Source organism: Zingiber officinale, chromosome 6B (genome assembly GCF_018446385.1).
Source record: "Zingiber officinale cultivar Zhangliang chromosome 6B, Zo_v1.1, whole genome shotgun sequence".
NCBI classification, from domain to species: Eukaryota; Viridiplantae; Streptophyta; class Magnoliopsida; order Zingiberales; family Zingiberaceae; genus Zingiber; species Zingiber officinale.
The window spans coordinates 116,771,741-116,915,919 of NC_055996.1; the positions used below are offsets into that span (position 1 = coordinate 116,771,741).

Consider the following 144,179-nt stretch of genomic DNA (forward strand, 5'->3'; position numbering starts at 1 on the left):
GAGAATCAACTATAGGAGGATCAATAACTTCACTTGCAGTTTTAAGTTGATCTACCACATCACATTCATCATCTAAAAATTCAATGGCACTATAACACCCTATAAAATTTTGAGGTGGATCTGAAAACTTATTTACCACTGCATTATCAATAAAATCCTCATCTGAAGAGTCCTCATCTTCATATACATTTAAAAATCTGCACTCAACCATATTAGTGTCACAGGATTTGCCGAAGTCTTTATTTTCATTGACCCCCACTAACCTTTGTGGAAAAGGAACCCTTAGAGAAGGTCTTGGGGAAGGTACTTTTAACTTCCCATATTCCCTTTTATCTTGTGGAGGAGATTCAACTTGCTTATCTAGTGTTGGTATGATCTATCGTTGAGGAAAAGGTACTTGTTGTTAGAGTGTATACTAAAAGCCTAGCTTTTGGTATAAACATTTATCTAGAAATAAGAATCACATCGGTCAAATATCTACATTTATGATAAATGTAGTTGTTCAATTAATTTATATTGTAGATAACATGGTGTGTGGTGTCACACACAGAGGATCATGTTATCAGTACCTTATAAATTATAAACAGTAGCTCACGACCATAATGGAAAGGAACAAACCATTGGAAGGTCGTAGTGTAATTAGGTATTAGTTTATCTTAACTATATAATTACACTAGTACACTTAGAGTGTATTGAGTAGGACCATTAGAGGTCGTTTCTTTTATACTGACTTTATAAAGAAACAAAAACCTCAGTTATTATGGAAGTGTGTGCTCTTAATCCTAATATAATAACGAGCACATATATTTGATATTTATTTCTTTAATTTATCAATGGGTGAGATTTAATTCGATGAATCAATAAAGCCCGATAAGTTGGGAAATGATATCACTTATAGTGTGTGTTGTTGATTATAGAAGGAAACTGTGTCCTAGTGATCTAGGTTGAGAATGTCCCCAAGAGGAGCTCATAAGGATTGTCATGTTAAAACCCTGCAGGTGGACATAGTCCGACATGACGATGAAGTTGAGTGGTACTACTCTTGGAGCTAGATATTAATTAAGTGAGTTGTCAGTAACTTACTTAATTAGTGGACATTTGTTATCTTAAACACAGGGAGACTAACACACTCATAATAAGAAGGAGCCCAAAATGTAATTTGGAATTGGTGCGGTAGTTCAATAATAGTTCTTTAGTGGAATGAATTATTATTGATGAAATTTAGTTGTGTGTTCGGGGCGAACACGGGATGCTTAATTTCATCGGGAGACCAAAACCAATTCCTCCTCTCGGTCCCTATCGTAGCCTCTAGTATATAGAGATTTATACCCACCATACCCACTTCTTACCCATCCAATGGGGCCGACCAAGCTAGCTTGGAACCCAAGCTAGGGCGGCCAAGACCAAGTGGATGAGCCATAGTGGTGGCCAAAGCTTGGGTCCCAAGCTTAGGTGGCCGCCACTAGAATATTAAAAGGATTTTTATTAAAATTATTTCTTATGTGGATATCATGATTTTAAAGAGAGTTTAAAATTAAAATTTCCTTTTATAACTTTCTACAAAAGATTAAGAGAAGAGATTAATCTCTTTCCTTATTTGTAGATTAAAAGGATGGTTTTAATTTTTGGTAAAACTTTCCTTATTTGTAAATCATCTACATGTTTAAAGAGAGTTTAAAATTTGAAATCTTTCCTTATTTGTTGATTAAAGGAGGATTTTAAATTTTAAGAAAACTTTCCTTTTAACCATGTTCATGATTTAAAAGAAAGTTTAAAATTAATAATTCTCTTTTATTAGTTTCTACAAAGATTGAGAAAAGATTTGATATCTTTCCTTATTTGTAGATTAAAAGAGATTTTAATTTTTAGAGATAACTTTCTTTTTATCCACATGTTTAAAGAAAGATTTTAATTTATTAAATTTCCTTTTATAAACCAATCATGAAGGATTAAATTATTGGAGAAATTTTATAAATTTCGGAGACAAATTAGGAAGTTTTAATTAATTAAAACTCTCCTTGTTTATAGCTTGATGGTGGCGGCCATGTAAATTGAGAAAAGGAAAATTGTTTTAATTAAATAAATTTTTCCTTTTCATGGCAAAAAATTAAGGAAGTTTTTAATTAAATTTCCTTATTTGCCAAGACCAAGGATTATAAAAGAGGGGTAGAGAAGGCTTCATGGTGAACAACCTCTATTATTTCTCTCCTCTTTTCCTTGGTGTTGTGGCCAACCTCTCTTCCTCTCTTCCTCTTGGTGGTGGCGAACCTTCTCTATTTGCTTGGAGCTCTTGTAGTGGCCGGATACTTGGAGAAGAAGAAGAAGAAGGAGAGAAAGCTTGTATCCTTGGAGCTTGGTTGGTGGAAAAGATCTTCATCTTTTGGAAGCTTTGTGCTTGGCGAAACTTGAAGAAAGGAGAAGAAGGTGCTTTGGTGGATTCTCATCTCGGAAGATCGTTGCCCACACAACGTCCGAGGTTAGAAGAGGAATACGGTAGAAGATCAAGAGGTCTTTCTAAAAGGTATAACTAGTATTTTTTCTTTCCGCATCATACTAGTTATTTTTGGAAATAATACCAAATACAAGAGGCTTACGATTCTAGTATTTCGAATATGTTTTTCGAAGTAGTGTTCTTTTGTTTTATTTTTCCTTGTGATTTGATTGTTCTTTTCGGTTAACCTAAAGTTATTTTAGGAAATTAAATATTAGATTTCTATAAAAGGTTTTGTCTAGTCGGTGGTGGTTGCTCCCATATCTAAGAAGGCCATGTGCCTCGCCACGTCAGTACTGGGAACCAATTATGGAAATTAATATTTAATGGAATTAATAACTTAAGGTGATTTGGGTCGAACGTGTTAAGTTCCGCAGGAGATCCAAGTCAAAACCTAAAAGAACAAATAGATTAAGTTTTGGATCAAACGTGTTAAGTTCCGCAGGCGATCCAAAATTTAATTTAAAAGAACACATGGTAGCTAGGAAAAGGTTCAGACCTTTGTACAAAATTTTTGTACAGTGGAACCTCTAGGTTTTCCGAGTAGCAACCAACAATTGGTATCAGAGCTAGGGTTTTGCCTCTGTGTATTTGGTATTAGTTTAATTATGCACATGTCATACATAATTTAGGCAGGTTAATAGTAGGATGTGCTAACTTTGTGGATGCAGGATCCAACTATTATGGCTTATAGTTATTATGTGTGATTGGACCCTTGGACATGTCAAGGGCATTTTATTGTGTGTGCATGATTGTATTATAAAATACAGCAGGAGCTGTATTTAGTTTTATTAGGATTTTATTTTTGATCTAGATACATGTACATTCCTTTTATGGAATATAGGATCAAAATGTAAAATTCTATTTATGTCATGGATCTAATCTTGCAAAGCGTGGAACCTTCGAAGGACCAGAGGCGCAACTAGGAGCAAGATGGATGCGACAGCTAGACCCGATAGCGGTGGCCAAATATGGCAGTGACTTGGGATGACAACACACGGAGGACAACTAGAGATAAAAGCCATAATAGTTGAAAATTAGATTTTCTATTTATTGCTTTTATATTGTCTGTGTGCATGTTGGTTTACATATTTAGTAGGCTAGCATAGTTAAAATTCCTCATTTATAAATAACTAAGTGGGAGAGGATTTTAAGTAAATCCCATGGTCTCCATTACTGGTTTGTAAGTGATACAAACAAGCTTCGCGTTGGCTCGAGTGCCTTCCTCCATAACGGATGAGCTTGTTTGTGGATCACTAGAACAGACTTCCATTTTTGGATGACTATAGGAAGTTAATTAAGAGCGTGTGATCTTTCCCAACGGAAGGGGCATAATCTTATTAATGGACTTAGTGTCAAGTAATGGTATACACTTAGACACATCTAATAGTATCCTCCCCATCGGAGTCACTGCTATTATTTGTGTGACCAAATGAAACCAACTATTAATTTGTCATAAAACAAGGTTGACAAGATAATAAAATTAAAAGGTTAAAACCCCTCTTACAAATGATTGATTTTGTATACGTCCACACTAACGTGGCATACAAAATTAACGGTGTTTGAGATAATTTTATTTGTCATAAAGATACGTTGACAAGATAGTTAATGGGTAAAACCCTCCTTTTACAAATGTTGAATTTGTATACGTCCACACTAACGTGGCATGCAAAATTCACGGTGTTTGAGGTGTTGGTAAATTTAAATAATATTGTTTGAGGAATCAATGTTATTTTAAATTCAAAAAGTTTTGACCAAATATTTGATCAAAGACAGATCAACTATTAATTTTATTCGTCATAAAGTAAAGTTGACGAGATAATAAAATTAATGAATAAAATCTCCTCTTTGATTTTGTATACGCAAAATTTATGGAGATTTTAAGGAGTTGATCTTGACCAAATATTTTTGTGATTCTTAGGATGTTTGTCAATCCCTAGTAGTCATACTATAGAAAAAGACTTAGTAGTCCCAATTGTAATGATTGGAAATAGGACTTGGACATTAAGGTAGACTGTCTTCTTAGAACTAAGAACAATTTAGGTGTATTTAATTCATTAGTTGAAACATGTCTAGTGGTGTTATCTACCAGAACCTGGAGTGTAGATACAAGATGCCATTAATCATGTCTGCAATTCATTGCAGGGTTCCAGGAAACCCGACAACTAAATGAAAGGTAAATCACCGTCCACATGGGCACTACTGTAAAAGTGGTAACTGTTGCAGTGGGAGATGTTTATCCTTTGATAAGAATAAAATATGGATTTTAAGTAATTGTCTTTACGTACCAAGTTTAGAAAGAACCTGATTTCAGTTTCTAAACTATTATAGATATTATGTCTATTTTGATAACAAAGTTGTTATCAAGAAAAAATAGGAAAGTTATCTATTCTGGTATGATGATTGACAATTTATAATCCAATAAACTCCCACGATGCAACAAATGGAAATTAGTAACACATCTTCTAATTTTAAGAGAAAGCAACCTTCGGAAATGAACCAATTATATCTTTGGCATCTAAAGCTAGGTTATACTTGAGTAGGATTCGTTGGTAGCTGATGAACTTTTGGGTTCATTGGTAGTGGAAATCTTTCCAACCTACGAGTCTTACTTGGAAGGAAAATAACCAAGAAGCTTTTAAGTCCAAGGGGTATGGAGTCAAAGATATGTTGAAAACGGTTCATTCTGATTTGTGTGATCCTATGACTATCCAGACAAGAGGTAGTATTGAATATTTTGTCTATTTAATAGACAACTATTCAAGATACAAATAAATTTACTTAATGTACCGCAAGACTAAGTACTTTGATTAGTTCAAAGAGTACAAGGTTGATGCGGAGAAATGTTAAAGTAAAAAGTCACTATGGAAGATCGTAGTGGCAAGTACCTCTTGAGAGATTTTAGGAGTCACTTATCAGAAGTTGGATTTCAATCCCAACTAACTGCATCTGGTACACCCCAACAGAATGGTGTAGTAGAAAGAAGGTAAAGGACTCTTATGGAATAATTAGATAGATGATGAGTTATTCAGAAAATTACCAAATTTGTTTTAAGGATAAACTCTGAAAACGAAAGTGAACATAGTACCTTCCAAGTTAGAACTCTCTACTCATATAGAATTGCTGAATAGGTGAAAACCTATTTTGAAGCATATTCGGATTCGGGTAATCCAACACATATGTTAAAGAGAGACAATGATAAGTTGGATAGGAGTTCACTTGTTTGTAAGTTATCCTAGATAAACAAAAGTAGGTTTATAGTCTTAAAAATCAGAAGGTCATTGTTAGCATCAATGACTGATTTTTAGAAAAGGACTATATAATGAACCACGTGCTCATAAGTAAATTTGTTCTTAAGGAAATAATAAAGGACATGTCTAACCTAGTACCAACTGTACAAGATGAGATACCACAAGAAAACTGCAACACGTATCACAAATGATACACAATTGCAGAAAGTGCCTTGTCGTAGTGGGAGGGTTGTTAGGCAACCTAAATAGGTTCATGTTTTGGGAGAGTTTTTGGACTCGATCCCTGAAGGACATAAACCTGATCTCCGGACATATGACGAAGCACTCCAAGATAAATATGCTGCATCTTGGCAAAGAGTAATGAATAATAGAATTAGAATATATGTATTCTAATAAAATCTGGAAGCTTATAGAACCACCAAGTGGTGTAAAAGCCTTTGGGTGTAAAAGGTCTATAATAGGAAAAGAGGGATAGACAGGAAGGTTGAAACCTTCAAAGCAAGGCTTGATGAAAAAGGAAACTTTTTTCACTGGTAGCCATGCTTAAGTCTATCCGGATTCTTTTATCTATTTGGCAAGTGGATGTCAAGACAGCATTCCTTAATGGAAGTCTTGAAGAAAGCATCCATATAAAGCAACCAGAAGGGTTCATTGCAAAGGGCTAAGAGCATCTTGTGTAAAGCTCAATCAGTCTATGGACTGAGGCAAAGCTTCAAGGTCTTGGAACATCCGGTTTATCAAAGTAATTCAGACCTATGGATTTATTTAGTAACCGGATAAGTCTTGTGTATACAAAAGGTGTGATGGAAGCGTGGTGGTATTTCTTGTACTATACGTAGATAACATTTTTGGTAGTTGGAAACAATATCAAAATGTTGTCAGAAGTAAGGGTATGGTTGTCCAAACAATTTGATATAAAGGACTTGGGAGAAGTATATATTCTTGGGATCAAAGTAATAAGGGATCGCAAGAAAAGAATATTTTACTTATCCCAAGCTTCATATATCGAAAAAATCCTTGCTCGTTTTAAGCATGCAAAACTCCAAGAAAGGTTTCTTACCTTTTTAGCATGGAGTAACTTTATCTAAAGAAATGTCTCCGTAGACATCAAAGGAGATAGAGGAAATGAAGGCAGTTCTTTATGCTTCAGCTGTCGGAAGCCTAATGTATGCTATGCACGAAATCAAAAATCTGTTTTGCCAAGGGCATAGTTAGCAGATATCAAAGTAACCCTGGACAAGGACAGTGGACTGCAGTAAAGCATATATTGAAGTACCTTAGAGGCACTATAGATTATATGCTAGCTTACAAGGTAGTTAATTTGGTCCCTGTGGGTTGCACGGATTTTGACTTCCAATCGGATAGGGACAATAATAAGTCAACCTCGGGGTTTTGTGTTTACTTTAGGAGATAAAGTCATAACTATGGAAGAGTGATAAGCATAGGTGTTTTTCTGGACTCCACCATAGAAGCTGAGTATATGGCAAGCCTCTGAGGTAGCCATAAAAGCTGAATGACTCAATAACCTCAAGATAGACTTAGATATGATTTCTGGTTTGTCCAAAGATTATTACAATTTATTGTAATAATATTGGTGCAGTAGCAAACTCGAAGAAACCATAAGTCTATAAGGCAAGTAAACACAATAGAGCGCAAGTACCACCCAATACGAGAAATCGTATAAACGAGGAGAAGTTGTTGCTGCCTAGAATGCATCAGATGATGACCTATAGATCTTTTCACTAAGGTCCTTAAGGCGAGAGCTTTTGATGGACATGTTGAAGGGTTGGGAATCAGATGTATGGCAGCAGATATGGCAGCTTAGTCTTTTAGTATAAGTGGGAGATTGTTAGAGTGTATACTAAAAGCCTAGCTTTTGGTATAAACATTTATCTAGAAATAAGAATCACATTGGTCAAATATCTACATTTATGATAAATGTAGTTGTTCAATTAATTTATATTATAGATAACATGGTGTGTGGTGTCACACAGAGGATCATGTTATCAGTACCTTATAAATTATAAACAGTAGCTCACGACCATAATGGAAAGGAACAAACCATTGGAAGGTCGTAGTGTAATTAGGTATTAGTTTATCTTAACTATATAGTTACACTAGTACACTTAGAGTGTATTGAGTAGGACCATTAGAGGCCATTTCTTTTATACTGACTTTATAAAGAAATAAAGACCTCAGTTATTATGGAAGTGTGTGCTCTTAATCCTAATATAATAACAAGCACATATATTTGATATTTATTTCTTTAATTTATCAATGGGTGAGATTTAGTTCGATGAATCAATAAGCCCGATAAGTTGGGAAATGATATCACTTATAGTGTGTGTTGTTGATTATAGAAGGAAACTGTGTCCTAGTGATCTAGGTTGAGAATGCCCCCAAGAGGAGCTCATAAGGATTGTCATGTTAAACCCTGCAGGTGGACTTAGTCCGACATGACGATGAAGTTGAGTGGTACTACTCTTGGAGCTAGATATTAATTAAGTGAGTTGTCAGTAACTTACTTAATTAGTGGACATTTGTTATCTTAAACACAGGGAGACTAACACACTCATAATAAGAAGGAGCCCAAAATGTAATTTGGGATTGGTGCGGTAGTTCAATAATAGTTCTTTAGTGGAATGAATTATTATTGATGAAATTAAGTTGTGTGTTCGGGGCGAACATGGGATGCTTAATTTCATCGGGAGACCAAAACCAATTCCTCCTCTCGGTCCCTATCGTAGCCTCTAGTATATAGAGATTTATACCCACCACATACCCACCTTCTTACCCATCCAATGGGGCCGGCCAAGCTAGCTTGGAACCCAAGCTAGGGCCGGCCAAGACCAAGTGGATGAGCCAAGTTGGTGGCCGGCCAAAGCTTGGGTCCCAAGCTTAGGTGGCCGGCCACTAGAATATTAAAAGGATTTTTATTAAAATTATTTCTTATGTGAATATCATGATTTTAAAAGAGAGTTTAAAAATTAAAAATTTCCTTTTATAACTTTCTACAAAAGATTAAGAGAAGAGATTAATCTCTTTCCTTATTTGTAGATTAAAAGGATGGTTTTAATTTTTGGTAAAAACTTTCCTTATTTGTAAATCATCTACATGTTTAAAAGAGAGTTTAAAATTTGAAATCTTTCCTTATTTGTTGATTAAAGGAGGATTTTAAATTTTAAGAAAACTTTCATTTTAACCATGTTCATGATTTAAAAGAAAGTTTAAAAATTAATAATTCTCTTTTATTAGTTTCTACAAAAGATTGAGAAAAGATTTGATATCTTTCCTTATTTGTAGATTAAAAGAGATTTTAATTTTTAGAGATAACTTTCTTTTTATCCACATGTTTAAAAGAAAGATTTTAATTTATTAAATTTCCTTTTTATAAACCAATCATGAAGGGATTAAATTATTGGAGAAATTTTATAAATTTCTGGAGACAAATTAGGAAGTTTTAATTAATTAAAACTCTCCTTGTTTATAGCTTGATGGTGGCCGGCCATGTAAATTGAGAAAAGGAAAATTGTTTTTAATTAAATAAAATTTTCCTTTTCATGGCAAAAGAATTAAGAAAGTTTTTAATTAAATTTCCTTATTTGCCAAGACCAAGGATTATAAAAGAGGGGGTAGAGAAGGCTTCATGGTGAACAACCTCTATTATTTCTCTCCCTCTTTTCCTTGGTGTTGTGGCCGGCCAACCTCTCTTCCTCTCTTCCTCTTGGTGGTGGCCGAACCTTCTCTATTTGCTTGGAGATCTTGTGATGGCCGGATACTACTTGGAGAAGAAGAAGAAGAAGGAGAGAAAGCTTGTATCCCTTGGAGCTTGGTTGGCGGAAAAAGATCTTCATCTTTTGGAAGCTTTGTGCTTGGCCGAAACTTGAAGAAAGGAGAAGAAGGTGCTTTGGTGGATTCTCATCTCGGAAGATCGTTGCCCACACAACGTCCGAGGTTAGAAGAGGAATACGGTAGAAGATCAAGAGGTCTTTCTAAAAGGTATAACTAGTATTTTTTCTTTCCGCATCATACTAGTTATTTTTGGAAATAATACCAAATACAAGAGGCTTATGATTCTAGTATTTCGAATATGTTTTTCGAAGTAGTGTTCTTTTGTTTTATTTTTCCTTGTGATTTGATTGTTCTTTTCGGTTAACCTAAAGTTATTTTAGGAAATTAAATATTAGATTTCTATAAAAGGTTTTGTCTAGTCGGTGGTGGTTGCTCCCATATCTAAGAAGGTCATGTGCCTCGCCACGTCAGTACTGGGAACCAATTATGGAAATTAATATTTAATGGAATTAATAACTTAAGGTGATTTGGGTCGAACGTGTTAAGTTCCGCAGGAGATCCAAGTCAAAACCTAAAAGAACAAATAGATTAAGTTTTGGATCAAACGTGTTAAGTTCCGCAGGCGATCCAAAATTTAATTTAAAAGAACACATGGTAGCTAGGAAAAGGTTCAGACCTTTGTATAAAATTTTTGTACAGTGGAACCTCTAGGCTTTCCGAGTAGCAACCAACACTTGTGGCCTTTGGGAACTTCCTGGAAAGATGGAACTGAGTTCTTGTGATCTTCTATTATTCTTCTCCTCAATTCTAGACATGTCTTTCTTCAGAAGTTCTTCATGATTTTTGCCACTTCTCAACCCAACATCATCACACTTTTCATTAGATCTTGACTGTGTAGAAGGGGGATCTTCTTTGAACCATTTTGAAACAATACTATCAAGCTTTGCCCCCAAATGTTTGAACTCCTCACTCTGTGACTTATGAATTTCAACACTCATAGAAGGTTGAGTTACAATTTGTTCGACAGGCTCTATAGCATTTATGGCTTGCACTGTTTGAATGTTTGAGGGAGATTTCATCCAACTTACGTTTGACCATTCATGGAGGTTCAATGCCACTTGATCAATTAATGAATAAGCTTCATCTACACTTTTGTCCATAAAAGAACCTCCAGTTGATGAATCAATTAAACTCTTATCTGAGAAAGAAATTCCCCCATAGGATATGTGCATAATCAACCATTTTTCAAAATCATGATGAGGGCACTGTCTTTGAAGACTCTTGAATCTATCCCATGCTTCAAACAATGATTCTCCATATGCTTGAGCAAAATTTGTTATGCAATTCCTCATATACACTGTTCTTCTTGGAGGGAAAAAAATGATTCAGAAATTGCTTCTCCAATTGTTCCGAACATGTGATGCTTTGAGGATGGAGAGAATATAACCAAGTCCTTGCTTTATCCTTGATACTGAAAGGAAATGTCATCAATCGAACTGCATCTGCTGACACTCCTTCACATTTCACCATATCGTAAATCTCTAAAAATGTTTCCAGATGCAGATAAGGACTTTCTGATACTTCTCCTCTAAATTTGTGACCTTGTATCATGAAAATTAACTCTGGGTCTAGTTGGAAACTTTCTGCTTCAATTTGAGGTTGCACAATGGGAGATAAAAATCTTGCAGAAAAGGGTGTAGAAAAATTTCTCATGGGCCTGCATGACATGTTAGTGCTCATGGATATTCAAGAAAAAAAAATTATAAAATAAAGAATCAAAGACAAGAAATAAAATGCATTATGAAAAGCAAGAAAGAAAATGCAGAATTTAAATTGCAAGAAAGAAAGTGCATAATGAAAACAAGAAAGAAAAGATAAAAGGAAAAAAAAATGTCTAGAATAATTCATATGCTAAAGATTGCAAGATATGTTTACAAAAGAAAAGAAGAGAAAAATTTAAAGAAAAAGAAGAACAGAGAAAAGCTAGACTAGAATGCTAGAAATCAAGAATGCAAAATTAGAATCACAACAGAAAGAAATTGACAAGAATGTTATACAAGAAATGAAAAACTTATAAAAATAGAATTCTAACAATTAGTTATAACTATGCAAATGAAAAGAAAAGTTATGTCTAGTCTAACTCAATTGATAATTCCTAATGTTATAGCGCAGTCCCCGGCAACGGCGCCAAAAACTTGTTACGTTCCGCAAGTGTACGGAAATGTCGCAAGTAATATAAAAGATTATCGTATCCACAAGGACTGGAATAAGCACTAGAATATCCCAAAGTGAATTAGTTAAACAACTAATCAATTGGTTTCAAATGCTAAGGATGAAAAACAAATCTAAAATGAAAGATTAACAAACAAGAGTTTGGGGTTTGAGTTATGATAAAGGGAGGTCCTAGGAGTTTTGGTTTCTTTGTAAGATCTCTTGGATGTATATGGTTTACCAATTCTTATTTCTCAATTGTCTAATATTTGTAGAAGGTTATCGGTTCTCTCTTGCAATAGATAACCGGCTTAGGACTGAAAAATGTACCTAAATGTGATCAATGAGATATGAACCTACATTGTCCTTACACAGGATTGCACCTATTACTATGCTTCCCTCGGATATCAACATAGAAGTTCATAGCTTCTTAACCCATAAAGATACAAGGATTGAATCATAAAATCTATCCTACCCTCTTGAATATTCTCATTTCCCCTTCAAGGTTATCCCTCAAACGTCCTTACACGGGCTTGCACCTGTCACGTGGATCCCTCGGAAAATCGAGTGAGAGTTAATCTCTACAAAGTCTATAAGATATCCAAACAATCAATCAAGAATGAGAATTAAGCCCTAATCACAATTAATCATTCAATATCCAATCGATACAAACTAGGCAACATCATAGAAATAAAGAAATGGAAAATCCACAAGAGTTTACATCAATTTATCTCATAAATACTCCCTCCATCCTAGAACAAAAAGATCTACTCCATAAAACGAAGAAAGAAAACCAAAGATAAGAAGATTACAAGCATTTCTTCAATCCCAATCCAAGAAGAGGAGAGAAAGACAACTTATCTACAATATAGCTCCATCTTCGGATCCAATCCTCGCTCCCGGAGTCGAATTCGCAGAGATCTCTCTTTAGATCGCCCAAAAATCCTCCCAAGAATGGGAGGAATCCACCAAATCTTGCTTTCTCCCAAAGGGAAGAAGATCCCCTTTCAAATCTTCAAAGAGGCTTTAAATAGAGGGGGGCTTTCGGGCGCCACATGGCCCCGAGGCATGGCCGTGTGAGGTTCACACGGCCAGAGCCTTTCCCCTCTCTGCTATCCATACACGGCCGTGTGGTGTACACGATCGTGGACAACTCCCATCAAGACCTCCAAGCACGGCCGTGTAGAACCATGCGGCCTGGACTGCCCCAGCTTCTGGAAACCTGGCACGGCCATGTGGTGCACACGACCAGAACACTTTTAAGCGCTGGGAACCCTGTACGGCCGTGTGATGCACAAGGCCAGGGCCTTCTTGGTCTCTGGAAACCTTACACGGTCATGTAGAACCACACGGCCATGTAAGGATTGAACTCTGATTTGCTTCAAAACTTGGCACGGCCGTGTGAGGTTCACACGGCCAGGCCAGGTTCCTTGTCTGTTTCTCCTGGTTGACCACACGACCAGAGCACTCCACCCAGGCAGGGCCATGTGTGGCACACGGCCAAGTGCTTTCTCCAATGCTTAGCTCATAAGTTTGTCCAAGAATGTAGAATCTTCACCAAATTCGACTCCTGTGTACAAAAAATGCACAAAAAGCAGATCTCCGAACAAAAAGAGTAAATATGCTAAAAGAAAAGCTAGAAGTATAAAAATGCATAGATCAAGCAAGCTCAAAGTATATAAATGTGCGTCAAAACATGCATAAAAATATATAAAATCTACGCACATCACAAATGTTGTGCTTATTTTATGCAATTTGGAAAGAATATTCCCTCCAGCGTTCTTTGATATTATGGTTCAATTGATTGTTCATTTACCACAAGAGGCAATAATGGGTGGTCCTATACATTTTAGATGGATGTATTGCATTAAGTGAGCTATGGGTATTTACAAACAATATGTTAATAATCGAGCACGTCCAGAGGGATCAATTGCTGAAGCTTACATTGTTAATGAGGCTTTAACCTTTTGCTCGATGTATTTTCATGATATCGAAACTCGATATAATCGCCCAGAAAGAAATGATGATAGGGTGAACACATGTCCTTCCCGAGTTATTTCTATATTCAAGCATGTTGGTCGACCCTTGGGCAAGAAAGAGGTTAATTGTGAGATCTCGAAAAAAAAAATTAAATAAATAGGGTTATTTCAGAAATAGCCTTATAAAATTTTTCTGAAATTTTTAGAAATTTTCTGGAAATTTTTCGGAACTCGTACGGAGGGTTTTGAAGGGATCGTTCGGTAGACGCGGAATAAGCCTGTTTGGAATACCCGTTTAAGTGAGGAAATGTTTAATATATATATCCATTTCCTTTATTTAATTCTTTTCCCAACCCTAAAACGCCGATTCTCCTTCCCCGATCTTCCCTCTGCTCACGCGCTCTCTCTCCCTGTCGCGGACAGATCTGCGACGATTGCCATCTTCGCCAGAGGAGCTCGTCGCCGGAGCCTCGCCAGAGGTCGAACAAGGAGGCGAACCCTCCTGATATCCTGTCATCAGGTCTGCCGTGAACCTTCTTTCTGATTCGGTTGGCTCTTCCTTCTCCGATCGACGCGAGATCCATTTGATCGCCGACGTGAAGAGTTAATTAGGGTTTCAAGGGTATGTATCCGAACCTTACCCTTCTATTTATCGGAATTGTGCCTAGCTTTGGGTTTCTTCCTCGATTCTGCTCTCTCTCTAATGGTCGGCAATCCTAGGTCCGATCTTGGATCCAACCTTCGTTCGTGTCGATTTGGGAATAGAAGAATCCTTGGTACGTTGTTTCACGGATCGGATTGGGCGACGTTTTCTGGAGACAACCGATTGAAGATAAGGTGTCTTCGGATTTCGATTGATTGAGTCATGTTTTGTGTTGAATTGTGATTTCCTCATCTTGATCCGATATAGGGAGGGGAGGTTCTGTGAAAGTGATCTTGGATTCCCTCTGTGTCGCTGCTGATTGAGGTCTCGGGTGAATTGGGAAAGAACCCCAGCAGAGGTTGCTGTGGGTTTTCTGATCCAGCAAGGTGGAGATCTATTTTGGTTCTTGCTGTGGTGTCTTTGGCTTCGGCAGACACCTCATCCAGCCAGCTCAGTTTGGATCGGCAGTCATCCATACCTCAGTGTACTTGATACAGCACCTAGTTCAGCTGGGAATTGAGGTATGTGTAGGGATTTTGATACATGTGTTGTGTTGATTTAGGGTTAGGTTTGAAATGAATTATGGTTGGAACATGTTATAGATTATGTGTTACATGATTAGGTATGATCTTGATACCTATTGATAATTAATTATCATTAGGTTGTGTAGATTAATTAGGTTATATGGATTTAGGTTTGATTTGCTAATCTAGTGGTTGATTAGGGATTAGGAAACTATCCCTAGTTAACCGTTAGAAAGGTTGTGGGATATGGTTTAGGGTTTGTTCCTAAATTTCTATTTAAGATTTATTTAGCTATTTGTTAGTATTCTAGCTAAATAAAAGTAAATGTATTTACACAGGACTCTGATTCGAGACGAGCATCTCGATATTGGATTAGGACCGGACTGTACCTTCTATTCGAGGCGGGTACCCTTTGACTTATCTCTTGATAGTGTCTTTTGATATGTGCAGTTTATATATACTTGCTAGTGATTGGTAGATTTAGCACTTCCCTGGTTATAGGTTATTCGATACTTGTAGACGGTTACTAGTGATTGGTAGTTCAACACTTCCCCTGGATTTAGGGTTAGTTGATACCTATCACATACTTCATCTGCTAGTTGCTTTACTTCAGGATTGGATATTTTATCTCTTGCCATGTGTATATATGTTCATAGAGGTGCATATTTATAGTGCTCTACTCTACTGGATTAGTTGCTTTACATGTGTGATACATGCTCTTGGATTCATGATACTTACATCATTGTATATGTGATGTCTTTGGATTTATGCTGTTTATATCATGTTTATAGTTATATGTGTTTACCTTTTTGACACGCACATATATGGAAGAGGCTTTGTTCAGGTATGTCATATTGTAGCCGCATGCACCATATCGCATGATTGCATGCTGGGCGATTGACGACTCCATTATTGTTGAGCTCGTCGGCCGGCTACATAGGCATGCACACAATGTGTTCACTGCATGGGTAGTGGCACAGCACAGTAGGGTGTGTATGGCAGTAGCTCTGTAGTGCTCCGCTGGTCCGCTCATGGGTAGTGTGACTGCAGCGTGGTAGCAGACAGGGATCCCTCCCCGTCATCGCGTACCGGGAGTTGAGAGCATTGCGCTCCCTCACTATGTTTGAGGTATGAGGATAGGTGTACTCCGACAGCATCCCGTCCACTCGGTCACTCTTCAGGCGCGGTGACGAGTGCAGGTTGTCACACCCTACCCACTCGGTCTCACCATTGTGTGTGAGATGGTGACTGGTCGTGAGGGGTGACCATGTCATATTGCATAATATACGGATTGCATTCGTTATGATTGATGCATTTTGGTGATTGCATATGATTGACATGCATCAGGATACATGCTTTTGCTCGACTATTTTTATCTGTATGTTGTGATCGGTTGCCCAAACCTTGCGGTGAGTCTGATTTATTTCGATTATGCATTTCTTATTATTCTTGCTATAGGCTGTACTTTATGCCTATTCTTTGGTTATTACAGTTTATTTCAGCTATGCATATCATTATCTTGTTAGGAGACTTGTAGTTGTCTTGTTAGGAGACTGTATTGTAGGCTCTATGGTTTAGTGTCCATAGAGTTATTCTTGGTGGATATATATTCTTGTACATGTCTATTGGTTTACTTGAGTTCTTGAACTCACCCGTTGTTACTATTTTTCAGGTTGAGGCCGTCGGGAGAGATTCGATCGCTAGCCCCTTGGTCGAGGATTTCTAGATATCGTTTTCTGTATTCGCTTTTATACGTATACTTGTATTGTGGGTTTGTATTGTGGACTTTATGTCGAACCTTTGGGTTTGCTGCTTTTGTTTTCCGCTGCAGATTTTCACACTACTTCGTGGATTTGTTTTCTTCGTTGTAGTGGAGTAGGATGTGTACGTATATCTTTGTTGGTTTTATATCGTTCTTCCCTATTAAACTGTGTGGATTGATTATATGTTGAGCTGTGTGGAATATTGATATAAACTGCGTGGTTGTTTCTTATTTGTATTGTATTGTTCCGGCCGAGTGTGGCCGAGGTATAGATATATGTATACTGAGATTCATATTGTCACCCGTACAGGGGAGATGCTGCCGAAATTTCTTCGGACAGGGACTACCTGGGGCGTGACAATTTATTTGGTATCAGAGCTAAATTTTTGATTTAGCTTGGATATTACGGTATTCCGGATTTGTACGGATTTCCGTCGATTTTCTCGTTTCGGAATTCCGAGGCATTTTGACGAGGTTTTATTGGTTCTATTTGGGGCTAAGCAGCGACAGGATATCTCCAGACGGCAAATAGGTAATTTAGGTAAATTTTCAGTTCTTATACCTGTAGTGATATCTGGGTAACATTTTCTTTACAGATATGCCACCTACACGTGTACCGACATCGAGGCGTGGGCGGCCACGTAAGAGGCCGTTAGATTCTCCTGAGACAGAGTCTTCAGAGAGGTCTGGTAGGGTTGAGCCTGTCCGTCAGGGGCAGACTCCTCAGGTCATTGTGGGTACGGGTGCTTATCAGACCCCGATAGCTCCGACTTCCGAGGTACCTACCTCGACTGTACCACCAGTGGTACCACCGTCGGCATATTCAGCACCTCCCCCAGCAGTAGTACCCGCAGTATACCCGGCAGCCCCTCTAGCCGCGCCTGCTTCTACGTACTTGGCACCCCAGATACCTGCGCCGGTTACTGCATACCCGGCACCCGCACCAGTAGTACCGGTTACTCCTTATCCGGTACCGCCCACCGTACCTCCAGTCGGCCCTACTTATGCCTACTCAGCAGTTCCACCAGCAGTACCGGTTACTCCTTATCCGGTACCGCCCACCGTACCTCCAGTCGCCCCTACTTATGCCTACTCAGCAGTTCCACCAGCAGTACCCACTCCCGGTTATACTGCAGCACCAGTGGTACCTCTTCCGGCCTATCCCTCAGTACCACCCATAGGATCAGCTCCTGTGGCTCTACCTAGTTCCGCAGCGATCCCTACTGATATAGCTGCGGCACGAGCACGGATCCCAACCTTAGCAGAGTCGGCGAAGAGCCGATTCACATTATTCCGCGGGGAGACTGATCCGAGCATAGCTCAGTCCTGGATTGAGACTATGGAGCGGACATTCTTTTACATGGCCTGCTCCGAGTGGGAGAAGGCCGAGCTAGCTGCTTACCACCTACGAGATGGGGCAGAGATCTGGTGGGACACACAGCGCTCTATCATAGGTGACCAGCATATTACAGGCGAGATTTAGGGAGGCATTGAGTCGATATTTTCCCGAGCATATCGGATGACTCTTGACGGATTTTCTTAGTCTGGCGAGAATAACCGCTCGATGATGAGTATAATCTTGAATTTAATCGGTTGGCGATTACATCACGAGTTAGTGGCCGATGCGGATCTCGTATGCTTGATTTGTCGAGGGGCGGGCGGGCATCTTCGGTGAAGATGTCGGTTTTAATACTTCATCATACAAGAGACCTTTGGATAGAGCTCTCATGATTGAGTCTACTCATGAGTGAATGCGAATAAGCGAAGCGGCGTCGGACTTCGGCGAGGCAGACCACGAGACTACGGGACAGCGGGCGATCGCTTTCGAGGCGGGTCGGTACTTACAGGGCATCGGCCGACCCAGTCGGGGCGATCTTCATCCGGGCGTTCCGGTCTACTCGGCGAGCAGGAAGCGATCCACCGGTGATCCTCACTGCCGTCACGGATCCGAGATCACATGGTTTACGCTTGCTCCTTGGGACGATCGGTTTGCTATTACAAGCGCACACGTCATCGAGCTGGCTGAAGACTCGGCATGTAGCCGGAGTTTCGGTTGCGGGAGGCAGTTTAGTCGATCCGGGACTCGGCGGGCGAGCCCAATCTTCACCGTCAGCGGAGGCGGCTCCCCTGCGGCAGTGCATATAGCATGCAGTCGGGAGCATTCCGGTGTTCGATGGAGTCGAGGTTCTATTCGGACCTCGATGTCGGCTCGACCATCGGCGCGATATCGATTCTGACCCGGCCACGATTCGATACATCTGCGGCCCATAGCCCGGCTCGACTCGGTATCGATCTGGCTTCGATGGCGAGCTCGGACTCGACGCAGCAGACTTTGGCAGTGCTACCGCCTCTACCACCGTCAGATACTGGACGAGTTCACGCGGTCACCAGAGAGGACGCTCAGCGGGCCGACGGATCTATTTTTCGCGGTACGGTTTTACTTTATGCATTTTCTGCTGATATGCTAATTGATACAGGTAGTTCACATTCTTTTATATCTTGTGCATTTATGAGAGAGATTGGTAGACTACCTTCTCATAGACCGCGACGACTGGCCGTCTCCTTACCATCTGGTGATACCTTGGATGTCACTCAGGAGGTCAGAGGTTGCCCGTTAGATTTTGGTAGCATTATACTCACTATAGATTTGTTAGTACTGGAGATGGTCGAGTTCGATATTATCCTGGGTATGGATTGGCTCTCTGCTTATCATGCCACAGTTGATTGCCAGAAGAGGGTGGTTACGTTTCGACCTCCGAACCAACCCTCTTGGGATTTCACATCGAGGCGATGGGATATCGACCATTTACGCGATCTGTATGACGCTATCACATGGAGGTCGAGTTTCTATTATCTTTGATTATCGATGACATCGGTAGCCCTCGGCGGACGTTCGATGGTCGAGAGTATCGAACGTTTTCGGATGAGTTACGGTTTGCCTCCCGAAGGCAAGTGGAGTTGCTATTGAGTTGATTCCGGGAGCCTTACCCAGCTCCTTATCGTATGGCACAAGAGTTGGACGAACTAAAGGTCCAACTCCGGGAGTTCTTGGATAGGGGATTTATTCGCCCTAGTGTATCTCCGTGGGGGTCTCCAGTACTATTTGTCAAGAAGAAGGATGGTACTCTGAGGTTGTGCATCGATTATAGGCAGCTGAATGCAGTGACTATCAGAAATAAGTACCCCTTGCCACGGATTGAGGATTTATTTGATCAGCTTAGAGATACATCAGTGTATTCCAAGATTGATCTGCGGTCTGGATATCATCAGCTGAGAGTCAGAGATTCTGATATTCAGAAGACAGCATTCCGCACCAGATACGGACATTACGAGTTTTTGGTAATGCCATTTGGGCTTACCAATGCTCCTGCAGTATTTATAGATTTGATGAACCGTATCTTTTTGAAGTATTTAGATCAGTTTGTGATTGTGTTTATCGATGACATATTGATCTATTCACGTTCCGAGGAGGAACATGCGCAGCACCTTCGCATAGTCCTGGAGACTCTTCGACGACATCATCTGTATGCGAAGTTCAGCAAATGTGCATTTTGGCTATCCTCAGTTGGTTTTCTGGGACATGTGGTGTCTAGCCGAGGTATTTCTGTAGATCCTCAGAAGATCGAGGCTATCACTAGCTAGGAGCAGCCGAAGTCAGTCCAGGAGATCCGTAGTTTCTTGGGCTTGGCTGGATATTACCGACGATTCGTTGAGGGTTTCTCCAGCATTGCTATGCCATTAACACGTCTAACTAGGAAAGGCGTGAAGTTCACGTGGTCAGAGGCTTGTGAGACCAGCTTCCAGGAGCTGAAGCGGAGATTAGTATCAGCACCAGTTTTGGTTTTACCTTCTGGTGATGACGGATTCGTACTTTACACAGACGCATCTCTTCAGGGCTTGGGCGCTGTTTTGATGCAGCACGGTAGGGTAGTCTCCTATGCTTCTCGTCAGTTGAAGGAGCATGAGAAGAACTACCCAGTACATGATTTAGAGCTAGCTGCTATTATCTTTGCTTTGAAGATTTGGCGACATCATCTTTATGGTATTACTTTTGAGATTCTTACTGATCATAAGAGTCTCAAATATATTTTCACCCAGAAGGAACTCAATCTCCGACAGAGGAGATGGATGGAGTTCCTGAAGGATTATGATTGTACTATTAGCAACCATCTGGGTAAAGCTAATGTGGTTGCTGATGCACTGAGCAGGAAGTCCAGAGGGACTTTAGCTTATCATCGAGTTACAGTCACGGACTTAACCGAGTTGGGCCTTGAGGAGCAGGGACGGACAGAGCAGGGTATTCTTGTTACCATGGTTGCTCAGTCGTCGATCAGGATGAGGATTCGAGAGGCCCAGGCCGGAGATCAGCATTTACAGTTCATTAGCAGCCAGATAGCTTCCGGACAGCAGACCGAGTTTACACGAGATGACGAGGGTATTGTTTATTTCCGAGGCAGATTATGTGTACCTCAGTCTCACCCGGTCATGGAGGAGTTACTTCAGGAGGCTCATCGTTCTAGATTTGCTATCCACCCAGGTGGGACCCGTATGTATCGTGATTTGAGGCGTTCCTATTGGTGGAACGGTATGAAGAAAGACATCGCGGAGTTTGTAGCCAGATGTCTTGTCTGTCAGCAGGTGAAGGCTGAGCACCAGAGACCTGCTGGATTACTTCAGAGGATCCCTATTCCCGAGTGTAAGTGGGAGCACATTACTATGGATTTCGTGGTTGGTTTGCCTAGGACTCGTCGAGGCCATGATGTGATTTGGGTAATCGTTGATCGATTAACCAAATCCGCACACTTTTTAGCGATCCGGAAGATTGATTCTCTGGATCGATTAGCTGAGTTATACTGTCGAGAGATTATCAGATTGCATGGAGTTCCGTTGAGCATTATATCTGATAGAGACCCACGGTTCACATCCGATTACGGCGATGCGGCGGGCCTTGGGCACAACCGTTTGATGCGGCATTCCATCCATGAGCGGATGGGCGATCGAGGCGGACTATTCAGACATTGGAGGACTTGCTGAGGTCTTGTGTTATGGACTTCGGAGGCAGTTGGGAGGACCACATGCCCTTGGTGGAATTCGCCTACAACAACAGCTATCATTCGGCTATCCAGATGGCACCATTTGAGGCGTTGTATGGTAGACCGTGTCGGACACCCATCCTCTAGGAAGAGGTTGGGGAGGCCCAGCTGATAGGACCTCAGAGAGCTCAGCAGGATGCAGAGTTAGTTCGCACTATCAGACGGAGGATGTCAGAGGCTCAGGACCGTCAGAAGAGTTATGCTGATCAGAGACGGAGACCCCTGGAGTTCTCCATTGGTGATCATGTATTTCTTAGAGTTTCGCCCACGAAAGGGGTGAAGAGATTTGGTCTCCGAGGTAAGCTAGCTCCCCGATATATTGGACCATTCCAGATCTTGGAGAGGATTGGAGTAGTAGCTTACCGTCTGGCACTACCACCATCTCTAGCTGGCATTCACGATGTATTCCATGTATCTATGCTGAGGAGATATGTATCCGATCCGGCACATGTTCTGTCAGATATATCTGTTCCTATTCAGCCTGATGTTACTTACGAGGAGGTTCTGGTGCTGATTCTGGACCATAGAGAGCGTCAGCTGCGGAACAAGACTGCCCGACTGGTTAAAGTCGGATGGCAACATCATTCTGACGAGGAGGCTACGTGGGAGCTGGAGGATACGATCCGAGCTCGATACCCCCATCTTTTTACTTGAGGTATGTGGGTTGGAGTTTCTTCAGCATTTATACTGCATGGTTATATTTCCGTGTTTGCTGTTGGTTATAGCGAAATTTGGGGACCAAATTTTTATTAGTAGGGGAGGATGTGAGATCTCGAAAAAAAAAATAATAAATTAAATAAATAGGGTTATTTCAGAAATAGCCTTATAAAATTTTTCTGAAATTTTTAGAAATTTTCTGGAAATTTTTCGGAACTCGTACGGAGGGTATTGAAGGGATCGTTCGGTAGACGCGGAATAAGCCTGTTTGGGATACCCGTTTAAGTGAGAAAATGTTTAATATATATATCCATTTCCTTTATTTAATTCTTTTCCCAACCCTAAAACGTCGATTCTCCTTCCCCGATCTTCCCTCTGCTCACGCGCTCTCTCTCCCTGTCGCGGACAGATCTGCGACGATTGCCATCTTCGCCGGAGGAGCTCGTCGCCGGAGCCTCGCCAGAGGTAAAACAAGGAGGCGAATCCTCCTGATATCCTGTCATCAGGTCTGCCGCGAACCTTCTTTCTGATTCGATTGGCTCTTCCTTCTCCGATCGACGCGAGATCCATTTGATCGCCGACGTGAAGAGTTAATTAGGGTTTCAAGGGTATGTATCCGAACCTTACCCTTCTATTTCTCGGAATTGTGCCTAGCTTTGGGTTTCTTCCTCGATTCTGCTCTCTCTCTAATGGTCGGCAATCCTAGGTCCGATCTTGGATCCAACCTTCGTTCGTGTCGATTTGGGAATAGAAGAATCCTTGGTACGTTGTTTCACGGATCGGATTGGGCGACGTTTTCTGGAGACAACCGATTGAAGGTAAGGTGTCTTCGGATTTCGATTGATTGAGTCATGTTTTGTGTTGAATTGTGATTTCCTCATCTTGATCCGATATAGGGAGGGGAGGTTCTGTGAAGGTGATCTTGGATTCCCTCTGTGTCGCTGCTGATTGAGGTCTCGGGTGAATTGGGAAAGAACTCCAGCAGAGGTTGCTGTGGGTTTTCTGATCCAGCAAGGTGGAGATCTGTTTTGGTTCTTGCTGTGGTGTCTTTGGCTTCGGCAGACACCTCATCCAGCCAGCTCAGTTTGGATCGGCAGTCATCCATACCTCAGTGTACTTGATACAGCACCTAGTTCAGCTGGGAATTGAGGTATGTGTAGGGATTTTGATACATGTGTAGTGTTGATTTAGGGTTAGGTTTGAAATGAATTTTGGTTGGAACATGTTATAGATTATGTGTTAGATGATTAGGTATGATCTTGATACCTATTGATAATTAATTATCATTAGGTTGTGTAGATTAATTAGGTTATATGGATTTAGGTTTGATTTGCTAATCTAGTGGTTGATTAGGGATTAGGAAACTATCCCTAGTTAACCGTTAGAAAGGTTGTGGGATATGGTTTAGGGTTTGTTCCTAAATTTTTATTTAAGATTTATTTAGCTATTTGTTAGTATTCTAGCTAAATAAAAGTAAATGTATTTACATAGGACTCTGATTCGAGACGAGCATCTCGATATTGGATTAGGACCGGATTGTACCTTCTATTCGAGGCGGGTACCCTTTGACTTATCTCTTGATAGTGTCTTTTGATATGTGCAGTTTATATATACTTGCTAGTGATTGGTAGATTTAGCACTTCCCTGGTTATAGGTTATTCGATACTTGTAGACGGTTACTAGTGATTGGTAGTTCAACACTTCCCCTGGATTTAGGGTTAGTTGATACCTATCACATACTTCATCTGCTAGTTGCTTTACTTCAGGATTGGATATTTTATCTCTTGCCATGTGTATATATGTTCATAGAGGTGCATATCTATAGTGCTCTACTCTACTGGATTAGTTGCTTTACATGTGTGATACATGCTCTTGGATTCATGATACTTACATCATTGTATATGTGATGTCTTTGGATTTATGCTGTTTATATCATGTTTATAGTTATATGTGTTTACCTTTTTGACACGCACATATATGGAGGAGGCTTTGTTCAGGTATGTCATATTGTAGCCGCATGCACCATATCGCATGATTGCATGCTGGGCGATTGACGACTCCATTATTGTTGAGCTCGTCGGCCGGCTACATAGGCCTGCACACAACGTGTTCACTGCATGGGTAGTGGCACAGCACAGTAGGGTGTGTATGGCAGTAGCTCTGTAGTGCTCCGCTGGTCCGCTCATGGGTAGTGTGACTGCAGCGTGGTAGCAGACAGGGATCCCTCCCCGTCATCGCGTACCGGGAGTTGAGAGCATTGCGCTCCCTCACTATGTTTGAGGTATGAGGATAGGTGTACTCCGACAGCATCCCGTCCACTCGGTCACTCTTCAGGGGCAGTGATGGCAGAGTGCAGTGACCCTACCCACTCGGTCTCACCATTGTGTGTGAGATGGTGACTGGTTGACAGGGGTGACCATGTCATATTGCATAATATGCACGGATTGCATTCGTTATGATTGATGCATTTGGTGATTGCATATGATTGACATGCATCGGATACATGCTTTTGCTCGACTATTTTTATCTCGTATGTTGTGATCGATTGCCCAACCTTGCAGTGAATCTGATTTATTTCGATTATGCATTTCTTATTATTCTTGCTATAGACTGTACTTTATGCCTATTCTTGGTTATTACAGTTTATTTCAGCTATGCATATCATTATCTTGTTAGGAGACTTGTTGTTGTATTGTTAGGAGACTGTATTGTAGGCTCTATGGTTTAGTGTCCATAGATGTTATTCTTGGTGGATATATATATTGCTGTACATGTCTATTGGTTTACCTGCTGAGTTCTTGAACTCACCCCGTTGTTACTATTTTTCAGGTTGAGGCCGTCAGGAGAGATTCCAGTCGCTAGCCCCTGGTCGTGAGGATTTCTAGATATCGTTTTCTGTATTCGCTTTTATACGTATACTTGTATTGTGGGTTTGTATTGTGGACTTTATGTCGAACCTTTGGGTTTGCTGCTTTTGTTTTCCGCTGCAGATTTTCACACTACTTCGTGGATTTGTTTTCTTCGTTGTAGTGGAGTAGGATGTGTACGTATATCTTCGTTGGTTTTATATCGTTCTTCCCTATTAAACTGCGTGGATTGATTATATGTTGAGCTGTGTGGAATATTGATATAAACTGCGTGGTTGTTTCTTATTTGTATTGTATTGTTCCGGCCGAGTGTGGCCGAGGTATAGATATATGTATACTGAGATTCATATTGTCACCCGTACAAGGGAGATGCTGCCGAAATTTCTTCGGACAGGGACTACCTGGGGCGTGACATTAATGTTCTTGAACCTTCTTTACGAGTAAGGCAGAGTGGTATGTGCTAAATAATTGTCAAGAAGTTGAAAAGTACCTTGAGTAAGTCATCTATAACTCGTTCAATTATTTCATTTACCTAAATTCATATTATTTGCTAATAATATTATTTTAAATATCATGTAGCTAATAATAATATTTTAAAATGTAAGGAGCATCGAAATGGTCTATTAGCTAGGGGAGTGCGGAATATGGAACAACAACAAGAAATTGAATTTCCAATGTGGTTCAGGGATAAGGTAAGTAAAAAAACATATTCAAGTCAATATAATAAATTGTTCAATCCTAAATAAAAATAGGTTGCATTTGAATTGAATAATTTCAAATCAAATTAAATCTTTGCATCGTACTTCTCTAAACATTTTTTAGGTTAATGAAATGCAAGCAATGGGGTCATGTGAAGCCACAGATGAATTGTATGCCTTAGCTAATAGATCCAATTTCAGTGTGTACTCATACTCTGGTGCTATTATCAATGGCGTTAAGTTTCTTGTGGAACAACGAGATGTGAGACGAACCACACAAAATAGCGATATTCTTGTATCTAGTGTAGGAGGGCAAAACTTTTATGGTGTTCTTCAAGAAGTTTTAGAGTTGTGTTATTTAAAAGATTGCATAGTGTTAATATTCAAGTGCAAATGGTTTGACACCGATCCTAGGAAAAGAAGAATTCAAGTGGACAATATATTCACAAGCATCTATACTGGGGCAGAATGGTACAAGAATGATCTATTTATACTTGCATCGCAGGCGAAATTAGTGTATTACTTGAATGACAACAAGAATGGCTCAATGTGGAAATTGGTTCAAGCTTATACTCCATGGAATTTGTGGGACTATCCAAATATTGAAGCTGAAAATGATGTTGATACAACTAGTATCGATGCTCACATAGTGCAAGAAATTAATTCACGATCATTGCAATTGGTGGTAGAATTACCCGAGTTTGAGAATGTCAGCTTCCATCATGATGATATCGAACTGACAGAGATTATAAATATCGATCATTTGTTGCACAATATAGGTGACTTTGTAGTTGATGATGACGATTTTGAGGATGACACAATAGAAGAATATAATGAAGAAGATGATTGTGGTGTTGAAATTGATGATGATGATGATAGTATTGAAAATGAGACTAATGATGCAACATCAGAAGAAGTAAGAAATATATTTATTCATATTAATGTTGGTTTATCTATTCTTTATGTTTTGTCCATTTATTCCATGATTTATGATGTCATTCATTTATTCATGTTATTATTTTTTTTCTTTTTATTTACAGGATGTCTAATTTGAATGCTAGTGGTTCTAGTACTGGAGATGGTGGATCAAGAGAGGATGGAGGCAGACAAACAACATGGAGAGGGCAATCTTGTAGTAAAGTTCTTGAGAAGGTATTGAGAAAGCGAAAAAATGATAAATTAGAGGTTGAGTTTGAAGAGTATACAAGGGGTAGTGTTGGAGAAATTGGAAAATAGTTTAATAACTTAATAGCTCAAATTGTTCGAGATACAATATCTCCTTGTGTTACAGCTTGGGAGGATGTGGCTTTGGTTGAAAAACAACTCATTTTTGATCGTCTTGACGTAAGTTTGGAAAACTATGTTATCCTATTTTAATTATATAATAATAATAATAATAACCTAAGTATTAATGAGTTTTTTTTTTAAGAACAAATTTATATATCCAAAGACAAGCTTGGTGAAGGCAGAGGTGGAGAGACTCACCATGAGAGCAATTTGAGAACGAAGGTGTAAGATGAGGAGGCACTGGAAGCAGCTCGATGGGTTGCAAAATAAGGATGTGCCAAAGAGGAAACTGTATAAGGGAGTAAGCCAAGATGATTGGAATTTTCTTTGTGATTATTTTGGAAAAAAAGATCAAATGGTTAGTAATAATGAGATTAGTTGATAAATATTTTAGTATTACTGAAACTAATATTATTCTTTATTTTTTCAGGAACAGTCTGAAAAGAATACGAATAATCGGTTTTGTAGGCCACTTGAGGGTGCTCATGGATCGAAGTCTTTGATCCAACACTATCATGCTGCTGTAAGTTTTATTTAAAAATAATATTTATTTTAAAATTTATATGATAGTAATGCTTTTATTTTTAAGGCTGATCTTGTGACGGGAGAGCTTCCAAGCATGATCGACACTTTTGAGCAATTGTTTCAGAAATGAGGACAATGGAAGAATGATTGGGTTGTACAAAAATATGTAAGTGTATTTTATTATTTTTGTTGTAGGAGAGCGATGGATACTAATTATTTTTTTCCCACTTGGTGTATTCATGTCTTGGAATTGATTTTGGTTTTTGATGGATTGAATTAGTTTTACTAGATTCTAGTTTGGTAGATTGAATATATCTCTCAACAATTTTGCTGGCATGGATATATTTGATTGTTTTATTGAATGTTGATTACACCTTTTTGGCATGTGTCAAATATGTATTGATGTTTTCCTTAATTGAGTTATTGATCTTATATTTGTCAAAATCATCTTTTACTGCACACATCTCATACTTTATGGTTGACATTATTCTTTACCATGTCTTGTAAGTTGTAACATTCTTATGGCTTTCCATGGACACCAAGTATACAACTCAATGGTTTCAATATTTTCTTCTCATAGAGCCTGAGGGACTTTATCTACCTTATCTGAATATAACTATATCTTACTCACCTAGAAAGTCAGTATTCATATGTTTTGCTCTTTATTTGATTTTTCTTTTTTAGTGCTGGGTGTTAACTTTGGTAGGTTGTGCTATTCATTAACATTTTTTGAGTGACTCGGATTTTGAGGTGTCATTCTGATTATTTGCTGTATCAAATGTCTTAACCTTGGTTTAAATGTCTTTGTATAATGTTTAGGTATTCATTAGTTTTATTTGCCTTAGGTGGCATTCACATTATATCTAGTTAATTTTCATACTAAAATTTTATTTCCTTTTTAGGCTGAAATGGTGGAAATTCGATCGACTCAGCTAGAAGGTGAAGTTTCTATCTCTACTGTCGATAATGTGCGTCATCCTAAAGATGTTGATATCATGACACAAGTCTTAGGCTCACGGTCTCATTACATCAAGGGTTTAGGTCCATTACCTAAACTATCTATAGCAGGTGGTCCTAGGGTCACAAACATCAGCTAAAAGCATAATGATGATGGTGAAAATATTACGGCTATGCAACAAATGATCGATGAACAAAAACAGACTATAGGTGAGCAACAAAAGATGATAGGTGAGCAACAACAAAGATTTGATGCATTATTGCAACAACTTCAACATGTCATTCCTGGTTTCTCTTTTCAGCCTCCACCGACAAGTTCTTCCACATGATCTCCTCCATTATATTATTTGTAACGACCACCCTTCTTACTACTACTACTACTCTCTAAGAGTGACCGTTACTTAACTACTAACTCTACTTAACCGGTATAATTAAAGACCACGAGGAATCCCTACCGAAAAATTTCGGCAGAATCTCCCCTGTACCGGTGACCAAATCAAAAATACAAACATACTATACTCAGCCACAGGCGGCTGGAACATATATTTCCACAACCACGCAGTATAATATCACAAATAAAAGGAGGAAACTATCCTAACGATAGCAAACAACAATACCACTCCATACAGTAGAACCCAACTACAAATGCGGAATAAACTTAATAACAATCTTAACTCATAATAACATTTAAAGGAAACTAAAGAACTCTAAACAGAAAAGTCTTGATAATTCCTTAGCAAACTTTTGATCTCCCCATAGTCCAGCCATCACACACCTCCATCACCACCACCTTGTCGCCTTCCTTGCTAAATCTTTTCCTTTCCTTTATCTGCAGTAGGAGGAAGTGCAGTCTATAAGCATAAAGCTTAGTGAGCGCTATCTACTCACAAAAACTCGATATGCATGTATATAAATAAAAACATGCTAAAACTGAATGCTAACATGTAAAGCTACTCATGCTCATACATAGCAAAGGAATCATACTAACTGAAATACTAAACATGTATAGCTAATCATGCTCATACATAGCAAAGGAATCATACTAACTGAAATACTAAACATGTATAGCTAATCATGCTCATAATCCAATAAAACTATAACTGCATGCTGAAAGCAAATAAAGCTAAACATGCTGAATAATCTAATAGCAAGAAACAAATAAACTACTACTGCATGCTTCAAATAACAAGAAACTAAACTTTCTAATTCTAAACATATTTGAAGCTTGTTTCATTTGTTTCAAAACTTATACTTTAATACTTTAAAATAATAATCAACTTCTCTTGGGCCCGGCATTGTACCACTTTGCGCGCATTCTTAGTAAGAATCGAGGTAGCTAATCCCGAAACTACTAAGATACTTCTAGGCCATGTGCCTAGGGGCAACTTGGAGCCCATCCCTTCTAGGCCATGTGCCTAGGGGCAACTTGGAGCCCATCCCTTGGATCTTGTGTCCGGGTACATGCCATTTAAAAGTAAAATACTTTTTATCTTTAAATACTTCTTATAATAAAATGCCTTGGCATTTAATAAGCACCTTGTGTGCCAAAATCCCTAAAGTCTTGAATTCAGGATTTTACTTAAGGCCTTAGCCTTTTCCCTTTCTTTTCTTTATCTTCCTTTTACTTGTTAATACTTCTAAAAGTATTTAATAGGATTCTTATTTTTCCATTAGAATACATGGCTGTTCATGCTTGTTAAAATAGCAAATGGAAATAACTTTGAGCTTACTAATCATGCTATAAAATAGAGCTAAAGAAAGCAACTTTAAGCTTACTAATCATGCTATAAAATAGAGCAAAGAAAGCAACTTTAAGCTTACTAATCATGCTGTAAAAATAGAGCAAAGAAAAGCAACTTGAGCTTACTAATCATGCTGTAAAAATAGAGCAAAGAAAAGCAACTTGAGCTTACTAATCATGCTGTAAAAATAGAGCAAAGAAAAGCAACTTAGACTTTCTAAACATGCTGTAAAATAGAGCAAAAGAAAGTAACTTTAAGCTTACTAATCATGCTATAAATTAGAGCCAAGAAAGCAACTTTAAGCTTACTAATCATGCTATAAAATAGAGCAAAGAAAGCAACTTGAGCTTACTAATCATGCTGTAAAAATAGAGCAAGAAAAGCAACTTGAGCTTACTAATCATGCTGTAAAAATAGGGCAAAAGAATGCAACTTTACACTTTCTATCATGCTGTAAAAACATGGCAAAGGAATCCCTTTTTGCTGGAATTTATGGCAGCAACTAGACTTACATGGGTACCACATTTAAGAACCAAAGGCACGCTTAAAAGACAACTATAGGCTGAAATCAGGGCTGTCCGGTTTAACAAGAATTCAAAACAGAAATTCCATGCAAGAGATGCTCTAATCTACCCGGTATAAAGAGCTTCAATTCTGTAATAGCATAAATTTAAACTAACAGCATGAACCAATATCATAATCAAGGAACTAATGGCACCAACAGGAAGTGCTATATTTCCCAAACCGAACACCTCTAAGCCTTGAAAACTCTTGGCAGTTCTAATCACAAGAACACCTAAACCAAAATCCTTAAACGAATGAACAAAGAGTTGTTCACAGAACACCTCTATGCATTCAATTCTTAAAGTAAGCTACTGCCACATTAAAAAGAAGTAAGCGAATCTCATATAGAATTCTCTAAGCATGCTATAGAATGCTACGGCAGAAATAACACGAAGAAAACAAATCTCGGAAGCAAGGAAGAAACCCTAGCATGTATTTCTACTCGGCACTGTGAAATCCGGAAGCAAGGAAAGAAAATCGAAGCTCGGAGCAACTCCTACTGCAGGTGAGAAGCAACTCACCTTGTTGTTCTTGGACTTACAACCGAAAGGAAGAAGAAAAGCTCTAGGGTTTCGGTCAACTTCGTATCTCGGCGGCTTCTTCGTATTTCCGAGCTCTCCTCGTCGAGGTGGTCACGCACGGATGAAAACCGGCCGGAAAAGCCCTTCGCCGGCGCCGGAGACAAAGCTAGGGCTTCGTTTTCGCCCAAGCACAGAACGGCGCCGCTCCGTCGCGTGAGAAAGGATGAGGAAGAGATTTAGGTCACGGTAATCCCTTCTCCTCTTAACTTATCCCTTTTATAACCTAGGTCTAACTTTGTTCTTTACTATAACTCATATATATCTCGCTAGAGACTTATTAACAAACCACACGTAGCCCAGTTGGTTGGCTGTGTCCGGTTGGGTCAGGTTCGGCCGGAGGTCTTGGGTTCGAGTCTCACCTTTAACAATCTTTTTGGTCAAAACTTCTTTCTTTTGTAACCATACTAAACGACCTCCAAAAATTACGTAAAAATACTCTAAAAATTTCTAAAAATCTCTAGAATATTTTAAAAATATTTCCAAATATTTTTATGGACATTTGGAACTCGAAATAAGGAAAATTGGGTCGTTACATTATTAGCATTTAGTAATGCTTATGTAGTTTTCATTTTGAAACATTTTTTAATTAGTGTTTGACTAATTGTGTTTTGGATATTATTTTACTAGTTGTTTAACTTTTTGCAAAATATCTAACTTGTGAATAGTAAATTGCACATCTATTAAATATGATTGTTTGTAATTATTTTATTTGATATACATATTTAATAGAAAAAAATGTTTATGACATAATTTGGTGACACTTTCGTAGTATCACAAAAATTAAAATAAATAAATAAATAAATAAACAAATTATGATGGTTGAAGTGAGCCACAAAATGTCTAATATCTTTGGCGACACATTTTTGCGTCACCAAATGATTATAATAATTTCAAAAAATTGAATTGAGAAATATATTTCGCGATGCAAGGTAAACGTTGCCAAATGGTTAATACCCTTTGGCGACGCATATGGGAAACGTCGCCAAATGCCTACACCTTTAGCGACGTGTTCCTTAACACATCGCCAAATAGCAAATCAACATTTGCATATGAGCAATTTGCGACGCGTCTTGGCGACGTGTTTTGGCGTAGCCAAATGTTCATCGACATATTTTATTTACATTTGGCGACGTGTTTCGGCACCACCAAATGTAAAATTTCTTATTGTGTTTATGGATGGGTGGATGCGAGGCTTTATATAGAGGCTACAACAGGGACCTAGAGGAGGAATTGGTTTAGGCCTCCTGATGGGCTTGGGCTTCCTGTGTTCGGCCCGAACACCCAACCCAAGTCCATCAATAATAACTTATACCACTAAAGGGTTATTATTGAACTACTTGTTGGTTGGTCCTAGGAAGATCGTACCGGTTCCACTGTACAAAATTTTGTACAAGTGTCGAACCTATCCTAATAACCTATTGTATTCTTTAGAAATTAAATTCGGAATCGCAAACGGAACTTAACATTATTGATTCCAAATTTAACTTATCTGTTCTTAATGGTTTAGACTTGGATCGCAAACGATGCTTAACATTATTGATCCAAATCCACCTATGTTATAAATTCAATTAAATATTAATTTCAGAAATCGGCTTCCAGGTTAAACATGGCGAGGCACTAGCCTTCTCGGATATGGGAGCAACCACCACTTCCTAGACAAAGCCTTTCAATGAAATCTAATATTTAATTTCCTTATATAACCCTAGGTTTAACCAAAAGGAACAATCGAATCACAAATTTAAAAAATAAAAAAAAAATATAAACTCGAATCACAAATTCGAAACCTAGAATTATATGCCTCTTGTGTTTGGAATTCAAACAAAGAAAATAAAAACTAGCATGATGCAGAAAATAATTACTAGTTATACATTTCTTTGTATACAACGACCTCTTGATCTTCTACCGTATTCCTCTTCTTATTTCGGGCGTTGTATGGGCAACGATCTACCGAAATGAGAACCACCCAAGCCCTTCTTCTCCAAGCAAGTTTCGGCCACCATCAAGTCTCCAAGAGATGTAGAGGTTCGACCACCACCACCAAGCTCCAAGGGATGCAAGAAACAAAGCCTCCTTTCTCTCCTTCTTCTCCTAGCTAGAACCGGCCACCAACAAGTGCTCCAAGAGAGATGAAAACCGACCACTAAGGAAGAAGAGAAGAGGAGGGAATAGGGTCGGCCACATACCAAGGAGGAAAAGAGAGGAAGAAATAGAATAGAGTCGTTAGCCATGAAGGTACCCCTACCTCCTCTTTTATAATCCTTGGTCTTGGCAAATAAGGAAAATTTAAATAAAAACTTCCTTATTACTTTGTCATGAAAAGGAAAATTTAATTTGATTAAAATCAAATCCTTTTCTTAGATCATATGGCCGACCACCTTCCAATCTCTCCCAACAAGACAAGTTTTAATCTCAAAATTAAAACTTCCTAATTTGTTTCCGGAAATTTTTAAATAAAAATTTCTCTAATAATTTTCCCCTTCATGGTGGATTATAAAAGGAAATTTTATAAATTAAAATCTTTCTTTTAAACATGTGGATGATTTCTAAAAAGGAAAGTTTTCTCTAAAATTAAAATCTCCTTTCAATTTACAAATAAGGAAAGATATCTAATCTTTTTTTAATATTTTGTAGAAACTTATAAAGGAAATATTTAATTTTAAAACTCTCTTTTTAAATCATGAACATGGTTACAAAAAGGAAAGTTTTCTCAAAATTAAAATCTTTCTTTCAATCTACAAATAAGAAAAGATATCAAACTTTTTCTTAATCTTTTGTAGAAAGCTATAAAAGGAAAGATTTAAATTTTAAACTCTCTTTTAAAACCATGGAATCTACATAAGAAAAATTTTAAAAATAAAAATCCTTTTAATATGATGTGGTCGGCCACCTAAGCTTGGACTCAAGCTAGGACCGGCCACCACTTAGTTCATCCAAGGATTAACTTGGCCGACCCCTTGCTTGGGCTCCAAGCAAGGCTTGGCCGGCCACCTTAGGATGGGTATAAAGGTGGATATAATACTTTATAAATAAGAGGCTACGATAGGGATCGAGAGGAGGAATTGGTTTTGGTCTCCCGATGAAATTAAGCTTCCCGTGTTCGCCCCGAACACTCAACTTAATTTTATCAATAATAATTCATACCACTAAAGAATTATTATTGAACTACCGCACCAATCCCAAATTATATTTTGGGCTCCTTCTTATTATGAGTGCGTTAGTCTCCCTGTGTTTAAGATGTCGGATGTCCACTAATTAATTGAGTTACTGACAACTCATTTTAATTAATATCTCAGTCCAAGAGTAGTACCACTCAATCTTATCGTCATGTCGGACTAAATCCACCTGCAGGGTTTAACATGACAATCCTTATGAGCTCCTCTTGGGGACATTATCAACCTAGATTACTATAACACAGTTTTCTTCTATAATCAACAACACACACTATAAGTAATATCATTTCCCAACTTATCGGGCTTATTGATTTATCGAACTAAATCACACCCTTTGATAAGTCAAATAAATAAATACTAAATATATGTGTTTGTTATTATATTAGGATTAAGAGTACGCACTTCCATAATAACTAAGATCTTTGTTCTTTTATTAAGTCAGTATAAAAAGAACTTATCTTAAATGGTCCTACTTAATACACTCAGAGTGCACTAGTGTAATTTATCAGTCAAGATAAACTAATATCTAATTACACTACGACTATTCCAATGGATTGTTCCTTTCCATCTTGTCGTGAGCAACTGTTTATAATTTATAAAGAACTGACAACATGATCTTCTGTGTGTGACACCACACACCATGTTATCTACAATATAAATTAATCGAACAACTACACTTTGTTGGTGCGGGTAGCACTAACGGTCTAACCCAGGTTTTGATGAATGACAAATAGGTTAAGTTAGTTGTGTTGTTGTCTGACACTTTGATCAAGTGTGCAGGAAAAGTCCAGCTAGGTCGACGGGCTGACCGGATAGCTGGCGAGAAGTCCAAGCGGGTCGACGGGCTGACCGGACGCTTGGCGAGAAGTCCAGCTAGGTCGACGGGCTGACCGGATAGCTGGCGAGAAGTCTAAGCGGGTCGACAGGCTGACCGGACGCTTGGCGAGAAGTCCAGACGGGTCGACGGGCTGACCGGACGTCTGGTAGGTAAGCAAGGTAAGTCACTGGAAGGGAGTGACTGTGAGGACGCGTTCCCGGGAAGGGGACATTAGGCGTCGATCCGGCTTAGATCCATTTCGGATATCTAAGTCGAGATCGTGACTAGATTCCGGTCTCGGAAAGACGGAATCTAAGTCATACTCTTTTTAATTATCTGTTGAACCTTAACTGTGCTGACAATCTGTTTTACAGGATATACATTTGCCTCGGACTAACTTTGTTTTGCAGGAAAAGGGAGTTTTCTGGAACAAGGTGGTCCGGGCGCCCGGAGGTCCGGGCGCCCGGAAGGCGAATTTTATCCAGCCAAGTCGTCGCCACGTGGAGCATCTTGGTTTGAGCAGTTACGTCACACTCCAGGCGCCCGGAAGGAATCCAGGCGCCCGGAATAGCATATAAAAGAAGCCCCAGGCAGGAGCTTCAGAAATCAATCAAGCTGAGAACTCTTCTACTGCTGGTCTTGCTGCTCGACGCTCAGTGCGACGCCAACAAAGCTCCGACACTACGCTCCGTTCTTTTCCCTTTTGTCGGTATTTGTTTTTCAGTTTCATTAGCATTCCCTGTACGGTTCTTTTGTAATTATTATTCCGAATTGCTAGTGATTGCCCAACGAAAGTGGTCAAGGACCACGGGCCTTCGAGTAGGAGTCGTCACAGGCTCCGAACGAAGTAAAACCATTGTGTCTATTTTACTTTTCCGCTGCGCTTAATCTCTTGTTTTTTCGAATCGATATTCACCCCCCCCTCTATCGAATCTAACGGTCCTACAAGTGGTATCAGAGCAGGTACCGCTCTGATTTGGTGCAACCACCAATCAGACAGGGGGTGAATTGTTTTTGTTTTTTTCAATAATTAATTTTAAAACTGGTGTTTCGTTAACTTAATATTTCTCTAATCAATTTAAATTAGTGCAACACGAATCTAGATTTTTTTTAGTTTTCTCTTCCCGCGACCAAGTCTTGGGATATTTTTTTTGGTTATTTACCTGTGCACAGAATGTCCCAACAAGAAGGATTCAGCACAGTGCGACCTCCACTCTTCAACGGGGGCGACTTCCCTTACTGGAAGAAGCGCATGGAAGTCTACCTCAAAACAGACTTCGACCAGTGGATGAGCATTACGAAACCTTACAAAATTCCGATGGACAACGCGGGAATCTAGTGGATCCCGAAGACCGGACAGCAGATCTCAAAAAAAAGCATCAACGGAAAATAAAGCGATCAACACTCGACGTGCGGATTGACAAGAGAAGAACCGAGTGAGTCCACACAAAAATGCTAAAGAGCTATGGGACAAGTGATCGAACTGCACGAGGGAACGAGCGACGCTAAGGTAACAAAACGAGACGCTTCTAAATAAAATATTTAATATTAAAATGCAGGAAGGAGAATCTGCAAGTCAACTTCACGAGAGGATCAAAGACATCCTGAACGGGTTTCACACTATTGGACACCAAATGGAGAACCGTGATTTAATAAGGTACGCCCTGAACACGTTTTCTTGAAATACATTATGGGCATTCATCGTGGATGCCTACAAGATTTTGAAGAATCTTTCAAAATTAAAATTAGACGAATTATTTTGTGAACTTGAGCTACACGAACAAACTAACGCCAGAACTGAGAAAGGTGTTGCTCTTTTTGCAGGTTCTTCCAAAGAAAAGTCAAGAACTAAGCCTGAATTTGAAGGTGAGTCTGACCAAGACTCAGAAGATGAAGAACACCTGGTGAACTTGGTAAGAAAAATGTTTACCGGGAGAAAGAAGAAATTCAGTAGAAATGACTTGCAAAAGATCAACTCCACTACCGAACCAAAGAATGTGACTTGCTTCAGATGCAACAAGAAGGGACATTACAAGAACGAATGTCCAAAACTAAAGTTCGACAAACCAAAGCCAACCAAAAGAAGGCCCTCAAAGCAACGTGGGACGACTCCTCGAACGAATCGGAGGAAGAAGAGCAGAAACATCAGAGCCACCTCGCACTGATGGCCCGCGAAGCCGAAACAGAAAACGAGTCGGAAGATGAAGACGGGTCTGAACCCGAAACAAGCCACGAGTCCGTACTCGTTTCCGAAGGCCCGAATGAGGTATACTTTAATTTAAACAAAAAAATTTTTAGAATTATTTCCTGTTTAAATAGTAAATTAACTAAATTAGAAAATGAAAACAAATCACTTCTTGAGGAAAATCAAAACCTCAAGGAACAATTAAAAAATTCGAATCCAACTCAAGATCTAACACTTGAAGAGGAAAATCTATCGTTAAAAAATGATGTTAAAGATTTAAAAGAAATGCTAGAAAAATTTACAACAAGATCAAAAAATCTAGACTTAATCCTAAATAATCAAAAAGCATGTTATAATAAAACCGGACTAGGATATAAGTCGAATTCAAATAAAACCTTCAAATCATTAATAACCCAATACAAGTCAACCAATTTAGCTTGGGTTCCGAAAGCGTGTCTGACCACGCAAGTAGGACTTAATCAATATTATATACCTAAAGAAAAAATACATTATATAAAATTAAATAAACCAAACCAAAATCCAAAACACAAACCTAAATCAAATTCAAAATCTAAACAGTTTAAGAAACAACAAAATTATCACCAAGTTAACTATAACTATAAAAAGAATCGACACAAGCCTAAAATTAAAACTTAAATTAATGGCCAATAATTCAGGGGGAGGCTCCAGAATAGCTGGCACCTCCAAAACTAACTTACCCGACAGGGTAACCCAAAACTAACAAACCCGGCAGGGCAATTAGAATTAGAGACCAAGTTTAACTTGAATCATGGTATTGGTGAAATTTTTGGATGATAGTACGTTAGGGAAACTTGGGCATCGCATGTCTAGAAAGATATGGTTTCGATCTGGTGCATTTGGCCAAGTGGAACTGACCGAAGCTACCCTTAAACGAATCATAACCAGTTAGACCAAGATTTAGTACTAAGTTCCGTGGATAGGACTATTCGGAAAACCTCGAAAGGTTGGTTACTTCTAATGATGTCCTTGTGACTCACCAAGCTTAGAAGTTTATCCGAAGAATGCCTATTTGTGGAAACCAAAGCTAAGTCTGAATCTAACACAAGTTATACCAAAAGTCTGTAATCAAACCAATTTCATCTCACAAAATTATAGGATTCCCTGATTGATAATATAGTTCGGGTGAGATGAATAAGGCTTAAAAATTAATTTCAAATTTGTTAATTTAAAAACTTAATTTCAAAATTTTAATTTTAACCTTAAAAATTAATTTCAAAATTTTTAATTTTAACTTAAAAATTAATCTCAAAATTTTAATTTTAACTTTAAAAATTAATTTCAAAATTTTTAATTTTAAAACTTAAAAATTAATTTCAAAATTTTAACTTAAAAATTAATTTCAAAATTTTAACTTAAAAATTAATTTCAAAATTTTAATTTTAACTTTAAAAATTAATTTCAAATTTTTAATTTTAAACTTAAAAATTAATTTCAAAATTTTTAATTTTAACTTTAAAAATTAATTTCAAAATTTTTAATTTTAACTTAAAAATTAATTTCAAAAGTTTAACTTAAAAATTAATTTCAAAATCTTAATTTTAAACTTAAATTAATACATGCTCAAAAGACTAACTTTAAATCCTACTTACTATAGGAAACCAAGTGGATTTTGGACAGTGGTTGCTCCAAACATATGACTGGAGATCACACCAAGTTCACTCAACTCACTTACAAAAGCCTAGGAACAGTTGCCTTTGGAAACAATGGCAAACTCAAGGTAATTGGTATAGGTAATATTGAATTAAAATTAGACTTCATAATTACAAATGTCTTACTTGTTGAAAACTTTAAATATAATCTTCTAAGTATAAGTCAATTGTGTAATACTAGGTATAAGGTCAAATTTCTATCTACAGAATGCTCAATCAAACATCTAGATAATCCTACCATAAGCCTAAAAGGTTTTAGAAAAGACAACATCTATGTCATCAACTTAAACCATTTCTTCCATTAAGTGTTATTTAACACAAAAAGAAGAAACTTGGTTATGGCATAGGAGGATGTCTCACACCAACTTTAGAAATATAAGTAAACTAAATGGACTTGTAAAAGGATTACCAAAGTTACCTAACTTAGATTCAACCATATGTAATGCTTGTCAACAAGGCAAACAAACTAAATCAACCCACAAACAAACAAATCAACCACAAACTACCTCAATCTTAGAACTTCTACATTTAGACCTTTTTGACTCCCATGGAGTCAAATCTATAAATGGAAACTTATATTGCTTAGTAATTATAGACGATTATTCTAGGTTTACTTGGGTCAAATTCTTAAAACATAAAGATGAAACTTTTGAAATTTTTTCAAATTTTTGCAAACAGATTGAAAACGAAAAAGATATTAAAATTAAAAGAATTAGGAGTGACAACGGGGAGAATTTAAAAATCACCACTTTAACAGTTTTTGTCTAGAAAATGGTTACCATCATGAGTTCTCATGCCCTAAAACCCCCCAACAAAATGGAATTGTAGAAAGAAAAAATAGAACCTTACTTGAAGCTTCTAGAACAATGTTAAATGAGTATAACCTACCTAAATACTTTTGGGCAGAAGCCGTTAGTACAGCCTGCTATGTCCAGAACAGAACAACAATAAATAAAACTCATAACAAAACGTTCTTCGAACTGTTTTATAATAAACAACCAAATATAAAATATTTTAAGGTATTTGGGTGCCCAGTTTTCATCTTAAATACAAGAGAACACTTAGGAAAATTCACCTCTAAAATTGAAAATGGAATTTTTGTAGGATATTCCCTAAATAGTAGAGGCTACAGAATTTACAATAAGGTTACCTTAAAAATTGAAGAAACTACTAATGTAAAGTTTGAAGAAACTAAACAAGACATAGAATCTACACAAACACCTGAGTTTGTTCCAGAAACCAACCAAACTCTAAGTCATGAAGAAGAGGAACAACATCAAGAGAATCAACCTCCTAGAACAATAAGGGTTAACCCAAATCATCCAATTGATCAAATAATCGGTGACCCAGACTTAAGAGTTCAAACCAGATCATCCTTTAGAAACCTAAGTCAAATTTCATTAATCTCAAAAATTGAACCCAAAACTGTGGATGAATCCCTACTAGACCCAGATTGGATAATAGCTATGCAAGAAGAACTAGCCCAATTTGAGCGTAATGAGGTCTGGGACCTAGTTCCACCACCTAAGAATAAGAAAATAATAGAAACAAAATGGGTATTCAGAAACAAACTAAGTGAAACTGGGGAAATTACTAGAAATAAGGCTAGGCTGGTTGCCAAAGGATTTAGTCAAGTTGAAGGACTTGACTATGATGAAACATATGCCCCAGTAGCCAGATTAGAATCCATTAGAATGTTACTAAGTTATGCAGCCCATAAAGGGTTCAAACTATATCAAATGGATGTTAAGTCTGCCTTTCTTAATGGACTAATAAAAGAAGAAGTTTATGTAGGTCAACCTCCTGGGTTTGAAAGTCTAGAACACCCTGATTATGTATTTAAGTTAAAGAAAGCATTATATGGACTTAAACAAGCACCCAGGGCATGGTATGAAAGGCTAACATCCTACCTAACATCTAAAGGATTCAAACAAGGTCAAATTGACCCAACCTTGTTTGTTAAATCATTAAATTCAAACATATTTATTGCACAAATTTATGTAGATGATATAATATTTGGTTCAACAAATTCAGATTTTTTAGAGGAATTTATTAATCTAATGGAAAATTAATTTGAAATGAGCCTAGTAGGAAAATTAACATATTTCTTAGGATTACAAATCAAACAAACAAATGAGGGAAATTACATTTATCAACACAAATACACTAAAGAATTACTTAAAAAATTCGGAATGGAAAATACAAAAGAAATAAAAACACCTATGGCAGTAAACACAATCTTAGATAATGACCCAAATGGAAAATCAGTTGACCTAAAATATTATAGGAGTGCAATAGGTAGCCTACTATACTTAACTGCAACCCGACCTGATATTTTATTTGCAGTTAGTATGTGTGCACGATACTAAACTTGTGCTAAGGAATCCCACTTGACACAAGTTAAAAGAATTTTTAGATATCTTAAAGGAACAATAAATGTAGGAATTTGGTATAGACAGCTGGTTAGAGTAAGTATCAAGTTCAGGGGGAGAATAAACTCAAATTTTGTATGTTTGAAAAATGTTTTTTAAAACCTAACCTATGTTTGAACATTGATTTACAAAAAGTTAAATTTAACTAAGTATTTGAAAAATGTGAAAGTTTAATCCCACCTAATTTTCAAACCTGATTTGAAAAATTAACTATTTCCAAAATTAGCCTTAAAAATTAATTTTGACAAAAATTTTATTTCTTGAAAAGTTTAATTTTTGCTTTGTTTTAAATCGAAGTTGAAAAATTTACCTTTTTGAAAATTAAATGTTACTTAAACATAAAAAGTAAATTTGAAAAACCTGTCTTGAAAATTTCTACACGCGTGAAAAGTTAAAATTGATTAACTTTAACTTTTCAAAACTCAACTTGTCTACCCCAAGTCAACTTGACAATTTTTTTAACTTGGTGTTAAAAATTGTACTTTTATCTTTCAAATTTTGAACCAAATTTAGCTATCTTTCAAAATTTGATTACCTGTTACAGTAACTCTTCACTATGGTTATTTACCTTTGTTCATTTTTTTGATGAATGTCAAAGGGGGAGGAGGGTTAGGTGGTTAAGTTAATTAAGTTAGCTAAACCAATTTGAAAATACAAAACTAACAAACTTTACAACCACATAAATGCATGTTGTTTTCTTGCATATGTTTTCACTAACTTAACCAGGTTGTCATTCCATCAAAAAGGGGAAGATTGTTGGTGCGGGTAGCACTAACGGTCTAACCCAGGTTTTGATGAATGACAAATAGGTTAAGTTAGTTGTGTTGTTGTCTGACACTTTGATCAAGTGTGCAGGAAAAGTCCAGCTAGGTCGACGGGCTGATAGTAGCGAGAAGTCCAAGCGGGTCGACCGGACGCTTGGCGAGAAGTCCAGCTAGGTCGACGGTGTAACGATAGCTGGCGAGAAGTCCAAGCGGTCGACAGTGACCGGACGCTGGCGAGAAGTCCAGGCGTCGACGGCCGGACGTCTGGTAGGTAAGCAAGGTAAGTCACCGGAAGGGAGGACGCGTTCCCGGGAAGGGAACATTAGGCGTCGATCCGGCTTAGATCCATTTCGGATATCTAAGTCGAGATCGTGACTAGATTCCGGTCTCGGAAAGACGGAATCTAAGTCATACTCTTTTTAATTATCTGTTGAACCTTAACTGTGCTGACAATCTGTTTTACAGGATATACATTTGCCTCGGACTAACTTTGTTTTGCAGGAAAAGGGAGTTTTCTGAAACAAGGTGGTCCGAGCGCCCGGAAGGCGAATTTTATCCAGCCAAGTCGTCGCCACGTGGAGCATCTTGGTTTGAGCAGTTACGTCACACTCCAGGCGCCCGGAAGGAATCCAGGCGCCCGGAATAGCATATAAAAGAAGCCCCAGGCAGGAGCTTCAGAAATCAATCAAGCTGAGAACTCTTCTACTGCTGGTCTTGCTGCTCGACGCTCAGTGCGACGCCAACAAAGCTCCGACACTACGCTCCGTTCTTTTCCCTTTTGTCGGTATTTGTTTTTCAGTTTCATTAGCATTCCCTGTACGGTTCTTTTGTAATTATTATTCCGAATTGCTAGTGATTGCCCAACGAAAGTGGTCAAGGACCACGGGCCTTCGAGTAGGAGTCGTCACAGGCTCCGAACGAAGTAAAACCATTGTGTCTATTTTACTTTTCCGCTGCGTTTAATCTCTTGTTTTTTCGAATCGATATTCACCCCCCCCCCCTCTATCGAATCTAACGGTCCTACACACTTAACTTGTAGATATTTGACCAATGTGATTCTTTTATTTCTAAATAAATGTTTACAAAAAATACGCTTTTAGTATACATTCCAACACTACTACACCAAACCCATATTACAATATGGGCTCCTTCTTATCATGAGTACGTTAATCTCCTCGTGTTTAAGATATTGTATGTCCGTTAATTAAATGAGTTATTGATAACTCAATTAATTAACATCTTATTCCAAGAGTAGTACCACTCAACTTTATTATCATGCCGGACTAAGTCCACCTGCAGGGTTTACATGATAATCCTTATGAGCTCCTCAAGGGGACATCATCAACATAAATAATTAGGACATAGTTTCCTTCTATAATCAACAACACACCATATAAATAATATTATCTCCCAACTCATCGGGCCTATTAATTTAACGAATAATCTCACACATTGATAAGTTAAAGAAATAAATATTAAGTATACGTGCTTGTTATTATATAAGGATTAAGAGGACGCACAACCATAATAACAAAGGTTCTGTTCTTTTATGTAGTCAGTACAAATCGAACAACCTCAAACAGTCCTGTTCAATACACATAAAGTGTACTAGTGTAATTTTATAGTCAAGACAAACTAATACCAAATTAAACTACAACCATTCCAATGGTTTGTCCCAATCCATCTTGGTTGTGAGCTACTATTTATAATTTATAAAGAACCGATAACATGATCTTCTGTGTGGCACCACACACCATGTTATCTACAATATAAATTAAATGGACAACTGCATTGACATATATATAAATATAAAATGCAGACATTTGACCAAAGTGATTTTCATTTCAAAATATTTCAAAACAGATGTTCATACAAAAGTTAGGCTTATAGTATACATCCCAACAATCTCTCATTTATACTAAAAGACTATGCTGCTATAAATGTTGTCATATATCTGATTCTCATCCCCTCAACATGCCTATCAAAAGTTCTCGCCAGAAGGGCCTTAATGAAAGGATCTGCTTATGTAATCTTGGCGACAACAACCTCTCCTCGTTTTACGATGTCTCGTATCGGGTGGTACTTGCACTCAATGTGTTTATTTGCCTTATGAGCTCATAGTTCCTTCGAGTTTGCTACTGCACCACTGTTGTCACAATAAATTGTGATAAATTTGAGCAAACCAGGAATCACATATAAGTCCATCAAGAAGTTTCTGATCCATACAACTTCTTTGGCTGCCTCAAAGCCGGCCACATACTCAACTTCCATAGTGGAATCTGAAACGCATTTCTGCTTAACACTCCTCCATGCTATGGCTCCACCTCCTAAAGTAAGCACATACCCCGAGGTTGATTTACTACTGTCCCTATTTGATTGAAAGTCTGAATCCGTGTAACCCACATGGAGTAAATCATCTGCTTGGTAAATCAGCATATAATCTCTAGTCTTTTTCAGGTACTTTAATATATGCTCTACGGCAGTGCAATGTGCCGGTCCTGGGTTACTTTGATATCTGCGGCAAAACAGATATCCGGTCTCGTACATAGCATCGCATACATTAGGCTTCCTACAGCCGAAGCATAAGGAACTGCCTTCATCTCCTCTATCTCCTTTGATATCTTAGGGAACATCTCTTTAGATAAAGATACTCCATGTCGAAAAGGTAGAAAATCTTTCTTGAAGTTTTGCATACTAAAACGAGCTAGGATAATATCGATGTATGAAGCTTGGGATAAACAGAACATCTTTTTCTTACGATCCCTTATTACTTTGATCCCAAGAATATGTCCACATTCTCCCAAGTCTTTCATATCAAACTGTTTGGACAATCATACTCTTATGTATGGTCAATATCATATGTTATGGTCCTCCCAAATTAAGGATGACTCCATCGTGTTGATAATGAGCTGTCAATCCTTCTCCACCCTAGTGATCTAGATTGCCTCCCCAAATTTGTATTTCATAATTAATCTACTTTTACCGTCAGCCATTAATATGTTAAAGATGAAGAGTTGATGGTGTTAATGATCACCACTAATGGTGACAAAAAAAAAATGAATACGTTTGTCTCCAGCGTCTCCGTCAATCCGTCTCAAGGATAACATAGAGAAGGTAAATCACGGACGACTACTAGCCTTTGGAATAATGACTAACACATAAGGGAGACATTTACCTCGGCTTTACCGAGATTCGAATCTCAGATCTCATGATAGTAACATTTCATGTACTAACTACTAGACCCATCCAAAAGGACCCAATGATCACCATTAATGCACCAAGAAAGTGTAACGCCAATAAAGGTAATAATTAATACATGGGAACATAAAATGTCATCCAAGGTACGTAGCATAAAAAGGGGGCGAGCATGAGGTGGGGTAGGTTTTTCTAATCTTAAAACTCTCAACTATTCATTGGTTCATATTTTCTTCCATTTTTTCATTGATATTTATTTGAGTGTTGAAGTGGCAACGCTGTGACATCCTAGCGCCATTCTAACTCTCGGCTTCAGTCTTTGTCCCTTTCTAGGTTCACCAGGTGACGATGATTTCATCCCTTGGACTCCTCTATGCGGTTTCAGCAATTGTAATTAATACGTCCACCATCTTATTGGTGGATCGTCTCTGAAAGTTTTGGGGATCAGTTGAATACACATCAATATAAATATTTATTATGCATTTTCCAAGGTGAACCTTCTGTACGTTTTCTATTCTTTTAGAGAAAGACAATGGGGAAAGTAAGTGAAATCTAGGTGGATCTTGTAGGGTTAATTAAAATGGACAAAAGAAGAACTTAATTTTCAAGAGGAAAGAAGGTCATGTTTGTCATTGTATCGTGGAGTCTTGAACTTTATGATGATGTTTAAGCAAACAAGAAAACACCATCTTGTTCGAGAAAACCATGCATCGTTGCTCCTTATGCTGCAAAGGTTGGAACTGCCAACCCAGCGGCCCCCTCAACCCGGCCCCACAAGTATGAGAGGGAGTAAATCACGGTGAATACGGGCCCAGCTATGACATAGTGGTCTCAGGTGTTTAGGAAACACCATCTTGTTCGAGAAAATCATGCATCGTTGCTCCTTATGAATGTTCTTTAGGAAGTCTATTATTCGCATAGATACTGCATTTAAAGACCGAAGTGGAAGAGAATACCAAAGTGCAAAATTCCAATCTCACATATATGTTAAAATCAAGTAATCAAAATTTTGGGAGAGTAAAACAAAGATCTGATACAGATAGCAAATTAATTAGGAAGAGGACAAATGAATGTAACTTCGTTTCAGGGGTTAACAAACTCCTTCATATCCAATCCCAAAATTGAAGAAAGAATCAAAGAGGCTTCTAAATATTCCAATAAACAAAATAATGTAAGAATACACTGTTTCTCAAATCTAAGCATTTATGGACGTCCTTGAAAATAACCATGGACAAATCTAACTTGACAATCTATGATCATACATTTTTTTTATTTAGTATGCTTTGCTCTCAGTAACACCAATTATTATAAAACTTAATTACTTAAATAACTAAAATTAGAGTAATTTGAAGCATGAACAACAAATAGAAGCTACTTCGAATAATTATCTAATGTCATCCTTTGAAAGGGTTACCAAAATAAATGTGAAGTGATGATCAGATATATAACTGACATTTTGAAGAGATAATATGTTAAGTATAAAAAAAAAAAAAAAAATTTGACAACCACCATGCCACCCACGTGCACACCCCCATACCTCCTTTTTCCTCCCTCTTTTTCCTCTCTTTTCCACCGAAACTTGCACTTCTCCTCCTCTTTCTCTTCTCCAGCGGCGACGAACAACAGGGCTCTACCTGTTATTCTTCTCCAAGCTTGCAACCCCTCTCTTCTTCTTCGTTTCTCTTCTCCAAGGGCAACAAGCTTCCCCTCTTTGCTGTCTTGCTTCTCGGCAGCACTGTCGGAGCTCCTCGGAGTTCACCGGAGCTCGCCAAACCACCGGAAAAAGAGGGGAAACAAAACCCTAGTTGTCATTCTCTTTTCTAGCCAAACACAGCAGCCATCGGAGCTAGCTGTGGCCTTCGCCGGAGCTCGCCGATACGACCGATGAAAAAGGGGAAAAGATTTTTCCTTGCCCCTTCGCTATCCCAGTAGTTTTCCTTATTTTCAACCTTCCCTATAAGAGACGTCTGTCTCTCTGTCCTTGTTTTATTCAAGAATCTTGTGTGTCTTAAAAGTTAAAATTAAAGAAAATGAAAAGAAAAAAAAAAAGGAATTCCATGTAAAGAAAAAGAAAATGGAAATTTATTTCACGAATAGAGTTTAATATTCAAGAGACCACAGGCAGCAAACAAGGTAGACTAAACAGACCATTTAAGGATAAACCATTGTCAGAGGCACATATTCACTTCATTGTTGCACAAGTATTCAGAATTATGTAAACTATTATTACATATTAGCTTATAAGAAACAGCGAGCGACTCCAAGAACAGAGCAACCAGATGCTACTTTGCTGCTTGTTTTACCACAGGAATGTTTTTGCACGTCTCATCCAATCCAGTGTTCTGCAAGGGGGGCAATGAGAAAACACTCACTGTGGAACTTCCACTTCTGATCTCTTTCAGAGATCTCAATGCAGCAACAGTGCTCTTCATGTACAGGCTCTCCATGTACTCAATCTCCTCCAACTCTGGAACCTTGCTGCCGACAAATGATGACCCGGGTATTGAGGGATTATCTTCTCTTGGTTCTCTCCCGGTGTCATTGACCGGCACAAATTGCTCGTTCTTGGGGAAGATGCGATCCAGCATAGACTCGCACTCTTTGACAAGCTTGTAGAGCAGATCAGTGGTGAAGAAAGGCTGCTGCAGTACCTTTTGGATGAAGGGAAGCCGCATAAGTGCCCCGGTTCTCTTATCATATTTCTTAAGTATCTTTACAAGCCCTGATAGACAATCAACAAGATAAAGCCTCAAGGTGTTAAAGGAGGCCATGAAATTATAAGAAAGGAGAAAAACTGACATTAGATAGTTACAAGATATTGTTAACTACACAGCTGCAAAGTAAAAATTTATTATGCATTTGCCAAGGGGAACCTTCTGTATGTTTTCTGTTCTTTTAGAGAAGGCCAATCCGGGAAAGTTAGAAGAAAAATCTAGAGGGGGTCTTATAGGGTTAATTTAAAATGGACAAAGAAGAACTTAATTTTCAAGAGGAAAGAAAGTTCTGTTTGTCAGTATATCGTGGGTAAAAAGATATTTCTTAATTGCAAAAAAAAAAAGCAAAATTAAAATACATAATGGCGCTGTTTAAGAAAACCAGAAAACACCATCTTATTTTGAGAAAATCATCCTTGCTCCTTATGAATGTTCTTTAGGAAGTCTATTATTCACCTAGATACTGCATTCAAAGACAGAAGTATTCACTACTGATACTTTCATTTCAGTGGTGTGGTTGTACTTACCAAGCTAAGCAAAAGGATTCACCTTTCCGTAAAATCAGTACATTTTTTGATAAATAACATAATGTCATAAAGAAGTGGAAGAGAATACCAAAGTGTGAAACTCCAATCTCATGTTAAAATCAAGTTATCAAAATTTTGAGAGGGGAAAACAAAGATCTAATACAGAGCAAATTAATTAAGAAGAGGACAAATGAATGTAACTACGTTTCAGGAGTGAGCAAACTCCTTGATATCCAATCTCAAATGTCCAAGAAAGAAACAAAATTCAAGAAAGAATCAAAGAGGCTTCTAAAGCTTCTAATAAACAAAATAATGTAAGAATAAACTGTTTCTCAAGTATTTTTAGGCGTCCTTGAAAATAACAAGTGGGCAAATCTAAACTGACAACCTTTACAATCTACGATCATACATTTTTTTTTTATTTAGTAGGATTTGCTCTCACTAACATCAATTATTCTAAAAATAACATAAATAACTAAAATCCAAGTTGGTAATTTGAAGTGTGAACCACAAATAGAAGATATTTTGAATTATTATCTAATGGCATCCTTTGTAAGGGCTACCAGAAAAAATTTGAAGTGATCAGATAACTGACATTTTGAAGAGATACTACTATTGCATTTATCTATAATGGAAGTAATGATTAATAACATGAGAATGATGGTACATCAACTGTTATGAAAAATAATATGGCACGTACAGGAACATGAACTATTCATAAATACAGTTTTTAATGCGTTATAGAATTGGTATATGAACACGTGGTCAACTCATTCATTCTATGATGGTAGCAAAACCTAGCAAGATACCCAAAATGTCAAAAAAAAATCTAGCAGAATGGATTTTTTTATTGTCAATTAGATCCGTCCAATATCAGATCTTTGAGAACCATATCAATGGTCTCAGTTTTCACATCTATGTCTAATAAAATGTCAACATTTCACCTTACAAGATCTAATCTTAGTACAGAACATCCGATACCCTTGATTAGATTAATCCAGCTGAAATTAAAAATGAATTATCCTAACTGAGAGACATATAACTATGAATATGATACTCATTGAGAATGCATGTATTCACATGACAAAAATAGTATAATAAAAATAAAAATAAGCTTGCTGAACAAATACTACAATGCAAGAAATTATTGTTACTCCTCTCACCAGGAGAATAAAATTTGAAACTGGTGGATATATTGAGTCACTCATCCTTGTAAGTACCAATTTTCCTTCTGCCTTATTGATTGGGCTTTAAAATATTAAATTTGACTCCATGAACATCTTGTATGCCATAAGCATGCCTAGGATGCAGCACTTGCAAATCCATGCATTGCAAGATCTGTCTATGCAAATGTAATGTAGTCTCGGAGGTTCGATGTCAAGTATAATTTCTGAATTCAGAAGTAACTCCAACAACCACTATATCAGCCTTAGTTGCATGCCTCAATGACAATATTTGCAAAAATGACCAAGTTACTGTTGATATGGTTGTTGGATATTCTAGAAGGAAATTGCCCCAAAATAACTGAGTTTACCACATAGAGATTTCATCGAGAACTATCTTTTGAGTATAGGAAACAATTTTGTAATTAAGCATGAAAATATAGTATACAGACAACTGAGATTTCAGGTTAGAACTTCAATGTCGTTACACGATATAAAAAACTAGTGGCCAAAGCTAATTTTTTGAGTTTGACTTGCATGTTGTAAAATCCATATAAATTGTGCTGCAGATGAACATAATTTCTTTATGCCAAAATAGTATCTAGTATAGGATTTCCGCATTCAACAGTCAGCATCAACCGATACATGTTTGAACTTAAGCCTGGAATATGGTATAATTTCTTGAACTAAAGCCAAACATACTAGCTGTTACCCTAAATATAGTCAATTTCCAACAACTGAATCGTCCAGAAGAACAACAACACACTTCAAAGTTAATATAGCATAAGGGAAATAAATGGACCTTGGATTGAGACTGCACAGTTAATCGGTACTGCATAAATGAAGTTATATAGTGCATACCAGTGTAATTAAGTGCACTGTAATTCTCAAGGAGGACCATCTCCCCATGAAAGTCCACAATTTCCTTCCTCACCCTCATCAACTCCTCTTTTGAATCTTCCACAATTGCCGCCTTTACACGATCCTGCAACTCCTGCAGGTACAAGTCACTGTAACAATTCACATACTAACGCATCAATGGTCAATCAAATAGAAATTAGGTGAAAAGTCAGACCACACCTCACCATTAGGGAACAGAAATAGGAACATGGAAAAAGGAAGAAAAGAAGGGTGACCTAATTAACCACCTGATGGCTTGTTGTAATACAGAACAATCAATTGAGGGGACCAAGCAGAGAACAATCAAGGGATGAGATAACAGAAATTACTACTAGAAGAGCAGGAAATCTTTAATCAGATGCCTGGGAAAAGGTCAAAGATGACTCTTTTCCACAGGATCAAAAGTTCATCCAAAAGATGACCTGTTTCCTACATGAGAAGAAGAATGAGGGGAAAAAAATCAAAAGAAAGTAATAAGGGACCTTCTGGCGAATGATGTACTCCTCTTCCTTCTCGAGGAAGAAGGCATTGAACTTGTCGAGTTCGGCCTCGAGGAGGCTAATGAAATCCTCCTCCTCCCGAGTCATCACCGATTCCGCCGAATCCGCATCAGCCTCGTCGACGCGGGGGCGCTTCGCCGGCGGCGACGCGGCGGAGTGGACGAGCTTGAGGCGCTTCTTGAGGTGCTTGTAGGAGAGGAACTTGTCCTTCCACTCCGGCAGCGCGTCCTCTACCTGACTGCTGAGGCTCTTCCCGAACTTCATCGCCAAATCTCGATCTGCTTCAGACCTTCCTCTTCTCTTCCTCCATTACGCGACCATCCTTCAAAATCTAATTTTATTTCAGGAAAAATAATCTTAAAAAAAGAAAGGAAGTCACAATTAGATCATATCAAACAAAAGGAAATAATCGAACCAAGTGAGAGATAAGATGCGGCGGATTCGGAGAAGAGTGAGAAAATTTATTCCAACATTGCCCTTTACCAGAAAAAGAAAAGAAAAGGAATTTTCTTTTAAAACTAAAAAAAATACTCGCTTATTCTTCCACGCCTCTTTCGCTGCAAGACCACGACAGCGACTCACCTCGGCGCGGCGCGGGCGGCTCGGCGCCTTCTTGGAAGTACAGTGTCTTAAATATATATATTATATATTTATAAAATAAAATAAAAAGGTTGATTTTACACTTTAAAATTAATTAAAATTGTTTACTTCGCCCTTTATAATTTCAATTTCAACCTCTATCAAAGGTCTATAAACTTCAATATCTAGAAATATAAGAATATAAGAGTAGGTTCCATACTTAATTTATGGATATAGGTGTAAATACTATTTCAAATTATCTCTCCTATTTAGAAAGGTTAGTTCGATTAAATCTGAATAATTTTCATGATGTATACTCTTTGTAGCGGTCAGAGACACTTCTTGTCGAGGACAGATCCTCTGGACCGTAAAAAACGGTCCAAAGGATGATCCCTTAATCTAGATTAGTGAGAATGAATGATCCCCATCTATTTATTGGTGGGAATGAATGATCCCCATTCATAAAATAGATGGGGATCATTCATTTCCACCAATCTAAATCAAGGGATCATCCCCTGGATCATTTTTTGCGGTCCAAAAAATCTGAGCTCCTTCTTGCCACCACACATAATTAATTTTTGAAGTTGACATGATTTATTTGTAGCGAGTGGCGTTATTTAATTTCCCAATGACCAAATTTGCAAAATAAAAAGAAGAGAAAATTATATTTTCAGTCTTATAATTTACATCTTTTTCAATTTTAGTCCTGTTATGAGTTAATTTACGTTCTTAGTCCTGTAATTTATAATATTTTTCAATTTCAGTCATTTTTTCTCCAAAATTAAAATTTTTCAACGAAAAATGTCTAGTTTATGGTTGAAATATAAAAAGCACATGAGTCATAAAAAATCAAAATCCCCAAATTCAATTTACATCTCATCATTTTCCGTTGAAAAATTATAATTTTAGAGAAAAAAGGATTGATTGAAAAATATTATAAGTTACAGGACTAAAAATATAAATTGACTTAACAGGACTAAAATTGAAAAAAATATAAGTTATAGGACTAAAAATATAATTTTCTCTAAAAATAAAATTGAGGAAGCATCCTAATGGCATATTCGTCCAAGAATATTTAGTTGACTTGGTCAAAGTCACAAAATAATACTATAAATATAATTTAAAACTACTATATTTCAAATTTAGAATAGATATAAAAAATTAGTAACAGAATAATCGAAAAATAAAATGCACAAAATAATAATAAAACAAATCCTTCGCCACTCGTAAGTCGTAAGCCGTAAATTACGAGATAGGCTCCATTTTCTCTGACAAGGCATTCAAATCCGAATCTATTGGAATATTCCGTAATCACACAGGAACCGGAAGAATCTTCCGTGCATATTCCTTCTTTTCCCTTAATAATCTCGAATAATTAAAATGCTTTAAAAAAATTAAAATTTAAAAAATGCAAACTAAGTAGCAACCCAACTTAGAAAATTGATTTAACACTTATTATATAGTGCTTAGCTAAATTGCTTGTATTACTGGTAATTATTAATTCAATTAAATAAAATTTTCATTCCGACCATATGCGGCGCACGGTCATGTAAAATCTTTCTTAATATAGCTAAGTCAGCAAATTTGATCGATTTGATTGACTTAGCTTAATTTAAATTCGTGATCGATGAACTTGCAACTCTTGAAGTCCAACTTAAGAGTGTAAATATCAAATTAGTTTATTAATTTTTAATATAATTTATATTTTTATATTTTATTAATTTTTTAATATATTAAAAATCAATAATTTTCCATTGACTTCTATCAATAAAAATGGATGAATAGTTTGATAAATGACATTGACAAAATCCATAGAAATTAAAATTTTAATTTGTGAATGCAATTATTTAATATCCCGCTTTTTAAAAAAAAAATAAAAAAGATAAATATAAAGCATTGAAATGGCATATTCGTCCAAAAGAAATGGACTTCATTTATTCGTTAATAAGTTCTACATAAAAATCCGAATCTATTGGAATATTCCATAACCAGAAGAATCTTCCATGAATTTTCCGATAATTGGAGAAAATCTTACAAAAGAGGAATTAAAATTGATGTAAATGATTAAAAAAATAATTAAAAATACAAAATAAATAATATACTAATTTAAAGAATAGCCAATTATAACAATAACTACCTCATTTTCTACAATTTTGTATAATTTTTTTTAAAAAAGAAATAAATATGATAGACATGAAACAAAATTCACACCAAAAAAAACAAATTACTACAATAAACAAAATTCACCCTCGGCGCTGCCGGTGCTGTTCTTGATGTTTTGGTGCTTTGCTTTCCTTCCGCTGGAGGTATCGTGCCGAGCGCAATTCGGAAGGCAGAGCAGGACAAGAATCTCGTCCATGGCATGCCCCAACTCAAAGCAATCAACCCTACTTCCTTGTACTCCTGTTCCCTATGGCATTCTTCTGCTCCTCCCAAACGCCCGCAATCCTCATCTGGCCGATTTCCTCCTCCTCCTCCGCTGCCTCGGAAGAAGAAGAAAAGGATGCCCCCTGCGCTGCGTCTCCTCATCTGCTCCCTTGCCTTCCTCGCCCTCGCTCCTCAAGGTATGAATTGAGTCCCATCCCTCTTTTGCTACTTTACACTGATTGGAATAGTAGTTTAGGCGCAAAATCGTATCTTGATCCATGATGCTCCATTTTCCATGGAGTTATAGCTTTTGAATCCCTCCTTGTAATATGGACAGGTTACAGATTAATTGTCTGAAATGAACTAAGGTTTCTTATGCTTAGGCAATATTTTGCTACCACAATTATGTTCAGTGGAATTGACCTGCTTAGGATGTTTGGTTTTATCAGGTTTTATTCTACACTGTTACTTTGGATTAAAAATTTGAGAATTAGAACTCACTTTTTTATAATTCTAATTAATCCGGTTAGAATAAGAAAACACTTAAAAAGTTTTCATTCACATTAAGAAGGTCATAGTTTATATGAATTAACTGATTAAAGTAACATTAAGAAAAACACTTAAGGTCAGATTTTAATTAATCTAGGTTGATTGGTTCCAAATCATTGAATTCATTCTAATGAAAAGAAAAATCTACATGCAATACTCTAGCGCAGAAGGGGTCTACTAATGATGTTGCAAGAGAAAATAATCCTCTCAACCTTGGTATAAACTAACTTTGCATTTAGCCCTTTATCCTTTGTTAAAAGCATACTATTTTATCCAATAATCTTTGTTGAGATAGTAGTTCATCTTCTGGTTTCTTGGAAGACATTGGAAGTTTGAAACCCTTCATGGTAGAGATATAATAAGAATAGAATGCATACTGCAAGGTTTAACTGAAAGCTGTCATGATATTATTATTAAGGAATCTGTTTTGTTGTTATGAAGGCCTTGTAAAAGTTGACGCTTTTACGGGAACTTATGGCATAAACTATGGAAGAATTGCTGACAATCTTCCTCCACCTGAAAGTGTTGTCACCCTTTTAAAAGCTGCAAGAATTAAGAATGTGAGAATCTACGATGCTGATCACAGCGTGCTCAACGCTTTCAAAGGATCTGGGCTTGAGTTAGTTGTGGATATTCCCAACGGGTTTCTAAGTGATATTAGTGTATATGAAGACCATGCTATGAGCTGGGTAAAGGAAAATGTGGAGGCATTTCTGCCTGATACACCCATCAAAGGGATTGCCGTTGGCAATGAAGTTTTAGGTGGAGATCAGGAACTGGAAGAAGTTCTTTTTGGTGCCATAAAGAATGTGTACAATGCTCTCAAGATTCTTCAATTAGAAGATAAAATTGAAATTTCGACGCCGCATACATTTGGCGTGCTTGCTAATTCCTTCCCACCCTCATATGGTGCATTCAAAGAAGATGTTCTAGTTTACATGAGGCCCATTCTGGAGTTCTTTTCGCAGATCAATAGCCCCTTCTATATCAATACATATCCAGTTTTCGCTTACCAAAGTGATCCTGAGCATATCGACATCAAGTATGCTCTTTTCCAGCCGAATCACGGAGTGCGTGATAACAAGACTGGTTTGCACTATGATAACCTGTTTGATGCTATGATAGATGCAACTTATGCTGCTCTGGAAGCTGCAGGCTATCCTGATATGGAGGTCCGGGTTTCAGAGACAGGTTGGCCTTCTGCCGGCGATGAAAAGGAAGTGGGAGCCACTGTGAAGAATGCAAGGACTTACAACTTTAATTTGCGCAAACGGCTTCTCAAGAAAAAAGGGACTCCACTCAGGCCAAAGAAGGTGGTCAAGGCTTATGTGTTTGCACTTTTCAACGAGGATTCAAAGCCTGGACCAACCTCTGAGAGGCATTTTGGGCTATTCAATGCTGATGGAAGTATAGCATACAACATTGGCTTTACTGGTCTGAGGCCTTCAAGCGCGTCTTCACATCGCTTATCCTTGAAGGTACGTTTTTTTTTTTTTTGTTTGCATCTCTTGTTTTTTAGTTGCCTGATTTCCTATTTCATTTGGCAAATTGACAGGATCTCGGAAGACAAAGTTGGTCTGCATCATTCTCCATTCTTCTCACATTATCTGTAGCACTCATTCTGGCTTTCACAATTTAACTAGAGAAGAAGGACAAATTTCTTGGTCACGAAGAATGCATCAACTGGAACAGAGCGAAATGTTCTCCCAACTGCTTTTCAGTTATCTTCATGTACGCGTTAATTGTTTTATTCATATATATGATAAGAATTATTCTAATAAAAAATGTGCAGCTTTCCTTGTTCTTGGCCGTACATAGTTGTACTTCTGTTATCATATATGGCAATTATAATATTTTTAGAACATTTGTATATGAATTTTTAATATATTTATATTTTTAATTCTGAGTGAGATTTGTTATTATCAAATCCTTCCCTTCCCAGTGATCTCATTAATTAATTATTGTTACTGGGAAATTATTTGCTACTGAATTCGACATTAAGCCTCAATTAATTAAACTGGGAGCAAGTCTTCCTGATCTCCCCGTCCGTCCCCGTCTTGACGTCGACGGCGCCCAACTTGTTCATGGCCTTGCCGAACTCGTAGTCGAACCTGAGCCCGAAGAGGCCGCGGACGTTTCCGGCGTACTTCGCCACCGTGTCCTTCGTCGCCGCGTCCTCCCACAGCCGCTGGTCCGACTCCAGCACTCCGTTCCCCTCCTTCACGTTCCGGAAGAAGCTGGCGTCGAACTTGCCGGCGCTCCCCTGGTCCAGCGCCACCCGCACTGACGGGTCGCCGTCCTCCGGGCACAGCTCTCGGAACTTCGACAGCGACGCCTGGCTCAAGCTCGGGTCCGCATTCCCGGTCGCCGTGAAATTATAAAGCCGGTACCGGAAGAAAGCACAGTCCGTTTGCCCAATCGTGTGCCCTCCTGATCACAGCAAATTTTATCAAGACCACAATCTCGTAAACGTTATCATGAATCTAAAAGCTCGCGCACCGACTAAAGTTACGAGATCCTGATCCGACAAGCCTTTGTGGGCGAACTTTTGCCTCTGAACGGTGACAGGGTCCAACGGCGACGGCAGGTTGGCGACATCGGAAGCTGACGAAACTCGGCCGTCTCTTCTCCCCAACGCCACCGTCCATCTCGGCCCATCACTCTGTTCCATTTAATCAATCAATTATTAAATTTGATCGCGAATGAGAGATAATTAATTAATTAATTAATCATCCAACCGACCAAGTCGACAGCATCCCGCGCAGCCAAAGCGAGGATGTCCGCGCATGAGACGATCCCGGGACACGTGGCCTCCAGCTGCGACTTGGCGTCGTCGATGACCTCGAAGCCCCTGAGGCCCAAGTTCGCAAATGCAGTCCTCTCCGCCGACGAGCCCGAGATCAAAACAGAGGCATCGCAACCCTGCAACGACGCCGACGACGTTAATGGATTCAGAAACGGAAGATCATGAAATGGAAGCGATGCAAGTTAAAGATGAACCTGGACGAAGCAGTCGTGGAAGTGGAGGCGGAGCAAGGCCGGTGCAATGGTGGAGTCGTTGGCGAAGTACTTCTCGACGGCGGAGCGGACAATTTTCTCTGTTTTGGGGCAAGTGGAGGAGTAGAAGTCCTTCTGCAAGCCGCCTCCTTGGGCCTCAGCGAACGATATCATAAGAACTATGATTACTGAGGTTAATGTCACCAAACCAGCCATTAACGATGTGTCACTGAGCTCGATACGCATGTATGTCTTCTTGCTTTCCTTTTGATACATACAAAGCCTCTGTATTTATACTGAGAAAATGGATTCATTTCTTTTGAGAAAAGTTTCTTCTAAAAAAATAAAAAATCGCATTTATACTCTCTTTAACACTTATATCACATGTATAAATGTTAAAGGCAGGCTTCGGTGCTTTCACGTTGACAAGTGCAATTATAGTTCACTAAAAAATATACACAGTCTGGTATTTAATAGACTACTGTTAAGTGGATGGATTCCATCGGCTCTTTGGTGGGATGACCACGAGAGAAAGACATTCTGAGTGGTGGATACTTTAGCAAGTGGATCTTGGGCTAAATCCACAACAAGTTTGTGCTTTGGGGTCTACATACTACAGAGTACTTTCAGGTTACGGAGTCATCGTGCATTATCACAATTTTTTAGGGCGAAGGGCGAAGGGCGAAGGGCGGACTGATATTTTTAGGAAAAAAATTCCCCCAACTTGTCAGCCAACATGACCATCAATTATAAACTTATATAATTGAGGATAAATTATAAGAGATATAGAGAACGAGTCAATTATAAACTTATATAATTGAGGATAAATTATAAGAGATATAGAGAACGAGTGAACGAGTGTAATCATTTTTTATGATAATCATTCTAATCTATTTTATCCCATACGATCTTCAAATTGAAAGGTGATAGATTTATTATAATAGGATAAAAATTAATTCCTAGTGAATCAATATTGATGTGGATATAGGTTAAGGGCAGAGAGGAAATTATAGAGAAAATGAGAGGTATTTGTGTCTTTTTACTGTTTAGGGATTAGGAGGAGGAGAGGGACATGATTCGGGAGGGAGGCCTGTTTTTGTGTAGCCGCCGCAAACAGTAACGAGGGGGATGCCGCCATCACGAACTCAGGGGGCTCTCTTCTGCGTGGGGGCACACCGTCACCGTCGGCTCCTCACGGGACCTCGCCTTTCCCCTCTCCTCTGGACGTTGGACGCCAGGGTCGCCACAAGCAGGAGGGGGGAGGATGCCGCTGCCATCACCGACAACTCCTCTCGACAGCAGCACACTCCGACGAGCCAAGGCTGTGCGCATTGGGAGAGGGGGCACTCTCGTCGCCTTCGCCGCTCACCGGACCGCCCACGCCACACGCACATCGCGCGCCCGTCGTCGGCCACTCTACCTTCGGCGCTGCCTTCCTCCCATAGCCCACCATTCCTCTCTCCTTCTCCTCTCGCCGGCCGACGCCGCCAAAGCCGCACGCATAGGGAGAGTGAGCTGCTATGTTGGTTTCCTTCTTCGTCTACAGGCCCTACTCCCTTCACCTACGGTGTTCTGCTTCCTTCTCTTGCTATGAACTCTACTCTCTTATATGGCTATGGGCTTTACTCCCTTTGACTGCAGGGCTCAAATTATTTTCTCCTTAACTCTGCAGACATTTGGGGGTTAAGGGATCGACACTATTCCTCTCCCTGACTTCACGGACATTTCGAAGTCAAGAGATCAAGTCAAATCCTCAGTCGGTCGACACCACTTCACGATCAGGTATGATAAAGGTTGTGCTCCCTCATATTACTACAGGCTCTGCTTCAATGGACTTCATGCCTTATCTCCCTTATTCGGGGCCGAGCAGTTTTCACTGGTCTCGGACCAGCTATCGGATCTGTTATCTCCGCCGTTCAAGGTCGAGCTATCGCCACTGGTCTCGGACCAGAGTATCGCCACCGGTCTCGGATCAGAATATCGTCACTGGTCTCGGATCAGAGTATTGTCATCGGTCTCAGACTGGAATATCGCCACTGGTCTCGGACCAGAGTATCGCTACCGGTCTCGGACCGAAATATCGCCACTGGTCTCGAATCAAAATATCGTCACTGGTCTCGGACCAGAGTATCGTCACCGGTCTCAGACCGGAATATCGCCACTCGTCTCGAACCAGAGTATCACCACCGGTCTCGGACTAGAGTATCGTCACCGGTCTCAGGCCGGAATATCGCCATTGGTCTCGGACCAGAGTATCGCCACCGGTCTCGAACCGGAGTATCACCAACGACCTCCTGGTCGGGCTCCAGACTCTTGCCCCAGTGCGAGTTATAAGCGAGCATGCTCTCGCGACCAACGATCTCCCGGTCAGGCTCCAGACTCTCGCCCTAGTGTGAGTTATAAGTGAGCATGCTCTCACGCTTCCAGACTCTCGCCTCAGTGCGAGTTATAAGTGAGCATGCTCTCACGCCTCCAGACTCTCGCCCTAGTGCGAGTTATAAGCGAGCATGCTCTCGTGACCAACGACCTCCTGGTCGAGCTCCAGACTCTTGCCCCGGTGTGATTTATAAGTGAGCATGCTCTCACGCTTCCAGACTCTCATCTCAGTGCGAGTTATAAGTGAGCATGCTCTCATGCCTCCTGACTCTCGCCCTAGTGCGAGTTATAAGTGAGCTTGCTCTCACGACCAACGACCTCCCGGTCGATGTTCCAGACTCTCGCCCCAGCGCGAGTTATAAGTGAGCTTGCTCTCACGACCAACGACCTCTCGGTTGGGATTCCAGACTCTCGTCCCAGCGTGAGTTATAAGTGAGTATGCTCTCACGCCCAACGACCTCTCGGTCGACGCTCACCACTCACTTGTCGCTCTGCCCAACTCTCATCACTCCACTCGTCGCTCTGCTCGTCACTCATCGTTCGTGACTCACTCGCCACCCTGCTTGGCACTCACCATTCGCGTCCCAATCGTCGCTCTGCCCCGCACTCATCGTTCACGACTCACTCGCCGCTCTGCCCGACACTCAACGCTCTTGCCTCATTTACTACTTTGCCCGGAACTCATCCCTCGCGTCTCACTCATCGCTTTGCCTCGCATTTGCTGTTCGGTTGGTACCCACTTTTCTCCTTGCTTAGCATTCGCATAACCGCCTGATTGTTCTGCTCCATTCGGCTCGATCCATGGGCTCTGGTCCCATTCTCATTTGGTCTTCGGCTCCGCATCTATCCAGCGCACAGGCTTCGCGCCAACTCGGCATTCTTCCGATCACACGACCGACCTTCTCTTAGTCGACCGATTAGTATCACTTGACCATCTGCTCGCTTGTTCACTTTGCATCAGTCGGTATGTTTCTCAATCGCGCCCACGGTTTCGCTCATCCATCATTCTCTCTATTGCCCTATCGTGATTTATTGTCACTAGATCGACATTTTCTCGGTCGCACGTTTAATACCGCTCGCCCATCATCTTTCGACCCATTCAGCATTTTTCTGACTACCTGGTCAGCATTTTTCAATCGTCAGGACTGCATTATTTGATTGCCCAGTCGCAATTTACTATCGCTCGGTCGATATTTTCTTGGTCGCGCGTTTGATACCGCTCACCCATCGTCTTTTGACTCGCTCAACATTTTTTGATTGCCAGGTCAGTATTTTTCAATTGTCATGTCGGCATTATTCGATTGTCCTATCGCGATTTACCATCACTCGGTCGGTATTTTTTCCGAGCGTGATTTACTATTGCTCGGTCGGCATTTTTTTTTTTGTCATGCCCTCGGAACCCCTCACTTGTCGTCACTCCACCAGCTCGGGTTTCTCCCTATTGCCCAGCTACCATTGTTCAATTATCCGGTCGCGATTCACTGTCACTCGGTCAGCATTTTTCTCGGTCGCGATCACGGCTTTGCTCGTCCATCCTACTCTCTATTGCCTGGTAGCGATTTATTATCGCTCGATAGACATTTTCTCGGTCATGGTTTACTGTCGCTCGGTCGCCTGCTCGGCTTTCCATCCCCTGTTTAGCTCGACATCGCCACAGATGCTCGTTCAATGTTATATGATGGGCCTACGATATGACTCTGAATTCAGTAGTCATTCTGTTTTTCATTTGGCTGGGTCTAGTCAGTCGGACTTGCGCCTCCTTCGACTAGACTTGAGGGGAGGCTTGTGATGTGGATATAGGTTAAGGGCAAAGAGGGAATTATAGACAAAAGGAGGGGTATTTGTGTCTTTTGTGTCCCAACACATTCACTTGGAGGCGCCCTAGAGTGCTTTGAAGGTGCCTCCAACCAACAAAACTTTTTCCAAGAGGCTATAAATAGCCCTTGGAGCTAGAAATTAAATAACATTCAATTTTAGTTAATTTCTAAGCTATTAACGAATGTATGATGCTTCTACTCCTTCAACAAAGGATATTCTTTTGAGTGAATTTTTGTAACTGTATTGGATTAACAACCACCTAGGTTATAATCAAGTAAAAATTCTAGCCTTCTTACTTATTATTTTTATAAGTTGTTATTTCTTTTAATGTTAATTGTTTATGCTTAACTAACTTGAATCCATGCTAAATTTAAAAAGTAAGAGATATTTCTAACTTTGATTTCAGGGCTATTCACCCACCTTTAGCCGGTCTATGCGGACAACAAGTGGTATCAGAGCCCAACCGCTTCAGAAGGACTAACCGTCAATTGAAGCAACGAGATGATGACTGGATCTAGCATCTACTCACCTGAGTTTGAGGGGGAGTCCACATTTTAGAAACGACGAATGGAGATATTTTTCAAAATCGACTTCAATATTTTATTAACAATTAAATTTGGTTTTGAAGTGCCCCAAAGTAAAGATGGAAAAGAACTTTAAGAACATTATTGGATTGACAAGTAACGGGAAGAATTTATGATAAATGGTAAGGTCGAGTTCCATCTTCTGAGTGTGCTACCTGCTCAATAAATCAAATGAATTGGCGCCTACAAATGTGCAAAAGAACTTTGGAAAAGTTCTTGGAACTCCACGAAGAATCAAGAAAAGAATAATTTGACCCTTCAATGGGCATCACTTCATCATCCGACTCTTTGATAGACATCATTTCATCATCAGAGGAATCCGAGATTGAGGAGATCACCAGCATAACACTAATAGTCGAATACCTACCTGAAAATGAAGCCACTACCGAGGAAAGCATCGATAAATGGGGAGCATCAAATTATGAGACTAGCATAGTAATTGAGGTATGTCTTATTCCTCCCAACCTACTTTATGAAGGTAAAAATCAATGTTTAAATCTTTATGCAAACTCAAGTCTAAAAATAATAAATTTAAAAAGGATAATATGGAATTAAAAATTATTTTACCTAAAGCATGTCCATTAAAAAATTTTAACAGGATTAAAAATGAAAATAAAAAATTAATTGAATAAATAGAAAAGTTAAAATCAGAAAAAAAAATTTACATTTTCAAACTCATATGTAGAGCTGTCAGACGGATCAACTCGTGGTGGGGCGGGTCAGCCCGTGACGGGTCAACCATTTGGCGGGACGAGACAGGGCAGGCCGACCTGTCAACATGGCAGGTTGGGAAATTTCCAACCCAACCCAATCCAAGGCGGGTTGCAGGTTTGACGGGTCAACCCGTGGGCCCATCAAAATTTTAAAAATAAAAAATATTTTATATCTTCAACGTTTTACTTTGGAAATATTTTATCAATTAAATGTATCCACAAATATGTATTTTAAATATAAATGGACACAAACAAATACTTATTTTGGATGAAAAGTACTATTTTTATTTCAAAATTATATGTTTGATGAAAAGTACTATTTTTATTTCAAAATTATAACAAAGAAAGATAATAAAATGACATAAAACTTAGTTTACATATGTTTCTCAATCCGTGGGTCAACCCAAGCCCATCGCGGACCTAGGCGAGCTTGGATTGACAAAGTTCCAACCCAACCTACTTAAATTGTTTGACGGGACGGGTCAAGCCGACGGGCCCAACCCAAATTGACGGCTCTACTCATATGCCCCACAAAATAACCTTCAAAATTTTAGATGGTTAAATTGATATTTTAGATTTTATAAGGGTCAAATTAGAAAAGTGACTCAAAAATTTATTCCAGAAATTTATCTTGTTAATGCAATAGGTAGAAATTTATATTGGATGTTCAAATCATTTTTAGTTTCACTTAATTAATTTTTATGCATACTAAAATAAAAACTTAGTTCAATCTTATTATTGTTTAGGGAAATTAATTATTTCATATACCTATAGTTCATATTTTATATTCAATTTTTTTTTTTGTGATAATGAAATTTATTTCTGTTAGATTAATTTTTGTAAAGAATTTTTTCATAATTATCCGATTTTTATGAATTTTTAATCAAAACATATATTTTAAATTTTAAAATTATTTTGAAGATTAATTTTAAAATTTTTAATTATTTTAAAGATTACTATTATATTTTTAACGTTGAGAAAAATTAACAAGATTTTTTGAGTTAAAAATCTATTTTTAAACATTTAAATTTAAAAATAATTATTTCCATTTAAAAATAAGTATTCTGGTCAAAATAAAAATAATTTTTTCATAATTTTTTTTTCTGATTCTACTTTTTCTGTTTCTGTTTGACCATGAAAAACATTTCCAGCATTTTCCAAGATTTAAAAATAATTTTTAAATTATTTTTTCCAAAACTAAGGTTTAGTTGACAATAATTATTACTTTTGACAATTAATTTCGAAAAAAATAATATTCCTAAAGACTCTATTTTGAAACCCAAGAAAACTTTCCAAATTTTTTTATAAGTTTTTGTTTTTCTCCTTATTTTTTTTATGTTATCAAATAGAAGAAAAATGTAAGGGTTAAGGGGGAAATATTAAAAAAAATTGCATTATTATAATTTTTTATGTACTTATTAATTACAATTTTTTTAATACTTAATATTTTCTATATTATTTTATTATTTGTTATCCTAACTTAATTTGAATTGACGCATACCAAAAAAAGAGAGATTGCAAGTACCCCGAGTTGGTTTTGATGTGATTAACCAAGTAAAGTTAGGTCATGTTGTGTTTGATACTTTGTGTCTAAGTGTGCAGGAGCTTAGGAACATATAAAGTCGAGCGGAAGACGTAGCAGACTAGAAGGATGACACGGGAAGCGAGTTGACGGACATGGAACATCCGAGGAACGAGAAGCTACGGAATAGCACACTGGTGGAGTGAGAAGGATGTGCGCGGCGGTTCAAGAGATGAGAAGCTAGGGAGGAAGACTACTAGAAGAGAAAGTCGGAGTTGGGTTCGGGTGAGCTCAACTCTGAATGATCGAGCATCACCCAAACAAAGCAAAGAAGAGTTAATTAGTTTTGAATGTTAACTGTTCGACTTACCTAGTGGAAGGTGCCTCCAACATAGTTGGAGGCGCCCTCGTGCCTCAATGGAGGCGCCTTGAGCTGTTGGTTAGCCGTTGGCAAACCATTGAGTTGTGGATAAAATTTATCCACTTGAAGGCACCCTAGAGTGCTTTGGAGGGGCATCTAACCAACGGTAGCTTTTTCCATGAGGATATAAAAAATCCTCTGGAGCTAAGAATTAAACAACAACTTCTGTATTCAATTCTTTATTAATTTCTGAGTTATTAAAGAGTGTAAGAGACTTCTCTGTCTTCAACAAAGGAGATTCTTTTGAGTGGAGCTTTACAACTGCTTTGGATTAACAACCACCTAGGTTATAACCAAGTAAAAATTCTAGTATTCTTATTATTTTTATAAGTTGTTATTTCTTTTAATGTTAATTGTTTATGCTTAACTAACTTGTATCCTTGCTAAGTTAGAAAAGCAAGTAATATTTCTAACTCCAATTTTAGGGTTATTCAACCCCCCCTCTAGCCGGCCTATGTGGACCAACAACAATAACCCCTGGTGAGAAGGCAATCTAAATGTGTTGTTCAACTTGACATGCATCCCTCTCGAGGCGGGACGAACTTGGATTGGTGGGACCGCAGAAATGCGGCCAGTCGAGGAGGCTAACGTCGTAGAGGTAGGACGTTGAGTAGATGTTGGTTCGACCTACAATGGAGGCAAAGACTTGTTGGTCGAAAGTTGACCCATAGATGGGACAACTAAGCGAGAAATCAATTCGCCTGATTGTTGTTCTCCCTATACTGGTGATATAATTTCCTCCTATATAGAGTGACTGTGTTCTAGAGTTTCAATCGAGAGAGTGAGTGTGGACAAAGACACCAAGCGACATCTCTTCCGGTGAGCCCTTACGAGTTCTTCAGGTTCTAGATACTCCGAAGATACATGTATAGGCACTATGGAAGACTAGGGTAGTGGTATTTCCCTTGTGCTGGCCATCACATTGCTTCTTGCTGCCCCATTGGCTGTCGTTTCACTGGTGGTGGCCCATCAGATGAGTCGATTGGCTGTGTACCACACTTATCCAACTCAGCCTGACCGTGATTATTTAGTTCAGCTATGTCAAACATCACGAGTTGGTTCATTGTAGCCTTCCACATTGTTTGACCTGCAAAGAGAAAGGAAAAAATCTCAGTTAGATATCATATAAAGGGCATGGTAGTTTTTCTTACCAAAAGAGTAGGGTAGCACGACCTCGATCGGACTAAGCTCAAAAATATAAAGGATGTCCTCCGCAAGCAATTTGTTAATGTCAAACCTCAGACCGGCCAAAGTGTTGTACACTGATACAAAAGTGGACTCTGACTAATACTTTTTCAGGAGGGGGGGGGGGGGGGGGTTGGGGAGATTCATCTATCAATCAATCTACCAAGAACTGGAGGAACCGGTTGGATGTATATGTAGTGAGATTTCCAACCCTTGTTGGAAAATAGCATCTCCTCAAAGTAGATGCACCCTGATCAGGCTTGGATGAAGAAAACACCTGCATCCACTTTCTTAAGGTAATAAAAGTAATGAAAGATGAGGGGGGATAAGAAGGATGCAATACAAGCATAAGAGAATGGTCACACCGCAAAGTATGCTGAAAGAATTTACAGCTAATTATTGAAGGGGGACACGAAAATACTAGCAAACCTTTGAAAAGAACCTGGGAATAGGGAAGCAAAGGTCGTCTAGCATTTGATCCCTGAAGAAGGTAACAAACTCTATAAGAGGAAGGTGGGGTCTGTTGAAGGCATTAGGGATGATAATACGATGATCGAGAGGGATCTCAAAGGACAACCTAAGCTGTGCTATGTCCCAACTGTTCAAGGACGATTCGATCTAGTCATACCATACGATGAGGGTTTCATTTGCCATTATGAAGAAGAGAACAAAGGAAGCAACGGGCAAAGAGCGGACAAGGAAGAAAGAAGAAAAGACCAGGGACTTATGAATAAAGGGAGAAAACTAAGCCGGGGGAATCCCCGAAAACTATTGCCAGTAAGCACGGGAAGAAAAGAACAAGTGTGTTTGTTCTTTCTCTATAAGCCTAAAAGGATTAAACTTTAGCTGTCTAATCCTAAAGAGAAAAAGGTGGGCTGGTCACCACCACCATTGGATCTCAAAGCTGATCTCAGCAGTTTTCTTGATAGGACAGCCTTAGCATGGCAACGGCACACGACAACACTTGGTTAGCCTACATTTATGACGGAATGGATGGGTGAATCATTACATAGATACATCATTAAGCATATCACCCACATTAAATACACTCTATTTGCGTAGTTTCGAGGCATTGACCATATAACGATAGCGTTAACACGAGGACACAAGTCGTAAAGTAAGTAGACTGATCGGCAAACTAAACTTACCAGTATGTCTAGTTAGTCAGGCTCGGGCGAAAGCTTGTGACACGACGAATATAGATAGTTCCTACGTAGGATCGGAAAGTTCATTTTTGGTGAACGTGGAGGTCAAGGTCCAAGATATGGTCGACCCAAATAAGGTATTGATTTGACTATAAGAGATTGTGACTCAGTTGGATCTCCTGACCGGATATCTCCGACTCAGGTAGTCTCGACCAGATATCTCCAACTCAAATAGTCCCAACCAGATACCTCTGACTCAAGGGGCTCTGCTCCCCACTACTAACCGGTCGGATTCTCCTGAACCACAGGGGCCTAGTGCCTCAATTGGATAATATCGGGACCCTACTCCCCCTCATCCTCAAATCGAATACATCTGATCGAACATCTCTGAAGCCTAGCTCTTAGGGCTCCACTCTCCTTATCACTCCTTAAAAGGGGGAGTAGACTTGCACTTAGGCCTATCCACCTAGGATCGGAGACCATGTCCCTCGTTCCTGACCCACTATCCTTTGGATAGGGCGAAAGCCCAGTGGGCCTTATAGCTCATAGGCCCATGTCACACAATTAATGCCAAGCATAAATCTATCAGAGACATGTGGGATATTATCCCTACGTAAATACTGGACACTAATTATGCCTATATGGGACAAGAATGCCCGATACAGCAAAAAGACGGCAATTAGACATATCTTTCTAGCCGGATAATGATACCTCATTAATGCAGAGATTACATGTTGGTGCAATCGACCTCCAAGATTTTAATGTCAGATAAATATGTTTAAGAATGTTTAAGAATGGAGCTTGATCTAGGGAAGTCCTAGTTGTAGGCTAGGCAAGGGAAGTCCTAGTTGGAGACTAGGGAAATCTCAGTATATCGTGGAAGCCAGGTGGATAGGTCTGGAGGACCTGATCCCTGGGTAGCCGAATACTGAGGCAAGGAAAATCTTGGTATATCGTGGAAGCCAGGTGGATAGGTTTGGAGGACCTAATCCTTGGGTAGCCGAATACTGAGTCTTGATGAGTGAAGCCAGGTGGAGAAAATCCTATGGGGTGGTAACCTTAGGTAACGAGAAGTCTTAGAGGAGTGAACTCCAAGCAAGGTTGATTGGATGGTTTCCGACCGACCACGTACGGTCAATCAGACCAGCGGATCTCGATAAATCTAGGATTAGGTTTACCATTATATTCTGTATTGCTATTATTGTTGTTAGCTAATATAGTATTGCAGGAAAGGTTTTAGTGGATCAGGTGATCAGACACTAAGCAGGTAAAGTCCAAACTTGTCTGGAGGATCATGTTTGGCAGGTAAGTTAAGGTAAACAACTGGAGGAGCGATAGTGAGGTCGGGTTCCTGAAAGGAATAACCTAATATCGCTGATCCAACTGAAGAAACCGAGAAGGTTTCCAAGTTGAGATCAAGACAGTTCTACTATCCTACATTACTCATGCATTATTATATTATTGTGCTAGCATCTGTTTTGCATGTTTACTGTCTAACACTATTTTACAGGTTTGGCAGGATCGGTCGATCGAACTGGAGAATCAGTCGATCGAACAAGGGAAAACCAGTGCAGTATTCAGATCAGACCAGAACAGAGTCCAAGTCAGATCAAGCATTGATCAGTCGATCGAACAGTAAGATCGGTCGACCGAACCGTAAGATCGGTAGACCGAACCAATCAACATTAATGCACAGTAAATGCGAATCTCGGCAAATCTCGACGAACAGGGAAGGAGCCTGTTCGATCGATCGAAAAATGAGATCGGTCGACCGAACCCTTAATGAGCAATTAATGCTAGAAGATCGAGCCAGCGTCAAACTCCAGCCAGGAAGGAAGGGAGCTGGTTCGGTCGATCGAACAGAGGGATCGGTCGACCGAACGCCCATTACACCTATAAAAAGAGGCTCGAGGTTTGAGGCTAGAATAACACTTACTTATTATTCAAAAGGCTCTCTCTGCGCAAGCTACACGTCCTACAAGTTCTCTACAAGTTACTCCGTCCGGAAGTACCGACCGAGCTACTATTTCTACTTTCTTGTCGGTATATCATTTCTTAAGCTTGCATTGTATTATTTCATTAGTAAGATAGTAGGGTGTTACTATCTTGCTCACTTGTGCGTTCTGCCTCTTTCAGAGGATTTCGGAAAGAAGGGTTATAGTGGATTATCCATTGGTGCGATCAAGGATCACGGACCTTCGAGTAGAAGTCGACCTAGACTCTGAATGAAGTAAACAAACTTGTCTATTTACTTTCCGCTGTGTACGATTCTGATTTTAAAATAAGAGAAAAAATTTTAAATACGTGATATCCCCCCCCCCCCCCCCCCCCCCCTCTATCACACTTAATCGATCTATCATTACAGAGGTATTATAAAAGACGCCCCTTCTCCGCATGCAGGAGGGGGTTTTCTGAGAGTTGGCATCTCATTTTCTCTACTGCTCGTCTTCTACCTTTTTCATCCGCTATATTTATTTGAGAGTTAGAGTGACTATATCAGGAACCCTCCTGACCTTTTTCTTAGAGTTGTCAGGGACATTCTTTCTTGTCCCTTTATTTTTTGATCCTCAAGTTCCTCTCATTAAAAGTCTTCTCTTAGTCAGCATCAAAGTCAACTCATCAACAGTCAATGCTTTATCGATTTCAAATAGGATCAAGCATAATCATCTTTTATTACAGTCATCCCAACTTGTTCTAAGATGTCAAACCATCATGCATACAATTTCCATGATCACTAAATCTATAATTCAATTTTATAAGTCTTGTCACAAACATACAAAATATTTAACTTAAATTATAGTGTCAACTCATTGAATATCATCAACGTTAGCTAATTTGTGGTTAATGACTTAAAGGTAAACTTAATTTAGGACCGTGGAAGTGGGGAAAGTACTAAGAAAGTTCCATCGCTCTATGCTTAGTTGAGTAACATAATGTTTATACAAAACTGCATCACAGCCCAAAAACAAAAATAAAACAATAAAAAACAGCAAACAACATAATTTGCTTGTTTACAATCATAGGTTAATGTCGAGTTTGATCATCTTTCACTAGCGCAGCAATCCAGAGCTCTCCTAACACACTGAGATCACAAAAGAGAGCCATTTCAACAAATGTTTGAGACTAACAAATTAGATAGACTATTTAAACAAGATGCAACCATAAGTTATGTTTGTTTCATTTATATTGGAGAAGAAACTTACTTGTATTCCGGGATGCTCCATCACAAATCCGGGATTGTTTGTCCATCTTCTATTTCAGCATCTGTTAAAGTCAGAGCCTTTTGAAGTTTTCTAAAGCAGAATATCTCAACCTCGGCCATGAAAATGGCAGTCACAGGACGGTGATCGGACAGCTTCAACTCCGCTCTTTTGTAGTTTAAGAGTTTCACACCCTTTCCAAACCATAATATGCGATCACACCTGCGGAAGAAACAACAAAAAAAATTGGTTGAAAATGGAGATCTTGATGACAATATCATTAATATTTAATAGTATAGAGAAAATAATAGTCAATATGATAAAAAAAATGATGTGAGTACTGCTTTGAATGAAAATGTCACTCAATCATTAGGCAAAATATTTTGAAATAAAGGTAATATAAGCTCATACCATGCAGGATTTCTCCTCCCACCCTTGTTGTCATCCTGCACATAGCTCATTGAGTTGAATTCATACTTGTAGGTCGGCGGAAAGCTTATGACACCCTCTGACCAACCGTCGAAAGCACGCCCTTTTTTTAGTTCTCGAATTAGCTGCCATAGAAATTTTGAAGTTCTTGTCAAAAATCTTTAGGAGTTTGTTCACACAATTCTTTAAGCTTGTAGATAGTGTTTTCAATCAACAAAACTATGTAATAGAATCTAAAGACTATATAGACATTGAGTGCCACAGTAATAGTGAATGGTTCTTATTGTGCCAATTACAGAAGTTTCAGTAAAGTTAGAAAGTTGGAAACCTGGTCCCTCTCTAACAGCATACTCCAATTTTTGCGCGAAATGAATTCATGTGTTTCCTCAAACGATAAATCGATGCGGTAATTTAGATCTCCTAGCCAAAAAATTCTTCTGTAAAGGTCGAAAGGTAGCAATGAGAATAAATATGAAGCCAAGGAAACTAGAAAAATTCAGACATTAGGCAAAACATCATCTTCTCATAAGTAGAGTTGCTTTTAATCCTAAAACAAATGACAATCTACTTGATAAACCTTAAATATTTTAAACTCACTCATGATCATGGATTATTTTGGGTACTCCGGCACGAGCAACGGTACTAAATTGAGTTTTCCTGTGAATTTCTTGCACGTCTGCGTTCCTACGAAGTTCATCCCCACTTTTTTCGCCCGAAGAGAGATGACAACATGTGAAGCAAAATAGAGTTTGGTATATAGACATGCTAACTGATATTGAACCCTGAAGCAAGTTTAAGTTATCAAGTGAGTAGCATGCCAAATAATATGAACTCACTAGATAGAAGTACAACTTACTTTGTTTCCGATATAACCCATGACACCTACACCAACTGGAGATACCTTCAAGTTCTGGATGTGCTTCCTTAGGTCACGGCGAACCCATATCGAAAGGTATATTCCGATCATTTGTTTACTTACTATCCTTACAAAGGCCAATCTCTTCTTTCTACTTGGCACCAAATTCAGATCAAATTCAGGAGCCAAAACTCTTCCTAATGAATCCTTGTGCACATTACCAATAGGCCGGAAAGAATTGTATTTTCGAAAAGACTTTGTTGCTCTGAAGGAACTTGAGTTAGTTAAAGTGTGTTTCGATAACAAATCTAGTGGTTGTTCAGGCCAAACTAATCCAACCCTCTCTGCTGTGCTAAGTGTCCTCATTAACTTCTTTTCCTGAATCAATGGCATTGCTGAGTTCACATCAAAATCGACCAGAGTAAATTGATTCAACCTTTGAAACTGCTTCATGTCATATGGCCTAATGGGCTCGATATGATCAGAATTAGAATCTAGAGCATCTGTTGAATCATCGAAACTGTCAAGATTCTCATTATCATCGCGATAACCATCATCTTCATCAAAGTCACTGTTAGTCTCAGACATTTGTACTTCATGTGGTCTGAACCTGGATGGAGAGGAAGGATCACTGTAACATTTGTACTTGGGTTTTGCAGATCGATTACTATTTAGAGTTTTACGAATGAGATGCTCCCATTTTTCAACTGGCACACTATCCTCAGCGCCGAAAATGTTGGAGGCATTCAAAGGAACAATCTCCTGGATACTGCAAAACAAGAAATCTCACATGAACACCATAGATATCAGACCCGAGAAATCAATAAGCAAGTATCAAGGGATCGATTACCCGAGTGCATAGATATCAGCAGGTTCCTCCATGTCTATCCACTTTGCTATGTCAAGGTCATCAGGTGGAACTTGTCCCCCAACATTCCAAGTTCCAGCACAGATCCTAAGGATCCAAAAATTAAAAGCTTTTAAGTAATGCAAGAATATGGAATGCTACTCTGCCTCCAACAGTGACTAATAATCTAGTGCTTTTACAAGGATTGATCGCATAAATAACAAGTGAAACATGCCTGACTTCCTTGGTATCGATATATTGTGCCCGAAGAGTTTCAGAATTCCTCCTCCTCAATTTGTATGGGATGCTCTCTAGATCATCATCTGCAGCAGAAAAGCACGGAGTTGCTGATGGCCAAAAAAAATCAATGTTCTTGAACTTGTTTACTACTTACCATGTTAGCATCTTACAATTAGGTAATGGATGTTAACTCTCAAGTATCAATGCTCATAATCTTGGGAGATTTTCTTCGTTACTTGGATGGAAATATAGAAGGGACAAATTTAGTTTCATCAAAGTTCTCTATTTTATCTCTAGTTACAATTGTTTAAGCATCTCGTATATGCAAATAAGTGACTAATCCATCCAAATAAACAAAGATGAATGAAGAACACAATTATTATTGTTTTCCTTTTCACTTCACTTAGCTACTTTATTTCATAAGCAAAGAAGAAGAACTAACCATTTGCATCCTCGAATCCTCTTACCTTCCTCTCTCTTTCCCCCTGCATGCAACCACAATTCTCTGCAAGAAAAAGAACCACCTTAACTTTTTGCTAAGAACAAGCCTCGCAAATAGAGGAAGAAGAAGAGGCACATCGAATTTTTGTAACCTTCGCCGTCATCTTCAAAGTCACTTTCGTTGCCGCCTTCGTCGGCGCTGAACTCCGAGTTGTTTCCTCTAATGTTGAGCCATTTCCTGAGCACCAACTTGGGCCAGAAAACCTGCAGTTAAACCAAACAACACAAAACATAAATCAAGTAAACAGTGGAAAATCAAGGGAGAGGAAGGCATATAGAAAACCTCTGCAGGCTTCTTGGGCGTCTGTCTCATCTCTTTTCAGCTCCAACAAAGCTTCACTGCACCACTTCTTCTTCTTCTTCTTAATTACTTTTTTCTAGTAATTGTTAAAGAAGGGATTCAGCAAAGCAGCAACTTTATTTATTAAAGAGCAAAGGGGAGATGGGAAAACAAGGCAACTGATTCGTGTTCGCTCTTTTTTATCTCGAAGTCGTCCACGAGTCCACGTCTTCTTCTGCTTCTCCGTAGTTCATGTTCCATAATATTAAACACCATCTCATTTTTTTAATAATAATTTTTTCTGATAAGAATCGATTCTTTACTAATTTTAGTGGAGCTGAAAATAAAATTATGATAATATTTTTTTTTGTTTTATACCAAAAATGATTTTAAAATTTATTATTAATTTCTATAAATACATTAATGATCTAGAATTTAAAATTGAACATGACTCAACTGCAGTGTATTATTAGGAATTTTTCTTATTAATCAATCAGAGATTCAAAGGTCGAGATTCAATTATAATATATTATTTAAAATTTTTCTTATTAATCAATTAAAAATTTAAAATTTTCTTTAATTCTAAAATAACTTCTATAACTGACAAATTTAAAAAGATTTTTTTTTTAAAAAAAAATGAAGTATGATATTAAATTAATTTTTTATAATCAGAAATTTGTATATATTAAAATTATTTTTTATTTTCTATAATCCAATTCTGGTACCCTCCCGATTCACACAATGAGTGCGCGGATTACCAATATAAATAATTTATTGCGCTCATTTTACTCCTACTATCTATTAACTTAGTCCATTAAATCTGATTAGTTCACCTGAACCAATTGAAAATAAATGTATATTATTTCAACAATATATTATTTTAAAATAATTATTATATGAAAATAAATATTTAAGTTATTTTCAAACTAAATATAGAATATTTATTTCATAAGAATTTGATGTGATATTTGAGCATTATAAACGTGTCAGATAACGAGACGTTGTACACTTCAAGGCCTTCGGACTGTAGCTTTTTAAACGTGTTGGAGCTGTAGAAGTTCAAGTTTTATTTGAATGCTTAAAAATTTGAAATAGATAAATTCTGGAGTGGAAAATTAGAAGGGGAGTATTCGATTAATTTAGTACATAAATTAATTGAATTAATCACAAATTAATTTATTAATATTAACTAATTAAATTGAATCAAAATTTTATTAAAATTAAATTAATCAAATTAAATTAAAAATAAACTATATAGGTTAATACCGAATTAATCAAATTTATTTAAAAAATAATAAAAAAATTATACCAAAGTAACCTAATTAATTGAATACTCATCCTAAAAATTAGAAAAGATAAAAATTTGACATAATTTTCAGGAGGAATCAGTTTCCTGTCTTCATCATGAATTTATTCTATTCATGCCTTAAATCATTTATATAATTTCCACACTCACAATCATGAATATATTCTCAATCAAATCTTTTTGTTGGTTAATTGTTAGATTCTGCTTCTTAATTAGTATAAAATATGAATTAAATTTTTATATGAAAAATATATTGTTTTTTTTCTTATTTGATATGAGATAAAAAAATATGCATATTACATTCTTCTAGGGTTGTGTTGGCAATGGTTTGATCTAACTGTAGTGGAATTTTGTTGACATGGAATTAACTTAACTATGGTTAACCAAGGAACTAGAATTAAATGAGAAAAAAAAAACAACATGAGTGGATGTGTCATTATTACTGCTAGCCTTTTTCCTTCATTTGGTTTCATTATTGAACGCATGAAATGCATGGATTTACTTTTAGTATTAACTTTCTTTAAAGAATATTGTGGTTCAGCGTTTTTCACACGGACCATGAAATGTTTGAACATTTAACAAAAAAAAATGTTTGAATATTATTTATTTATTAAAAATAAAACTAATTGCATGCAGAAGTGTTTTTCTCCGTTGAAATCGGACAAAAATAACATACAGAAAGAAAATTTTATCAGTTTTCTTTTAATATATTCTTCCCTTCAGGAATGCACACTAAGCTTTTATTTTAACTAATATATCAAATAAAATAGATTAGCATACTTTGTATTTTTCTTCTTTTTTAGAGAAAAAACAAAAAACAGTACCGTCGGCAGTTTGATGTGGGAACGAGTTCTGGATTTATCGTAGGAAGTCCAACAGCATCACCATCAGTTGGTAGTAGTAACACTCTAGATTTTATTGTTTATGTACCGCTTTAAGCAAAAGGTTAAGAACTTAAACACTGATTATCAAGTATTTTTCTAATTATATTAACCAACTAGTCGGCAAGACACTACTTGAGGTGGTATTGTTATAAGTTAAGCTTAATCCATGTATTTAAAAAACAAGTCAAATTGGACTAGACTAAAGACTTGGCAATACCTGTCGGCAAACAGGAATGTGAATTAATTATTTGCTTTCTTGTTCTTTGAAAAGTATAGAATCAGTCACGTTCAGCATTCAATAAAAATGAACAGTTGGGTGCACAAAGTTTTTACTATGCAAGATTCATTATATGCAATTTCACCCTTATTTTTTAGAAAAAGCTATTTCTAAGATTCAAACTCGTAATTTTTTTGTCACAAAATAATAACTTTACGTTCCGCATTCAATGCTTTGTGAAATAACACGTTGGTTGTAAGAGCTCAGCTCAGTCTAGAATCAAAATAAAGCATCAAACCAAGCAAAGATTATAGATACAGGCAGTTATTTGATCTATCGAATTAAATTTATATTATTTCTTGTAAAGGAGAATTTAAATCAGATCAAATAGTTTCAGACCAAAGGGACAAACAGACTGTAAATAGCATATGTTAACTTTATCCAACAATAAGAAATAGAAACTTATCATTCAAAATATATATATATATTAAAAAAATCAACATTTTCTTATATAAATATTAAATACATTAATATATTCCCTAAACATATTACAATACTCCATAAATATTTAAATTAATTTTATTTTTATTTTTTTTAACTAAATACTATAACCTAATTAGAAAATCTAAACCCTAGAGATAAAATCTTTAAAAAAAAATTAACTTGAACATTATAATGTAATTAGGAAGCCTGAATATATATATATATATATATATATATATATATATATATATATAAAATATTCTTGTTCTTCCTGCGAGGGATTAACTAGATTATGCATACCACTGCCAACCTAGGCAGATGCGCGCTGGTGTGGTTTTGCATTCTCACAAATTGCATAAAAAACATTTTCTTTGTGTGAGCTGATGCACCTTTAAGCTGTATCTTAATTTTAAGGCAAAAGATTTATCTGTATTTGAGCTGATGCACCTTTAAGCTGCAGTATAGAGGAAAGGTACAGGATGAGTTTCAAAATCGTCCATCAATTCTTGGCATACTTACATCTATGCTTAGGTGCATCATGCTTTATCCCCTGTATATTTCTAGTTTCAAAAGGATCATTTTTACCTTTTAGTTTCCTCACAATTTTTTACTCTAATTGTTCTTATATACACACAGGAAAACAAAAATATTTTTTACTAGCATGCCATCTCCCAAAGCACTTGAGGGATTCCATGGAATGGACCTCCTGCTCTTTTGGAGTAAAAAATCTCCAATTCTAACGAATCAACAAATCAATCAAACAAATTAATGATCTAATCAATAACAACAGCTACAGAGATCATAACCGAAAAAACACAGATCATTGCAAGACATCAAACTGTTGCCAAGTATCAATTCCAAAAAAAAAGAACAACTGTCAGTTACTCCTGACCATTCAATTCACAAGGATACGCACTTCTACATGTCTAGGAAAAAAACACTGGAGAGACTCACCGAGACGTACCATGATCGCGTTCAAACCTACGAGGGTTTCCGGAAGAATTCATCAATGCGGCGGGTGCCGGACGGCAGGGGCTTCCCCTCGGCGGATCTGGTCTTGGCGCCCGACGCGGGTTTGGGAGGCGGCGGAGTCGCCTTGGGTAGGCAATCGAGGAGGAAATCGGCCGTGGGTCGGTGGGCGCGAACCGCCGAGCGGATGTGGTCGGGCTTGATGGTGCGTCGCTTCTTCTGAATAACTGCGGATCGGGCGCCGAGGACGAGGGAGTCGAGGAAGAGGTCGGCGGAGAGGGAGATGAGGAAGAGGGCCTCCGAGTTCAGCTTGCGGATCTCGTTATCAAGCTTCACGATCTTCTTCACCCGGCCCGTCGGGAACGACGGGACCAGCGCTTCCCCGCCCCCTTCTTCTTCTTGCTCTCCTTGCTCGTGATGCGTAGCTTCTTCCATGCTGGGATCTCAATGCGGAGGACGAAGCGGTGCCGTGGTCTAACTAAACACTCAATTGGGGAAATGTTTCCCGCCAAAAGAAGAGCCACGACCGACCAGTGAGGTGCTCTACTAAATGGCCCAGATTTTATAATCATTAGGGCCGATGGGCCAAACCCATAAATTGTCACAAATAAAGTATTGTTCATTCATGTGTAATTTAAAATGTTTTTGCCCTAAGAAAATCAATGTTGCATAATCAATCAAGTTTAAATGCTTCTACTTCCTTCAATATCATCCCGAGGCTATGATACTGCGATAGGATATTTAGATTATCATCTAAACATTTGTTATGCGTATTTCCTGATTTATTCTAATAATTGATGGAAAAATTTTATGAGATCAGATCGATCATTCTAGACTAGTTAATGAGATTAACTGAATTTTTTTACATAAAATAAAATCAAATTTAAAAGACTCCAAGTATATTTAATAGTTCTTATTTATGTTTATGGATTCATATTTATAAAACATATTTATACTAAAATTCATGTCCTCCATGAGTTAAAATCCGACTAAACCAACAAATTTTATAATTTCCACGTCACTCCAATAATTTTATATACCAAATAATCATAATGCAGTCATAAATATCTTACAATTTCTTCTATCGCCCAAATAATTTTATATAATATTCAGTTGAAAAAATAATTTATAATGATTTACCCCCGATTCAACTGCTCAACTGCCGAAATCAATTTTTAAACGTGTCGAGCAGGAAGCAAGTCGCACCCCTCGTACGAGGCTCTCTGTCTCCATTACATCATAGGTAAACTAACCCCAAACTTCAACAGATCAGAAATTTCGAACTTTCTAGAATTTGCCATTTGTGTAATATACCACGAGATTTCGATCATTTCAAGAATCAAGAGCGTTTAAATGGAAGGATCAATCACTTTCAGATCCGCAAGAAATCAATGCAAACAATCCTTAATTTGTTGGAAAACAGTGGGACATTACTAAACCATACTGCGTTCACGTTGTTACAGACATTGCTACAAACACCACACAACTACATTACGTATTATTTGCCGAAGCATCGAGCTTCACAGAATAGAACAAAAGAAAGGCATCTACAGCAAGCATGGAAAATAGCAGCAGATCCAAGTAGCAGATAAATAATCGCAGCAGGTTTTATATGATCAATCACATGATCACTGCTCACGCGACCTTGACCTCGTCAACTTTGGGCTTCTTGGGCTCCGCTTCTTGACGGTGACAGAGAACGCCGCCCTGGCACACGGCGGAGACAGCATTGATGTCTACGTTGTTAGGGAGAGCAAACTTGCACATGAACGTGCCAACGCAGCACTCCATCGCAGGTACTTGGCATTGCCCTCTTCCGCACGATGCTCCATCCGAAGGTACTTGGCATTGCCCTCTTCCTCACGGCGCTCCATCCACATGATTTCTTTTTTTTTGTTTTGTTTTGCTTTCGTTTGGCTATTATCTTATAAAATATTCAGAATAGTAAATCTCTTATAACATCTTATCAAGAAAATAAGTCTGCCCTTTGTGAATCTCTTACAAACATTCTTTTGATTGAACCAAAGTTGAGTATGGGAAGATTATGCTTTACTATATAGAGGATTTACTCAAAAGTGCAAGTGTAAATCAGATCGATCATCGTGTTTCAGATGGAGGTCGAGGCGGGCATTGACATTTTACGAGGGATCGCTTGACAACTAGAGCAGGCAGAAGAAATGAAGTGAACATATGGCCTTTCTCATTGCCCATTCATATAAAACCATAACGCATAAAACCTTTATCAATGCAATGCATGATGTTGTTTATCATGAATTTTAAGCTGTATAATTAACATATTTTAATCTGTCGGCTGAATTAAATCAAAATGCCTAATTGAAAGTATCTATAAAAATTATAGGACTGATAACTGAAGCTTCTTTTTTTTCATACCCGCATGAATGATCACTTTGGTTAAACTCCATTACCTTACCCTTTCAGTTACTTGGATTATTTCCATACCTAGAGATTTCGTTTTGGGACAAGGGTAACTCAGATAATAACTGCCAATATAAGAGGCATGGGGTTAAAGCTGTCTTTTTAAGACTGAGGCGAAAAGATGGTCCAGTACGAGGAAGAATTAGAAAAACAATACCAGAGAAATCCAAAATACTAAACTATTATCTGCATATTTAGGCCTAACAATTCTATCGTTTTTTTAAAAAAAAATGACATACATGAAATAGTACGAGGGTAGCCAAACTTACCTCCAACTACAGTTAAACAAAGACACCCAAGATTTACACGTATTTCAAATTAGAACATAAACGGGACAGAAAAACACAACTCTCCAACCATCAAGGTGGGCACCGAACACTTTTAAAATCTCAGCAATATATCACCAAAAAAGAACATAGCAAGTTCAGACTTAGAGCTTTTCCAACAGTACACGAACATAGTAGCAAGACCAGTCCACCAGAAAAGATTCGCCAATATAGACTCAAGAGAATGAAGGTGAAATGTGTCAATAATATACCAATAGAAGTCGATCCTATCACTGATACCAAATAGGAAATCCCATATCACATAAGAGACCCACCAAATCCGAGGGGAGCATCACTTCATTTGATCCAAAAACTAACCATATTTACATGAAGTTCTCAGATAAGGCAATCCAATCCTATCCACCCTACAAATCCCAAAAAGATTCCTATCAATCACATTACCCTAAGGATTCTCTCCATAGGACCTTTATAGGCCTGATTGGCCATATAATCTGTCGCCGCATTAGCCTCTCTATAAACATGACAGAATCTAATACAATAATCCCTAATGACTTTTTGAATTCTAATTACCATATTTATGATCTCCCAATAGAACCATAAAGACTGCAAAATTTTCAGAGCCATCAATGAATCAGATTCCAACCATAATGGAAACATATGCTTATCAAAACATAGTTCCAAACCCTTTAGAATCCCAAACAACTCAACCCGAAGATTGGATCTCATCCCTATCAATACGTGCAAAGCAAAAATCACCTTACCTTCATCATCTCTAACAATAGCCCCATAAGAGGATAAACTAGGATTTCCTTTGGCACATCCATTTGTATTTAATTTAAATCTACATTTTGATTTTCTCCAATATACAACATCAATAACGTTAATAGTAACACACTTCACGGGAATCCCGAACAAACTAGCAATCAAAGTAGAACCTTTCTAGTTCTTGTTTTGGATAGTACTTGTCATTCTAACACAATGGTATCTAGTAACATTTCTACTAATTAACCGAGCCTCAGGTTTGATATCTCTATGCTTAGCATCATTTCTCGCTTTCTATAAAAACCAAATGATTAAAAAAGGAACAATCTCCCTTGCCCCGAAGACCAGTCCCTGCCATTCTTCCAATTTTCAAAAAATCTCCATTTACTCACACAAAACATCTTAGCAAAGAAAACCCAAACTTCTTTAGCTACTGGACCATCAAAAAATAGGTGCTCCCATGATCAACTTCAGCATAGCATTAACACTTTGATACCAGATTCACTCTTCTTTGTAGCAGCTCGTCCACAGGTAATCATTTCTTTAAATACCTCCAGACAAAAACTGCTATGGTTGGAGATAGCATTCTACTCCAGATTGCTACCCAGATTCCACCAGCATGATACTTCTGCCTTACTTGATTCCAAGTAGATTTCAATGAGAATTTACCATCACCGGCTGGTTTCCACATTAATTTATCAACTTCATCTGGTAATAAAGCTGTGCCGATCACTTCAGCTACCACCTCAGCTTCTAACACAGCCTCCAGCTCACATTGAACTCATCCTCTACCATCCAAGAACTTAGAAACTGTGAGCATTCTGCAATCTACATTAATCATCCCTAGAAAAAGAGGCCCCCCATCAAAGCTGTCATACCAAAAATCCACCTGCCCCTTACCGAAGCTCCATCCAATCAGAATTTCTGCTACAACTCTGCTTTTAATCAATCTTTTCCACCAAGGAGAAGCATTACTTTTAATAGAAACAATAACCGGACACTCCTTACTACAATATTGCTTAAGTAGATACCATGCCCAAGGTATATTATGTTCTCTGAATCTAAACCAAAGTCTTAAAGCCACGGCACAGGCAACATCCAAGAGTTTCCCCACACCAAGGTCCCCTTCCAACTTTGGTTTGCAAACATCTTTCCATGCTATCCAGTGTATACTTTTTTTCAATTCTGTAGACCTCCAAAAGAAGTTGGCGAATATCATTTCTAGTTGATGGAGAACACACAATGGAGGGAGTAAAACCTGAAGCAAGTACATAGGAATGGATGACAAAACACTTTGTATTAAGACAAGCCTTCAACCAAAGGAAGGTCTAGCAATATTCCAGACAAGGAGTTTCATTCTAACTTTATCTAACAATAGCTGATAGTATACTGATTTCCTCATTCCTGCCACTATTGGAACACCCAAGTATGTTATAGGAGCAACACCTTCTGAAAATCCAGTTACCATAGCTATTATATGTCTCCTATCCACCAAAATATTTTTAGAAGGAAAGAAATAACTCTTAGAAGCATTCACTTCTTGCCCAAAACATGCTATATAGAAATCCAAGAACTTCTTGACACATTTGACATGATTAAGGAACAATTCAGTAGGATCATGATATCATCCGCATAGGCTAAATGAGAAATCCTATATTCACATCCAGTGGCAAAATATAGCTGACGTGAGCTATTGAAGAGCTGATCCAAACCTCTTGATAAAAATTCTGCCGATGTAATGAATAGCAAAGGAGAAATAGGATCCCCTTGTCTTAGACCTCTTTTAGAATGAAAGAAACCTGATAGTCTCATTAATCCTTACAGAAAACCAGCAATCAGTTATTATGCATCTTTTAATTATACCCATAAAACAATCAGAAAACCTGAAAGCCTTCATCACATTAAGTAGAAAAACCCATTGCACCCTATCTATCATAGGCTTTAGCCATATCCAACTTCAATATCAGATTCCCACCACGGACCCTATAATTTAGCTTATGATTAAGCTCAAGATGAATATTGCAGAAATTAACCTTCCTTTGACAAAACCACTCTGAGATGGAGAAATCAGCTTGAACATCACCGAATTTAGCCTATTAGCAACCATCTTTGAAACAATTTTGTTAAATACATTACATAAGCTAATAGGTCCAAAATCTTTCCATTGTAACACATTATTACACTTTTGAATTAAAACAAGAGTTGTAGCAGCCATACCCCTTGGGAATGTCCCACCATTGAAGAAGTCCAAAACTGCCTCAAGCACATCTTCCTTAATAGTCTCCCAACACTCATAAAAAGCAACAGAGAACCCATCCGGCCCAGAGCCCATCCTCATGTATATCCCAAACCACTTGCTTAACCTCCTCCATGGTTGGATTTTTTGACAAAGCAATATTTTCATTAGCGTCAATTAATGCTGAAATCTGTTCCATGTTATCAGTATGTAGAACTTCTACCTCATTGGCTAACAAGTTCTCAAAGAAAGAAACCCAAAAGTTTGTATAAGCTCAGCTTTTTCCAAACATGAGCCTCCCTCCCAGATTCTAAACATTCTCCCTGCTAACCTACGTTTTTGAACCAAATTGTGGAATAACTTTGTGTTTCTATCCCCTTCTCCCATCCATTTGGTAGCTGCTTTTTGTTTCCAAAACATTTCCTCCATGTGTAGAGTTTTAAACAAAGAAGCTTGTGATTCCCCCATCTGAATTCTATTCACCACAGAAGGATCGGCACCAAACTTTTTCTCAACCGCAGCATACCTCTCCTCCTCCAGCTTCACTTTGTCATGAATATTACCAAATACAACTTCATTCCACCATTTCAAATGATCCAATCCTTTTAATTTGATCTGCAATTTTTGAAGACCATATTTATAACAGGGCAGCATCCAATTCAGCTTCACAGTAAGGGGAAATTATGATGTTTGATCCACATCTTCTGAAACCTAAAGGAGGCTCTAGGAGGAGAAGAAACCGAAATATTAATCAATAAAGTACAATGATCAGATGTTGCTCTGCTTAAATGCTCCACACGCACCACCAAATCCTTATCATTCCAAGAAGGAGAAATTAAAATCCTATCTAACCTCTTTCATATTCTCTTATTTGTCCAAGTAAATTTATCCCCAACAAAACCATGATCCGACAAACCTGATAGCATCAAGAAATCATTGAATTCTTTAATAGCTCCCGGCCTTAACAGAACACCCTTAGATTGTTCATCAATACTGGAGATCACATTGAAATATCCTCCCACCAACCAGCAAACATCATCAATAGGTTTAACATCCAGCAACCTTTCCCACAAAATTCTCATTTCACCACTGTTACACTTGGCATACCGATCCGAGATAAAAATACTACTAGGAAGCAATTGAGAGCTTATTTTGAGATGCATAAACTGTTCATGATCAAGCAAAATATCACAAACGATATTGGCATCATGAAGAAACCAAATTTTACCAGATATAGCTGATTCAAATCTTGATCTTCTAATCATTAAAGCCTCATCCAACTCAATAAAGGGTTCCCCATGAAATTTAAATGATAAATTTCTTTTAAAAAATAAATTCTTCTCATAGATGCATCATTCCCTATTCCTCTAATATTCCAAATTAAACCAGCCATTAAAAATCAGCAGAGGTGGAAGTCCGTATCATTTAAGTTTTACGTTATTCATCATTTTAAGTATTCCTGGATCCCAATCTGGCCGCTGTCTAACTGCACCACCACTAGACTCATCATTCAGAACGGAGCTGCCTTTCTTGATCACAAGATTATCCAAATCCAAATCCTCCATTTAAACAAAAGATTTAGAAATATCTAAACCTCCTACATCCTCCTCTTCTGAAGAAGCTATGATCACCCCAGATCAGAATCATCAATAGGCAAAAAATTATGTTCCTGTAACAATTTTTTCCCCTGAGCTTTACCCTTTCTCTATGGCATACCATCCGACCTTGTATTTTTTGAGATTTCAGCCACAGCTACACCCTCCCCCCTATATGGCTTTGTTCCATAAGAAACATGAACCCCAACCTCCTCATGTACCATCTTCTGATTCACAATTAATTCCTCTTCTCTATCTCTAATATCGAGATTATGCAGATCCAGCACATTCTCCTCCATTCTGGAAAGAGTTTTCAACAGAAAAACCCTCCACAGACCCAACCTCGGGAGCTGAAACAGATTTTTTCCTTTGGAATCCATGCTGGCTTCCCTGCTCCAGCTTTCAAAGACACTACCTCAGAATCCCCTGGATGGGCTTCTACACACTCTTTAGGTATACCTTCCAGATGTTTGTCCTCCTTCAAATCCCTAGGATCTTCCCCCACAATAGCAGAGCTCTGTTTCCCAACACCCCTAGCTGGGTTTGGATGATAACCATTACCATAACATTCCTCAACTGAATGTCCTAAATGCTGGCAGTGTAGGCAGTATTTAGGTTGGCGTTCATAGATACCTTTTGTAATCTCCTGTCCTCTCCAATACCAATCGAGAAATCTTCAATCTTTGGTTTCAAAAGATCGATCTCTACACAAACTCTCGCCATTGTCAGCCTAGAGTCATCCTCTGTAGCTTGATCAACTTTCAGAGGCCTTCCAACAATATTCGCAGCTGCAAACAACCCCTTTTTGCAGAACATATGTATGGGAAGATCAGGAAGCTGGATCCAGACCGGAATCACAGAGGATTCAGCCTCATAGGGAAACTTTGGCGACCACTTAAAGATCCTCATAGGAAAGCACCCTATACACCAAATCCCCTCGTCCAAATCCTAGCCATATCCTCAATTGATGATAGGTGGATGAACACATGCCCAAACCTCATAAACCTGATATTGTAGAAACTGGACAGCCACAGATTCGCGAAGGATTGAATAATCGTCATCTGATTTGATCTCGACTCCAAAAATTTCCCAATAAGAGCAAAACGAAAGGCATTGGACATACCAGAAACCTCTTCCTCTGTGTAGAATATCGCAGGTTTGTTATTGTAGACTGTGGCTCGTTTGTAGTCCTCCCCCACTCCATCGAAACTTTTCTCCGCCGCCCACGGCAACACCGGCTTCAGAGCTTCTGCGTATGAAACCTTAGACAACAGGCGCAAATCTTGAGATAGAAAAAAGGGGAAACCGATCTGGCACCGGCGTCGGCTGCATCACGCATCAAGCTTCCAAATTTCCATCTTTCGTTGCTTCTGCGATAGTCGATCCCTCGCAAAGCAGCCATGATTTGGGCGAGAAAGAGAGCAAGGTGGAGGAGAACGATGACGAAGTTGACGGAGATGAGGACGAGGAAGCCGAATCATACGTTTAAAATATAATTTTATATAATAAAATAAATAACAAAGTTTGTCCATCAAGAACTCTTAATATCATCGAATGATGCTTATCCAACTTGTTTGCCCATCAAATAATCTTCTCTATGGGAATTATTTGTACGAATACAAAAACATCCATTTAACTTTTAAGCAGCAAGGAAAGTGGTAGACAATGTAAAAGAGCAACTACTATTACTGCTATGTTAGAAAATCACAATTATTCATACAATATTGTTATCCGAACTAGAAATTGCAAGTGAGGAATACCAACTTGTTTACTTGGCATTTAACCGGCCAATTTCCTCTTTTTTCCTTCAAATGTATCACATTGTATGTTTTTTTCCTTAGTCAACCAAATTAAGAACTTTTCCTAATGGACCGCCTATTTTTAAAACTTCAATAAGGCGAGAAAAATCATGTAAAGCGCATTTTAACCTCTCAAAAGACGTGTGCTTAAGGGTGTTTCATTCAAGTACTGCACCTAGGTCACTGCCCAAACACAAATGCACGCTTGGCTGTGGCTTGCAACTAGGCACAGTGAGGCACGCGCTTTTCACAACTATGAGTACCCCTATAGTTTGAACAATTTTGTACATCTTCTTTATTCTTATATAAGGGAGATAGACTGCTTACCCTCCATTGATTAGGCAATTTTTTAATTTACAATATCAGGTTGAATAACTTTGTGAGTCATTCAATATCTTATTTCCCAAGGCATTTTCATATCTCTATCGAAATATGTCCAACTGTTTTTCAATTATGAATTCATTTAAAGCTTCTTATGCTCATAAGGTTTGAATTTTACGATAAAAATTTAAATTTGTATACTAACATACTTAAATTTCCTAAATTAAGTTGGTCATCTAAACCTTCATTAAAAAGTTGATGAAAATACATTTTCCATCGCTCTTTTATTTTCTCATCATTTATTAATACCCTATAGCATTCATCTTTAATATATCTTATTTTGATAAGATCTCTCGTCTTCCTCTCTCTCACTTTAGTTATTCTATAAATGTCGTTTTTCCTTGTATCTAATTTTTTACATAAACGTTCAAAAATTTCATTCTTAGCTTCATTTGCAGTTTTTTTTTTTTTTTTGCATCTTTCGTGGCAACGGCATATTTTTTTAAGTTTTCCTCATTCTTAAAACTATATAATTCCTTATAGGCTATTCGTTTTTTCTTTCACTTTCTCTTGTATTTTCTTATTCCACCTCCGAGATTATTTACTTGATGCTCGCCCCTTTGACTCACCGAGTACACTCTTAGCTACTATTTTCAACTTTAATACCATCTTATCCCAAGTCGTATTTGAGTCGCCATATATTTCTCATAATAATTGTAATCCTACCTATCCTTAAATATGTTTTGTTTCTCATCCTTTAACTTTCATCATTTAATTCTAAGAGTCGTGCATACTATACTTGAGACGTATATCCAACACTACTAACGATAAGCCCTAAGATGACTTGTAATAATAATCAACATTTGAAATAAAGTTTTAATCTATTTCCTAATCAAGCCGAAAAGTACTTATTAATCCAGGCCAAAACTCAACATTGAGTCTTTTAGTTGAATAACATTGCTTCTCTAATATGTTCAAGTCAATAGAGAGCGTTCTTAAATTTTTACGAAAATCACATTACAATCTTTACAAATCTTTCTAATATTCTTTAATTTATGATTTATTATTCTCACTTTTGAATATTGACCAAATGTTCTTCTCTTTTCTTAGAAAACATATTGGCTAGTATAAAATCAAATGTTGTCACAGAATCCAATATAGTTTTTCCTTCTTCATTTCTTGTTTCAAACTCATAACCCCTATGTACTCTATCATATTTCTCATTTTTCACTCATACATACTCATTAAGATCTCTTCATATTAAAATCATTTTGGTTGGTGAAATATTTTGTAATACCTCATCTAGATCGTCCCAAAATATAAATTTGATATGTCCATCTAATCATTTGAAGTGTATATATGCTAATTACTTTAATAAATTTTTTCGCTGCAACTATCTTCTATCCCCTTTCTAAGTACTCCTATTATTTCATCCTTTAACGAACTATCTACAATAATATCTACTCCATTTCTTGTTTTACTCCTTCATGTGTACCATAACTTAAAACTTAAATTCTCTATCATCTTTGTCTTCTCTCCGACACATTGTCTCTTGTAAATGGGAATATTAATTCTTCTCCTAATTATAACATCGATTACCGCCATTGTTTTACCAATGAGCGTTTCTATGTTCCATGTTCAAATCTTAGACCATTAATTTTCCTATAATATTTGTTCTTATTTAATGTGAATGAGAAATTAAAGAAATAAAAGATCCCAACTATAATATATGACTGTTTTGTGCGTTCAAATAGTAAACCAACATTCAGAAATATTTGCATGAGCAGGGCCGAGTCTAGAACATACCTGGAGGTGGGGGGCACCAGGACCTAATTTGGCGATTTCGGGACTAACTTTCTGTCCAGCTTCTAATATCTTGATAAGATCATTGGCAAATCTTGCATTAGCTGCAGTGAAGAATGAATATGCTGTGCCTTTAGCCCCAGCTCTTCCCGTTCTGCCAATTCGGTGCACATAATCCTCCAAAGATCTAGGAAAGTCATAGTTGATCACATATTTCACATCCTTCACATCTGTAATGAGATGCAAAAGAAAATGTTAATGCTCCTTTTGCTGACAGAATATCACCTCAATTATGAAGAGGCATACCCAAACTGCGAGCAGCGACATCAGTAGCAGTCATTAAGGGACTTTTCCCTGATTTAAATTCTGAGAGAAACCAATCTCTTTCAGCTTGACTTTTATCCCCATCAATAGATAGAGCAGGCCAACCATCCAAACGTAGCTGTCTTGTGATCTGATCACAGCCCTTCTTGGTGTCCATAAATATCAAAATTCAGCTGCCATCCATTATGTCGTCCAACAGATTAAACAATCTGGCAAGGAAAAGAATTTTTATCTGCATGTCATTCCACCACCATGACAGTAAAGCAATAAATATAAATGCATCGTACTTGTTGGTGTATCGCAAGATTGGCTTTCAAGTCAATAGAACCAACAATCACCTAAAGTAAGGGTAATCGATACGATGAGATGTAGCAAAAAAATATAGCACAGTGAGTTCAACTGTTGATTGTGTTTTTCAGCAACAAAGAACAATACACTACCTTGTATGGGTTGAAGAGAAACTGCATTGCAAGTTGCTCAACTTCCTTGGGCCAAGTAGCACTCCAGTAAAGAGTTTGGCGATCTGGGAGAATCTACCATGAAGAAAAAGGAAGTGACAATAAGAATAAAAAACATATAATCAAATTCAGTCTTCTAGAGAAAAATTCTGAACTTTAAATGACTTGATTTACTAAGAAGTCCAATATTAGAATGATAAATGTGTTGGTTCATATTTTAGTTTAAACAGGTCAAGAACTTGTGGCAACTTGTGATTTTACAGAAGACATTCAGGCTCACCCAAAATGTAGAGAATCTAGAGATTGCAGTAAGTTCAACACAATAAAGAGATTTATGATGAATAAAGTAGCGGCACCACAATCTTGATCAAAGCTATATTTGCGGCTAATTTCTTGGTGTTAGTCATCAAGATATAAAGAAAAACAAATCTAGAATGTTGTAGATAAGAACACCACGTGATTACTCCAATAAAAAAAAAAAACCAGAATCAACTTGTTTGATATAAAGAAAAACAAATCTAGAATGTTGTAGATAAGAACACCACGTGATTACTCCAATAAAAAAAAATACCAGAATAACTTGTTTGATTATAAATTATACGAAAAAGGTTACCTATCCGTAGGTTCACTACCAAGAGGAAAAGATAGGATGAAAAGCAAGCCAACTTTCAATAGCATAGTTATATAAAAGGTTGCCCATGACCATGAGCTTCAATGCTAAGAAGAGAAAACAAGAAAACGTTCCAACTCATTCTAAATAGTGATACCTACAAGACTATAACAAATTTATTCCAAGATTTTGCCACATTACATTTTACATACTAAAGCATACCCCTCAAAAATTAAATATTGAGACAGAACTGATAATAAATTGCCATTACAAGCCATTGAGGAAAAAACTACATTAATCTGTAATGTTTGACACAAAATAAAGTAACTCCACATACAAACTTCTCAATCTAATAATTTTTTTAAAAAAAAAAGTACCTGGGAAACAATTTTCCTAATTTGTTGATCGAAGCCCATGTCCATCATTCGATCAGCCTCGTCCAGAACAAGATAAGTTACTCTTCTTAAATTTGTATGATGTGATTCCAGCATATCAATAAGACGTCCAGGTGTAGCAATAACAATCTCAGCACCTGAGTGAAGAAAGCATTATCCAGATATGCAATTGCATGGGAAATTAGCATACTAATGCAATGGTTTAAAAGATTTTTAAAAGGCAGTAACTACAAAATCAACATTAAAGTTAATGCAATAAAAAGGGCAACCCAATGCATAAAGTTCCAGTCAATGCAGAGTCCCGGGGAAGGGTCTATTGTATGTAACTTTACCCCTTTACAAGAGGTTGTTTCCGAAGTTAATGCAATATACTGTCATGAATTAATCATGCTCATACCCTTTCAATTACAGTGAATTTATTATATCCTCTTGACATTGATAACATATTCCAATTAATTTTTCTCTTGAATTGCTTCTCTTTTCTTCTTATTATATATTTGAAGTAAAATTTGGTTTTATTTTATTTTTGTTTTATACAATTTAAGCTATGATGGCAGCATGGTATTCTAGCTGGCTTTATTAATTTTAACTGGGATACCTAGTAGTAGGATGGTACATTTATATAGAGATAGATATTGGAGTACTGGATAACAGTGGAGGCTCGCGGCTTGGGGACGTCGCGAGCCTCCACTGTTATCTCCCTCTTCCTGCGATACGCTTCCACCTCCCCCTCGGTCTGGCGATCACGGAGGACGACTCCACATAGAAGTTCTTCTCGAAGGGGGTCAGCAGGTCCAAGTCCGCGCCGCCTCCCGTGTCTCGCTTGCCAGAGAACTCGAATCCCCTGATGTAGCTCTGAGAACCGCTTCCCAGTCCCGTATCGCTGAAACGGGCAGAAAAACAACATGAAACCCCACCGTTTCATCTTTCCCTGGGTTTAGGGTTACAGGATGGACTCAGGATTACCTCTCCGTTCGCGGTAGGAGCCGGGGTCGGAGGCGCGACCGTCGTAGCGGCTCATCCTTCTCTAAGAAAACCTGAAGAGATCACGATCTCGTCGTCGCTTCGCCTGAACTCCGCTGAAGGTGGAGATAGTGCAGAGCAAAATAGGCCTTTAGTGTCGAGGGGCGACATTGGAAATGGAACAGGGGGCCTTTAGGAGTTAACCATGTTTGTTTTGACTCGGTCGAACAGCAAATGTTCAGTTGGGCCCATAATCTTCTAGATACATCATCGTCTTCGTCTGGACTGATTTTGGATTACACTAAAATTATGCATTTGTACTAAAAACTCATTTATATTAATTTAATTATTAAAAATATATATAATATATAAGCGTCTCTATGAACTCGTTATTAATTTTTCTTCGACTGCAATTAAAAGAGGTTATAAGTATTTCCTAATTTATTTTAATGATCGATGGCAAATTTTCATAGAACTCATTCCAAAAAATATTTACATTACCAACCTAATATTTTTGATGGAAGTATAAAAAAATTTGATGATGATATTTTTATGACCATTCTTCTAAAAACAAAAATCAGAGGACCAAATACTTAAAATTAAGGGTAATTCAATGTTTATAAAGTTAAACAATAACGAAGGCAATACATAAAATAACAAATATCAAATAATCTAAGTATATTAGACTAATGAAACAATAAAAAGAGATGGGAAAATACTCATTACAATTAAATATGAAACGACTTTATTTTTTGTTATGATCGGTGAAAAATTTTTGTGGAATAAATCGATCATCTTTAGAATTAATCGACGTAACTCAAATACCTAATATCAACTTTAAAAAAATGATGATAGCCTTCTAAACAATGATGCAACAATATAATGTCTTCTTAATTTTATAGGCATCAATTTTTTAATTTCCTATGCATTTGAAGATTGAATTTCAAACTTAGTAAATTAACGAATAAATTTTCTTTAAAAAATGATTGACTTAAGATAGTCATCTTTTATTTATTTTGATAGTAAAATTTTATAAAATTGAATCGATTAATCGATTTAAATTGAATAACGAGTGCCAATTAAAAAAAAAAGATGACAATATTAAAATTTCCAATTTTTTGCCCAACCAGGAAAATAAGTTTATGAAATTATCAAATCGTGCAAAGTAATTTCAAAATTATCAGTTTATCCCTATCATTCGGTTGATTTTTCATCCAGTCGAATCGATTTTCCTCTAACCGAAATGTTGAAATTTTGAACCAAGTAGTCAATTGTTTTTTTTTTATCAAAGTCAATTTTAGATAAAATCATTTAATGAACCAAACAGTCTTAAATTGACACGAAACTAGTTCATATATGTTCGATTATCTCTCTGATTATATCATGCTCTCAAAAGTCGTTTAACTTAATATATTAAGAGCAGTAATTTTTTGAATAATAATGTATTTGAAAATTTTAATTCGTGTTCAAGAAATAAGTACTCTTATTATTAGATCAAATTGGTATTTAAGAACATGGATGTAATCAAAAGAGATAGACGAACATATAAGAATGAGTTTCATGTCAATCCGAGATCATTTGATCCATCAACTGATTACTTAAAATGTTAACATTTCGATATAGAGTAAAATTTATTCGACTGATAAAAAAAGTCAATAGACTGATAAAAGTAAAATAGAAAATGGATACGTAGTTTAGTAATTTTGAAATTATCCTATAAGTTAGTAATTTCAAAAATTTGCATACATGATTATGTAAAAACCTAGAATATCTACAAGGACCAAATACTTGAAATTAAGTGTAATTTAATGTTTATAAAGTTAAACAATAAATGAAGACAATGCATGCAAGTAACAAATATCAGATAAACTACGTTGGTTAGATGAAGCAATGAAGAGAAGCGAAAATACTCATTACAATTAAATGGGAACAACATTATTGATGATTTAATGTTTATATAAGTATGATTATACAATATGATCACTTTGTCAAACCCAAAATAATCAGCTAGCGATTAATTATGAGATAATTTCGACATCCTAATTAAACCAAAATAAGTATGCTATTAATGAAACTTGCAGCATCTTGAATAAACTAGTTTTGGCCTTCAAGATCATCACAAATTTTATGTTCCATAATCCTGATCAGCTCGCCATTTGGTGTGTAATAGTTTAAAAGTTTGGATTCCTTAAAGCAACAAAAGACTATTAAAAACTTTGCTAGCAGCAATACCGTGAAGATATAGGATGTCATAATATTCTCCTAGCAACATCTTAATCTAAATAGAAGAATAAATCGCATTTGACTAACTCTAAATGAGACTACCGTCAGATACATTATAACAACAAATGAATATGGAAGACCAGTCATCCGCATACATTTCAAGATGTCAAGCAAACAAAAATATAGAGATCTTGAAATTGAAAAACAACCAAATAAGCTTTAGATCACATGACAATATCACAAATTTCCATTGAATGCTCTCTACTTGTGTCGTTATGTCCATGTTGATACATGTCCATGTTGATACAGAGCATATACAAAAATATAGCACTTATACCGATTTTATTCAACTTTCCCCAATGTTTATTCTTTCAAGAGATACAAGAACCTAATCTGAGAAGTGATTCAAGAAAATTAAAGAACTGACAAATGTAAATGGACGATCACAAGTAACCTAATCTGAGAAGTCATTCAAGAAAATCAAGAACTGGACATTTACAATGAAATCAAAAAAGAGAACAAAAGACCTACCGACCGATCATGAATTGATAGATTATATTGTTAATCTCCTAGTCGGCGGAGATTGAATCAGGGGGATTGGAGTTGAGGATGTTTATTCTTTCAAGAAATACAAGAACCTAATCTGAGAAGTGATTCAAGAAAACTAAAGAACTGGGCAAATGTAAATGGACGATCACAAGTAACCTAATCTGAGAAGTCATTCAAGAAAACCAAAAACTGGACATTTACAATGAAATCAAAAGAGAGAACAAAAGACCTACCAACCGATCGTGAATTGATAGATTATATCGTTGAGCTCCTAGTCGGCGGAGATTGAATTGGGGGGTTTGGAGTTGAGGATGATCTGTCTATTTTGGAAACTAGAGTTGAGGGTCATTTCAGAAAGTTTGAAGGTGATCTCGATGGTCTGACTATCGTCAATATTGGGAATATAGCCATAAAATAGATATTTATAATTAAACAAGATTATTTGTTCGATATAAACAAAATTGTTTTATTGTGAAAAATTTTAAAAAATTGTTTAATCTAAATTTTCACACCTTCACATCTACCAGCTGTCAGGACAAGAGTTGTTGGTCACATCAAAGAGGATTCCTTCGATCTGGCTATCGCTAGAACTGGAGTAGTTGGTGGTCTGGGAGTTTGACTCGGTGGGAAGAGGTAGCGGAGGCAAGAAAAGGAGTCGGAGAACTGTTTGAACTCATTTCCGGTGGGAAGATGAGTTGGAAGTAGCAAGAAGAATTGTCGTCGAAGAACCATGAGGAAGACTCTGTCGTTCGACGCTGGCAAAGTCGTTGGCGTAGGTGCCGGCAAATTTGTCTGCCTCCACGCTTGCATTGGCGGCAACTTCGACGTGGCATTTTCAAGGATAGATCAAGGGAGAGTCGGTGAAGATAGGATGTGATGATGGGATGGAAGTTTATATAGGCATTATCGAGGGAGAGTCGGTGGGCAATTTCAAAGGAGAGATCGAGTGAGAGTTATTGTGTTTCTAACTTTCTTCTATTGGATTTAATATTTCTTAAGGTAGGCTCACATGTGATTTAAGTGACTTGTAATACCGAAACTCATTAAGTAATCTAACTTAAGTTTATTGGATATGGATTTAATAGGTAGAACCCTTTAGCTCAATCCGTTACTATCTATGGGTTGATAACATATTGAATTCCTATATAAAAGGGAGATCCCTAAGGGTTTAGAGTATCATCTTGATCTAGTTTTTTTGTTACCCCACTACAAGAATTTTTACATTCAACAACACCCAATAGACAACGCTTTTTAATAAAAACGTTGTCGTTCTTTGTTTTACAACGCTTTTAGTGAAAAGCGTTGTCTATGGTATTTACTTTTTACTAAAGACAACGGTTTTTAATGAAGTGTTGTCTTTAGTGTTGTTGTTTATGGTCAAAGACAACATTTTTTTAAAAAACGTTTTTTAAAGTGTTGTGTATGTTTCCCCTAAACTCACTTAAAATAAATTCGCAGCCCTCGCTTTGCTAAACTCTAAACCCTCAACGCGCGCGCGCCTTCTCCTCACCACTCCTCTCCACGAGTGCCTTCTCCTCTCCTTCTCCTCTCCACGAGCGCCTTCTCCTCTCCACTCCTCTCCACGAGCGCCTTCTCCTCTCCACCAGCGCCTTCTCCTCTCCTTGCCGCGTGATCTCCTCTGAACCCTAATCTCGACCCAAACTCCTCACGCAAAACTCCTCACGCCGGCCCAACTCCTCCAAGTCGAGATCCCTAATCTCGCATTTCCCCATCTCCTCAATCAAAGTCAGCTTACCCTTCCTAATCCGCCACCATCTCTGACGCCGGCCGACGCCATCTCTGACGGCAGATCTAGCCGCTACCTCTGGGCGAAGCCACCGCATCCGCCGCCAGAGCTGCCCCCTTTTCCCTCTGCACGCTGACGCGTTGACGGAGCATCCGCCGCCGGAGCCACAACGGCGCTCCACGGACTTCCTGTTCTCAGCGGCGGCCTGTAGTGTTCTCTTTGATTCTTGGTCCCTCGTTTCTTGCTTTGTTTCGCGTCGCCGTTGCGGCTGGTTGACTTGCGGATCCACGCTGAGGCTTCGATTTTGTCATTTCTGTTTTTGTCTTCGAATCTTTTAGGCAATGAAGTTTCTGGATTGGTACTTGAAGATTGGCGCGGTATCGGCGCTGATCGGAGCGTCCATGGAGGTATTCATGATCCACACTGGTTTCTGTAAGTCGTCATCCTTCTTTTCGCCCTGTACTGTTCTTATTCATTTATTTGATGTCTTATGTGGTCTTCCTGCGCTTTGCTTTACCCTAGTGGCGAAAATCGTGTAACCTCTCTTGTCCTAAGCTCCTTGTTTTTTCCCCCTCCACAAGGGGAAGTTCCTGCACTATAGGTCTGTGAATCCGGAGAAAGTTATTGTTTGATTTAGTTAAAGTTGTCCTTTTTTATGTTGGTTACAAATTGAATTCCTATGATGAAGGCAATCATGGAATTGGTTTGGGATGGATTGGGAGTAGGGGCGTTAAACTTCTGAAAAGAGGTACATAGTGAGGGTAACTGGGTACACCTCTATCGAATGAATTGACCATTGTTCAGGTTTTGGCAATGCATTCAGGAGCTTACTCTTCCAAACATTTTATATAGCAAAAGGATCGTTATAATTAATTCCTGATGTTTTATTGAATTAGGAAGTTCCTTGGTGGCTTACCTTGTCTTATAGTGATATTCATTATTATTATAGCATTATAAACTAAATATAATCAACATGTTTTTTTTTTAATATTTTAGGGTCAATCAGTTGCATTGACATTGGAATCTTGCTCAAATATTGTTGCATATGGTACAATTGTTTGTTTCAATGGCATGGAAAAAATGCTTCATGGTATTCCATTTCCCAAGAATTGCATTCGAGTCTCCATTGATCAAGCAGTGGACAAATCCGCTCCTTTGCCATATCCAATTCCAAGTGAATGTGAAGTAATTGGTGATGCCATAGGAACTGTTGTGGCTTGGCCTGAACAGCAGATTGTGAAGCAAGATGAGGTATATGAGATATTATATTTCTAATTATATTGTCACTTTATTATTATATTTCTAATTATATTGCCACTTTATTATTATTCAACCTAGCTATCTAACTTGTTTATATTTGAAATTATTAGAAGCCTAGAAGGAAGAAGTTTGAACGAAAAAAATCAAAACCTACTTTGTCAACAAGTGTCCCAAGAGCATTACATATGTTATATTGTTACAATAAGCATGCTCTAGATGGAGGAAAATGTATATCAATGTGCTTAGATAATGAAGTGTTTGATGAAGATTGTGAACTTTTTCTTGACCTTGAGGACATCAATTCTTTGTATCATTTGGAGTCAATTTCAGGAAATTTGATCGTTGCCTACATATGGTAAGTAAGTTTATTTAAGCAATTTCAACAACTTTTTCATCACATGTTTGCTTCCCAATTTTAGCAACTTATTATGGTTTATTGTTACAATTTCACCAACTTATTATGAGTGATCATTATTTTTTAATCCACATGATTGTTTTGTATCTAAATTTTATTATTTAGTATCTAAATATTATTTTCTCAGTTGCAACTGCATTGCTTTACTTATGCTGGGAAATTACTGCATTGCTTTTGTTGGGAAATTCTAATATCTAGCAAGACAGAAAATCCCTGATTTGAACTGCAAGAAGTTTACTAATATTGTTGTGTGAACAAGTTTACTCTTGAAAAATTCAACTTCTAGTAATTTTCTCATACCATGTTATTCTCATTAAGTTAATAGTTCATCATTTCTATTGAGAGGTTTACTAATATCAATTGATGTGGTACACTTTACATAAATATAGCTCATTCATTTTCAACCGGCCCTTAATGTTTGCCTCTGCCATTTGTTCTTCTAGACAGGAAGTACTTTGCTCATATCTTTTTTCTTGTATATTTTTAAGTATCTTAAATGTGCTTGTCCTCAAGAAATAAAAGAATTTGCATGTATACATTTCTGGTATGTTTAATATGCAAGATTGTTCATAGTAAGTTCTCATGTATGGATGTTACTATCATCAGCCATAACTTAGTGTTATGAGTGATCATTATTTTTTCCAACTTATTATGAGTGTTTTGTATCTAAATTTTATTATTTAGTATCTAAATATTTTTTTTCTTTGCAATGATAGGTGTCTGTATAAAAAGATGGTGAAAGATACCAAGACAAAGAAATTCAGATTTATGAATCCTCACAAACTCCCATATCTGGCAAAAACGGCACAAGACAAATCAGTTAAGCTTGAAACCCTGAATCAAAGGGCAACTCTTTTAGCAGATAAGCTGACAAGTGCATCAACAGATCAACTAGTGTTAGTGCCATGTAATGTCGGGTAAGCAAGAAGTAAAACATCACTTTCAATTGCTTCCTTTCGATAATTTATTCAATTTTATGATCTAATCCTATGTATTTGCCTAGTTTCCATTGGAATCTTAGTGTTATTGAACCTTACAAGGATGCTATTTACTGTTGGATTCCCTAAGTTGCCGCATTCGCGATGATGATTCAAAATACGTAATGGAAATGTGAGTTCAGATTTCTTTTAGTAAATATTTATTATAATAAAAATCTTATTTAACAAATATTCTTAACGTATGAAGGGCCTTAAAATTGTTTAATTCAACCAAGGAAGGAAAGGTAGGAAAAATGTTAAGTGGGAAGTAGTTAAGGTATGTGTACTTTTGTTTAACATATATTGTAATGTGTATAATTTTCATTAACAATTTGACTCTAATTACTATATATAGGATCCTCAACAACCGGATGCGAAACAATGTGGTTTTTTTGTGATGCGATTTATGAGAGAAATTATTGAAGAAGTTGAGACTATTGAGAGAGATTCGCTGCAATCAATAGTAACATTATTTAGCTTATCTCAAATTATTTGACATAAACTATTTAAAATTGCAAAGTGATCAGTGTTGATTATTTTTTCCATTAACATAAATTGTGTATGCTCACAGTTCACAAAAATAGGGTACTCTCGTGAACAAATTGATGAGGTTCGGTCTGAGTTGGCGGAGTGCATACAAGATCATATTTATGAATAGGTATGGAATGATAGTTGCCATAATTCTATTTAGATTTAAGTTCATGGAATGGTGATTTTTTTTGGTGGAATCATAGTTAATGCCAATTTTTTTGATGCAGTGCATAGTTACCAGATCGACCTTGAGCGATTGACCCAAAGAAAAGTTGTCATTGAAGTTTAAAACTTGTGAAAATTTTTAGTGAATGATGATGTTTTGTGAATGATGATGTTTTGGAAAAATTGTCACTTAGGTGAAAGGATGTTTTCTGGATTAATATGCAAGTACAAAGCACTGTATTATATGTTATTCTGTAAAGTTCTGTCAGTGTAAATTATCTAGTTTCTTTATCTAGCTTTTGTTCCACTATTGGGTTTGTTTTTCTAATAATTACTCGTGCAGCAAAATACTGAGCAAGAAGCAGTAGATCTTATAATCAGGTAAAGTAGAAAAAGTTAACTACTTCATTATGCTTTCATCTTAGTATTTGTATATTTGATTTGTCTTCTTTGAACCAGCTTCAAGTCAAAAAGCCAGATCCTCTAGATAGCTGTTAAAAATAAGGTATTATTTGGTTTGTCAGTGATCTTAATATTTGGTAATATTTGGTCTTTGATGCTCACGACAGAGTTCCAATGTGCATGATTACCTTGTTCAAGTAGATTGCTCGCTGCCTCAGTAGCTCGCATTTTCAGGTTTGTTTCATCATTGATATTCCTTCTTTTTAGTGTTCTATATTAAAAGGAAATACTAACTGTCGATGAGATTGTTATCCTCTTGCTTGAACATGAACCAAAGTATATAAATTTGACCTTTTGATCTGAAAGTATAAAAAAAAAGTTAATTGGATACTAGTTTTTTATTTTTTTTTTGCAGTTGCATTTGTTGTATTTTCATATGTTTCTCAGTGAACTTCTAAACAATTCTTTTTTCATTAATTTATTAAGGCTTATTATAAGTTTCAGTTTGATGGTGCAAATTGTTTTCTTTTGTAATTCATCTGTTTCTTCTTTGGTTTAGGAAAGTTGAAGTGAATCCCTTGATAGCTGTTTCATAGGTTTGTTCCATTATTTTCCAGTACGTACTGGAATCACTATCAATAGCCCTCAAGGACTGTTTACAACCTTGCAATCAAATTAATTGGACTTATAATCTAATGTATGGTCATCTGGAGCATGAATATTGGAGGATTCATGAATGACTCTTCGGATGATGAATGTATGTCATTTAATATTGGTTCATCTCTAGTGTCTTGGCTGCACTTTGGGGCACAGGAGTCGCTTCAACCACTCTCACTGAGAATATTCACACTATTGCTACAACTAAAATGGGTAGTCGGAGAGCTATTGAGCTCGGTGCTGTCATTCTCATTCTGTTATCTTTTGTTGGTAAGCACCAATGCTATTTCTCCTCGCTATACATCAAAAGAAAGAATTCTTGTTACTTTTTTTTTCTTCCTGTTATCTAGCAATTGTTGCCATCCCAATTTTTGATCAGGGAAAATAGGAGGATTTATAGCTTCTATCCCAGATGTCATGGTGGCTGGTCTTCTTTGCTGTATGTGGGCCATGATTGCTGCTCTGGGCTTGTCAAACCTGCGATACAGCGAGACTGGAAGCTCCAGGAATAATATCATAATTGGCCTCTCATTGTTTCTCTCATTATCAGTACCTGCCTACTTCCAGCAATATGGACTTATTCCATCTTCAAATTCATCCGTTCCAAGTTACTTCCAACCATATGTTGTTGCATCTCATGGACCTATTCATACAAGTTCTCGAGGGGTATGTCTTCTTCTTCTCCTACAATGTTTGTGCTGATTATTACCCATGTGACCTTATATTAGTGTTTAGACTTGAAATATCAAGTTAGCACTTAGAAGTTACGTGGGGTATGATGCCCACATAATTATACTCTTGAATATATTCCCTTTGACAAATCAGTGATAGATAATCTAGTTCATAGGATCTTTCTGGAGTTTGAAGTTAGAATAGATCTGATTACTGATATGTGTGACAATTTCAGGTGAACTATGTTCTGAATACTTTGTTTTCATTTCACATGGTGATTGCATTTATTGTTGCATTTATTCTTGACAACACTGTTCCTGGGAGCCGTCAAGAACGTGGAGTATATGTTTGGTCTGAACCAGAGGCAGCAAAAAGGGAACCAGCCATTACCAAAGACTACGGCTTGCCTTTCAGAATCGGACGTATGTTCACATGGGTGAAATGGGTTGGCTTATAGCACATTGCGGACGGAAAAGATCCATTACCAAATTGACAGTTTTAACTTCATTCTTCCTTCTGCCACTACTAGTCTACTATTGGATCTTGTTCTAGGTTTAGCGATTTCACGAGTGAATTTTAAAACAACGGTTAGTCAATGATGAGGTTTTGTAAAACTTGTGTGTTTGAAAAATTATTGTCATGAAGTTAAGGATAACTTGTATGATACAAATTTAATTTGTGGATCAATATGTATACATTTTGTTTGTATAATATAAAGTTTTATTTATTTGTTAAATAGTCTTATTATAAAAATGATTGTGGTTGTGGATATTCAATTATATGTAAATTTTGAGTATTTTTTATAATTTTTGCTATTTAATTAAGAAAAACACTATTTTTTATAAATTTAAAAAGACAACGTTTTTAAGTAATAAAAGACAACGCTTAAAAAACAATGTCTTTGAGACCAACCACAACGCTTTTAAAGCGTTGTCTTTGATATGTGCATTTTTACAACAGCATCTATAACAACGCTTTTTAAGAACGAAAAGACAACGCTTAAAAAGCGTTGTCTTTTTGACCAACCACAACGCTTTTAAAGCGTTGTCTTTGATATGACTTTCTACAACACCATCTACAACATCACTTTTTAAGTACATACGACAACGCCAAAAAAGCGTTGTTGTTTAGCTTTTTTCTTGTAGTGCCCATTGACAAGAAGCTTTTCAGCGTCATCATCCCTAAGCCCCTTGGAAGATTCTCCTCGTTTATTTCCACTTATTCTTCTTCCTCAAGATCTTCTAGACGACGCTAAAGAACAAAAACATGGCTCTTCAATCAAGTTTTTTGTCATGCTTTTGTATTAATATATTATGTCACGTTTTTAATAAAACTAGATCTTCTTGTTCTTATTTTTTTCAATTTGAATTCTTATTTTAGTTGTCTAGAATTCATATAGTTAGGAAAAAACTTATGTCCTATTAATTGGTATCAGAGTTTTTAGTCGATTTATTGTTTGTATCCTAGATCAAGTTTTTCTAGTATAATACAAATTTTTGATTGTCGAAAATCATGTAAAAGAAAACTAGGATAGACTTTTTTTTTGAGTTTTTTAACTTTTCTTCGAAGAATACGAAGAATGAAGAAAATCATCACTATTTAGCATAATTTTAAGTAAAACTGTGATGGTTCAATCGATTACTTTAGTTGAGCAATCAATTGCCGAGTCTAAAATTTTGAACAAAAACAAGACTCGATTAGAATAAATTGAAATTGATTTGAAGGCACTAATTGATTAATTAATCGATTCCAATCGAGTATCATCCTTATTAAAAATTTTAGATTCGACAATTGATTGTTTGACTAAGTAATCGATTGAACCATCATAATTTTACTTAAAATTATGTTAAACAATAACGATATTCACCGTTCTTCGTATTCTTCGCAGAAAAGTAAAAAACTCAAAAAATAAGTCTATCTTAGTTTTCTCTTACATAATTTTCGATGATAAAAAATGTATATTATATTAAGAAAACTTGATCTTGCATATAAACAACAAATTGATGAAAAACTTTGAAACTAATTGATTGGACATGAGTTTTCTCCTAACCACATGAATTCTAGACAACCAAAATAAGAATTTGAATAGGAAATATAAAAACAAGAAAACCTAGTTTCATCAAAAACATGTCATAATATAGTAATAAACTTCCATCCCATCATCACATCCCATCTTCACCGACTCTCCCTCCATCTACCCTTGAAATTGTCACGTTGAAATCATCACCAACACATGCGTGGAGGTGGACAAGTTCGCAGGCGCCTACGCCAACGGCTTCGTCGGCATCGAGCGATAGAGTGTTCCTCATTGTTCTCCGACGACAATGCTTCTTGCTACTTCCAACTCATTTTCCCACCAGAAATGAGTTCGGACAGTTCTCTGACTCCTCTTCTTATCCCCGCTATCTCTTCCCACCAAATTCAAGCTCCCAAACCACCAACTACTTCAGTTCCGCCGATAGCCAGATCGAAGGGATCCTCTCTGATCGATTGACGAACTCTAACTTGCCTAACTCAACTCTAGGGTTCCCAAACCCAACATCCAATCAATCTTGACATGTTGGAACTCCTCATTACCTAGCATCCGGTCAACCTTGACCTGCTAGGACTTGTTCACCAAGTGTCCAATCAATCCCTTGACCCACTTGGACTTTTCTCCTTGTGTCAAGTATTTGGTTAATTCTTTGACCTATTTGGACTTCCAATCACTAGATGTCCGATCATCCTTGACCTACTTGGATTTCCATTGTTTGGCTTTACTCACTAGGACATTCTTACTGCCAAGCTTCACTCACTAGGACTTTCTCCTGGCTTTACTCACCAGAATTTCCATCTGCCTAGATTCACTCACTAGGTTTTTCACCTGGCTTCACTCATTAGGATTTTCTCACTGTCTGACTTCACTCACCAAGACTTTCCTTTTGTCTGACTTCACTCGCTAGGGCTTTTACCTAGTTTCACTCACTAAGATTTCCTTTTGTCTGGCTTCACTCATTAGGATCTTCAACACCAAGTATCCGGTCAATAATAATCCACTTGGATTTTCCTCTTCTGCCAACCTTCCCGTTAGACTTATCCTTGCCTAATCTCTAGTTAAGACTTTCCCAATCAAGTATCTGGTCAACCTTGACATACTTAACTCTTCTTTTTGTCAACTTGGTCAACCTTGACCAATCTCCCTAAACGGATGATTGCTCCTGCAATCTCCATACATTGTCAAAACAATCTTTATATATTGTCAAACATCGAAACTCACATATTACAACTCAAGCTTGAGTCAATTCAAGTTTAGTCAACCTGGTCAACCTTGACCTAAGGGAATTACACTAATAAGAATGGTGTAACTGAATGCCAAAATCATATCCTAAAAGATATGATAAAAAGTATGATGAATTTTACTTCTCTATTAGAGTCTTTGTGGGGAGAAACACTCAAGACTGAAGTTTACCTACTCAATAGAGTTCCTAGTAAGACAATAACTAAAACCACATTCGAGATGTGGACGGGTATGAAGTCTAACATTAGACATTTATACGTCTGGAGTTGTCCAACTGAAGCTAGCTTTTACAGGCCCAATGAAAGAAAACTGGATTTAAAAAAGGTTAGCTGTAATTTTGTAAGTTACTCTAAGATGTCAAAATGGTATAAATTTTATAATCCCTCTAATAGATCCTTCTTTGAAACTGGAAATGTCAAGTTCATTGAGGACAGTGGAAGTGATAAGGTCAGAGAAGTATCTTTTGAGAAACATGTTGGCAATCCTTCTGTAGTCACTGCTAGTGCAATCAGTAGCGGTGTGGTTATCATACCACATATTATGGGTATCACACATCTAGTGAGCATAGTGAACCAAGATATTCACATGATATCTCTAATGTAATTAGAGGAGTCTACCACTGAAATTTAAGTATTGCCTTATATTAATGAGCAAATATCTCAATCTCCTCAAATACAAGTGTGTTTAAGGTGATCCACAAGGGAAAGGAGAACCACAAATTCTCATGATTATATTTATCCACAAGAGCATGATTTTCATATAGGATTGAAAGTGATCCTATATCTTTCTAAGAAGTCAAACAATGCTCTAACCTTAAAAGGTGGATTAACGTTAATCTTGTCTGAAGGCTAAGGAGATGACGCGTTGGATTTAGTTGACGGTTTGTTGAAAGATAGAAGACTTTTTGAGATTCAAAAAAACTCCTCAATAATCCTATGCACAATCAAATGATCCAACAAAACGTTAGTGACCTAGGATCGTGGTGGGGATCTCTGGCTAGGTTTTTTTTACACTCAAGTCAGTTATCTCTCCAGAAGGTAGATGAAGAATAGTAAGGAAACTGCTTGCAAGAGGATAGGGTTTAGATGTAGATGCTTGCGTACCATGTTAACAAAAGAGGATCCATTTTTTATACCACCTCTCATTGTTAGGATATGCCCGATGCGGGTGTGTTCTAGAACACGTTTTGTAAAAATGTGCAGTGAAAAATAAAATAATAATGATTTTTAATTATTACATCACACATACCACACACATACAAAGATATAACATGTCAAATATGTTGCATAATTAAAATTTTACAGAAAGTAAATTTACACTAGGTATGCTTTAAGGATGACCTGTAACGAGAAGGACGTCAACCTTAGCAATGTTGTTAAACCTCGCCTATATTCGTATCCATGCTGAACTCCTCAAAACAACTCCTTGAGTACCTCTCCTCTATTTGTATTCATGTTGAACTCCTCAAAACAACTCCTTGAGTATAATTCTCTCCTTTGAAAGTTACAAGCCTCTCCTTGTGGTGGTCACAAAAACAAGAGGGAATAAATAATGAAACTTGTATCTAATTCTCTCCTAATTACATCTATATATAATCCTCATTAATAAGTTGGATTAAAAAGCCCAAATTTAACTCATTATCCTTTAACCAAAAATTAGTCCATTAACCCCTTAGTTTGATTCACAACTAAACTGAGTTGGTTCATGACTAATTCATGATTAAACCAAATATGGTTCAACTTTACCATAAGAGATGTAGTTCATCCGCACTTCCATCATAACAAATATTTCTATATTTGTCTAATATATGTTGATAAAGCTGAAAAATCACTTGTGTCACGAATAGGCTTATCAAATTAACAAATATATTCACTGAACCCCTTAACTACACAATCATGTTGTAATAACGAGCCCAAGATCGAACTTCGAGGAACCAATGGTAGGATGTAATATAAGATTGTATTTTATTCTTGTTTTTGGGGTTTTAATATAAAATGGGGGAGTTTAAGCCTTGAATCTAAATCTAACAAATGAAAGCACAACAATTAAGAAATTACTCTAATGCATAAACGAAACCTAACTAGGTGCCAATAATCCAACCATAATGTATTGTCACCCTACGTTGTGATTAAACCATTAACACATTCAAACTTAGAACGAAATAGCAGGACATAAATGAAACCTAATCTATAGCAAAATGTAAACCCTAACTTAGAACTTAAACACTAAACACTTAACCAAGCATCAATTAAACATGAATTAAACTTAAACAAGGGAATGAAATGCTAGATTACTTGCTAAAACATAATAAACATTAAAAGAAATCTGTTCTAAGCTATAAAACAGTAGCAAAATGAAATAAAATAGTAAACCAATCCATTCTCACAATCAATCTACACAATCTTCACGCTCTTGCTATCACATAAGAGGCCGAAGACGAGAACGCCCAACTCCGAACATCAGAGAAGAATCTCAGTGGCAAATCAGCTCCACGAATGTTCAACATTGTCGGCGGAACGCCCCCGACAAGCTAGAAACACCCAAAAACCAATAACCGACCGAAAATCTGGATTTCTGCAACCCACAAACTCTGAATCTGGAATGAAGCTGTGGATGATGGATTGTCGTCGGATGCGGTTCAGTAGCAATGGAGGAACGCCGCCAATGCTCTCTGGTCGGAAAGGAATCACAAATCTGAGGGAACGCCCAACATATCCGTGGAAGCAGAGTATTGCCGGAAGCAAAATCACACCGGAGGGAACGCCCGCCGAAGGCTCTAGATGATCGGAATCCAGTTGCCATGAAGCTCTCTCACTGATGTTGAAGCTTGAGAGATGATCAGAGAAGGAATCGGGGTCGGAACTCGCTGGAGAAGAACGCGCGACGCAAAGCTGTGCGGAGGAGTCGACAAAGAGAAAACACTGTAGCTTCTCTGTTTTGAATCAGATCCTGATCTGAACGAACGGCTGAAATCGATTTGGAGCTTGATCAACGGTGGAAAGTCATTTAAAATCTGATCCAAAGGTGCTGATCTTGATCTAGGGTCTGGATCTACTCTTCTTTAGGTCAGATGGACCAGATCTTTACTGGATGGTTCAGATCTATCAAATCTTTGATGAACAACCCATAATGCTCCGTAGCTTGATCTTCTCGTTTAAACTCCGATTCGAGCACAAATTCGGTTCGGATAGATCCAAATCCAAGATCCTTTGATGCCTACAAAATAAGAATCTAATATTAGCATCAAATAACACGAAAATAAAATAATTTACAATTAAGTCCAAAATTGATACAATGCATAAAATGTGATGTAACCATGATTTAAACCTATGAAATCAACATCAAACCATGCATATATGAATCAAAATAATACAGTAAAATCATGGTTATCAAATCCCCCACACTTAATCTTGGACGTCCCGTGCAAGTAAAGAAAACTAAGGAATCTACTTAAATGACACCCCCCTAAACAAAATCCTAAACATGATTAGCAAAATAGAGAAGGAAAACCATCTAAGATTATCACATTCCAAAATCTCAAGCATTCATGAACTTCAAACTTTACTCTTGGTTTACAACATAATAATTTCCATCTATCATGAATAAATTGAAAATGATTTCACACTAAACCTCACAAGATTTTTTTTTTTTTTGTGGCCCTCATCCTATTTCATATACCATCACAAAAGATGGAGGGCACTCATGCTACTTGTGCTTCTTGAACTACCATATGCTTGCTTATCTTCCATTCTCCACCATGATCATGAATATCAATCACATTATGAAGGTACATCATGAAGAAAAAGAATAACAAGAAGGAATCAATTGTAATTCAAGCATTAGTCAGATTGACAAAGAAGAAGGATTCTACGATAAGTTTAGTGGAAGATTTGGATACAAAAGAATGCTATATAGATGAATTCTTTGGCCATATTCCCTTTGGACCGCAATAGATTAAGAACCCAATAGATTTGAATTCCCATAGCAGCTGCACTTTAACAGTTTCAGCATTTTAGCCCTCTACATCTGTTCTTCCAAATTTAGAATTGAATGAATCTGGAATTTATCTCCAAAATGTCTACCATCAGACTCTTAAGCGTACCCTTCATTTATTCTTAGAAAATTCTCAAAATCCACAATCAAGGACTTCATCTCAGAATTAAAACCCACAGATTCTGAATTCTATTTCTGAAATTCTGATTCTGAAATCCACAGCTCAAGCATAGTTCTATAATTCCTCTAGATTATTTCATTTAGTATTCAATCAATGTAAACTTGAATTCCATTAGTCTCATATCAGAAAAATCAAATTGGTCCAGCTCCCAGCACTTTGAAACTGCATGTTTCACTATTTTTTTACATATTTCAGCTTATCCCACAAAAATTTCAGAATTTTTCACTTAAAAGAATTTTAACTGCTTCCCAAACATTATACTCCCCCACACTTAAATTATTGTCCATCTCGGACAATTAAATACATCAAAAGATCAACCCAAATGCAATCAAAATGATAATTGACCAAGGCAACCAATAAATTTGCAGTTCTAGAAATCTGCTCCAATATGTTTTGCTTGTAGATTAAATTTTCTTTTTGTATTCAATATGCAACAAAGCATTCCCACAATCCATTAAAAGGGCATAGAAATTCAGCACGAATATAAATTTCCCATAACAGCAAAGTCAGTTACCAACACATTTTGCAGAATTGATTTCCAATTTCTAGTTCTCAGCTTCTATTTCTGTTATGTATTAAATTCTCAGCCTAAAAATCTTGGAAACACTTAGATAAATTAGATTAGCATTAAACAAGACCAGAACAATAGCTGGCATTCAATTTTTCAGTGATTAGCTTACTCAAAACCCCAATTAGCACAGCCACTGCAGGTTTCTGAATTTCATGTACAGTTCTGGACTGCTGATAAAATTTCTGCACAAAGAACAACACTCCAAATTATGAATCATTGGAGACTAGGAAACACTTATCACTGAGTAAGCCAGAGCTTCATTTAAGTTTCACATGGATCAAAGAATTGCAGCAAAAACTTGGCACTCTATCCTTTTCCTCTGTTCTATTTTTATTTAACATAATATTCTCAGCCATCTTGAAATTCATACCGACTTGCTTAATTCTGCACTGCAGTATTAGCTATCAAAGGTCAAATCTGACTTACTCTTACTAAAATCCAGAATTGCACCAACTTAAGCTATAAAGATGTCAGCTTACACCTTTAGCTACTAACAATACCGTTCAGCATTCCTTCTCAATTCCTGTTATTTCATTCTAACAAGATTGCTTCCTTGCAAATAGCTAACCCAACAATTTTGAAGTTGCTGAATTCCAAGCTTTGCTATCCATTTCTGATCAAAAAACCTTTAGACAGATGGTTTAATTGCTGTGAAGAATTCAGTCTCTCCAACAGATTCCATTTCCAGCAATATGAGAATTTCAGAAAACACTAATCAATACAATCAAAATTATAGAAGATCTGAAAATATATGAACTCCATTTGTTGCTTAAAAATATATGATCTTCACTTGGCTCTCATTGATTTAAGTACTACTTATAGGATTTTGGTACAAACTTGATACATAATGATCAAATTACAGCAAATACATTCATTTTCAGCTTCACTTTCTGCATTTCACTTTGCTCAATTATTTGCCAAGTAAACTCCAGTAATCTCATCAGCATTCCATAATTTCTTAATGACATATATCATCAGCACCTCAAATGCCCAAATAGCCTCTAAAATCTCTGCTAAAGAGCATCCTCCATAATTCCACAAGTTTCAGAATCTGCTTCTTCAAACTTGTTCTTCATACCAACTCTACAACTTCCTAGTTTTCAATATTTAAATTTGCTTCCATACTTCAAACTAGAGAAACAATTTGAACCTATTCTACTCCTTGATCAAACCTCATCAGCATCAATAACATTACTGCACATTACATATTCCACTTAAGCACCTCAAATTTAAAATTCTTGTATCACTTAACACTTCAGAAAGTGAAGGACATGTAACACATTTGTTTTTTTAGCAATACAAAATCTTAAAACGGCTCCTTACTGACTTTAAGAATTAATAGTGCTAAGTTTGTATACAATCGATACTCTTCGAATCTAGATTCTGTTTTCTATATTCCTCACTGCATATATGATTTATTCAAGTATTCTGCATCTATTTTTCAAAATCTTGTGCTCATGATTGATACCACTTAAATACTCTTCAAATCTAAATGATGAAAAAAAAATTTAAACTCGAATTCGAATTCCCACTAGCTGCAAGTTTAGTAACCAGACACACTGGTTCAATTTTTGAGTTTCTGCCCACTGCAGTTTCTGCATTTTTTTCTGCTGATCTCCCTTCAAAATTCAAGCTTTATCATTTATATTCTTCAATGAACTGTCTCATCCATTTCCTCATTTCAAGCTTGACCACAATCGATTCCCATTTGGAAACTCAGCTAAAACAAAAACCACAGAAATCCTAATGTTGTCCAATTTCAGTATTCCAGTTCTAGATTTTCAGAATTCCAATCATTTCAGAATCTGTTTACTTCTTGACTTTTTACTTAACAGAGAGTTGCACAAGAATCTTGACACATAGCATTTAAATTTGATACTTAGCTCAGAAATTCAGTTCCACAGATTTGCACAGAATTTTGTTCAATGGCCAAAATTCAACAAGTTTCAGCCCCTTGTTTCATTTCTGAATATGTTTAAAAGGGGTTACTGGATTGTAATTCCTTCAAATATTCAGAGTTATGACACCATCTTTCAATGCTTCATTAATAGTATGGTGCTTTACAAATGAAATTCGACTTCTAACTCATAGTAATCAGATTCCATTTTTCACAAATTTTCTTCACTGATTTCCATTTTCAGCAATTTGATACTATCAAAATTCTGTTCAGCAGGTTTGTAAAGAAATGGAAAAGAAGTAAACAACATTTGCTTATGATAATACAAGAGTTTCACTTAATTTCCCAATGACTTCAAAGGCTGATGATGACAAATTGGTACACACTTGATACACATTTAAATCAGAATTCTGTTTTGTTTCTTGCTGCCTTTGCTGCCTTTATTGTATTCTTTTCAAATTCAAATGGTTCAAATGTTTTACTGACCCAACTTATGAAGTTTTTGATCAAACTTGACAGTTAATCTCTATAGTGAACTTGATTCTATTTTGTTTTGATAATTGATAAACCATGATTTTGGCTATATTATCTTGATTCATAATGCATGTTTTAATGACATTTTCATAGCTTAATCTCACATTTTACATCATATCTCAATATTGCATTTAATTTTGGACCTAATTGTAAATTAGCTAATTTTCATGGTATTTGGTGCTAATATTTGATTCTTATTTTGTAGGCATCAAAAGGGTCATGGACCCAATCAGATTGGACCGCACTTGGGCTCAAATCAAAGGCTAATCAAGTTGACCAAGCCTCGGAGCATTATGAGCCGTTCATCTAAGATTGAGCAGATCTGAGTCATCCGATAAGGATCTGGTCCATCCGACCTAATGAGGAGCAGATCTGAACCATTGATGAAGATCCAGAGGTTTTTAGTCCGATCTGAAGATGTCTCCACCGTTGATCAAGATCAGAGCATTCTTGGCCGTCGGATCAAATCTGAGGAGATTTAAAAGGCAGTGAGGAACTACAGTGTTCCTGGGCTCGGACGCGATTTTCGTCTACAATGTCGTCTTCTTCGCGCGATCCGTAGTTCCCATTCCACCATTCCAGATCTGAGAGTGAGTGTTCTTCATCGGCGGCAATCTATGAGCTGACGGCGATCATTGTCCGAGGTCACAGAAGCGGTAGGGGCGTTCTCCAGTCCGTGCAGTTGATGTTCTGTCCATTTCCGCAATCCGGATGCAGAGGCGTTCTCCGATCCGCGATTTCCATCATCACCGGAGCTAGAAGGGCGTTCTCTGAGGCTCCGATGACACTCTCGTTTCCTCATTCCATCAGCAACTCCAGAATCGATCTGATCAATCGATTGGTGTCGCAATTTCCAGAACACAGCGCTATTTCCTTGTGCATTGTATGTTGGTTGCTACTCGGAAAACCTATAGGTTCCACTGTACAAAAATTTTGTACAAAGGTCTGAACCTTTTCCTAGCTACCATGTGTTCTTTTAAATTAAATTTTGGATCGCCTGCGGAACTTAACACGTTTGATCCAAAACTTAATCTATTTGTTCTTTTAGGTTTTGACTTGGATCTCCTGCGGAACTTAACACGTTCGACCCAAGTCTCCTTAAGTTATTAATTCCATTAAATATTAATTTCCATAATTGGTTTCCAGTACTGACGTGGCGAGGCACATGGCCTTCTTGGATATGGGAGCAACCACCACCGACTAGACAAAACCTTTTATAGAAAGATAATATTTAATTTCCTAAAATAACTTTAGGTTAACCAAAGAGAACAATCAAATCACAAGGAAAAGAAAAAATAAAAGAACACAACTTCGAAAAACATATTTGAAATTCTAGAACGTAAGCCTCTTGTATTTGGTATTATTTCCATAAATAACTAGCATGATGCGGAAAGAAAAATTACTAGTTATACCTTGTAGAAAAACCTCTTGATCTTCTACCGTATTCCTCTTCTAACCTCGGACGTTGTGTGGGCAACGATCTTCCGAGACGAGAAACCACCAATCACCTTCTTCTCCTCCTAGCTAGGTTCGGCCACAAAAGAAGAAGCTTCACCAAGGAAGAAAATCAAAACACTAACCAAGCTCCAAGAGATGCTAGCTTTCTCTCCTTCTTCTTCTTCTTCTCCGAGTAGTATCCGGCCACCACAAGAGCTCCAATGGAAGAGAAGGGTTCGGCCACCACAAGAGGAAGAGAGGGAGAGGATGGCCGGCCACACCAAGGAACAAAAGAGGGAGAGAAATAATAGATGTTGTGTCTCATGAAGGCACCCTCACCCCTTCTTTTATATTCCTTGGCCTAGGCAAATTAGGAAATTTAATTACAATAAAATTTCCTCAATTTCCTTGACATGATTTAATTGAGAAAAATAAAATAAAATTTCCCAAATTAATCAATGGCCGGCCACATCAATGAAGGAAAAAATTAGACAAGTTTTAATCAACAATTAAAACTTCCTAATTTGTTTCCGGAAATTTTAAAAATAAAATTTCTCTTTAAAAATCTCTTCATGGTTGATAAAAGGAAATTTCTATAATTTTAATTTTATCAACATGTGAATAATTTTAAAGAGAAAATAAAATATCTCACCAATCTACAAATAAGGAAAAAGATCTAATCTCTTTTTTTAATCTTTTGTAGATCTTTTACAAGAGAGATATTTTAATTTTAATTCTCTTTAATAAATTATTTCTTCCACATAATAAAAATTAAAATTAAAATCCCTTTTAAATCTAATTTGGCCGACCCCTCTAGCTTGGGTTCAAGCTAGGGCAAGCCACCCAATCTTATACCTAGGCCGGCCCTAGCTTGTTTCCCAAGCTAGCTTGGCCGGCCCCTATTGGGTGGGTATAGAAGGTGAGTATAGGTGGGTATAGAACTCTACAAATAAGAGGCTACGATAGAGACCGAGAGGAGGAATTGGTTTTGGTCTCCCGATAAAATTAAGCATCCCGTGTTCGCCCCAAACACACAACTTAATTTTATCAATGATAATTCATTCCACTAGAGAACTATCATTGAACTACCGCACCAATCCCAAATTACATTTTTGGGCTCCTTCTTATTATGAGTGTGTTAGTCTCCCTGTGTTTAAGATATCGAATGTCCACTAATTAAGTGAGTTACTGACAACTCATTTAATTAATATCTAAGTCCAAGAGTAGTACCACTCAACCTTATTATCATGTCGGACTAAGTCCACCTGCAGGGTTTAACATGATAATCTTTATGAGCTCCTCTTGAGGACATTATCAACCTAGTATCACTAGGACACAGTTTCCTTCTATAATCAACAACACACACTATGAGTGACACCATTTCCCAATTTATCGGGTTTATTGATTCATCGAACTAAATCTCACCCATTGATAAATTAAAGAAATAAATATCAAACATATGTGCTTGTTATTATATTAGGATTAAGAGCACACACTTCCATAATAACTGAGGTCTTTATTCCTTTATAAAGTCAGTATAAAAGGAACGACCTCAAATGGTCCTACTCAATACACTCTGAGTGTACTAGTGTAATTATATAGTCAAGATAAACTAATACCTAATTACACTACGACTTTCTAATGGTTTGTTCCTTTCCATTCTGGTCGTGAGCTACTGTTTATAATTTATAAGGTACTGATAACATCATCTTCTGTATGTGACACCACATACTATGTTATCTACAATATAAATTAAATGAACAACTTACAAACAAATGTAGATAATTAGACCAAATGTGATTCTTTATTCATAATGAATGTTTACAAAGCTTAGGCTTTCAGTATACACTTCAACATTGTAAACTCCAGCCGATTGTGAGCTGTATGGGCGTTCTCTGAGGCTATGAACGATCGGTTAGATTAGTTGTAAGTTCGAGATCTGTTGCCGATTGCCACAAGGGCGTTCTCTGAGGCAATTCTGTTGACAGCAGGATGAAGAAGGCTTGCGGCAAGGTTTTGGGTTTGTGGAATGTTTAGGGTTTAGTTCTTTCTGTGTTTCTTTTGAATTGTTTAATTCCTTGCTCAGATCTAAAAGATCTGATAGTATAGAGTACATTTCAGTTCTTGATTTCCTTTCTTATTTCAGTTCTTGCTTGCATTTTCTTTGAAAACCCATGTTTGATGTTTTACTTGATATTCTGATTTTATTAATGTGTTGCAACCCGAATCTTGTTTAACTACTGATTAGTTTGCTAACTAGTTTATGTTTTAAATTAGATGTTCTGATTAACCTTAGTTTGATTAATTTAGGTTATCTAGTTAGCTAGTCGTTGTTTTTTACGTTAGATTTATTGGGCCGTGATTGAGTGAAATTCATGAATGCTTAACTGAAGGTTTTTGTTTGTGTTCCTCTGTTGAAGGTTACTGTGATTGAGCATTCAAGTTTAATGGTTGAATTAAGTGTAATTGAGAATTGGATGAAACTCTGGTTTTACAAGTTGTTTGAGATTTCAAATTCACTTGCTACTTGATACCTTTGCTATGTGAATTGGATTGTTAAGGCTGACCATGAGTTAAATTGATATTGAATTCATATTGATGATGTAGGAGTAGAATTTGAATTGAATCTAGAGATTAGCACACATTTACTAGTTAACTTTGGAAAAATACGACTTGGGACTCCTTACTACACACATTTTCTTTAGCTTAAATGGGTTTCAATCTTTATTAATTTGGAGCGCCTTGTGACATGCAAAAAGGCCGACACCAAATTTTGGCGCCGTTGCCGGGGAAATAACTAGCAATGTGTGTTGATTTTAGATTGATCATTGTGTGATTTTAACTGATTAGCATTTTTCTTGGTTGATTTGATTGTTTATTCTTTTTGTATTTTCATGTTGGATTATTCTTGAATTTTAAATGCTTTTACTGTTCATGTTTTTATGTGATTGAAACTTTATGCATTTGAGTCTTCTAACATTGATTTCTAGTGTTGTAGTGAAGAACAGGAGATTTCTTAAGCATGGATCCATATTTTCAGAATTTTGGAAGTGGAATGGAAAATCAGAACTTTCAGCCTGATTATCAGTTTTACCCAAGCATGGATCAACAAAATAGGTATGAGTCATTTTCAAATGGTTTTAATGCTAATTGGGTGGATAATTCATGTTTCAGGTATGAAAGTGCACAAGGACCATTTATTGAGCCATATCCAGCTTTCCAGAGTTCATATGGATTTCAAGAAGTTTCAACATCATTTGAACCATATCCTTTTCAACAAAGCGATCTTCAGATGGATGAATCAACATGGAAACTCAAGGAGATCATGCAACAAATCAGTGAGCATCAAGAGCAACAATTTTCAAGGATACAGAACATACAGAGTCAGATAGATCAAATTGCATCATCCATCAATCAGCTGAAAGCACAAAACTCCAGTGAAGAGATGGAAAGTAGCGATTCTGTCAGGCCTGACCTTACTTCCATTAATTCACATGAATTTTCTAATATTTTTTGTGATGATTATGTGATTATGCAAATTTCTGACCCTACTGATATGGTTGTTGAAGATGTTGTTAGTGATTCAGGTTCTGAACATGTTTTTGAAGATGATTTAAGTGTAGGGGAATGCTTACTGGGAGCATTACCTCAAGAATCACCAAGGATAGAAGATGTAAGTGTAGGGACTTGTGCTATGGAGCCAAGTACCCAAGAATCACTACATGAGGATGTACATTCACCTGAACCATCATTTGAACCAGAGCTTGAGCCATATCATGATGAAAAGGAGGTAACAATCACCATTCCAGGTACCTTTCAACATGAAAAGGTGAGTTTTTCTTGTGATTTTTCAGGAAATTTAATAGAGGTACCATTTGTTGATTTTATTAGTTGTGAATCATTTCTTGAAATATCTTATACCCACACTAATATTCTCCTATTTTCTTTTTACCCCACATGTGTATGAGAGGGTTTTTCTTTTGTTGACGTTGTAGGAGAACATAAGCTTCCGGAGTGGATGCTTGAACTGAACCGCCTTCGTCCTCCAGAAAAAGCTTTCGATGGAAAAATTATAAATAAAAAGAAGTTGATAGTAACCAAGGATACTCCGCTACCGGCGTGGATTCTTTTATTAAACCTTCTTCAACCGCCGGGAACAAGGGGAGTTTGTTTCAACTTAAGTTTCTTTTGCATTTTAATTCATGCTTCATGTTTAGTTTTTTCTATAATAAATTCTTTGAATACAAATGTTGATTTTCTTATTGCATTTAGTTATGATTGCAATTGGTAGTTTTCTTTTTGCATTTTATTTTGAGTGTGAATAAGAAAATGGCACCCCCTAGCAAGTTTTCTATAACATGTTAGAAGTAGGGAATGTGAGCTAGATTTGAGAATATATTTTTGGAGTTTAATGTCAATAATGGACTTTAAATTTTCTCAAGGTTTCTATTTAATGATGGACACTTGATTGATAAATTGGAATGATACTTTTTCATGCCTAGTAAGGATGAGCCTTAATTGAGTGATGCACTTGTGTTATTGCACTCTAGAACTTACTTTGATTCTTTCAAAACCATAATCTAATGGATTAAATCATGTTTATGAAGGTAATTCTATTTGTTTCTTTCTTCCACACAAATCTTGCTAATTTTTCTTGATAATCATCATAACAATTGATGTCTTTTCATTTGTAAATCTTTTGGATGTGGATACATTGCATGCTATATGATGGATATTTTGGCTAAGGTGGATTAAGTTGAAGTGTGGGGGAAAGAGTTTTTAGAGTAATGGGATATATGAAGTAAATTGGAATGGTTCAAGATTTGGGAGAGCAAGTGTTAAAGGGTTATTTTTGGAAGAATTTCTTGTGCCAACTGATATTCTGATTTTGAATAGCAAGGTTTTAAATTCAAGCTTTTAATATTGCAATGCCAAATAGAATCATTCCTTGAGCTTAATCATGTATAGAGCAAGCTTAATTAGCTTTGAATTACGGAAATTAGTGTTGGTTGCTACTCGGAAAACCTATAGGTTCCACTGTACAAAAATTTTGTACAAAGGTCTGAACCTTTTCCTAGCTACCATGTGTTCTTTTAAATTAAATTTTGGATCGCCTGCGGAACTTAACACGTTTGATCCAAAACTTAATCTATTTGTTCTTTTAGGTTTTGACTTGGATCTCCTGCGGAACTTAACACGTTCGACCCAAGTCTCCTTAAGTTATTAATTCCACTAAATATTAATTTCCATAAAAGGTTCCCAGTACTGACGTGGCGAGGCACATGACCTTCTTGGATATGGGAGCAACCACCACCGACTAGACAAAACCTTTAATAGAAAGCTAATATTTAATTTCCTAAAATAACTTTAGGTTAACCAAAGAGAACAATCAAATCACAAGGAAAAGAAAAAAAAAAAAAGAACACAACTTCGAAAAAACATATTCGAAATTCTAGAACGTAAGCCTCTTGTATTTAGTATTATTTCCATAAATAACTAGCATGATGCGGAAATAGAAATTACTAGTTATACCTTGTAGAAAAACCTCTTGATCTTCTACCGTATTCCTCTTCTAACCTCGGACGTTGTGTGGGCAACGATCTACCGAGATGAGAAATCACCAACCACCTTCTTCTCCTCCAAGCAAGGTTCGGCCACAAAGGAAGAACTTTACCAAAGAAGAAAATCAAAATACTAACCAAGCCCCAAGAGATGCTAGCTTTCTCTCCTTCTTCTTCTTCTTCTCCAAGTAGTATCCGGCCACCACAAGAACTCCAAGAAAGATGAAGTATTCGGCCACCACAAGAGGAAGAGAGGGAAAGGGTAATGGCCGGCCACAACACCAAGGAAAAAGGGAGAGAAAACAATAGAGGTTGTGTCTCATGAAGGCACCCCTACCCTTTCTTTTATATTCCTTGGCCTAGGCAAATTAGGAAATTTATTTACAATAAAATTTCCTTAATTTCCTTGACATGATTTATTTGAAAAAAATAAAATAAAATTTCCCAAATAAACTCTAATGGCCGGCCACATCAAGAGGAAGCAAATTGGACAAGTTTCAATCAATAATTAAAACTTTCCTTATTTGTTTCCGGAAATTTTAAAAAATAAAATTTCTCTTTAAAAATCTCTTCATGGTTAATAAAAGGAAATATCTATAATTTTAATTTTATTAACATGTGAATAATTTTAAAGAGAAAATAAAAAATCTCTCCAATCTACAAATAAGGAAAGAGATCTAATCTCTTTCTTTAATCTTTTGTAAATCTTTTACAAGAGAGATATTTTAATTTTAATTCTCTTTAAATTATATCTACCACATAATAAAAATTAAAATTAAATTTCTTTTAATTTATTTTGGCCGGCCCTACTAGCTTGGGTTCAAGCTAGGGCCGGCCCCTAGCTTGGTTCCCAAGCTAGCTTGGTCGGCCCCCTATGGGTGGGTATAGAAGGTGGGTATAGGTGGGTATAGAACTCTATAAATAAGAGGCTACGATAGGGACCGAGAGGAGGAATTGGTTTTGGTCTCCGATAAAATTAAGCATCCGTGTTCGCCCGAACACAACTTAATTTTATCAATGATAATTCATTCCACTAGAGAACTATCATTGAACTACCGCACCAATCCCAAATTACATTTTGGGCTCCTTCTTATTATGAGTGTGTTAGTCTCCCTGTGTTTAAGATATCGAATGTCCACTAATTAAGTGAGTTACTGACAACTCATTTAATTAATGTCTAAGTCCAAGAGTAGTACCACTCAACCTTATCGTCATGTCGGACTAAGTCCACCTGCAGGGTTTAACATGACAATCCTTATGAGCTCCTCTTGGGGACATTATCAACCTAGTATCTCTACGACACAATTTCCTTCTATAATCAACAACACACTATAAGTGATATCATTTCCCAATTTATCGGGCTTATTGATTCATCGAACTAAATCTCACCCATTGATAAATTAAAGAAATAAATATCAAATATATGTGCTTGTTATTATATTAGGATTAAGAGCACACACTTCCATAATAACCGAGGTCTTTGTTCCTTTATAAAGTCAGTATAAAAGAAACGACCTCAAATGGTCCTACTCAATACACTCTGAGTGTACTAGTGTAATTATATAGTCAAGATAAACTAATACCTAATTACACTACGACCTTCTAATGGTTTGTTCCTTTCCATTCTGGTCGTGAGTTACTGTTTATAATTTATAAGGTACTGATAACATCATCTTCTGTATGTGACACCACATACTATGTTATCTACAATATAAATTAAATGAACAACTACAAACAAATGTAGATAATTAGACCAAATGTGATTCTTTATTCATAATGAATGTTTACAAAGCTTAAGCTTTCAGTATACACTCCAACAATCTCCCACTTATACTAATGACTAAGCTGTCATATCTTCTACCATACATCTGATTCTCATTCCCTCCACATGCCGATCGAAAGCTTTCGCCAGAAGGGCCTTAGTGAAAGGATCTGCCAGGTTATCCGCTGATGCAATCTTGGCGATGACAACTTCTCCTCGCTTCACAATATCTCGTATCAGGTGGTACTTGCGCTCTATATGTTTACTTGCCTTATGAGCTCGTGGTTCCTTCGAGTTTGCAATTCGCATCGCTATTATCACAATAAATTGTGATGATTTTGGGAAAACCAGAATCACATCTAAGTCTATTAGAAAGTTCCCGAGCCATCGCTTCTTTAGCCGCCTCGGAGGTGCTACATACTCCTTCCATGGTTGAGTCCAAACGCATTTCGCTTAACACTCCTCCATGAAATGGCTCCACCTCCCAAAGTAAACACATAGCCGATGTAGACTTACTATTCCCTATCGATTGGAAAATGTAACCCACAGGGAGCAGATCGTCTGCTTGGTAAACTAGCATATAATCTCTAGTCCTTCTCGGTACTTTAATATATGCTTTACCGCATCCAATGTCCTTGTCGAGGTTACTCGATATCTCGACCATGCCCACGGAAAATGATATCGTGTCTCGTACATAGCATTGCATACATTAGGCTTCCTACCGCAGAAGGAACTGCTTTCATGTCCTCTATCTCTTCGATGTCTTTGGAGACATCTCTTTAGATAGAGCTACTCCATGTCTAAAAGGTAAGAAACCTTTCTTGGAATCTGCATGCTAAAACGAGCAAGGATTGTATCTATATATGAAGCTTGGGAGAGACACAACATTCTTTTCTTACGATCCCTTATAACTTTGATCCCAAGAATGTGTGCACAATCTCCTAAGTCCTTCATATCAAATTGTTTGGACAACCATACCCTTACGTCGATAATACCTTGACATTGTTGCCAATTAACAAAATATCATCTACGATAGTACAAGAAATACCACCACGTTTCGTTACACTTCTTGTATACACAAGATTCATCCGGACTTTGAATAAATCCATATGATGGATTACTTCATTAAATCGGATGTTCCAAGACCTAAGCTTGCTTCATCTATAAATGGACCGATTGAGCTTGCACACTAGATGCTCTTTGCCTTTTAAATGAACCCTTCGGTTGCTTCATATGGATGTTCTCTTCAAGACTTCCATTAAGGAAAAGTCTTGACATCCATTTGCCAAATCTCATAATCCATATGAGCGAATGGATAAGAGTATCCGGATAGACTTAAGCATGGCTACCGTGAAAAGGTCTCCACATAATCGATTCTCTCTTTTGAGTGTACCCTTTGCAACAAGCCTAGCTTTGAAGGTTTCTACCTTCCCGTCATCCCTCTTTTCCTTTTGTAGATCCACTTACATCCAACACTTTTACACCATCGGTGGTTCTACAAGCTCCGGACCTTATTAGAGTACATAGACTCTATTTAATTCATCGCCTTTTGCCAAGATGTCGATCATATCTTGGAGTGCTTCATTATATGACCGGGGATCGAGTTCATGTTTACCTGGATCAAGTCCAAGACTCTCCCAAAACATGAATCTCTCAGTCGCCTCACAACCCTCCCACTACGACGAGGCACCGTCTGTGGTTGTGTATCATGTGTGACACGTGGTGCAGTCTCTTGTGGTACTTCATCTTGTACTGCTGGTACAGAGGTAGACATGTCCTCTCTAAGTTCTTCTAAAACAACTTTACTACTGGGCTTGTGATCCATTATATAGTCTTCTTCTAAAAACTGGGCATTGGTGCTAACAATGACCTTCTGGTCTTTAGGACTATAAAATAAACCACCTTTCGTTCCTTTGGGATATCCTACAAACACGCGAACTTCTGTACGAGATTCTAACTTATCAGCATCTGGTTTCAGCACATGTGCTGGACTACCCCAAATCCGAATATGTCTTAGACTGGGTTTTCGCTCATTCCACAATTCTATGGGAGTAGAAGAAACTGATTTAGAAGGTACTAAGTTCAAAACGTATACTGCTGTTTCCAGAGCATATCCCCAAAACGAATTTGGTAATTCTGAATAACTCATCATCGATCTAACCATCTCCATAAGAGTCCTATTCCTTCGTTCTGCTACACCATTCTGTTGGGGTGTTCCAGGTGCAGACAATTGGGATTGAATCCCAGCCTCTGATAAGTAATTCCTAAACTCTCCTAAGAGGTATTCGCCACCACGATCAGATCGTAGTGTCTTGATACTTTTACCTAATCGTTTCTCCACATCAGCCTTGTATTCTTTGAACTTGTCAAAGCATTCGGACTTGCGGCGCATTAGGTAAATGTATCCATATCTTGAATAATCGTCTATGAAAGAGATAAAATATTCAAAATCTCCTCTTGCCTGGACAGACATAGGACCACACAAATCAGAGTGAACCAACTCTAACACTTCTTTGGCTCTATACCCCTTGGCCTTGAACGGCCTCTTGGTCATTTTACCTTCTAAGCAAGATTCACAACTTAGAAAATTTTCCAACTCTAATGAACTCAAAAGTCCATCGGCTATAAGCCTCTGAATCCTACTTAAATTAATATGACCAAGTCTTAGATGCCAAAGATATGCTTGGTTCATTTCTGAAGGTTCTTTTCTCTTATTAGAATTAGAAGATGAGTTATAAATTTCCATGTTTTCCTTTGTGGAAGAAATTAGATTTAAAATATACAAATTGCCAACTAATGCACCAGAACAGATAATCACTTTATTTCTTTTAATAACTACATCGTTACTGAAAGAAACTGAATATCCATCTAAAAACAGTTTAGAAACTGAAATTAAATTCTTTCTAAATCGGGTACATAAAGACAATTTCTTAAAACCAAATTTCTATTTCTACTAAAAGACAAGTAGACGTCTCCCACTGCAACAGCTGCCACCTTAGTAGCATTGCCCATGTAGAAGGTAATCTCCCTTCAGATAGTCGTCGGGTTTCTGGAACCCTGCAAGGAATTGCATGATCAATGGCTCCGTATTTACACACCAGGTGCTGGTAGATAACACCGCTAAACATATTTCAACAACTAGAGTATGAGATATACCTTTGTTTTGGTTCTTACGAGGATAGTCCGCCTTCAATGTCCTTTGCAGATGAAGCACTTGCCCTTCTGCTTCTTCATTCCAACTTTAAATCCCGTACTCGAGATTTATTCACTTTCTTTGGAACCGGTTTGTTTCTTCTTCTTCTTTCCTTTCGGTTTAGAAGTAGAACCATTTTCAAGATAGTGAATTTGAGCATTGTGACGAAATAACCCTTCTGTTCTGTCAGTAGTTTCCCTAATGAATAAATCCTTTTATTCATATTATAGTTCAGTGAACCGCTCAAAACTTAGGTAGGGTTTGGAGGATCATATCGATCCGGGTTTCCCATCAATTTCTCCTCCAAGGATCAGATTTCGTTCGGATAAGCCATCATCTTTAGGATATGATCCTCACAGGAGTACCCTGCATGGTGGCGGTCATTATCTTTCTCATGGCTTCTTGCCTAGAAGCCCTATCCCGATGACCAAAGAGTTCCTTGAGATTGTTCATGATATCATAGGTCGTTGGTAAATCTTGATGCTGATGTTGCAATACATTTGACATTGAAGCCAAATTGTAACACCGCGCCATCTCATCTGCTTTTACCCATTTCCTATGATATTCAATCTCCTCTTGGGTAGATTCACCATGGGTACATCAGCAATGCTCAGTCAGTACAAATTTATAGCTTTCAGCAGTAAGAACAATGTCCGTGTTTTCCAATCTATGTAGTTAGGTCCAGTAAGTCTATTTTGTTGAAGTATGATGGACAGTGGGTTGAAAGACATCCTAAGAATCACAAATAACTTTTGGTCAGAACTCTAAATTTAGAATAATATTGATTCCTCAAACAATACTATTTTAAATTAACCAACACCTCATAACACCGTGAATTTTGTATGCCACGTTAGTGTGGACATATACAATTTCATCATTTGTAAAAGGAGGGTTTTAACCCATTAATTTTATTATCTTGTCAACTTAACTTTTTGACAAATAAAATTAATAGTTGGTATTATTTGGTCACACAAATAATAGCAGTGACTCCATTGGGGAGGATACTATTAGATGTGTCTAAGTGTACACCATTACTTGACACTAAGTCCATTAATAAGATTATGCCCCTTCCGTTGGGGAAGATCACACGCTCTTAATTAACTTCCTATAGTCATCCAAAAATGGAAGTCTGTTCTAGTGATCCGCAAACAAGCTCATCCGTTATGGAGGAAGGCACTCAGAGCCAATGCGCAAGTTTGTTTGCATCACTTACAAACCAGTAATGGAGACCATGGGATTTACTTAAAAATCCCTCTCCCACTTAGTTATTTATAAATGAGGAATTTTAACTATGCTAGCCTACTAAACTTGTAAACTAACATGCACACACAGCACAATATAAAAGCAATAAATAGAAAATCTAATTTTCAACTATTATGGCTTTTATCTTTAATTGTCTTCCGTGTGTTGTCAACCGAAGCTGCTGCCATATTTGGCCACCGCCACCGGGTCGCATCCGTCTTGCTCCTAGTTCCGCTGCGCCTCTGGTCCTTCGAAGGTTCCACGCTTTGCAAGATTCGATCCATGACATAAATAGAATTTTACATTTTGATCCTATATTCCATAAAAGGAATGTACATGTATCTAGATCAAAATAAAATCCTAATAAATCTAAATAGCTTATGCTGTATTTTAATACAATCATGCACACACATATAAATTGCCCTTGACATGTCCAAGGGTCCAATCACACACATAATTAACTAAAAGCCATAATAGTTGGATCCTGCATCCACAAAGTTAGCACATCCTACTATTATCCTGCCTAAATTATGTATGACATGTGCATAATTAAACTAAATACCAAATACACAGAGGCAAAACCCTAGCTCTGATACCAATTGCTGGTTGCTACTCGGAAAACCTATAGGTTCCACTGTACAAAAATTTTGTACAAAGGTCTGAACCTTTTCCTAGCTACCATGTGTTCTTTTAAATTAAATTTTGGATCGCCTGCGGAACTTAACACGTTTGATCCAAAACTTAATCTATTTGTTCTTTTAGGTTTTGACTTGGATCTCCTGCGGAACTTAACACGTTCGACCCAAGTCTCCTTAAGTTATTAATTCCACTAAATATTAATTTCCATAAAAGGTTCCCAGTACTGACGTGGCGAGGCACATGACCTTCTTGGATATGGGAGCAACCACCACCGACTAGACAAAACCTTTAATAGAAAGCTAATATTTAATTTCCTAAAATAACTTTAGGTTAACCAAAGAGAACAATCAAATCACAAGGAAAAGAAAAAAAACAAAAAAACACAACTTCGAAAAAACATATTCGAAATTCTAGAACGTAAGCCTCTTGTATTTAGTATTATTTCCATAAATAACTAGCATGATGCGGAAATAGAAATTACTAGTTATACCTTGTAGAAAAACCTCTTGATCTTCTACCGTATTCCTATTCTAACCTCGGACGTTGTGTGGGCAACGATCTACCGAGATGAGAAACCACCAACCACCTTCTTCTCCTCCAAGCAAGGTTCGGCCACAAAGGAAGAACTTTACCAAAGAAGAAAATCAAAATACTAACCAAGCCCCAAGAGATGCTAGCTTTCTCTCCTTCTTCTTCTTCTTCTCCAAGTAGTATCCGGCCACCACAAGAACTCCAAGAAAGATGAAGTATTCGGCCACCACAAGAGGAAGAGAGGGAGAGGGTAATGGCCGGCCACAACACCAAGGAAAAAGGGAGAGAAAACAATAGAGGTTGTGTCTCATGAAGGCACCCCTACCCTTTCTTTTATATTCCTTGGCCTAGGCAAATTAGGAAATTTATTTACAATAAAATTTCCTTAATTTCCTTGACATGATTTATTTGAAAAAAATAAAATAAAATTTCCCAAATAAACTCTAATGGCCGGCCACATCAAGAGGAAGCAAATTGGACAAGTTTCAATCAACAATTAAAACTTTCCTTATTTGTTTCCGGAAATTTAAAAAAATAAAATTTCTCTTTAAAAATCTCTTCATGGTTAATAAAAGGAAATATCTATAATTTTAATTTTATTAACATGTGAATAATTTTAAAGAGAAAATAAAAAATCTCTCCAATCTACAAATAAGGAAAGAGATCTAATCTCTTTCTTTAATCTTTTGTAAATCTTTTACAAGAGAGATATTTTAATTTTAATTCTCTTTAAATTATATCTACCACATAATAAAAATTAAAATTAAATTTCTTTTAATTTATTTTGGCCGGCCCTACTAGCTTGGGTTCAAGCTAGGGCCGGCCACCCAATTTTATACCTAGGCCGGCCCTAGCTTGATCCCAAGCTAGCTTGGCCGGCCCCTATTGGGTGGGTATAGAAGGTGGGTATAGGTGGGTATAGAACTCTATAAATAAGAGGCTACGATAGGGACCGAGAGGAGGAATTGGTTTTGGTCTCCCGATAAAATTAAGCATCCCGTGTTCGCCCCGAACATACAACTTAATTTTATCAATGATAATTCATTTCACTAGAGAACTATCATTGAACTACCGCATCAATCCCAAATTACATTTTTGGGCTCCTTCTTATTATGAGTGTGTTAGTCTCCCTGTGTTTAAGATATCGAATGTCCACTAATTAAGTGAGTTACTGACAACTCATTTAATTAATGTCTAAGTCCAAGAGTAGTACCACTCAACCTTATCGTCATGTCGGACTAAGTCCACCTGCAGGGTTTAACATGACAATCCTTATGAGCTCCTCTTGGGGACATTATCAACCTAGTATCTCTAGGACACAGTTTCCTTCTATAATCAACAACACACACTATAAGTGATATCATTTCCCAATTTATCGGGCTTATTGATTCATCGAACTAAATCTCACCCATTGATAAATTAAAGAAATAAATATCAAATATATGTGCTTGTTATTATATTAGGATTAAGAGCACACACTTCCATAATAACTGAGGTCTTTGTTCCTTTATAAAGTCAGTATAAAAGAAACGACCTCAAATGGTCCTACTCAATACACTCTGAGTGTACTAGTGTAATTATATAGTCAAGATAAACTAATACCTAATTACACTACGACCTTCTAATGGTTTGTTCCTTTCCATTCTGGTCGTGAGTTACTGTTTATAATTTATAAGGTACTGATAACATCATCTTCTGTATGTGACACCACATACTATGTTATCTACAATATAAATTAAATGAACAACTACAAACAAATGTAGATAATTAGACCAAATGTGATTCTTTATTCATAATGAATGTTTACAAAGCTTAAGCTTTCAGTATACACTCCAACAATTAGTACCATGGTGATCCCTTGAGAACAATCTTTGTGCTGTTTTGAATTTGAAACATTTTGAAAACTATTGAGTTAAATCTGTGTTTGCTTAGAAAAGACTGAAATGAGCTGGAATCAGTATGTGCAGAAATGAGTTGAGAGTAAAAAGTTTCTGGAACTGAAGTAGTGAGGCAGTGTACTTAAACAACATTCAGAGTTTAAGAAGGGAGAATTCAGAAGTTGAAAAATGCCCAAATCACTGAAGTCTGTACAAAACTATTCTTTGATGATTGAAACGAAATGGATCAAGATATTATTGATTGAATGTGAGAGCTGGAGTCTCTACAAAACAGAAATGCAGTTGCAAAGCTCAAGCTGGAAACTGTTAAATGCTGAAATATAGATCTGTTCTGAAAACCTGATCAAGGAGCAGGATTTGAATTTTAATTAGTGATTGTCATTCAATTCAAGAAGCAACTCAGAGGGAGTCATGTGCATTCAAAAGGAAAAATGAATATAATAATGACCAATTGATACTTTTAATGGTGATGAACTTAAATGTGTTGCATCCACTTGAAATTTTGTTTTCTATCAGGAAGCTTGATCCGAAGTCCAAGGAATCAGAATGCAAACTGAACCATTTAAATGCAGAAATCCAGAAATGTAGAGCTGCTGTTTAGAGATCTCAAATCTGCAGAAGCATGTTTAAAACAGTGAGGAAATGCAGAAACAATGAGCTGTAGTGACTTGTGTGAATCAACATTCGAGATTCAATTCATAAGCTGAATTAGATAAAATTTAGGAAATATCAAACTGTTGTAATGGAAATCAGTGAAGGTTGCAGTTTTTACAGAGAAAGAGTTTCAGTTACTGATACTGAATAGTGCTTATGGAGCTGGAATTTCATAGGGATACAGGGAATTTGGTTGCTGAATCTGGTTAGTTGGTTCAATGTGAATAAATTTTGGAATGCAGAAATGCTACTATGGAACAATGGCAAGGCTGAATTTGAAACTGGTTGCAATTGTTTGAATAAAAATCTGTAGGAATTGAATTCTGTATTTTCAGAATCAGAGCAAGGTTGAATATGGAAGTGGTTGTTGTGGCAATTATTTTAAAATGCTATTGTTTGGAATGCTGATTGAAATGCTTTCATATACATAATTGATTCTAACTATTGCCTTGGTGCAGTCATTGCAAATATTTGAAAATCTGTAGGTGAGGTTTGGCTGAAAATTTTAACCTGCTGAAACTGTGCAAAATCTAAACCAACTCTCTTTCAGCTTTGTGCAGAATCTAAGCAGAATTGAAGGCATGTTAGATTGGATTGAGATCAAAAGCTTCTAGAGAATTCAATTTTTAGGTTATATCAAGAGGTTTCTGAAAATCTCAAGTTGATGAAAGAACAGTTTGCTGTTAGAGTTGCTGAAGATTAGCTTAAGACAAAGATTCAAACTGAAATTGGGAGAGTATCATTTTATTCATGAGGAGTTAGATGAGAGTACCATTTGGTCTGCATTGGTACTCGAAGAATATCAAGAGTAGTATCTTAATCAAGAAAGGAAGAAAACTTAATACACAGTGTCAACAGATTGTGTATCTTTTGCTAAGGACTGATACATTTGTTGTGAGAGTAGAAAAGTTGTAATGTTTGGATGGTTTTTAATATGAAAGGAAATTCGATGGAGAGCAAGTTAAAACAACTTAGAATTCCGGAAATTGATACTATGGAGATCTTGTAAAGAGCTTTGGAATTCTGGATGTGGCAATGTGCAGCTGACAGAGATGCAGAATTGAAAACAAGGTAACTACTGGTGAAAAGGAGCATGTGCAACCACTGGAAACTGATCATTATGGATTATCATTTTCAATTCAAGTGGTGTGCATTCTTCACTTGATAGATTACTTCAATTTGGAACATTATATGGTCAGAAATGGAAATTTTGTCAGCATTGGAGATTTAACACAGGAAGACCTTGCAAACTTAATATCTTCACTGAACATCTGTTGTGCTAATCTTGTGACTTATATTCTGAATTAAAAGGTGATTGAATTCAAGTTTTTATTGATTGGATGCTAAATGAGGGACATGGATAAGTTCAACTATTCAGCACTTAAGCGAGAATGACTTAGAATTCTAAATCTTGATACATTATGCTGATTCTTTGAGGTTGCAGAATGTTGCAGGTAATTGAGACTAAAGGGAAAAGAACATAACAGAAAATGCATATCTGTTCTTTTAGTTAATGTGTTAATCTGTTGAGAACTTGTTGAGTTTCTTTGCTCGAGACGAACAAAGTTTTAAGTGTGGGGGAGGTAAGGTATGATTCAAGGGCAGAAATGTTGAAATGTTGAAGTCAATTCCAGAATGCAGAATTTTGTATCAAGGGCAGAATTTTGTATCAAGGGTGTGTTTTAATCTAGAGGGAAAAGCAGTGATGTTTTTGCATTGTTTGGAACAAATGCTGTTGCATTTTCTCCACGCTGTTGCAAACTTATTTGACAGAATTTTGAAGAATCAAAGTGCTGAAGTTGAATTGCAGAGCTGAAATTCAGAATTATTTTGCAAATGGGTTAGTGATGCAAGGGGAAACAAATGGTCAAAATTCTTCAAGGATTAGTAGGTTCATTAGTAGAACTTGAAAGAAACAATTAAAAAGGAGATGCGCAGTGAGTTTTTTTGCAGCTAAACAGGAAGAAGATAAATGTAATAAAGGTCAAGTTTTACTATGCAGTTTGTGCCGGAATTTTGAAAGGTTAAGAACTGCAACTAAGTAAATGAAGATTGTTGGATTTGGGAATGAATGAAATGGTTTTCAAGAATTAATTAGTAGAGATGCATTCATTGAAATTAAAGGAATGGGAGACTGAAATTGTTGATCAATGGTGAAGCAATTGGAAGAATTGTAAGGAAGAAGTTAAGAGAGGGAAGTATGGTGAAGTATTCATTTATATAGCATTCTTTGTATCCATATCTTCCACTAAAGCTTAATCTTTCTTTCTTATCTTTTCTTTGTTGCTAATTCTTTCTTTTCTTATCTTTTCTTGAAACTAATGTTTTGATGTGCATTTAATTCATATTTCCTATTTCTTCATGATCAACCTTCATATTGTGATTTATTTCCACGATCATGGTAGAGAGTAGAAGATAAGCAAGCATATGGTAGTTCAAGAAGCACAAGTAGCATGAGTGCCCTCCACTTTTGTGACTACATGTGAGATAGGATGAGGGCCACAAAAATTCTATCTTGTGAGGTTTTTAGTGTGAAACCAATTTCAATTTATTCATGATTGATGAAAATTATTATGTGGTTAACCAAGAGTAAAGTTTTAAGTCCATGAATGCTTGAGATTCTGGAATGTGATAATCTTAGATGGTTTACTTTCTTTATTTTCTAATCATGTTTAGGAATTTGTTTAGGGGGTGCCATTTAAGTAGGATTTTTAGTTTTCTTGACTTGAACGGGACGTCCAAGATTAAGTGTGGGGGATTTGATAAACCATGATTTTGGCTATATTATCTTGATTCATAATGCATGTTTTAATGACATTTTCATAGCTTAATCTCACATTTTACATCATATCTCAATATTGCATTTGATTTTGGACCTAATTGTAAATTAGCTAATTTTCATGGTATTTGGTGCTAATATTTGATTCTTATTTTGTAGGCATCAAAAGGGTCATGGACCCAATCAGATTGGACCGCACTTGGGCTCAAATCAAAGGCTAATCAAGTTGACCAAGCCTCGGAGCATTATGAGCCGTTCATCTAAGATTGAGCATATCTGAGCCATCCGATAAGGATCTGGTCCATCCGACCTAATGAGGAGCAGATCTGAACCATTGATGAAGATCCAGAGGTTTTTAGTCCGATCTGAAGATGTCTCCATCGTTGATCGAAATCAGAGCATTCTTGGCCGTCGGATCAAATCTGAGGAGATTTAAAAGGCAGTGAGGAACTACAGTGTTCCTGGGCTCGGACGCGATTTTCGTCTACAGTGTCGTCTTCTTTGCGCGATCCGTAGTTCCCATTCCACCATTCCAGATCTGAGAGTGAGTGTTCTTCATCGGCGGCAATCTATGAGCTGACGGCGATCATTGTCCGAGGTCACAGAAGCGGTAGGGGCGTTCTCCAGTCCGTGCAGTTGATGTTCTGTCCATTTCCGCAATCCGGATGCAGGGGCATTCTCCGATCCGCGATTTCCATCATCACCGGAGCTAGAAGGGCGTTCTCTGAGGCTCCGATGACACTCCCGTTTCCTCATTCCATCAGCAACTCCAGAATCGATCTGATCAATCGATTGGTGTCGCAATTTCCAGAACACAGCGATGTTTCCTTGTGCATTGTAAACTCTAGCCGATTGTGAGCTGTATGGGCGTTCTCTGAGGCTATGAACGATCGGTTAGATTAGTTGTAAGTTCGAGATCTGTTGCCGATTGCCACAAGGGCATTCTCTGAGGCAATTCTGTTGACAGCAGGATGAAGAAGGCTTGCGGCAAGGTTTTGGGTTTGTGGAATGTTTAGGGTTTAGTTCTTTCTGTGTTTCTTTTGAATTGTTCAATTCCTTGCTCGGATCTAAAAGATCTGATAGTATAGAGTACATTTCAGTTCTTGATTTCCTTTCTTATTTCAGTTCTTGCTTGCATTTTCTTTGAAAACCCATGTTTGATGTTTTAATTGATATTCTGATTTTATTAATGTGTTGCAACCCGAATCTTGTTTAACTACTGATTAGTTTGCTAACTAGTTTATGTTTTAAATTAGATGTTCTGATTAACCTTAGTTTGATTAATTTAGGTTATCTAGTTAGCTAGTCGTTGTTTTTTACATTAGATTTATTGGGCTGTGATTGAGTGAAATTCATGAATGCTTAACTGAAGGTTTTTGTTTGTGTTCCTCTGTTGAAGGTTACTGTGATTGAGCATTCAAGTTTAATGGTTGAATTAAGTGTAATTGAGAATTGGATGAAACTCTGGTTTTACAAGTTGTTTGAGATTTCAAATTCACTTGCTACTTGATACCTTTGCTATGTGAATTGGATTGTTAAGGCTGACCATGAGTTAAATTGATATTGAATTCATATTGATGATGTAGGAGTAGAATTTGAATTGAATCTAGAGATTATCACACATTTACTAGTTAACCTTGGAAAAATACGACTTGGGACTCCTTACTACACGCATTTTCTTTAGCTTAAATGGGTTTCAATCTTTATTAATTTGGAGCGCCTTGTGACATGCAAAAAGGCCGACACCAATAATCCAATCCGCCTTAATCTCTAAACAGATTCAACTCTTCATATTTGAATTTCATCACTGCTTCTTCTCTGTTTGTACAGATTTAAGTATCTTTTCTTCATTTACAAGTCATAGTCTTTCTTGGTTAGCATTAAAAATACTCTTGATTTGTATAGTTGAGAGATCATCAACTTAAGTTCCCATTCAGCAGCTTTTCTCTAAACAATTTCAACAACTACATTTAGCAACTTGTGTGTTTCAGGAAACACAATTCAATTTCATCCAATTGTAGAAGACATGGAAATAAATGAACTCCATTTGTTGCTGATTACAAAATTCAGATCCAAATTCAAAGTGAGAGATTTTCTGAATTCCTTGAAGCAACAATCCTATGGAAGCAAACTAAACTCAAAGTTCATTCCATTCTTCCCCCACACTTCAACTTTATCCATCTTGGCCAAAATATCCATCATATAACAAACCATGTATCCACATCCAAAAGATTTACAAATGAGAAGACATAAATTGATATGATGATTATCAAGAAGAAAAGCAAGAATTTGTGTGGAAGAGAAAATTAAGCAAAGTGATTCACCTTCACAAATATGATTTAATCCATTGAATTGTGGTTTTGAAAGAGTCAAAACAAGTTATAAAGTTACAATAACACAAGTGCAACGCTCAAATTAAGGTTCATCCTTACTAGGCATAAATGTATCATCTCAATTAAACAATCAAGTGTCCATTATTAAATATAAACCTCGAGAAAATTAAAAGTCCATTTATGACATTAAGCCTAAAATAAGATACTCAAATCTAGCTTACATTCTCTATTTCTAACATATTATAGGAAAATGTTAAGGGGTGTCTTTTCTTATTCAAAATTAAGACTCAAAATGCAATAAGAAGACTTCCTACAGTAAAGAACTTGTTTCTCAAAACCAAAATCAACATTTACACAAAAGGAATTTACTGAAGAAAAGGCTAAACTCGAAACATTAATTAAAATGCAAAAGAAAGCTAAATTGGAACCAACTCCCCTTTAATTCTCAGTGGTTGAAGAAGATTTAGAAGAAACATCCACTCCGGTAATGGAGTAATTGTGGTTCCACTCAAATTCTTCTTATTAATCATTTTCCCTTGCAAATTATTTCTGGAGGACGGGGGCGGTTCAACTCAAGTAACCATTTCAAAATTCTATGGCTACCTGTAAGATCAAAGAAAAACACTCCCGTGCACTCACATGATTAGGAGAAAATGAAATGCAATTAGTGTCTAAATCAAATGGATAAAAATGAGTATCACATGCTATAAAGTCAAAAATAGGTATCTTAAAGAATTTTCCTGGAAAATCACAAGAAATACTAACTTTATCATGCTCGAAGATACCTGTGGTGGTGATTGTTACCTCTTTCTCATCAAGTAAATGCTCAGACTCTAGTTCTAGTGAATGTACGACTTTATATAGTGATTCTTGGGTGCTTGGCTCCGTAGTACAAGTCCCTACATTTACTGTTGGTTAGTCCTAGGAAAATGTACTGGTTCCACTGTACAAAAATTTGTGTACAAGTGTCAAACCTTTCCTTAAATAACCTAATGTGTTCTTTAGAAGTTAAATTAGGAATCGCAGACGGAACTTAACATCATTGATTCCAAATTTAACTTATCTGTTCTTAATGGTTTAGATTTGAATCGCAAGCGGAACTTAACACTATTGATTCAAATCCACCTATGTTATTAATTCCATTAAATATTAATTTCCAAAATTGGTTTCCAGGACTACATGGTGATGCACATGACCTTCTTGGATATGGGAGAAACCACCACCGCCTAGACAAAGCCTTTTAAGGAAAGCTAATATTTAATTTCCATAAATAACTCTAGGTTTAACCAAAAAGAACAATTGAATCACAAATTCGAAAAATAAAACAAAAGAAACACAAATTCAAAACAAATCCGAAAACTCTAGAATCATATGCCTCTTGTGTTTGGTATTTCCAAAAATAACTATACAAAGAAAAACTAGTATGATGCGGAAAACAATTACTAGTTATACCTTTCTTAGTAACCAAAAATAACCTCTTGATCTTCTACCGTATTCCTCTTCTAACCTCGGACGTTGTGTGGGCAACGATCTTCTGAGATGAGAACCACCAGACACCTTCTTCTTCCTTCAAGGTTTCGGCCACTAAAAACTCCTCCAAAGATGAAGAGGTTCAGCCACCACCAAGCTCCAAGGGATGCTAGAAATATCGCCTCCTTTTCTCTCCTTCTTCTCCAAGCAAGATCCGGCCACCACAAGAACTCCAAAGATGAGATGAGATTCGGCCACAAGATGGAGAAGAGAGAAAGAGGAGGGGCCGGCCACACCCAAGGATAAAAAGAGAGGAGGAAAATAATAGAGTCGTTCACCATGAAGGCACCTCTACCCCCTCTTTTATAATCCTTGGTCTTGGCAAATAAGGAAATTTAATTAAAAAACTTCCTTAATTCTTTTGCCATGAAAAGGAAAAATTTATTTAATTAAAAAAATTTTTCCTTTTTATTATTACATGGTCGGCCACTTATTCCCCAAAAACAAGGAGAGTTTTAATTAAAACAAAAATTAAAACTTCCTAATTTGTTTCCGGAAATTTATAAAAAAATTCTCCAATAATTTTTCCCTTCATGGTGGGTTATAAAAAGGAAATTTTATAAATTAAAATATTTCTTTTAAACATGTGGATAATTTCCAAAAAGTAAAGTTATATCTAAAAATTAAAATCTCTTTTCGATCTACAAATAAGGAAAGATATCAAATCTTTTCTTAATCTTTTGTAGAAACTAATAAAAGAGAATATTTAATTTTTAAAACTCTCTTTTGAATTATAATCATGGTTAAAAAAGGAAAGTTTTCTCAAAATTAAAATCTCCTTTCAATCTACAAATAAGGAAAGATTTCAAATCTTTTCTTAATCTTTTGTAAAAAGCTACAAAAGGAAAGATTTAAATTTTAAACTCTCTTTTAAAACCATTATATCCACATAAGAAATAATTTTAATAAAAATCTTTTTTAATATTCTAGTGGCCGGCCACCTAAGCTTGGGACCCAAGCTTTGGCCGGCCACCAACTTGGCTCATCCACTTGGTCTTGGCAGGCCCTAGCTTGGGTTCCAAGCTAGCTTGGACGACCCTATTAGGATGGGTAAGAAGGTGGGTATGTGGTGGGTATAAATCTCTATATGCAAGAGACTACAATAGGGACCGAGAGGAGGAATTGGTTTTGGTCTCCCGATGAAATTAAGCTTCCCGTGTTCGCCCCGAACACACAACTTAATTCCATCAATAATAATTCATTCCACTAAAGAACTATTATTATACTACCGCATCAATCCCAAATTACATTTTGAGCTCCTTCTTATTATGAGTATGTTAATCTCCCTGTGTTTAAGATGTCGAATGTCCACTAATTAAATGAGTTACTGACAACTCACTTAATTAATATCTTAGTTCCAAGAGTAGTACCACTCAACCTTATCGTCATGTCGGACTAAGTCCACCTGCAGGGTTTAACATGACAATCCTTATGAGCTTCTCTTGGGGACATTATCAACCTAGATCATTAGGACACAGTTTCCTTCTATAATCAACAACACACACTATAAGTGATATCATTTCCCAACTTATCGAGCTTATTGATTTATCGAACTAAATCTCACCCATTGATAAATTAAAGAAATAAATATCAAATATATGCACTTGTTATTATATTAGGATTAAGAGCACACACTTCCATAATAACTGAGGTCTTTGTTCCTTTATAAATTCAGTATAAAAGAAACGACCTCCAATGGTCCTACTCAATATACTCTAAGTGTACTAGTGTAATTATATAGTTAAGACAAACTAATACCTAATTACACTACAATCTTCCAATTGTTTATTCCTTTCCATCTTGATCGTGAGCTATTGTTTATAATTTATAAGGTATTAATAACATGATCCTCTGTGTGTGACACCACACACCATGTTATCTACAATATAAATTAATTGACATGTATCTAAGGACTGAGAAATGTATCTAAATAGGATTAATTAGACATGAACCTACGTTGTCCTTACACAGAAGCGCACCTATTACTATGCCTTCCTCGGATATCAACATAGAAGCCCACAACTTATTAATCTATAAAGATACAAGAAGCTAATCATAGAATCCATCATACTCTCTTGAATATTCCTATTTCCTCTTCAAGATTATCTCTCAAACGTCCTTACACGGGCTTGCACCTGTCACGGGGATCCCTCGGATGATCGAGTGAGAGTTTATCCTTACCAAGTCCATAAGAAATCCAAACAATCAATCAAGAATGAGAATTAATCACAAACCACCATCAATCATTCAAGATCTAATTGATACAAGCAAGATAATGTCATTGAAACAAGAAAATGGCAAATCCATAAGAGATTACATCAATCCATCATACAAATACTCCCTTAATCCTAGAATACAAGATCTACTCCATGAATCAAGGAAGAAAACCCGAAAGAATAGAGATTACAAGCATTCCTTGAATCCCCAATCCAAGAAAACAAGAAGAGGGGAAAAAAGAAAACTTATCTACGAAGAAGCCTTGTCTTCGGATCCAATCCTCGCTCCGGAGCCGGAATCGCCAAGAACTCCCCTTGAATCACCCAGAAATCCTCCCAAGAATGGGAGGAATCCACCAAATCTTGCCTTCTCCCAAAGGGGGAGAGATCCTCTTTCAATTCATGAAGAAGGGTTTAAATAGAGGAGGGAATCGGGCGCCACACGACCCCGTGACACGGCCGTGTGAGATTCACACGGCCATGTCCAGTTCCCTCTCTGCCAAACCTGCACGGCCGTGTGACTCCACACGGCTAGAACCCTTCTGCTCTCTGGAAATGCTACACGGCCGTGTGGTGCACACGACCACAACCTGCTTGGTCTCTGGAAGTCTCACACGGCCGTGTAGATCCACACGGCCATGTAAGGCTTCTGCTCTGGTTGGCTTCAAATCTTGACACGGCCATGTCATCTTTCTCTTCTGTTGGTGCCAAACTCCACACGGCCCGAGCTCCATACCAGTGCAGGGCCGTGTGAGGTACACGGCCCGGTGCTTTCTCCCTTCGTCTCCTCCAATGCATGCCCAAAGATGTAGATTCTTCACCAAATCGACTCTTGTGTACAGAAAATGCACAAAAAGCAGATCTCCGAACCAAAAGAGTAAATATGCTAAAAGGAAGGCTGGAAGTATAAAAATGCATAGATCAAGCATGCTCAAAGTATGTAAATGTGCGTAAAAATATGCATAAAAGAGTATATAATCTACGCACATCACACCCCCAGACTTAAACCTTTGCTTGTCCTCAAGCAAAATGCTGCAGTCTAAATTCATATGTCCTACAACACATTCATAAAACCCAGTGCACTTTCCTAACTCTATCAAAAAGTTTCATTAACGAGCATGATCATGGAAACAAGTAAAGTATGGTTCAAGCATAAGAATCTTGTGCGCAGTGTAAAAGTAACTCAACACCCTTCAAGTTTCAATCCATGTCCTAGTCAAGTCGTCATCAAATTTGAATTCCTAATGTTTCCAGTGAAAGACAAGTAACCAGTGATAGGCACTTACTTACCATTCACTTGGTTCATATTTCTCAACTAACCCAAGGTCTCAAAGGTGTGCTCAATCTCAAGAGAAGCTAAACAGTCATTTCCCCAGTAACCTAACTCGGTCTCAAAGGGGTGACTTGCTAGATTCCACTCATGACAACTGTTTTTTATATCCCTTATTGTTTTTTTATTTTATTTTTTTATTTTTTATAAGTGTTTGCATTGTGCAAAACTTATTCACAAATGTACTTTTAGCACACATGTTGGGATATTTTGATTTTTCCAAATGAGCTTTAATGATTTGAGCCTCATCCAGTAACCAAAATGAAAGTTAAGAAATCACCATGGAAACCAAGTACTAAGCAAACAAGATGAATCATGACTATTTCAATGACATCAACTATTCAAGCATCAAGCACAAGTGTAGTGAAGATAAAATCCTTAAGGTTGAACCAAAACTAAAACTCATCACCATAAGATTCTTAGCTTATTAATGCTTCCCAAGATAGAAAAAGAACTACACAAAGTTTACTAGTAGCATCATGCGAACATCATGAATCGAGACAATAATCGTGCTAACATTTCACTTGAATCCAAGAAAGCATATAAGTGAAGTTTTGATGTTCTCAAGATGTATGCCACAAAAAATCAAAACACAATGCAAGACATAAGCAAAAACAAAAACAAACAAAGCAAATCAAATGCATCCCCCCAGACTTAAATTTTTCATTGTCCCAATGAAAACTAAAAACAATGTGGAGGAGATTTTAAAAGAAGTTACCAAGTGATGAGCTCCAAATGGTTGACGTTCATGTTTTTAAAGATACTCCTCCATCCAATACTCACATTCCTCCACAACTTTGAATTCTACAACAATAAGATAGACAAGAAAAATTAAGTAGAGGATACATGTTTATTATAAAGAGAGAACTAAAGACATAAAAGAAAATAAGGAAAATGAACTTGGGTTGCCTCCCAAGAAGCGCTTGTTTAAGGTCATTAGCTCGACCACCTCATTAGATTCATCTAAATCTTGCTCTTGGAGGGGTAAGATATTTTAGAACCCTCCTACCAAGGGCTCTTATTATGGAGGGAGCTTTCATCAAAGGAGCTACAAAGTAAAGTATAACTCTCTCCATCTTCGTCTTCGTGGAAATTTTTTCAGGTGGTCAAGACGGTTCAGATTGAGCTTCCAATTATTGGCCCATGTGAAATCTGCACATCCAAAAGAAAAACAAATCTCCCACAAGCATGTTATATAGTATAGAGCTAGAACCATATCAAGATAAGATGAATAAGTAATAAAAACTGAATCACATCCAACAAAGTCAATTATAGGTACCTCCATAAAGTTTTCCAAAAGATCACAAGAAATACTAACCTTACTTTGTTGAGAAATACCTGAAATTTCTAAACATGTAGATGTGACTTCCTCTGAATCAAATGATGGTTCTGGCTCTAGCTTAGGTGTTGATGATATAAATGATGGTGATTCTCGAGACTCTACTAGCTCTGTATAAGTCCCTACACGTTGTTCCACAACATGATCAATTCTTAAAACCTCTAAGGGTTGTCTTGACAAAGGTGGTGATCCTTGAGATGTTGCTTCCACAACACAGCTCCCTACACATTCTTCTATATCATCATCATCAACACATACATCAAAAAATAAACCAACATCTATGTCCTCAATAGGAGAATCAATAACAAGAGGATCAATAACTTCACTTGCAGTTTTAAGTTGATATACCACATCACATTCATCATCTGAAAATTCGATGTCACTATAACACCTTATAAAATTTTGAGATAGATCTGAAAACTTATTTACCGCTACATTATCAATAAAATCCTCATCTGAAAAATATTCATCTTCATATATATTCAAAAATCTACACTTAACCATATTAGTGTCACAGGATTTGCCGAAGTCTTTATTTTCATTGACCCCCACTAACCTTTGTGGAAAAGGAACCCTTAGTGAAGGTCCTGGGAGAGACTGAACTCCCTTTTTCCCAAATTCCCTTTGAGCTTTTGGAGGAGGTCCAACTTGCTTATCTAATGTTGGTGTGATTAATCGTTGAGGGAAAGGTACTTCTGGCCTTTGGGAACTTCCTAGAGAAATGGAACTGAGTTCTTGTGATCTTCTATTATTCTTCCCCTCAATTCTAAACATGTCGTTCTTCAGAAGTTCTTCATAATTTTTGCCACTTCTCAACTCAACATCATCACACTTTTCATTAGATCTTGACTGTGTAGGAGGGGGATCTTCTTTAAACCATTTTGAAACAATACTATCAAGCTTTGCCCCCAAATGTTTGAACTCCTCACTCTGTGACTTGTGAATTTCAACATTTTTAGGTGGTTGAATTTCATTTTGTTTGACAGGCTCTCTTACATTTATGGCTTGCACTTCTTGAATATCTGAGGGAAATTCCATCCAACTTTTGTTCGACCATTCATGGAGGTTCAATGTCACTTGATCAATTAACGAATAAGCTTCATCCACACTTTTGTCCATAAAAGAACCTCCAGCTGATGAATCCAATAAAGTCTTGTCTGAGAAAGAAATTCCCTCATAGAATATGTACAAAATCAACCATTTTTCAAAATCATGATGAGAGCACTGTCTTTGAAGACTCTTGAATCTATCCCATGCTTCAAATAATGATTCTCCATATGCCTGAGAAAAATTTGTTATGCAATTCCTCATATACACCGTTCTACTTGGAGGGAAAAAATGATTCAGAAATTGCTTCTCCAATTGTTCCCAACTTGTGATGCTTTGAGGACAGAGAGAATATAGCCAAGTCCTTGCTTTATCCTTGATACTGAAAGGAAATATCATCAATCGAACTGCATTTGCTGATACTCCTTCACATTTCACCAAATCACAAATCTCTAAAAATGTTTCAAGATGCAGATAAGGACTTTCTGATACTTCTCCTCCAAATTTGTGACCTTGTATCATGAAAATTATCTCTGGGTCTAGTTGGAAACTTTCTACTTCAATTTGAGGTTGCACAATGGGAGATAAAAATCTTGCAGAAAAGGGTGTAGAAAAATTTCTCATGGTCCTGCTTGACATGTTAGTGCTCATGGATATTCAAGAAGAAAAAGAAAATTATCAAGAATCAAAAACAAGAAATAAAATGCAATATGAAAAGCAAGAAAGCAAATGCAGAATTTAAATTGCAAGAAAGAAAGTGCATAATGAAAACAAGAAAGAAAAGATAAAAGAAAAAAGAAAAATGTCTAGAATAATTCATATGCTAAAAATTGCAAGATATGTTTACAAAAGAAAAGAAGAAAGAAACAAGATCAAAAGAGAAAACAGAGAAAAGTTAGATTAGAGTACTAGAAATCAAGAATGCAAAGTTAGAATTAGAATTAGAATTCCAACAAAAATAGTTGTCAAGAATATTATTCAAGAAAGGAAAAACTTACGAAAACAGAATTCTAACAATTAGTTATAACTATGCAAATCAAAAGAAAAAAAGGAAAAGTTATGTTTAGTCTAACTCAATTGATAATTCCTAATGTTATAGCGCAGTCCCCGGCAACGGCGCCAAAAACTTGTTACGCTCCGCAAGTGTACGGAAATATCGCAAGTAATATAAAAGATTATCGTATCCACAGGGACTGGAATAAGCACTAGAAATGTCTCAATGCGAATTAGCTAAACAACTATCCAATCGTTTCAAAAGCAAAGTAAAGGTAAACAAATCTAATATTAGAGATCAACAAACAAGAGTTTAGTGTTTTGGGTTATGATAAAGGGAGATTCTAGGAGTTTCGGTTTCTTTGTAAGATTTCTTGAATGTAAATGGTTCACCAATTCTTATTCCTCAATTGCCAAACATGTAGAAAGTTGCCGGTTCCCTCTTGCAATAGACAACCGGCTAAGGACTGAGAAATGTATCTAAATAGGATTAATTAGACATGAACCTACGTTGTCCTTACATAGAAGCGCACCTATTACTATGCCTTCCTCGGGTATCAACATAGAAGCCCACAACTTATTAATCTATAAAGATACAAGAAGCTAATCATAGAATCCATCCTACTCTCTTGAATATTCCTATTTCCTCTTCAAGATTATCTCTCAAACGTCCTTACACGGGCTTGCACCTGTCACGGGGATCCCTCGGATGATCGAGTGAGAGTTTATCCTTACCAAGTCCATAAGAAATCCAAACAATCAATCAAGAATGAGAATTAATCACAAACCACCATCAATCATTCAAGATCTAATTGATACAAGCAAGATAATGTCATTGAAACAAGAAAATGGCAAATCCATAAGAGATTACATCAATCCATCATACAAATACTCCCTTAATCCTAGAATACAAGATCTACTCCATGAATCGAGGAAGAAAACCCGAAAGAATAGAGATTACAAGCATTCCTTGAATCCCCAATCCAAGAAAACAAGAAGAGGGGAAAAAAGAAAACTTATCTACGAAGAAGCCTTGTCTTCGGATCCAATCCTCGCTCCGGAGCCGGAATCGCCAAGAACTCCCCTTGAATCACCCAGAAATCCTCCCAAGAATGGGAGGAATCCACCAAATCTTACCTTCTCCCAAAGGGGGAGAGATCCCCTTTCAATTCATGAAGAAGGGTTTAAATAGAGGAGGGAATCGGGCGCCACACGGCCCCGTGACACGGTCGTGTGAGATTCACACGGCCATGTCCAGTTCCCTCTCTGCCAAACCTGCACGGCCGTGTGACTCCACACGGCCAGAACCCTTCTGCTCTCTGGAAATGCTACACGGCCGTGTGGTGCACACGGCCACAACCTGCTTGGTCTCTGGAAGTCTCACACGGCCGTGTAGATCCACACGGCCATGTAAGGCTTCTGCTCTGGTTGGCTTCAAATCTTGACACGGCCGTGCGAGGTTCACACGGCCATGTCATCTTTCTCTTCTGTTGGTGCCAAACTCC

At 37.2% G+C, this 144,179-nt stretch overlaps 6 protein-coding genes, 2 non-coding genes and 1 pseudogene across 9 annotated transcripts; 4 read left to right on the forward strand and 5 right to left on the reverse strand.

Annotated features, from left to right (window-relative positions):
- Nucleotides 1-10,782: 10,782 nt before the first annotated feature.
- On the forward strand, nt 10,783-10,888 carry LOC121993305. The gene has a single exon (XR_006115166.1). It is a non-coding gene; the product is annotated as a small nucleolar RNA R71 (small nucleolar RNA).
- Nucleotides 10,889-47,938: 37,050 nt separating this feature from the next.
- LOC121989128 (SPX domain-containing protein 1-like) lies at nt 47,939-52,085 on the reverse strand. The gene is made up of 3 exons (XM_042542993.1): nt 51,665-52,085; nt 51,144-51,276; nt 47,939-48,600 (listed from the first exon to the last, which is right to left on the reverse strand). The coding sequence occupies exons 1-3, from the start codon at nt 51,944-51,946 to the stop codon at nt 48,161-48,163; spliced, it is 855 nt and encodes a 284-aa protein (XP_042398927.1). The 5' UTR covers nt 51,947-52,085; the 3' UTR covers nt 47,939-48,160.
- A 2,400-nt stretch (nt 52,086-54,485) lies between these two features.
- On the forward strand, nt 54,486-56,994 carry LOC121989129 (glucan endo-1,3-beta-glucosidase 14-like). The gene is made up of 3 exons (XM_042542994.1): nt 54,486-54,825; nt 55,619-56,655; nt 56,733-56,994. Exons 1-3 carry the CDS (start codon nt 54,624-54,626, stop codon nt 56,814-56,816), a joined length of 1,323 nt encoding a protein of 440 aa, XP_042398928.1. The 5' UTR covers nt 54,486-54,623; the 3' UTR covers nt 56,817-56,994.
- A 35-nt stretch (nt 56,995-57,029) lies between these two features.
- LOC121989130 (peroxidase 25-like) lies at nt 57,030-58,433 on the reverse strand. Its single transcript, XM_042542996.1, has 4 exons — nt 58,178-58,433; nt 57,920-58,099; nt 57,677-57,839; nt 57,030-57,607 (listed from the first exon to the last, which is right to left on the reverse strand). Exons 1-4 carry the CDS (start codon nt 58,418-58,420, stop codon nt 57,186-57,188), a joined length of 1,008 nt encoding a protein of 335 aa, XP_042398930.1. The 5' UTR covers nt 58,421-58,433; the 3' UTR covers nt 57,030-57,185.
- Nucleotides 58,434-70,828: 12,395 nt separating this feature from the next.
- Nucleotides 70,829-74,524, reverse strand: LOC121989131 (type IV inositol polyphosphate 5-phosphatase 3-like). Of its 2 annotated transcripts, XM_042542998.1 has the most exons (12): nt 74,472-74,523; nt 74,295-74,388; nt 74,104-74,215; nt 73,953-74,015; nt 73,506-73,593; nt 73,274-73,378; nt 72,424-73,192; nt 72,165-72,349; nt 71,896-72,004; nt 71,550-71,692; nt 71,142-71,360; nt 70,829-71,020 (listed from the first exon to the last, which is right to left on the reverse strand). In XM_042542998.1, exons 2-11 carry the CDS (start codon nt 74,322-74,324, stop codon nt 71,162-71,164), a joined length of 1,803 nt encoding a protein of 600 aa, XP_042398932.1. In that variant the 5' UTR covers nt 74,325-74,388; nt 74,472-74,523; the 3' UTR covers nt 70,829-71,020; nt 71,142-71,161. The 2 variants fall into 2 exon arrangements, with proteins under 2 accessions (XP_042398932.1, XP_042398931.1); XM_042542997.1 differs by having other exon boundaries at nt 74,295-74,524.
- Nucleotides 74,525-77,933: 3,409 nt separating this feature from the next.
- On the reverse strand, nt 77,934-78,666 carry LOC121990575 (DNA polymerase epsilon subunit 4-like). Its single transcript, XM_042544685.1, has one exon. The coding sequence runs from the start codon at nt 78,583-78,585 to the stop codon at nt 78,163-78,165; it is 423 nt and encodes a 140-aa protein (XP_042400619.1). The 5' UTR covers nt 78,586-78,666; the 3' UTR covers nt 77,934-78,162.
- Nucleotides 78,667-80,816: 2,150 nt separating this feature from the next.
- On the reverse strand, nt 80,817-92,197 carry LOC121991434 (annotated as a pseudogene).
- An 8,981-nt stretch (nt 92,198-101,178) lies between these two features.
- On the forward strand, nt 101,179-102,310 carry LOC121991435 (nucleobase-ascorbate transporter 12-like; the record flags this gene model as incomplete). Its single annotated transcript, XM_042545437.1, has 3 exons — nt 101,179-101,335; nt 101,445-101,731; nt 101,973-102,310. Coding segments are annotated over 3 exons (666 nt in total), but the record flags the coding sequence as incomplete, so codon positions are not given.
- Nucleotides 102,311-141,841: 39,531 nt separating this feature from the next.
- Nucleotides 141,842-141,947, forward strand: LOC121993306. The gene has a single exon (XR_006115167.1). It is a non-coding gene; the product is annotated as a small nucleolar RNA R71 (small nucleolar RNA).
- The last annotated feature ends 2,232 nt before the right edge of the window (nt 141,948-144,179 follow it).

What these genes read in the sequence shown, in the direction of transcription:
- LOC121989128 (XM_042542993.1), bottom strand. Translation starts at nt 51,946, where the DNA reads ATGAAGTTCGGGAAGAGCCTCAGCAGTCAGGTAGAGGACGCGCTGCCG. An exon ending in AGTACATCATTCGCCAGAAG is followed by an intron (nt 51,277 to 51,664) that starts GTCCCTTATTAC and finishes TTGTACCTGCAG; the next exon opens with GAGTTGCAGGATCGTGTAAA. An exon ending in CAGTGCACTTAATTACACTG is followed by an intron (nt 48,601 to 51,143) that starts GTATGCACTATA and finishes ATTGTCTATCAG; the next exon opens with GGCTTGTAAAGATACTTAAG.
- LOC121990575 (XM_042544685.1), bottom strand. Translation starts at nt 78,585, where the DNA reads ATGGAAGAAGCTACGCATCACGAGCAAGGAGAGCAAGAAGAAGAAGGG.
- LOC121989129 (XM_042542994.1), top strand. Translation starts at nt 54,624, where the DNA reads ATGCCCCAACTCAAAGCAATCAACCCTACTTCCTTGTACTCCTGTTCC. An exon ending in CCTCGCCCTCGCTCCTCAAG is followed by an intron (nt 54,826 to 55,618) that starts GTATGAATTGAG and finishes GTTGTTATGAAG; the next exon opens with GCCTTGTAAAAGTTGACGCT. An exon ending in CACATCGCTTATCCTTGAAG is followed by an intron (nt 56,656 to 56,732) that starts GTACGTTTTTTT and finishes GCAAATTGACAG; the next exon opens with GATCTCGGAAGACAAAGTTG.
- LOC121989131 (XM_042542997.1), bottom strand. Translation starts at nt 74,324, where the DNA reads ATGAGACAGACGCCCAAGAAGCCTGCAGAG. An exon ending in CTTTGAAGATGACGGCGAAG is followed by an intron (nt 74,016 to 74,103) that starts GTTACAAAAATT and finishes TTTTTCTTGCAG; the next exon opens with AGAATTGTGGTTGCATGCAG. An exon ending in AAAATAATCCATGATCATGA is followed by an intron (nt 72,005 to 72,164) that starts GTGAGTTTAAAA and finishes CGACCTTTACAG; the next exon opens with AAGAATTTTTTGGCTAGGAG.
- LOC121989130 (XM_042542996.1), bottom strand. Translation starts at nt 58,420, where the DNA reads ATGCGTATCGAGCTCAGTGACACATCGTTAATGGCTGGTTTGGTGACA. An exon ending in CGCGGGATGCTGTCGACTTG is followed by an intron (nt 57,840 to 57,919) that starts GTCGGTTGGATG and finishes TAAATGGAACAG; the next exon opens with AGTGATGGGCCGAGATGGAC. An exon ending in GGATCTCGTAACTTTAGTCG is followed by an intron (nt 57,608 to 57,676) that starts GTGCGCGAGCTT and finishes TGCTGTGATCAG; the next exon opens with GAGGGCACACGATTGGGCAA.